This window comes from Prionailurus viverrinus, chromosome B4 (assembly GCF_022837055.1).
Source record: "Prionailurus viverrinus isolate Anna chromosome B4, UM_Priviv_1.0, whole genome shotgun sequence".
NCBI classification, from domain to species: Eukaryota; Metazoa; Chordata; class Mammalia; order Carnivora; family Felidae; genus Prionailurus; species Prionailurus viverrinus.
Window position 1 is genome coordinate 2,417,760 of NC_062567.1, and position 141,817 is coordinate 2,559,576.

The window sequence follows — 141,817 nt, forward strand, 5'->3', positions numbered from 1 at the left end:
GCACACCTCGGTGCAGTACTTTGACTTCCACGGCGGCTGACGGAACTCTGACAAAGGCCCAGCAGCTGCGGAGGAGGCTGGGCCGCGTCCCGCTGACACTGGCACGTTCTCTCTCCAAGGACAAGAGGGTGAATGGAGGGGAGGCGGGCAGCCAGGCCGGCCTGGCTTCCCCTCAACGTGTACAGGGAATGGCCTCTTAAAGGAATCTCCAGAAGTTACCATGCTTGTTCCGTGGCTCTCACAATGTCTTGATAGTATGTTCCCTTAAAAAGTGACCTATGTATGTGGGACTCAGAGGTGGGTGAAGAACTCCTCACCTGACTTTTTTTTTTTTTTTTTAATGGAATGCAGAGCTGCTGCATTACTTCTAAAGTAATTTTGATGCTTCGTGTCTACCCTTTTGCGAGGCGAAAACAGTCCCGGCCCCCCATATCCTGCCCAAGATCCCCCCCCAGTCCGCAGCAGTCAGCCCCCCTTACCTTCCTGCACCCAGGCCACAGAGTCTTCTTGTGTCTTCCAAGCGTGTCATCCAAATGCAGTCCCTTTCCTGCCCTTCCTGTGCAGGTTCTCGAAGCCTCCAAAGGTACGGAAGCAGGGTTTCTGCAACGACCCAAGTCTGGACGTTATCGGAGAAAACAAAAGGGGAGACCTTTCCTGGGGAAGACACGGCATTTGCTAACAATAAAACCTCTGGCCCCTGGGAGGTCTTCAAGAGGCCGGGAGGATTTTCTCACCTCCCACCCACCACGCATCCTCTTCCCTCGACTCCTGGTCTCCGAACCGCTTGGCATATTTGCCCGCTTGTTGGACGTGATCCGGCTGAGGTGAGCCCCCCTCCCCCCCCCAACGACGGAGACCGCGTTCTTCTCCAGGTTCTCGCCACGCTCCCGTCTTCCCCTGGGCCTCAGTAGTGCGAGCAGTTGTCAGTGTCCCCCACCCCGTTAAAGATTCATGCGCACCTTGTCAGGGGGGCTTCCGGGAAGGAGGGGCAGGGTTTCTCAGGTCAAGTCCGGGACTTGGGGGCGGGCTGGTGCCTGGAGACGCAGCAAGAGGGGAGTAGGGTGCCCGCCAGTGTCCCCTTCCTCTGCCCGAGCTTACTTGTGTTCATCTCTCTGTTTCATATATTCCTTGTCTTGGACCGAGCACATTCTGAATGGCAAGGCATGGGCTTTGCTTGAGAGCTTCAAACCAAAGCCACCCTTTTTCTTGAGGAAATGAAAGCGAATCATTTTCTCACATCCTCTGCAGACTTCATGATGGACAGTCGCTGACAAAACTCATCAGGCATCCGCCTCGGCAGTAAGGGCAGTGTATGATTTCCACACTTGGTGACGTCTCACCAACTGTTATTATTTCTTTTTAGTGTTCACTTGTTTTGAGCGAGAGCAGGGGAGGGGCAGAGAGAGAGGGAGAGAGAATCCCAAGCAGGCTCCTCGCTGTCAGGGCAGAGCCTGACGCGGGGCTTATCCGAAACCATGAGATCACAACCTGAGCCTAAATCAAGAGTCAGATGCTTAACTGACTGAACCACCCAGGCACCCCCCACCAACCGTAGTATTTTTGTAACAATAACCACACGGGAATAAAGGCCATGCTTTCCCTCCAAGCGATCAGATAGATGCATATTTTCTGACATAAATAAACCTTTCTCCCACATGTGCTCTTAGGTTTCCCACCAGGTCACCCACACAAGCCCACATTCTGAATACCAGGCCCCCTCCTACTTTGGGGCAAACCCAGAAGTTGTTTCCAAAGACTGAAGACATTGCCACCTGGGTGGTGCCATCAGACCCCCTGTGCTGTTTGATGGCCCTGAGTGAGCTTTCCTGGGTTGAAATATTTCCTCTTCCCGGGATGTAAAGGGGAAGAAGTGGCTGAAGTAAGACGTTGAACTTCTTTATGAAGAAGTCGGTTTGGAAATAGTAGGTGAGGAGGGAATGCTTGCTTTTTTCGGTGTTAGAAAATGCCCTCTGTTTATCTGCACAGAATAGCCATTTAAGCCCAACTGTAATTTGTTGACTAGAGCAGGTTGGAAAAAATATTCAGGGAAATTATATATTTTTATACCAGTTACCTGTTGATGAGGTATTTATTAAATTAAAAGTACTTATTAAAATTCTGTTAGGTCATATGGTTAATAGTGTACCAGATGCCTTAAAATCATGTTGAAAATACGGGTATAAATATGGTTCTAAGATATGTAAACAATAGTGCTAGCAAACAGATGAAGGTATAATTCGCCGGAAAAACACATTGTGAGCTTTAGAGGAAAGATTATTTCCCCCGTTTTCTGGCTTTTAGAGCCGTATTAAAACAAAAACTTCCAAAGCGTGAACCCCTTACGGAAGCCACTGAGCACCCCCAACCACCCAAACCCTCAGATGTTCACCTGGCTCGTGCAGTCTTCCTCGACTCCTCTTCTCGGCCAGGGGTGGGCGAGACCTGTGGTTCCAAGCCCCCATCAGTTTCCAGTTGTCAGTCCGGCCAGCCAGAGAGGGGCCCTAAGCACCCTCCGACAGATGACCGAGTTGAGACGCCTGACACCTCTACTAGACAGCATGTTGTGAATTTCGGATTAATCTTGGAAATCTGAAAACCGTTCATTTTAGTAAAACGTTTTAAAAGTCCTTAGTCCAAGATTGGTGCTTGTCTAGAACATTTGCTGTCAGTTTTAAGGACTGGGGTGTAAACAGAGAGAACGCATCTCCCATGGAGAACCCGTCACCCAACCATCACTGGGTCATTCTGAGCAAGACCGAAAGGCCTTCACATCCGCTCCCATCCACACAGGAGCTCTGTGGGAACCGGCACCCCCTACCCCTTCTTTTCGTACCCTTGCTGCTTCCCAGCACCCAAGTTCTAATTCTGCCTAATGAGATGGCCGCAGAAATATCTGGGTCTTTGAGGGCAAGCTTTTGCTTCACTGGTAAAAGGGAAAGATGTAATGGTGCTCCTTTCCCGCACCCCACCACACCGGTCAACCTTGAATCACGTGGTCCTGGTGTCCGGAGACCCCCCTGCCGCTTCTGGTAAAACCCCCCCTGAGCTCTGCCTTGGGAAAGCCCCGCGGCCTGAGCTGCTCCTGTGACCCGGGCTGATCCACTCGCTTCCCGAGTAACACTCCCTCCCTTGGGAGCCACTCTTGCCAGCTCAGAGCCCTCAGTTCCAGGGACGGTGGGGGAGGCGAGACGGGGTGGGGGGCCCCTGGCACCCCACCCCCATCGCTGGAACCTCCGTGGTAGAGGCCAGTCGGCCATGACACGGCCAGATGACCAGTGGAAGGAAGAGATGAGAGCCAGGCGGGGTCCTGCGGCTCCCCCTCAGGAGGCCACCCGCCCCTAGGGCTTGGGGGTCCCGCCTTTCGTTCTGAGTGATGTCAGCACGCTTCCAGATGACACGCTTTGGCCTAAGCTCCATTGAGTGTGACGTCTGTGCTTTCGAACCAAGCGTTCTGGTGACCCCCACAGCTACTGGTGAAGCTCCCTCACTCCACGGGACTGTGCTTTCCACTCCTGCCTGTGACCGTCCACATGCTGTCCTCCTCTGTAGTCGCTAAGTGCCCTGGGCCTGAGGACGCTCTGCACCCCAGACCGGGACACCATTAGAAACTCATTCCCGGGGCGCCTGGGTGGCGCAGTCGGTTAAGCGTCCGACTTCAGCCAGGTCACGATCTCGCGGTCCGGGAGTTCGAGCCCCGCGTCGGGCTCTGGGCTGATGGCTCAGAGCCTGGAGCCTGTTTCCGATTCTGTGTCTCCCTCTCTCTCTGCCCCTCTCCTGTTCATGCTCTGTCTCTCTCTGTCCCAAAAATAAATAAACGTTGAAAAAAAATTAAAAAAAAAAAAAAAAAAAAAAAAAAGAAACTCATTCCCTAATTCTGGAAGCAGCAAAGGCCTTCTGAGAGCCGAAAAGCTCTTCTCAGGTCCCATCTAGAAACTCCCCACCAGCAGATGTACAATTTAGCTTTCTTTTTAGTTGTAAACATGTTATTGCAAAAATAACCCACAGTTCAGAAGGTCTGGAAAATCTTTATTATGTTGGATATTTTTTGCTGTCCCAATCAGGGTCTTTCTGGTCGATAAGTAACCTTAGTGCCTTGGGACAGGAGCCCTGACTTGCTGATATAACTGTTTCTTCAGAGTCTTTTTCTTTTAACTGTGGAAAAGTTTATATTTAAGCAGAGGAATAGGAAGCAAATTAAACCCAAGCTTTTGATATTTTGGGGGTAAGTTTAGGTGACCAGTATCTCTTTGGCATCTTGAGAACTTGTAATTTTAAGAGGATGTGGCAAATTTGAGTATCCAATGGACAGGCCTTGTGATCCCAGTTTAAAAAAAATTTTTTTTTTTTTTTTTTTGAGAGAAAGAGAGAGAGAGAGCACGAGCAAGCACACGTGTGAGCCAAGGAGGGACAGAGAGACAATCTTAAGCAGGTTCCACACTCAGCACAGAGCCCAACTCGGGGCTCAATCTCACGACTCTGAGGTCATGACCTGAGCTTTAAGCTAAAAGGTGCGATGCAATTTTATTAAGATTGTCAGCAGTATGGGAACATTTAATAAAAGAACTGAAGATGCACCATATTTAGTTGGTTATTTGGCAAGGCTTGTGAGCAAACCAAAGTGTTCTGAAGTATAAAGTATTTCATAAATGCAGTTTTTAATTGATAAGGCAGTTTAAATAGCTGGGTTTCTACACGGGACCGGTCATCAAATTCCCCTGAACAATGACTGTTAAGTTTTACTATATTTTATATGATAACGTTATAAGTAGAATAATGCAGCTTTGAGTTAAGTCTAAGAACTTAAGGAAAACCTAAAGTGCAGTAAAAATATATGTTCCTCCAACATTAGAAATTCTGGGTGTTCGGGGCGCCTGGGTGGCTCAGTCAGTTAATCTTCTGACTTAGGCCCTGGTCACGATCTTGCAGTTTGTGGGTTCGAGCCCTGCATCCAGTTCTTTGCTGTCAGCGTAGAGCCCACTTTGGATCCTCTGTCTCCCTCTCTCTCTGCCCCTCCCCTGCTTGCAGTGTCTCTCTCTCTCTCTCTCTCTCTCTCTCTCTCAAAAATAAACATTAAAAAAAAAAAAAGAAATCCTGCTTCTCTTTTAAGCAGTCATTCATTCGGTCCTCACATCGGGCCAACAACTGATATTCTCTGCATTTTACAGATGGGGACACAGAGGCAGAGGAGGGAAGAAATGGCCCGGGGCGTGGAAGGGAGGGCCAGTTCTGGAGCTGGTCACACGTCTTCCACCACGTAGCCTCCACGATGCCGTCCAGTTTGCCTCCAAGTTGTTCTGATCACGGGTTAAGTGAGAGCCCACTTCGAAGACTTGCTTTTTCTCTGGAAGTGACAATGTGACTCATTTGAATCACAAAGACTCTTCATTTTCCTCTTCAGAAGGGCAGCATCATCTTCTAGGACCATAATGGGAGTGGAAAGCCACCGCTTGGCCAGAGCAGTTGTGCCTGACTTCTGGGAAAGAGGCAGTCTGGCTTCTCAGCCGTAAATAGGTTATTAAGACTAAAAACACTGAGGTCGGATGGGCCTGGGTTCCCAGCTCAGCCAAGCCCTCTGAGGACTGTGATGCCCCGCCCAGAGGACAACGACTGACTGGAGAGAACACAGCTCCTTGGAGAGAGGGCGTGGCACGGGTGAGGACAGTGGCATCTGTCGAGAGGCCCAGCTGGAGGTCTCGAGAGGCCCAGCTGGAGGTCTCTGCTCCGTCTTTGTGGCCAGGCGCCCAGGGCAGGCCACTTCCCTTAGCCGCAGCTTTGTCAGTAGCGAGTGGGGGTGAATGCTCGCCCCTGCTTGAAGCAGGAGTTTGTCAGAGTGCTGAAAAAACGGACACGCTCGTTGCGACAACGACAAAAAGCCTGGTCATCTGCTGGCACAGGAGCGAGCTTCACAAGAGCAGCTTGGTGACATTCTGGAGTCCTTTAGGGCTCTGATGTTTTCAGTGATTCCATCCTCAATGCAAGCCCGGCCCTGGGCTTGGTGGGCTTCAAAGGCCTAACTTAAACCCCGTTCGCTGCAGCCACTCTTCCCTTGTGAAGAAAGGGACAACTGTCCCCGACTGGCAGGGAACTGGGCAGCCCCAGGGCGTGCACTCCCAGCTGCTGGTGCCTCTGGAGCTGCTGCTGAGCACTAAACACAATGCTACTCTCCTTCCATCTGGGACAGCGAGGATGTGGCTAGCGTCTGTCCCCTAGAGACTGAGTCCTGATTTCTGAAACTCCGCGACCGGAAAGAGAAGAGATGATAATTTCATTCCAACACGGTCAGGGCTGTGCAAAGGGAACCGGTTTAAAGGGGAGGATTAGTAGGAAAGAAGGAGACTCTCTCTGAGCCAGGTCAGACTGATCTGGTGGGCACCGGGGGGTCCACGACCTCAGAGCAGGTAGGCCGTGCCCCCCACCGTCCACAAACCTGTTGCCCGTTTATAAACATTTATTTGGTGTAAGAAACTACCCTGCGGCAGGCAGGACTCCCACGTGGCCCCAGGATTCCTGGCCCTCGTGTACACAAACCTTCCCCAGTTACTCGAACACCAACCCAGTATTGCCGTGAATTTGCAGACAAAAGTAGGATCCCAAATCAGCTGGGCTTACGATACGGAAACTATCTGCAAGGGCCTGTGTCCTTCCTTAAGGCAGGGAGTTTCCTCCGCTGGTCCCAGAGGAAGGGGTCAGAGTTCAAAGCCCGAGAAGCCATCCACCTGCCTCCGCTGACCTGAAGACAGGAGGCGGCCACGTGGCAAGGATGCGGGCAGCCCCTGGGAACAGAGTGCTGGCGGCCTGCGGCCGGCAGGAAGTGAGGACTTTACTCCTGAACTACAGGAACTGAATTCTGCCCTGGGAATGAGCTTGCAAGGCGGTTTTTCTCCAGTCTCCGGTTGGGAACTCCCCCGCTCACAGTGATTTCGGCCTCCTGAGACCCTGAGCAGAGACCCCAGTCTTGCCAGTGTGACTTCTGACCTACAGAATCGGGAGTGAATACGTGGGTGGTATTTTAAGCCACTAAGTTTGTGGTAAAAGCTCCTCCTCACTGTGCTGCCTGGAAATTAGGCAGTTCCCATCATTAATGGTAATTAGTAGCTGATTACACAGCCAGATCAGTTTGGGAGTTGTCTCATTTAGCGAGTTCTGCAGTCTCTATGATTACTCTTTAATTTTTTTTTTAACTTTTTATTCTGAATTTTTAAACTTACAAACATTTTGCAAACAGTCTAAAGAAGTCTCAAACACCCCTCCCCCAATTCTCCAGATGTTGCATAAACACAGTACGGTTACCCAAATCCGGAAATTAATATTGGTACGGTACTATTCCTGTTTCACCAGCTGTCCTACTAATGTCCCTTCTGTGGTTCAGGAAGCCATCCAGGATCCCATGTTCCATTTAGTCTTCATGGCTCGTTAGCTGCCTGTAAAGCAAGAACACTTCCTCAGTCTATCTTTGTCTTTCACGATTTTGACATTGTTGAAGAACTGTTTGCTAGTTATTTTTGTAATGTCCTTTATTTTAGGTGTCTCATGTCTCCTCATGATCAAATTCAGGTTATGCATTTTTGCGCAAGAATGCTGCCCATGTGAGGTGTCCTTCTCAGTGCATTGTATCAAGAGGCACCTGATGCTGATTTGGTCCATTACTGGTGACGTTGACTTTGATTAGGTGGTGGAGGTGGCTTCCAGTTTTTTCTACCGCAAAGCCACCACCTTCCCCTTTGCAACTAATGCTTACCTTGTAGGAGGTACTTTGAGACTGTTAATATCCTGTGTCTCACTGCATTATTGCTGCTTGCTAATTTTAGCCTCCCCGGAGGGTTCTTCTGTGAAACAATTATTTCTGTGCTATTTGCCAAATGGTGACTTTTCTAGCGCCATGATTCCTTCTCCATCTATGAGCTAGGATTCTAGTCATTTCTGTGAGGTCTAGGATTTGTGAGGAAGAGCTCTCCCTCCTCCCCTATGTATCTATTCACTTTCCTATTTATTTATGCCAGTGTGGACTCATGGCTTCTCACTTTGTTCTCTGGGTCACAATCCATTGCTGCCATGACTGTTTTGGAGGAGCCCTTTCACGTTGGATCCTGTGTGTTTTGGACGCGTCCCCGTCGTTTGTCGGCAGGTCTGCAAAATGATTACTTATTTTCTGGCACAACAAGATGTTCCAGGCTCATCCTGTGCTTAGCCGCTCAAACCCTCTGGGGGCTCTTGGCTCCTTCAGTCGGAGACTGGTGTTTAGGAACCAACAGCCGTGAGTTAGATGTGTCCTTATAGCTACCCTTAGTATTTATAGTTTTCTCCGATACTGTGAATCATTGATTCTTTCATAGTTCCGTAATTAGGTGTGCGCAGGTGAACACGTGCATGCGTGCGTGCACACGCACACGCACAGGCACACACACATTTTGGTAATGGATAGTTGCTCATCCCCCAGCAGCTGGATTTCCCTCGGCCCCCTCGACCCCAAGGAAGCTCAGCCCCAACATTCCTGGGCCAGCCCACGTGCTCCTGCCCCACGCCCTCCCCCCCCCCCCCCATGCTCCCCATCGCTTCTCTCTTCTTCTGGGACCCTTCCCTCTCACTACCCCAGGGCCCCTGCTTCCAGCTCTACTGCTGCTGTTATAATGGCAGCTGCCTTTCACTGAGCATGTGTGCTCCAGGCAAATACGATTTCACGCGATCTTTACAGCAACCTGTAAAGAATGCATTATGCCCATTTTATAGGCAAAATACTGAAGCTCGAAGAGGGTCTATCATACAGCCTTGGGAAGCCATGGCAGAGATTCTCAGCCAGTGTCTTCTCCTCACCCCTTGCTTGCGTCTTGCACGCACCCACGCCAGGGCTGGCTGGCCGGAGGTCGGCCTTTTGGCAGGACCCAGGGGCCCAGAAGCTTGAGGCGGCAGCAGCTTTAAACCACCTGGACTGTATCAATGGGGGGTGGCCCGCAGTGGGGACAGCCGCTGGACTCTCCACTCTGGGGAGTCTGGTGGAGGTGGGGGTGGGCCCCTCAAGTACTTTATGGGCCCTGCTGGTCCCTGTCCCCAGGCACGCCCCTTCCTTCCTTCCTTCCTTCCTTCCTTCCTTCCTTTCTTCCTTCCTTCCTTCCTTCCTCCCTCTCTCCCTCCCTCCCCTCCTTCCTTCCTTCCTTCCTTCCTTCCTTCCTAACACACTCTTCTTTACCAGTGTTCCCTGACCCCGATCAAATGTTCCCTCTTCCTATGACCTCAGTTCCTTCACTGGAGACCAAACCTCACATCCTACAGCTAGAGAGGAAAGGCTTGTGGGTAGAGATGAATTTCCGGGGTGGAACGTGTTAGATCTCTGAGCGTTACCCTCACTTTGGAGACAGCATGAAAGCCTTCAGTTTGGCCTACAAACTGGAAAAGAAATCTGGGAAGGGGGGCCCTTTTCTTCCTGCAGTAAGGAAACCAGAGGCCATGGCTCTGGCACTTTCTGCCCCAAGAGCCTGGGCCGGGAGGCGCCCCGCGGAGCACCGGGACCAGAGGAGAAGGGAGGCTGGTGCCCTGGGTGGGAGGAGCCCTGATTCTGCTCCAGATCCTGCAGGACCCCTCCCAGCCCGGTCCCACTCCCCCTCTTGGGTGTCTGAGCGCAGCCCTACACAAGGAGGGCCGGCTGCACCCTTATCACCTGGGAAGCTTCAGGCCCCGCCCCAGGCTTACTAAATCAGAAACCGCCCCTGGGGCCCAGCCGGCTGTCACAAATCCAGTCCTGCAGCTTGCTCCCTGCCCTTGGGCTGGAGCAGCTCTGTCCTCAGGCCCCCCGATGACCGGCTGGTGCTAGTGATGGTGGCCATTCTAGCACGGTGACAGCTGGGGCCCTGGAGGAAGACCGGAATCCGCCTGAGAACTCTTGCAGTTTCCGCAAGGTTCCAGCCACTAGGCTCGACTCTAGACGGCAGTGTGCTGTGCTCAGAGCTCCTCAGAAGAGTACTGTCCCGTCCATAGGTCATCAGACCCAGAACAGAAACGTCAGCGGACACAACGGGGAGTTTGGGGAATAATGACGAGATTCCTTCACTCTGCGACTCACACTATATTGTGGAAAGTGCCTCGGAATATACTCTCCACTTAAGATCTCTTCAAATCCTGCCTCCGCGCCGAAAACCAGAGGGCTGTGAACCACTACCCCAGCCCATACTGGCTACTGGCCACAGTGAGTTAGTAGTTCTTGAGCAAATCCAATTTTTCAGGCCACTCGTTTCTCTCCTGTGTGAACTTGCCTAGGCTGTTGCCTCCCTTGTGCAAAGGACAAGCAGAGACACTCTTGCGGGTTATGAAATGTCCACGGCAACCCTTGTCGGCAGGTTCTGATTGGACCTGAAAGAACAGACGTCCCCGGGGATTATGAACAACAAGACCCAACATCAGAGGGGGCTGCTCTCGGAAATGATGGGAATAAGACAGCCACGAGTCCCCTGTTGTTCCTAGAGGGGATTATGCTCAGGAGCGGAGAGATGGGGCTCCGGTTCCTCTGTGGGGAACCGGTTTTCCTGCACCACTTCTGATTCCGCAGGGGGGGACTTTCCACACCTATGAGCGCTTCTCCCAAGTGTCCTGCAATTGGATCCAGTTCCCACACTAACTCCCTGCGCTTGGCATGGACCCCACAGGGCAACAAGGGGCTCAGCCCCACAACACTGCCCCCCACTTCAGATGCCAGTGCAACTACTGGGTGCCCAGGTACCCGCTCTTCTGTCTGACGTGGCCACAAAGTCTGGGGTCTCCGCGACTTTCGCTTTCAGGTTTGATAATTTGCTAGCGCTGCTCATGGAACCCAGAGAAGTGCTTTACTTGTTATTATCAGTTTATTGCATGTATCAGTTTATACAACTCGGGAACAGCCAAATGGGAGAGGAGCGTAGGATGAGGTGAGCCGGTAGAGGTCCGTCCTATCGGAACCTGCCACCTTCAGCCTGGAAACTCTCCGAACCCGTCATTTAGGGGTTTTTATCCACGCTTCATTACATGCACATGACTGACCACTGGTGATCCGACCCAATTGCCAGCCCCTCTCCCCTCCCTGGGTGGGGGTGGGGGGATAGAGCTGAGAGTTCCAACCCTCTAAGCATGATGTGGTCTTTCTGGCCACCAGCCCTTATCCTGAAGCTACCTAAGTGTCCCAGTCACCAGTCATTTCATGAACATGCAAAAACCCTCTTTTCGCTCTGGAGATTCCGAGGTTTTTAAGCGCCAGGTGCCAGGAACTGGGAACAAAGACCAAATACGCATGTCTTACTGTATCACAATCAGCTGCCTGAGTCCACAAGGCAGTAAAGGCACCAGCTACAAGGAAGAGGTCCCCGCCCCCCCCCCCCCCCCCCCCCCCGCAGCGTGCATGTCCTCTGGCTTCACTGTGACTCGCAGCCGCACAAATCCGAGATGTGCAGGCTTGCATTTATCTGGCCTTAGATAAAATTTGCCTTCCTGCAAGTGAGTCCATGGAGTAAAGTGCAGGTCCGCTGGGTGTTATGGTTGTGGCAGGGGAAAGGGCAGAGGACCTTGGCGATCTCTCTCAGTGTCAGATCTGCCCCCCCCCCCCCACTTCCTGTTCCTCTTACACAGACTGACACCCACACTCAGGAGCTGAAGTCGGAGAGCTCAGGAACCCAAATGACAATACCTTGTCTGAACCAACGCTGGCTTCCTTCTCCCAGACGTGGGTTCCCTTCGAATGTGGGGGTGGAGTCTGGACCACCACCCATAAAGGGTAGCAGCCAAAGGAACTGCACCCCCCCCCCCCCCATCACGAAATGATTAAAAACCCATGAACACCCCACTGGCTCTGACTTTTCAGTTCACCTGGATTTTTTTTTTTCCACTACGTAGAAAGTGGGGAATTGCATAGGTACCTTAAATATTAGATCTGGAAACTGTTCCCAACACCATTTCTTCAAACTGTAACATAAAATAGCACTTTTTCACAGGAACTAACTCTCACCTGGACGGACAGATGACCTCTGCCTTTGAGAAATTTGATCCCACCAAGTAGTTAAGCATTTTTCAGGTGCTGGCCTTCACACAAAATGTTTAGTGATGTGAGGAATGGTCTCCCTTCTCCATTTCTCGAGGTTACGGTTCCTGGAAGTCCCATTATTATTATCATTTTAAAATTATTTTTGACATATGTATTGATCAGGATGTGAGGTGCTGTTCTAGGTCCCCGGGGAAACAGCGATGCGCAAGGGAGAGAGAGAGAGAGAGAGAGAGAGAGAGAGAGAGAGAGAGACGCACAGTTTGCCGGAGGCGATCACTGCCGGGGTGGGGTCGAGGTGGGGGGTGGAAGAGCGCGGGGCGGGAGCCCAGGGGCTGGAAGGATTTTCCACGAGGGCGGCCAGAGATGCGCTTTGCGGGGATTACTCCCTCCGGCCTCCATTTAATTTCCGTCCACGCCGGCCAGCCATTGGCGCCGCCCCCCCTCCCCCCCACCCCCCGTGCCGGTGCCGAGCGCCCGAGGGCAGAATCAGCGCGGGAGGCGGTCCCCCGAGGCCCCGCCCGGAAGGTGTACCCGCGGCGTGGGGAGGGGCGCGCAGCGGCGCCGGGCGCGCAGGGGTTAAGCGCTTTCCGCCGGGCCCGCCCCGGAGGCCGCGCCGCCCGCCTCGCCGCGGTCCCACCCTCCGGCGGTGACGCGCCCCGCTCTGTCCAAATATGTCCCTTTCCCCCCTCCCTCGCCCGGCGCCCGCAGGCGCCCCCGAGCCGCGAGGCTGGCACTCGGACGTCGCCCGGCTTCGGTATCCCGGGCCGGCCCCGCGGGGCGCACCCCTCCGCGATGCCCTTCAGGAAAGGTAGGCGCCCAACCCCGCGCGCGGCCGCCGGGGACGCAGCCCCGAGAGCCCAGCCCGCGTGGTCTCCCCCTCCCCCCCCCCCCCCCCCCCGGGCGCGCGCCGCTCCCCGCGCGACCCCCCGTCGTCCCCGCGCGACCCCCCCCCGCCCGGCCCTGCCGTGCCCGCCACCCCCACCCCCCCCCGGGCCCCGCGCAGCCCGCCACCCCCCGCGCTGCCGGGCACTGTCCGGCCCTTCGCACCGCCCCCCGCGCCGGCTCTGCCCTCGGCCCTGCCCGCCCCCGGTCCCGCACCGCCCTCAGACCGCGCGCTGCCCCGTCCGCCCCCGCCACCGCCGCACGTGTCCCGGCCGGTGCGCCGCGCGGGCTGCCCAGGGCCTGCGCCACTTGCGCGACTTTGAACGAACCCCCGGTCGCGCCTCATTAAGTTGGAGGTCGCGCGCGACCGGCGGGCTGGGGGCCCTCGGTGGCGGGGGCTTGGCCGCGTGGGATTCCTCGCTGCGCACTCGGTGGCAGGCTGAGTCCGGGGGGAGGGACCGCCGGGACACGCGGGTGGGAGAGGCAGGTCTGTGTGCGAGTCCTGCCGCCGCCCTTCTCTACCCTCCGACTCCTGGGACGTCATGTAAACCACCCGGAACCTCAGTTCTTCGGCAAAATGGGGGACTGGGGACGGCTGTGTGGGACCGGCGGGACAATGCACCGAAAGGCGGATACCGACCCGAGGTGAGGTCGGCCTGGCCTAGGAAGGTGCCCTCCGGCAAGACCTCCCCCCCGCCCTGCGCCTGGCACGGGGACACCCACCTGGCCCACCTGCAGGCCTGGCATTTAAGCTTGTTCACGGGGCCCTCCTCCTCTGCAGCGGATGTGTGTGTGTGGGGGGGGGGGGTGCACAAGCCCTGTCCGCGAGCCTCAGATTCTCCTGTGGCCCCCTGCCCCGGAAGGGGGATCCCACTGTATTTGGCCTCAGTTGGCTAGCCGGGTGATGAAGGCCGTGTCACTGCAGAGCTCCGCTCGGATCCTGGCGGCTGCCGGTCAGCTCGGAGCCCAGGGTAGAGAGGGAGATTCAGTTTTACTTCCCTGTCCGAGCTGTCTGACTCCTTCCCCTTTTCTCTTCGTGTGGGGAGGGGTTCGGTCTCCGGTGACCCACCCCTACCTGGGTACCCTGGCCAGGTGAGGAGTAACTAAGAGGAAGCCTCCACCCCGCCCCCCCCAGGGGGGGACGGCTGGGACTGAGCTGGGTGGCCCTCTGCCTGTCTTCTTGCCGGCTCTTCCTTTCCTCATAGCTCAGATTCTAGGCCAATGCTCTGGTTGCACTTGAAGCCCTGTTGGCCTTTGTCCTTTTCACAAAGGTTGCCGGATAGAGCTCCTGGTTGTGAACGGGACTGGTGAGAAGGAAGGCGGCTGCTTCTAAGAGCAGGCGGGGTGTGTGGGGGGGGTGGTGAGAAGGAAGGCCTCTGCTTCTAGGAGCTGGGAGAAAGCTGTCTTCGGTCCTCTGTCAGCTCACGACATCCCGCCCCTCGGTCACTGTCCTCAGTGTCTCCATTACTCCACTTGTAACATGGCGGCCTTGCCTAGACGGTCCCTCAGGCTCTCACCTGACCTCATTTAACTGCAGCGTGAACAGTCGCGTGTCTGCTGACTTTACCACTTCTCCGCTCGCTCATTTCCTTGTGGTCTCTGCGGGGGAGCTCCCAGAAGGCCTGTCCCAGCACTTGTTGGTGGGGGCCAGGGAGGGGGTGGCGAGCGTCCACATCAAGGATTAAATACCTGCGCAGCTAAATGATCTTGCACGTGTGACGATTTCCCTTGATGACAGTATTAATAGCTCACACAGGACAAAACATTTGCAAACTGCTAAAGGTTGAGGCTTTGTCATTGCTGCACGAAGGGGACAGTACCGTTCCCTGTTCTGTGGATGCTAATTCGTGAAGGTCCTAGGATGGGAGGAACAGTAGTTGCTGGGTTTTGGAAGCTTTGGTGGTAAGCCAGCCAGGGCTGGGACTCTGGAGGGCTTGGAGCCCGAGCCAGAACTCCCCCACTTGATTGAGTCGTGATCTCCTACCTAGAAGTAAGCCCAAGTGGAAATTGCAGGGAGACCTGGTTTGTTCAGTATCGTGATAGGATGTCATTTGGGGCTGCGCAAGGTGGAAAGGTCGGCCGTGGGGTGGGGCTCAGCACCGTGTCCCTGGAACTGTCCAGATGGTGGACACTTAAGTGCATGTGTTTTACTTATCTTTTTTTTTTTTTTTTTTTGGATTTTGAGCCATCTGAATATATTAACAATTCAAAAAAATAATTAAAAAATTAGGAAATGAAAAGCCTTTCCTGCTCTCTCCACCCCCCTTGCCCCCACGCTGAGAAGAAGCCCGATGGAGGACTTCCTCCTAGCTAAACCTCTTGAAAGTTACTTGACTACTAATTCCCTTCCCATGCTGTGTTTTTGGGGCTTGACAGGTAGGACTTTGGGATCAGCTCGGTCAGAGGCCCAGTGAGACCAGAAGGTGTGCTTGCTCATAGGGGGCAAGCTGAACAAAGTTTAATAAGGGGACTGTTAGAACATTTGGGTGGGGTGTACAAAACTCAAAAGAGAGTGCAGAACCTCGGGCATTACCGCCCGAGGCCCAAAGGGCTGAGGAGCCTGATCGGAGCTGAGCCCGCTTATGATCCGGGCAGCTTGTAGTCCCAAGGAGAGTGGGGAGCAGACTGGGAGAGTCAGCAGCAAGGCCACGCTCCTCCCTCCCTCGGACCTCAAGGCCTGGGCAGCCTGCCGGCCGGAGCCCCTCAATTCCACGCAGGCTGGCCCGCTGGGATGCAGAGCTGGGTGGGCTCACCTTTGGTGGAGGGCGGATCTGGTGAGACAAACAGGTGACCTGCCCAGGATCTTAGGTCCTGTGCCTTGAGTGTGGGATGAACAAGCTGATGTCTCCCGAATGCAGAGTTCAGTGACTGCATGCTACGTCATTCTTTGTTTTGTTCGTTTGTTCGTTCATTCATTCATTCATTCATTTATTCATTCATTCTCTGGATCGAGTGCGTGCTATGCACCAGGGTCATGCACCGTGCTGGCCCAGTGAGGCTTGGCAGCTCCCTCCCTGGACTGACGCCTCCAGTCCGGTCCACGGTGCTCCCGTACGGCCAGGCAGAAACCACCGAGCGCAGATGGATGAACGAAGCTGGCCGAGATCGGCCCGGGCAGCAGCTGCCAGCGACCTTCCCCACGGGCAGGTGGCCACGGTGGGGAACAGAGCTGGGTCCTCTGCCATGTGGCTGGAAGAAGTAGGCTTCGAGATTGGTCTGGGTCAGGAGGAAGCAGCACTCTCTGAAGCTGGCAGGAAGAGCTTGGGCGAACACCAGGAGTAGGCGGTGGTGGGCGGGTGGTGGTGGGGGGGGAAGGCCGTGGTGGGGGGTGAAGGCTGGAGCCCCTCTGTGAAGGGAGGGGGTGGCTCTTCTCAGAGGGCTTTACAGATAGGAGACGGGGTGACTGTTCCTGAGATTTAGGTGCGGCTCTGTCCGAGCCTGGGGTCTCCACTACCTTCTCGAGGTCCCCTTCTGGTTGAGAAGTAAAACTGTCTTAGGGAACGGGGTCGCAAGGATTCTGGCACAGCCCCACCTTCGGGGGGACAAGGGGAACAGTGAATGACAGTAAGAAACCCAACTAGCATCACAGAGCGTCCTCCCCAGACCTTCTCCAAGTGCCTTCTGTGTGCTCACCGGTTCTCCCCACCTGCTGATGTGAGTAGCATCATTTCCCTGTAAAGATAAAGGACACGCGGCTTACAGGGACAGTGCAGCTTGTCTAAATTCCCTCGCTAAGTTGTGTGCTCCGCAGGGCTGGGACTTAGGCCTCTGCATTCTGCCTTTCCGGCACGGCCGGTGATGGCCCAGGTTAGGAGGTGACGTAGGATATGATCGCCATCAGGCGGAGAAACCGCACAGTATGAGAAGTGTGCCGTGTGAACGAGCAATTTCTTTCACATCAGAAAGGAGCAGAGGGACAGACGGGGTTGCCTGATGCGTCTGGGTCTTTGAGAGACGGATGCAGGCGGATGCGGGTGGGCCCGCACAGGACAATACCAGCCTTCTGCCTCTCTTCAGGTGGCCCCAGGACACTGCCGTCATAAGTGCCGATGTCATAAGTGCCGATCTCGTGTCGTGGAGCTGATGACAGGCCGCAGCTGTTTGGGGAGCTGACCCGTGCCTGCTGGGCACAGGGTTTCCGGGGATGCTGAGGGAACTAAGGGAAAAACAAATACCATCACAAGGGATGCGACACATTTGGAATTCCAGCAACTCAGCCACTTGCAACAGGAAATCAGTTACATTTGTTTCGAATTTGCTGACTGGGGTCAGCATTTTGGGACGGTAAACCCAGGACCTGTCCTTCCTTTCTCTCCCCAGGGGAAGTGCGAAGATCAGATCCTGAAAAGACCTTCTCCAGGAGGGGCTGGGCTCTCCTTCCTTCCTGTCCCGGGCGCCTCCTTGCACTCTGGGTGTCTGTGATGGTGGGCTATGTTCTGGGGTGCGCTCTCCTCCCCCAGGGCCTAGCAGCTTCCTGGATGAGGCCGGGTCCCAGATGTGCTTGCGGCGTGCTCCCCAAGGAAGGAGACCCAGCGGTGTTGTGTACGGACAGGTGCTGGTGTCGGGGGGAACAGTCTGGCCGGGGAGCTCGGAGACAGGGCGACTGGGGTCAGTTACTGGCTGGATTATCTCAAGTCACTTAAGAGCACTTGGCCTCAGTTTACCAGCCTGGGAAAGGAGCGTGAGCTAAGATTCCCTCCAGATCTGACTCCGTGCCCTCTAATCGTTTGTCTCACACACACGGAGTCTCCCACGCGTCTTGGGCAAGCTGTCTGCAGGAGGTAGAAGGGATCGTCTCTGTGCCTTTGTCCCCAAAGACTGTCCTGGGCATGCTAGCCTGCTGTCTCCCGGTGTCTTCAGGAGAGAAACTAAGTTTCAGACAAGTGGCACATGACAAAGTCATGGCCCTGCGTTCTCTGGTCTCCGTGATCCTTCAGCTTTGGCCTCAGGACTGAAATTTATGCCCAAGGAGGTTGGTATCGGAGTCCGATTTCTTTCTTTCTTTCTTTTTAATGTTTATTTATTTATTTTTGAGGAGAGCGAGCACAAGCAGGGGAGGGGCAGAGAGCGGGAGGGAGACCCAGAATCCGAAGCCGGCTCCAGGCTCCGAGCTGTCAGCCCAGAGCCCGACGCGGGGCTCGAACCCACGAACCGTGAGGTCGCGACCTGAGCCGAAGCTGGACGCGTCACCAGCTGAGCCACCCACACGCCCCTCAGAGTCCAGTCTCCTGAATGTGCATTATACCTTCCTGTCCTATGGAGTCTGGAAGTCTGTGTGTCTGATGTCAGGCCATCATATTCATGGGTCTGGCAGTTCCATCAGGTAGCTCCAGGGCTGAGAACGTTTTGCTCATCTTCCCAGAGTCTAAAGTAATCATAAGTAGCAGGCCCCCCAGGGTGGAACTTTATAGGTAAGAGTGACTGTGCCCACACCATGCTGACAGTCAATTTGTCAGAAAGAGAGCCTCCCTCTTCCCCGCGTCCTTGGCCCGATGAAAACAAGCGGGTGTTCCAGAAGTGTGGGCCCTTCACCTGGCTTTCCTCTCTTGATGTGCAGGGAGCTGAGCTGTGCTGATGCTTTTTGAGGAAACTACTGTGTTCCTCCTTAGGGCCAAACTGCTTTGGTGTTTTTACCTTCTCCTTGACGTATTGAACCCCAGCAATGGATTGGATTCAGGAAGCCCTCCCCTCGAGGCTGTGGAAGTCATCACGAGGCTTGGGGACCTGGCTCGGTCCAGTCACAGGCAGAGCAGAGTTTCATCGGTCAGTGGGGGCAAACAGGGGCTCAGAGAGGTACCCCAGAGAAGCGTGGGCTTCGGGGCAGGAAGAAAGAAAGAGAACGAACCTGTCAGGAGAGAGATGCGTTTTGATGCAGACAGACCCTGGAAAGCCTGGCCCCCAGCACCATGGCCGCATGATTGTTCGTGTGGCCAGATGCTGCCTGGGAAGAGTGGGTGCAGAAAGTCCCCTTCTGTAGGGAAATGTCCAGACCCTGTGGGCCTTATTCCTGGCCACACATTTGGATTAACCGGGGAGCTTTTAAAAAAAGTCTGATGCAGGGGCGCCTGGGTGGCGCAGTCGGTTGAGCCTCCGACTTCAGCCAGGTCACGATCTCGCGGTCCGTGAGTTCGAGCCCCGCGTCGGGCTCTGGGCTGATGGCTCAGAGCCTGGAGCCTGCTTCGGATTCTGTGTCTCCCTCTCTCTCTGCCCCTCCCCCGTTCATGCTCTGTCTCTCTCTGTTCCCAAAAATAAATAAACGTTGGAAAAAAAAAATTTAAAGAAAAAAAAAAAGTCTGATGCAGGGGCGCCTGGGTGGCGCAGTCGGTTGAGCCTCCGACTTCAGCCAGGTCACGATCTCGCGGTCCGTGAGTTCGAGCCCCGCGTCGGGCTCTGGGCTGATGGCTCAGAGCCTGGAGCCTGCTTCGGATTCTGTGTCTCCCTCTCTCTCTGCCCCTCCCCCGTTCATGCTCTGTCTCTCTCTGTCCCAAAAATAAATAAACGTTGGAAAAAAAAAATTTAAAGAAAAAAAAAAAAAGTCTGATGCACCAGAAATTCTGATGGGATAGTTTTGGGCCGATGCTCGGGCAGAAAGTTTCATGAGCCAGTACTGATCCCAGAGTGTATGGCACGCTGTGATATTTTGTAGTCTCTTCTGTCTCATTGAAAAGGATTCTGGTGTGCTTCCAGCAAATCGATTTCAAGGCCACTAGTGGGGAGGAGCCCACAATCTTGAAAACACTGTTCTAGCGTGATAGCTCGTGCTGCAGAGGCTGGGGGCTGAAAACTGCGTTTCCCAGCTCTCCCCTGCAGCTGGGGTGCCGAGCGTGACTTAGGGTTTTCATCAAGGTCCGAGTGGTCCTGCTTCAGGATTCTGGCAGGTACAGCTGTGGAGGCGTCCAGCCTGTCAGCGGGGGGCTTTCTGAACCAGGCAGCCTTGGCAAGAAGCAGGGAACGTGGATAAAAGGTTAGCGTCCCCCCCGTTCAGTCAGCCATCCACAAAGACCCCATTTCTCTGGGGACATGCACAAAATAACCAGTTGGGGAACACTGAGAAAGGGAGGGTTGTAGACTCACTCAATAGTTGAGGACATTGACATAGAACGGGCAAGAGGGGCGCCTGGGTGGCTCAGTCGGTTAAGGGTTCGACTCTTGGTGTCGGCTCAAGTCATGATCTCACGGTTTGTGGGATCGAGTGTCGCGGCCGGCGCGACAAACACCGAGGTCAGGGTCCTGAGGGTAGGGGAGTGCAAGAAAAAAAGAGAGAAGAGAAAGTTTGGGAACAGGAGGGTCCCCTGGGCTGATGGCCCAAGTGACGGCTTGATTGTTGCTGTACACAATCTTTTATAACCAGACTCTTACGGGTTAGGTCATTCTAAGAATAAACAGGTTTCACATAATTGCTGCCCACCAAAACATTGAGTTCTGTGTTTCTTGTGCATTTTCTAGACGGGTCACAAGACCTTGCTGATAAGATTGCTAGCAAAACACAGTTCCCATGTTTGTTTCTATCTGACTCGGGGTAGAAAAAGGGAGGTAGCATTACTGCCAACACCTGCAGACCACAGGCTTCAGGAATTAACTCTCTCAGCCTTGACAAGGCTTTCGTATGCCCTTGAAAATGGGGGAATGGGAGGGGGAACCACCGGGTTGGCTTGAGTCAACGGGGAACGTTGCTCCACCCGGTCTCAGCCTGGCGCCGGGGCCCGGCCCCCCACAATCGAGCCCCATGTCAGCCTCTGCACTGAATGTGGAGCCTGCTTGAGATCCTCTCTCTCTTTCTCTCTGCCCCTCCCCCCGCTCCTGCTCCCACTCGCTCTCTCTCTCTCTCCCTTAAAATAAATAAATAAACCTAAAAAAAAAAAAAGCAAGAAACACAACTGGATGCCAGCTGGCTGCCTCTGCCCACAGTACCTCCCTGTGCTGTTACTTCAGTCATTTCCATACGCTCTTCAATCATCTGGCAAAGATCTATCTGTTTGGCTCCAAACAAACCCCACAGCACCTGCTTTACCTGCGGGGTAAAGAGCTGAGGGTACAGCAGTGACCAGTGTAGGCAAAACTGCCTGCCTTCATGGGACTGACTTTCTAATGGGGGTAGACAGGCAATAAACAGATAGGTGAATATAGAGTGTGCCCAATGGACCTAATGGCTATGGAGAGGAGGAAGGAGAGTGGGGATGGGGGACAGGCCTCTATTTTAAGTAGGATGGTCGCCCCAGGGTGACATTTGGGTAGAGACTGAAGGGAGTGAGGAGTGGACGGTGCAGTATGTTAGGAGAGTGTTCTCACAGGGGGAAGTGCAGGTGCAAAGTTCCTGTGGCCACAGTGGGCTGAGTTTGGGAGGAAATATGCAAGCCAGTGAGGCCACCTTTAGAAAGGTAGCAGGGCAGATGCTATAGATCAAGGCTACTCTAGGGCCTGGGCCTCTGACTCCGAGTGGGATGGGAAGCCCTTGGAGGGTTTCAGCCGAGGCATGGCAGAAATGAACTTGGCTATTATAAGCCATGAGTGCAGGATGGGGCTGCCTTCCTGAGAACAGGCTGTAGGGTGACGAGGGTGAATCAGGGAGACCAGGTGGGAGCCTGTTGGTGAGCGGTGACATTGGCTTAGGTCAGGCTGGGGGAGGGGCAGGTGGTCCAAAGTGGTTGGATTCTGACTATATTTAGGATTCGCAGACTGCAGGGATTGTGAGGCATTGGATGTAGGGGAAGAGGAAGGGTGAGCCATGGGTGACTCCCTAGCTGCCTTGTGGGAGGGATGCCGAGGGCCCTGGTGGTTATGGTCGCGGCCGCGCCACCAGCCGAGGCGCCACCAATCCCGGGGAGTTCATTGGCGCTCTGTAACTGTGCTCTTGACCTCCAAGAGGAGTGGACCTCCCCAAGCAGCGGTTCGGCTTGTATCCGTGGTTCGGGAGGGTTGGGACTCAGCAAGGAGCCTTCCAGAAAGACCGATTATGCTCTGAGCCACGTGTCAGGCAGACACCTCCTTTAAGAAAAACCTGGCTTTCAAAACCAGGATTGATTATTATTGCCACACATGAGGGATTCTTAAAGTTCGGGTGTGTTTTACATACTGGACACATGGCCGAGCATGGGTAGTTTCCCAGCCGGGAGAGAAGCGTGCGCTGGGGTTTTCACGTTGCCAGTGTTTCTGTGTCCATAGTACCCTATTGCCAGACAATTTCTGTCCATCCTTCAGTTTCCTTAGACCATGAAGGCCTCCATTGTCGGAGAGGGGAAAGCTCCAGGCCAGAGAGCCATCCCGAACAAACTCAGCCCAGGCACCAGCTGACCATGTTGGCCTCCAAACAGGGTGACCGGCTCGACCAGGATTGCCCGGGATGTCCCCTTCCTTAGTGCGGGAAACCAGGAGACAAGGCCACCTCCTGAGTTCCGGGCACACCAGGACGCTGGGTCACCCCACTTGCCTCCAGCCAGCCCTGGCCCCCGGGCTTGATGGCCTCATTTAGAGGAATAGGTTTTAAAACCTCATTAATGTTTGAATAACAAAAGGGAAGAATCCAAGCTAACGTCATGGTCCGCAGACTTGAAGACTCAGGAGGATGTGTTTCCTTGCGGTTCTGCCAAGGGGCGTGGAAGGAAATCAAAGCAAGAATTGTCAGCCACTCGCTGCCTCCTGCTCACAGTAAAGGAATCCGAATCTGCAGATTGGCTGGTGTCTGTGTGAAAAGTCTGCAACTTGAATGTCATGCTTTTATGATAAAGTGAGTCGGTTGGCATCCACTTCACCGTGAATCATGTCTGCTGCAGATACATCATTTCCCAGATATACGTGGAGAACAAAAAGTGGAGCCCACCTCAAGCCAAATCATGTTTTGGGCAAATCCTGGATTATGTAAAAGCTTTTCATTTGAAGTCACTTGAATGAAGCAAAAGGTCCTGTTGTCACTGCTGCTGCTTTAAGGAAATTTATTATTTCTTAAGTGTATAAGACTTCAAAAGATTCATTTTGTAATGCACGCCAGTAAGTAACAAACGGCATGACGGTAGAATCACGATCCGTGCTACCGAGCAGTGAGACGGGCCTTTTTCCTCTGTGGCTACGTTCCTTCCCCTGGCTTCGGTGAGAAAGAACCCAACGGTTCATAACACCTGTCCGTCACCAGGTGTGTCGTTCGTGGGCATGTCACGGAGAGAAGCTTCTGCACCGGTGATGTTCAGTCCAAAAGGAACAGCTTTCAGCGGCTAGATGCACACGTACAGGAGACGAATAAATGACCTTTCGGGGTAGTCGCGCCATGCAGTGTTACACTGTGGTCTGGGTGAGCCATGCGCTCTGATAGACGGCTGTATTCGATATTGTCATGACTGTTTAAAAAATTGCAAAACGTTATGTGCAGTGAAATACTTAAAAAAATTTTTTTTAACGTTTAATTTTTGAGAGAGAGTGAGAGCAAGCTGGGAAGAAGGGGCAGAGAGAGAGGGAGAGAGAACCCAACGCAGGGCTCTATCCCACGAACCGTGAGATCGTGACCTGAGCTGAAGTCAAGAGTCTTAACCAACTGAGCCACCCAGGGGCCCTGTAAAATATTTTTTTATAAAACACCTGAAACTAAACAATATTGCTTTTAAGCAATACTTACATAACAAAACAATATTTCTTTTTATTATTGTTTTTTTTTTAATGTTTATTTATTGAGAGAGAGAGTGCGCAAGCATGGGAGGAACAGAGAGAGAGAGGGAGACAGAATCCGAAGCAGGCTCCAGGCTCTGAGCTGTCAGCACAGAGCCCGATGCGGGGCTCGAATGCATGAACTGCGAGATCATGACCTGAGCTGAAGTCGGACGCTTAACCGACTGAGCCACCCAGGTGCCCCCAAAACAATATTTCTTTTGTAAAATTCAGTATAATGGCTACTTCCGTCTGGAGGGAGGCAGGAGCAGGGATGGGGGAATATGTATAGAGAGTGAAAAGCTCAGCTATCAATTGGCTGATGGGTTTCTGCTGGTCTGTTATGTCACTTCAACAGTATAAAAGGGGGCCGTTCAAAGATCAGTGAGGAGTGCATGAGATGAACCAAGGATTATGAACCCAAACCTCTGTGCCTGGGGCCCCCAAATCAAGAAAGAATGAAGAATTTTTCCTCCTACTTGTTAAGGAGATCAGCAGTTTCCAAAGCTGTGTTTTCATGGTTCGTGAAATAATTGTCAGGCAAGTTGAGTGCCCTTTGTGTCTACAGTCATGATTGTTTTCTAGGCAAATGGACAAGAAAGAAGAGTGTGGTAAATCGATGGGGCGCCTGGGTGGCTCAGTCGGTGAAGCAGCCGACTTCGGCTCAGGTCATGATCTCTTGGTCTGTGAGTTCAAGCCCCGCGTCGGGCTCTGTGCTGACAGCTCAGGGCCTGCAGCCTGCTTCGGATTCTGTGTCTCCCCTCTCTCAGCCCTTCCCCTGCTCACACTCTCTGTCTCTCTCAAAAATAAATAAACATTAAAAAAAATTAAAAAAGAAGAGTGTGGTAAATCTAAACACTGAGTGTGGTACTCCATCAAGATAGGACATAAAATTGTACTTTTAAATTTTAATTGCTCGTTTCTATTACTACCAATTATATTTAAGTTTTTTTTTTTAAAATCTATTTGTTTATTTTGGGAGAGACAGAGAGAAAGTGGAGGAGGGGCAGAGAGAGAGAGAGAATTCCAAGCAGGCTCTGCACTGTCAATGCAGAGCCTGACATGGGGCTCAAACCCATGAAGCCATGAGATGACCTGAGCCAAAACGAAGAGTCAGATGCTTTACCCACTGAGGCATCCAGGTGCCCCTATGTTTAAGTTTTAACAGGGAAACGGAATTATTTAGAGTCCATTTCAAGTAGTAGGTACTTGTAAGTATTAGGTCCTTAAAGATAGGGACCCAGACATATGTATGTGTGTGTGTGTGTGTGTGTGTGTGTGTGTGTGTGTGTGTGTGTGAGAGAGAGAGAGAGAGAGAGAGAGAGAGAGAGGGAGAGGGAGAGGGAGAGGGAGAGGGAGAGGGAGAGGGAGAGAAAGAGAATGATACAATAAATACAGTACATGAGCCTGGACTAGGGACTGGGCATTGCCATGGCATTTGGCCAGATGCATTTGGAGTCCTTATTGTATTCGAGTTAATCTCCTGCTTTTAATGGTTATATTGTAGTTATGCGTGTAGGAAAGCATCTCTGCCTTTAGGTAGTACACTCTGAAGTATTAAGAAGAAATGGGGCACGTTTTGTCTTCATGGTTCAGAAAGAAATATGCATGAATTTTTTTAATTTAAAAAATATTGCGTATGTGCTATTTTGTCTATATAAAATATATATTTAAAAAATGTAATTACATAGAGGATGATAAAGCAGATGTGGCAAAGTATTAACAATTGGTGAGTCTGGGTGAAGGATGTGTGGAAATTCTCTGTGCTACTTGACATTTTTCTGTAAGGCTGAAATTATGTCAAAAGGAGAAGTTAAAACAGGAATGAGAAATGCTCGGCCACTTCTCCAGCCACATTGCCTAATCCCGTTCCTTTTGCCCCATCCTTCCGTCCTTCGGTGTGGCCCGGGGCCATGTTCACCCTGCCTGGAATATTCCTCCCTCAGAGCTTGGCATGAACCCTGCAAAGCATCAACTGATTCTCGCCTCCTCATGGAGGCCTTCCCTGACCACCCCTCTAAGAGCCCCCGCCCTTCCCATCACTCATTTCTTGGCTTTTCTCATCCCCCCATTTCTGAGGGTACAGGCAAGGGCACTTTTTATACAGATTCACCGACTGTATGACCCAGCAATCCCGTTCCTAGGTGTAAACCCAAGAGAAATGAAAACAGTTGCCCACAGAAAGGTATACGTGAACTGTCAGAGCAGAGTCAGTCATGATACCCCCGAAGTACCAGCAACCCAGTATCCACCAACTGATTGATGAACACGTGACGTATACCTACCCATACACTGCAACCCAGCACTAAAAAGGAATTGCGTATCTACAGAGCGGAGGGGTCTTGAAAGACATGCTAAGTGAAAAAGCTATTCACAGAAGATAGTGTGATTTCATTCATATTTAATGTCCAAAAAGGCCCATCTGTAGACATGAAAAGTGGCTCATGGCTGCCTGCAGGTTAAAGGAGGAGAAAATGGGGGTGTGACAGCTCACGGGTTCTTTTGGGGTAATAGAATGGTCCCAAAATTGCGATGTTCACACAAGTTTGTGAATATAGAAAATGCACTGGATTGTGTAGCTTTATTTATTTATTTTTAATTTATTTTTAATATTTATTTTTGAGAGAGATTGAGAGTGTGAGCTGGGGAGGGGGCAGAGAGAGACAGGGAGACACAGAATCCGAAGATCCAAACCAGGCTCCAGGCTCTGAGCTGTCAGCACAGAGCCTGACGTGGGGCTCAAACTCACAAACTGTGAGATCATGACCTGAGCTGAAGTCGGACGCTCAACCGACTGAGCCACCCAAGCGCCCATGGATTGCACAGTTTTAAATGGGCAACTTCTATCTCAGTAAAGCTGTTCCAAAAAACAAACCAACAAACAGATTTCATCATCCTCCACGGAAGCTGGTTTCTCACCCTTCGAGAAGCAACTCTTATCCCCATTTCTGGATAAGCAGAAAGGTACCAAGATTTTACAAACTTTGTCAAGGTGAATGGAGGACCAGGAGGAGTGGCTGAGGCTGGGTCCTGGGTTCCAGGCTCCCTCATCTTCTGCCTGGACCATCATGTCCTTGTTCTTCCCCGGGGGGCCTAGCCTTGGGGCAGTGAGGACAGTGGTTCCTGACCTGAGCTCTGCCCTATAGCAGCACGGAGACCTCAGAGAACATAGAGAGGTACTGGGCAGAGACCTGTTTTTTTGTCCTGTGATGGCTCTATTTGTCATGTGGCTTCTGATTGGCCACCTCACCCCTCTGGACCTGCCTTCTCGCGTCTATAAAGTCAAAGGGTTACCCGGATTATCTCTTCCGGCTCTTATATGCTACGATTCTGGAGATTCTCTTTCATCTGTCATAGTGTAATTATTGGTTTTTACAACCTACATTTAGTTTTTAGCCCCAAGATGGGTATAGTAATGGTATTTAACTTGTGACGCATGTCGTATTTTAATAATCTCAATGTGAATCAGGAAAGTCTTAAAAAATGAAGTTTAATTAGTAGCCCTTCTTCATCCCCTGCACAAAACGTGTGTCAGACTGGACTCTGGAAGAACATACATAGCCACCTTGAACACATCAGGACGAGCCAGTCCCCTGCCATAAAATGGCATATCCCTGTCATACTCTGGGGTCAGTAAATCTTTTGTCCTTAGCAAGTCCAGAAAAATGGTTCACAGCATGCCCTACGTCACTTTTTTGTTGTAGCTATTGGCTTACATTTTACCTCTCTTTAAAGCTGAGGTATAACATATATACGTAAGTGTGCAAATGTACATACGTGTGCATCCGTGCAACCAACACCTGATCAAGCTGTAGAACATTTCCAGTAACCCCCAGAAGGCTCCTTCCCACCCTTGCCATTGCGAAAGCTTCTCAGCAGAAACCACTCACTGTTCTTTTGACTTCTCTCATTATGTATGTTTGCTTGTTCTTGAAATTCACATGGAAGGAATTCTACCTTATATATCTTTTGAATGTGGCTTTTTTCCCCCAACATCCTAACTGGATGTTTCTGTGTTGTTGTGTGTAGAAATCCTTAGTTCATCTTCATTGCTATATAGTATTTTATAGACTACGGTTTGCCCCTTCCATTGTATTCATTCATTCATTCATTCATTTGTATTTAATTAAAAAAATTCTCTTACTGTTTATTTTTGAGAGAGACAGGAACAGAGTGTGAGTGGGGAAGAAGCAGAGAGAAAGGGGGACACAGAACCTGAAGCAGGCTCCAGGCTCCAGCTGTCAGCACAGAGCACAACGTGGGGCTCGAACCCACAAACTTCAGATCATGACCCAAGCCAAAGTGAGATGTTTAACCGACTGAGCCACCCAGCACCCCCCGTTTTTTTTTTTTTATTAAAAAATTTTTAATTCCAGTATAGTTAACATATGGCATTATATTATTTTCAGGTGTATGAGATAGTGATTCAACAAATTCATACATGACTCATCGTGTCCCTTCTGTTGTTGTTGTTGGACCTTTGGGTTGTTTCTGGTTTGGGGTCATTATGTTCGGAGCCACCACGAACACTCTGTTGTACCTGTCTTTCGGTTGATAAAAGCATCCACTTCGTGGTCTTGCTGGGTCAGAGTGGAGGTGTAAGTTTAGCTCCTAAATCCCTTGGTCTGGATGATTTTCTCCTCTGTAAATTTGAGACTGGGTTATCTATATGATCTAGAGGAAAGGTACTATCTTCCTCAGGAAAAGTTTACCTTCTCAAGATTTTATTCCCCTTACATCTTCCTTACTTGTGTCTTTGCCCCTGAAAACATTGTTTTCCCATTCTTCTTTTAATGTTTATTTATTTTAAGAGAGAGAGAGAAAGAGAGGGAGTGAATGAGCAGGAGGGAGGGGCAGAGGGAGAGAGAGAGAGAATCCCAAGCAGGGTCCGTGCTGTGAGCTCGAACCCACAGACCGTGAGATCGTGACCTCAGCCAAAACCAAGACTCGGATGCTTAACCGACTGGGCCATCCAGGCGCTCCTCCAGTTCTTTGCATTAACAGCCTCATGGCCTGCCTTTCCTTGGGCACACCCCTCTCTCCCCCAGCTCTGCCTTTTCTCAATAGCTCCCTCCTTTGGTGTGTTTGCTCCCCATTTGCAAGGCCTCACTGTTCAAGGCACCGTCTGCCTTACAGTCTCACAGCCTCACAGCTGGAGGTAATCATGGTTCTTGTGCTATAATTTGTGCTCATTCCGTCTCCCCAGCTTGACTGTAAACTCTCTGGGCAGTGCTCCTCCTGTCCAGCCGAGGGCCTGGCAGATGATCGAAAACTGTGTGCTGGGCGAATTCATTTATGGGAACATTAATACTCCGGTGCCCGTAAGATTCCTCAAAGAATGGCATTCTCTGACTCGAGATTCTTTAATTCTCCATTCATGATTAAAATTTCAAAGTGCATCAGAATCTTGTTGTGCTTCCTTACAAGGATCGCGTGAAGGGGGTGGTCAGGGGAGGCGGATGTGCTGAGTGAGGGAGGAATAGAAGAAATAGAAGCCCGGAAGGCCTGCAGCTTTCCCAAAGTCCTTTGCGGCTGACTGGTTCATGGAACTCCCAGCCTTTACGTCTTTATGTGTAGTTGAACCTGTAAAATCGTTCAGGTGACTTATTTTGGGGTGTTTCACTTCATCGTCTTCTCCGTCGCACCTTTCCCTCATCCCCCCACCCCCCGGGCCCGCCCCCAACAAGCCACATACTTATTTTTCAGAGGGAGACCGTGTTGGGTTCCACACTGCTTGCTGTACGTTACTTCGATCGTGTCCTGTTATCCTAGCTGGGAATACCCTCCTCCGTCCCAATGACCTAGAGCGTCAGGTGGACATTAAAAAGGGAATGGAGCCTCGGGAGAGGGTGGCCCTGCGCTATGCAAGGCGACAAAGATGAGCGGTAGCGGGTCTCCCCTAGAAGGCGTGAGGACCGCTGCAGACGTCTGTTGCACGAATGGACCACACAGGCTTTGCCGGCCTCCCGTAACAGAGGAGACGCTGGCTGCTTAAGCGACAGCCAGAGAGGCATCAGGGCAGAACTGGCCAAAAGGAGGCCGAGACGTCAGGAGACCTCTCTGACCCACTTGGCCTCCTAATAACCCATGTCCGTGGTGTTCTTTGTTTTGAAACAGAAATTGCAGAATCCGCCCCCCTTCCTGAGTCACTTGACTCTCCCCGACACTCGGTGTGTGTTTGTACACTGGCCTCCGGAAGAGAGAAGGGCCGCCCTGCTCGGGAGAGATGGCTCGTAAGCAGACGGGAAGGATCCCTCTGTGTCAAACACTGGATAAAACACTTGGGACTTAGTGACTCACTTGCCACAGACTTGTCCCATTAATTTCATACGTATCATATTCGTGTTTCTACACAAACATACCAACTTCGACTTGTAGGTGTTTGATGACTCAGAAATACAGTTTCCTGGCCCGCCGAGCCTTGTTGCGTGTTAGAAAAGTCAAGGCGTGTGAAGGCAAGGGACTGTTGGCCTGGGGAAATTTTCATTTCTGTCTCTTTCTGCTCTAAAAAATGTCCAGCCTTCCGAAAAGTTTCAAGAATGGCATAGAGAACGACCTGTATCACCGAGATTCACCCGCTGTTGCATTTTACCCTGTTAGTTCCTCAGTTGATTTTGTTGATGTCAAATAACCAGATGCAGACATCATGACACCATCCCCAAATGCGTCAGCATGTTCTTCCCAAGAACGGGAACATTCTCTTAAATTATCACGATACACTTATCAGCCTAGTTGGAAACTGAACACGGACACCAGACTGTTACTAGCGGCTGGTCCATATTTGGATCATCTCGGTAGTGTCTCTTACAGATTCTTTTTTTTTTTTTTTTTTGTATCCAGGATCCCATCACGTGTCACACATTTATCTAGAAGTCTCTTTTTATCTAGAAGAGTTCTGCATCTTATTTATAGTTATTTTAATGATACTGATATTTGTGAAGACCCTGGCCACTTCTTTTGCAGGAGGCCCCTCGATCTGGAATTGCCTGATTGTTTCCTTCTTAGATTGAAGTTTAATATTTTTGGCAAGAACACAGCATGCATGATATACGTCCTTCTTACTGGCGTTACATCAACAAGACTAAGATATCCGCTTGTCCCTTTAGCAAGTGATGTTAAATAACTTCGGTCGTTTGGTTCACTTACAAAGATAACTTTTCCCCTTTGCAATTAAAAATGCATCTGTGTGGGGGCCCCTTGGGTGGCTCAGTTGGTTAAGTGTCTAACTTTTGATTTTGGCTTAGGTCACGGTCTCACGGTGCGTGGGATCAAGCCCTGAGCTGAGCTCCTTGCTCATAGGGTGGAGCCTGCTTGAGATTCTCTCTCTCCCCTTTTCTGCCCCTCCCTCCCTCAAAAAAATTAAACATTTAAAAAATGTATCTGTGCGGATCCTTTGGGATCATTCACAAAATGTGAATAAAAGTACTCTTGTCGCCAGTAATCTTTAATGCAGTGGTTTTAGCATGGATTGATGATTCTTGACTGGAACACTTATGGTGGCTAAAAAATGGCAACGTACATTTCTGCCATCCTTTCAACATTTGTTGGTTGGCATTCTATTATAAAGAAGAGCTTTCCTGCCTACCCTTCCCTTTAAAATAGTTTTCATTTCATTATTATTAATAGTAGTAATGGTATCGGTATAGATTCAGGGATTTTAAAAATTATCATCACATGTATTATAAGCAATCCATCCCTGACTTACTCATTTTGATGCTCGGATTATCCCAAATTGGGATGAGAGCCCTCTCAAGCTGGTGTCCTTTCGACACCATCTGAGTTCTTCCTTATATTCTGGCACAACCAGAGGTCCCAAGCTCAGCCAAGGAGCCCTGGTTACGTTTAGGGGAGAATGAGAGTTGGTAACCAAGGTCTGGGCTCTGCTGTGTTCCTTGTTACAGGGTGTCATCGTTTCTAGGGCCTTTCCCATGGACAGAGCTAGGAAACAGGTTTTTCAAGATCACAAATTCATATTGCTCTTATCCCAGTCCAATACCAGAAAGTTCTCCCTCTCTTCTCCCCATTCTGGGTTTTGCATCTTTCATTCACTTTTTATATTTTCCCTAGGAATTAAAAAAAAAGGCTTGAATCTCCTTTACTCCTGGTCTTATTATGAAAATAAAATTCCTCGTGATTGATGTCTGTTTCCCCATAGGTGAGGACATTCAGTAGATCATAAATTCAGGGCAGAGGTGAAGGCTCGTGCCCCATCTCCTGGGGCTCTAAAAAATATCCGCACAGATAGGAGAGTCTGGAGGGAAACACAAGCATGAATGTGTTGTTTTTTCCATATTTCCTAGTCATTTCACAATGAATGTATGCTACTCTTAAAATAACAAAATAGGAGTATTTTAAGGCAAAAGAAACCTAGATAGACTGGATGTCAATACTTTGGTCCTACATATTGTAGGAAAGGAAAGATCATTTTCCCTTTACCCGTTTAGATTCTTGGCTGAGACTCTCCCCGCCCCCATAAAAAATAAACAGGAGGAACCCCCCCCACCAATTTTTAATTATGTATGTGCATCCATTCACGAGCCCCACAAAGATAAGAGACTCAAAAGACCGTCAGGCAGTTGAGGCTCATGGACCATTCTGAGCTAAGGAAAGGGATAAGGGTCAGGGGTTTCAAAGGCAAGGAAGAATACTCACAGGAAGGTCAGAAGAGAAATTCATGGTAAACAAGGCTGCCCTGCCATGCACAGGAGTCAGGTGAAGTGAGGTGTGGGCATAGCTGCATTCCTGGCATAACCCCCCTGTGTAAATTCCCCCTATAAAAGGGTCACTTATGCTGTTTGCAGGCTCCTCCTGTGTCTGCAGTTTCTCAAAAACAATCACAAAAATCCTTATGCCAGAGGCATACTTGGGGTGGTATGTTCTGGTCCCCTGCCATAGAGCCAGACACCGTGGGCACAGAGATGGTCAAGTACCGAGTGATAAGAGGATGGAAGGCAGAGGGCAGCGCTCCGGGGGGCCTCTTCTCCAGCAGGAAGGTCGAGGAGGAGCCCCGGGCTCTGCACGCTCCCGCCCCTGGCAGCTCGGTTTCTAGGGCGATGCCCCCCCCCCGTGCGTTTCTTGGGTCTCCGGTCGGGACGGCCCTGTGGGGCAGGAGCCGCCTGGCAGACCGGGGGCGCCACAGAGCCGGGCGACACGCCCGATCCCTTGCCACCGCCGGTGCCCGGCGCTGAGGTCAGCGGAGCCCGGCTGGCGGGGGCGAGGTCAGCCCGGGACACCCGGCGCGGGGCGGGGCGGGGCGGGGCGGGGCGGGGCCAGCGGGCGCGCGCGCGCGCGCCGATTGGCTGCAGGCGCGGCGCACGGGCCGGTCAGCGCGCGCCCCGCCCCCGCTCCCCCGCGCCGCACGCCGCGTTCACGTGGCGCCGCCCCAGCCTGCCCCGCGCCGCTCGCTCCGGCACGTGGGCGCGGCGTGTACCCGGCGCAGCTGCGCGCCTCGTGGACGCTCTGTCCCTTTCCCCCTCTCAGCCCCGTGGCCTGTTTTCGTTCTGCTGGCCGGGATTCCCCCCCCCCCCCCCCATTAGGTCTGGAGCGGCGGCGCGCTGCCAGCGCGCCAGAGGAAATAGGTCGGCAGGTGGCTGACCGATCCGGTCGGGCGGGGCTGGGACGCTGGTGCACGCAGCGGAGGGGGAAGGGCACACGGGGACACGTTAAAAGAAAGTCAGAACGCGGGAGGTTGCTAAAGAGCACGCAGTGTTTTTATCTTTGGGGAGTACATAGTTCTAAGTGCCCGACGCTGCTTTTCCCCGCTCTCAGCATCGTGGACGTGATGTTCTGTGCAACCTCAGTAAACAGCCGGCACAGGTGCTGCGCGATGACGCCTTACTGAGGGCCACAGTGGTCCCGGGACACAGCAGCCACCTCCTGGGTGCAAGCTGTCTCAGCCCCTGGTTTGGGGCCCACGCTCTGACCACAAGCTGGGGGCACGCTCCCCTCCCCACTGGTCCCGGCCCCATGGCCTAGAATGAATTGGGACCTTGGCTGTAACGGACTCTTCCTTAGGAGGGCTTGGAGTTAACTTGCAGAGTGACTCAGCTGGTGAAGGGTCAGGAAACCAAGTCCTAGGAGAGGTGCTTGAAGAACTGGGGATGTTTAGCTCAGACCAGACGGGCCCCGAGGGCCTGTGAGCCTGTCTGCAAGTATTTGAAAGACTCATGTGATCAGATTTGACTGGTCTCGTGCTGCCCTAGGGGACAGAACAGAGCTGTTTACAGGAGGTGAATTTCAGGTCAATTAGGGCAGGAACGAATGTTGGGTTCTCCCCGGGAACCGGGTAAGCTAGGTGTTTGCATGTATCAGTAAGAAAATAGCAGAGCCACGATTGGAATTTCGATCTGCTAGGACTGCAAAGCTGCTCTCTGCCTTTCGTGATGCATTTGTTTTAATGGAATGGGTTACTTTGGGCGTAGTGCCAAAGAGTTTCTGCATCGCTGGAACCCATTGGACTGGAGGATTCGTTCAGCTGTGTTTAGCCGTGTCACTGATTCTCTACTTGGGTTGAAGAGGGAGGTTGCCCTGGGCCAGATGAGGATGCCAGAGGGAGGAGGCCACCTATCTTCCAGCAAGTGAAAATTTCCAGCAGGGTACATCTCTCACCCATTGTGCCTGTGAGTGCTCTCTGCCTGGTTAAAGCAATAATCTTGACTTTGAGTTTAATAAATGTGATCACAGTATCCAGCTGTCATCCAACGTCCTTACTGCCTCCTAGCCCTTCCTTTTTTCAAATCTGATACCCCTTTCCCTTATCCAGCCCTTCTGGCTAGGCCAGACTAAAAGTGGGACCAGGGCAGTAAGCGCCGAGGAGTAGATGAGTAGATGCGCGAGTAACCTGGGCTCATTTCGGCCCTCTAGGCAGTGCCAGGTATGGTGTCTGGAAAGGTCAGGAGGGAAGGACCTGGGCTGCTCGGATTCGAGCTGTGGCCCTCGGGGTCTGATACTGCTGACCTCGAGCCTGTAGGGCAGATGCATCCAGGAGGGAACTTTCTCTGAAGTTCGGGAGTCATTTTGTGAATTAATAGCTTCACAAGAGGTCTTTAGGAATCTCCTTTTGTCTCGTGTGCATGTATTGAATTGTCCAAAACAAAACCCGTAATAGCATCCCTGGAAGGAAGGTACGAGTATGGAATGGGTATAAAGAGGCAATATCTGGTTTTTCTTGGCTCTCCAGCAGACCAGGTTACAGTTTCTTATCAAAACCCAGCCAGAAAATACCAAACTGAGCCGCCTTCTCCTGGAGGAATTTGCTGGAAGCAGAGTGGTCTCCTCTCTGCCCTGGACATAATTTTCAGAGATCTAGAAGGTGTGTACCTTCCTTTCAGTAAGTCTCTGGTTATTCCTTCCTAATCCCCTGGGTCTTACGTGTGTCCTCTGCTTCCGGGGTATTAAGGTCGCGGAGATCTCCCAGGTAGCCAGTCCAGCCCAGCTAAGCAGTGCCTACATATAAGATTAAGATCTAAGCAGTGATGCAGAGAAGGTGAAATATTTCTGTCTGCCTGCAAGTACTCTCCTGCGTTCTCTCTCCTCTCTCAGATCCTTCCTTAACGATGATTCTTTAAGGGATCGTAGCTCAGTTTTCATTTTAACTGATCTCAAAGATCTTTAACTCAAGGGATGGCATTCTAATGGTGGGCTTTAAGGCTTAAACTTAGGTAGAGAGTAGGAGCAAAAGTTCAGATGCATTGTTCTTTCCCTGGCCTTTCGCTGTCCCCACCCCAACATCCCCCCCCCCCCCAGCACAGCTCCCTGGTCACCACTACCCTGACCCCGCCATCTTTGTATTAATGAATAAGGGGCAGACATGGAACCCCTCAGGCTCTTGCTGCAGCAGGGAGGGATAGCAAGAATGAGAAGTTGTCTCTGGGCTCAGACGCCAGCTCCGCCAGGTAGGAGCTGTGTGACCTTGGTGAAGTTCCTTCACCTCTCTGTGCCTCAGTGTCCTCACCTGTCAACGGCGCGGGGTGGTTGTGAGGATTAGGCCCCAACCATGCCTAATGCTGGCATATGCTTGGTGCTCCAGGCACCGCGGCTGTTTGTTCCTGACCGGAAGGAGCCCTCAGTCTCGCAGTGACCGCTCCGTGGTTGCTGTCAGCACCTATTCCATGTGAGCTTAAAAGGGCTGGAGGACTCCAGGATGGGTGGTCGGCACAGCAGGTGCCCCTGCCCCATGTGCTGACTGGTCCTCAAACCAGGCAGTCTGCATGGCCTTGACTCCCACCCAGGACAGCCCCTCCCAAAGTGGTCCTTAGCGGGACACCTCTCCTTCCTGCCCCCACACTTCTCTACCAGGCTGGTCGCCCTCTCATACTCTTGCCACGAGGTAGCTGGTTGGGTGGCCACGTGCCTGGGGAGCAGAACTTTCTCCATTCTTTCTCATTCTTCTACCCGTGGGATTGTGATGGGGCCTCTGGTGGCAACGAGCAGAGCTGGGTCTCAATTTTAGAGAATGGAGGAAGAAGGCGGCTCCAAGGTGGGCGGAGTCAGTGCGGTTGGTTAGAAGGGGTAGGAGGCGGGGCGTCAGCAGACCCTGAGCAGAACCGTCTTCCGTCTTCCCCTGCGGCTTTTGATGTTGTCGCTCTTGGGCCTTCGTATCTGTGCCTTAGGCTGCCTTGGAGGTGAACTTGCCCCTGCTGTCTGCTGGCGTGGGGACGCCCGAGGGGCCGGGAGAAACGGGATAGTTTGCTGTAGTCCAGACAAAAGCTTGCTAGTGTGCAGAGCCTTTGAAAATACTCGGCCACAATTTGGTACCCTCTGCGTGTTACCCTGCGGGGTGACATCTCAGCTGCTGAGCTCTTGCGTACGAAATTGGCCACAAGGCTCAGGGAGGTTCAGGGGAGGGTTGGTTATGTTGGTTATAGTTATTTAATGGATGTGCATTTCCTCAAGCCTCTCCCAGCGTCTTGGGGAAAGGACGTTGAACTATCGATCGGTAGTATGTGTGGCTTGCTCTCTGGAAAGACTTTTCCTATTCTCTATTTGTAGGAACCTTAAATTAGTCACATTTGGGGAATTTTTTTTTTGCGTCGATTTTCCTGGACTTGTGTTGTGGTGGTTTTGAAGGGTGGGGTTGGGGGTTGTGTGCCCTGGGGGCCCATCCTCTGGTTCTCTAATGAGGAGGCCATGGTTTTGGTTTCAAGCAGAAGAGTCACATTTACCAGAGCTCCAGAAATAGATGCTTATCCCAGGACAGTGGTGGTGGCATGCCTAGAAGCAATTTAAAAACCACTGTAGCTCTTGACTATCGCTTTATCTTGAGCGACTTCTTGGTCGTTTGGTGATCTAGAAATGAGAAAGAACACGAAGTATCTTAACATAAAAAAAGAAACCCCAGAATCTCCCAGATTCTGCCCTGCTCCCCTCGGCCCCTCCTTTATGTTTTCTTTCTTAGTCTTCCCACAAGTGAAGTGCAGGAGATCTCCATTTAAATGGGACTAGAAACTCACAGCCACAAAAACTCCTGGGACTGTTGATGATGCCACTTGGGAAGATTAGAACAGAAGTGGGGTGTGGGGGGCATGGCGATAGAAGGAGCGTAAGGAGGTGGTGGCCTTGAAGCTGGGTGGGTGCGGGGACAGAGGAGTAAGAACTTTCTGGAAAGAGGTTACTGGTACCAGTTCCATTAATCCAGGAGTCGGGACAGACAGGGCATACCCCATGTCCTTCTGTGGCCCCCAAAACAGTACTTTTACAGCTCCCTTTTCTGTTTATTTTAGCGCATCCTTTTACACATATAATTTTGGCTTCAGTTTTATGATCTATACAGTATAACAGCACAGCAGCACGTGTATATAATTTACAACTAAAAACTGCCTTTTTGAGAGCTAATAGTTTGTGGTCAAAGAAAACCGGGCGGGGAAACAGCCTGTGCTTCTCAAACGTGGACGCGCAGGATGGTTGTCGATGTTGCTAACATGCACACTTGGATTCCCTGGTTCTGGGCTGGAGCCCTGCATTCTGCGGTTGGAACTGACCCAGGAGGCACGAGATCGATGCTTTTCTTTCCTCTTTTTGCCGTAGTTTCGCACTTGGCGTCTTAGACGCACGCGCAGGGAAACCCGGAGGCCCCCAGGGGGTCGGGAGCAGATGCTCTGGCTTTTCCTTTCCTGGAACGCCAGGGCCTTGCTCTTGACGCTGCGAGGAAGTCCCGTGCACCGCGGAGCAACTTGCCCACATCCGTTCCCATAAGGGACGTGTCATTGTCACCTGTCACGTGGTGTCAGTTTGCTTCTTCCAGACACCACCTGGACCCCACTTCACAGAAAGGGAAGGTGCTGGGTGCAGCAGAGAAAAGCTGATGTCTGTGAAGTGTGGAGAACAGGTGCGCTCACCACACAGGCGGCTGTTGCCTCTCGCTGTTCCGTACCTGGCGGACGTCAGTGCCTTCCTTGGCTTTCCTTGCCCTCATTCGTGGCACTGGTGACACGGGTAATACGGCACCAGCTGCTTCTGATGTTAGCCAACATCTGCCGAGCGCATTTCAACACTGCTGCTTTAACGTGGCCGTTCTGCGGGGCCACTCTTCTGTCACCAGCTTGCAGGTGAGGAAACGGAGGCCCTGAGTGGCCGAGTCACGTATCTGAGATCACAGGGCTTGTAAGTAGTAAGACAGGGCACACTCCTCCGACTGCGTGCCCAGTGTTCTCTCTACTTGAACCAAATCTGCCCATGTCCTGGGAGCCAGTGAGAGTCCAGAGGCCTGGGCGTTTGAGGACCTAAGTTCTCATTCGCGCATTCATCGCGCAAGGCCATGTGTCTGGTACTCAGCGTTCGGGATTCGGAGATGAACAAAACAGTCGGTGGCCCGAAGGAGGGGGATGGAGAAGCAAAGATGCATTTACCAGACTGCTGAGTGCCGTCCCGGGGTCAGGTCACTGCGCCGTGGGAGGGTCCGCTGGCCCACGGAAGGGGCAGCAGGGAAGGTTGACTGGCCGAAGGGTCTCTGAGGGGTGACCAAGAGTAGCAAGAGAAAGACGGGGAGGAAGCTGCCAGCAGGGAAATCAGTAAGCCGACAGCAGGAAGTTTTCCTAGATCCGACCCAAATAGAGATGATGGTAATTAATACGTTTGAGACTCAATAAAGATAATCCTCGCAACGTGCTCATTAGTTGCCATGTCTTCTTGCCAGACCAGCTGGTGTCATCACGGTCAAGTGTCCCTCTTGAACCCCACAAAAATTGTTTCTTTTGAAATTGACTTTGCTTACTCCCTTTTCCGTTGATCAGTGTTCGTGTGGTGGGTTTTACTGTTAACTGGCTACATCTTTATGTTTCAAGTGGATTTCTTAGAGTTGGGCTTGCCTTTTCTTTTCACCCAGCGTGATTGTGGCTTTGCATTAGCGTTTAGACCATTTACTCTCTGAGCCAAGAGCCAAAAGGAAGCAGATGGGAGGTGAGAAGGGTGGTTCTCCCAGCCTGTTCTGAGCCAGAGGCTGGATGTGGGTTTGGCCTGCTTGCTCTAAAGGTTTCTCCAGTGGGAGACCCCAGAGTCAGCGGCCTTCTGGGTGTGAGAGCTCAGGTTTGGGGGCGCTAGTTTGAGAAAGGAGGGGCCGGTAGATGCAGCCAGTTTAGAAACCACGCTCCCTGCCCTCATGCCCACATCCTGCCTTGGAAAGCATCCAGCTTTTCCCCTCGAATCCCCTTCTGGCCTGAAAAAGCTCAATGGCCTCATGACGACATCTTACAATGGCGAAGAGCTGATCGGTTTGCCAAAGGGGGTTACTTATGTAGGGCACACGAACTCCGGGTAAATCTGACGGTGCTCTGGGCTGTGGCGCGCAGCCCAGACACGGCCCGGGGAGAGTCCCTTTGAAAACAGGTTTTCTGACTCCTTACCTCAAGCCTACAATGTGACAGCCAGGGCAATGTGACACGTCCTGGAGCAAAAGGGATTGGCCCTGGGTGTGGGAAAGGACCTCCGCCTCCGTGTCTACACCATGCAAAGGAAAGGTAATCCTCCAGGTAAACATCCAGGCACCCGTGGATGCACCCTGTCAGGGCTCAGTCATCTTGCAGTCCAGACACTAAGTTCTCAGGTCTCCAAAGAGACCCAGTGGTCAGTGGGCACGGGCTTCTTCAGGGTTGGGAGGGAGCCACAAGAGGTGTGATTTCCAGCACCTTAAGTTGGAGCTCACGACCGGGGGTCTGCGGACCAGGGACACTGGGAGGGTGATGGGTCCCCTCGCTAGGGGTGGTTTTCCAAGGGCACGGTCGGAGTCTTCAGGGTCACCCTGGTGGACGTGGGGAAAAGGATAGACATGTCCATCGAGGCCCTGAGGACTGGAGCGATGTGCAGGTTGGCCCGAGGCCAGACAACTCGACAGAGAAGGAGGAGAAGTAGGGCCTGCACCTCTGCCTGGCATGCGGGGGCCCCTGTGCCCTGTCCCTCCTGACACAGGGCCTCTCCCACGATTCTGTGTCTTCACCTGGTAAGCCTCGTTCGGGCTGTTATCCATCGGCCGTCACGTGCCACTGCCATTCGGGTCTTCCCAGAGCCCCTCACTCACGGCCTGGGCGCTCCCGGGTTCCCCCCCGCCCCTGGACCCCCCCTTCTCTCTCGCCCCCGATCCCCCACCGCAGCCCTCCCCTCACCCGCTTCAGAGCTCATGAACCCCTCCCCCGTCTTGTGGCAGGATCGAGCCTTGTCTGGGCCCGTCCACCCAGCCTGAGAACAGCAGCCGTGCCATCGCTGTCCTTGCTTGGGTCCGCGTCCCCGCAGGCCGGTGGCCCTGGAGAGGCAGAGGTGGCGGTCTTGCTGTCCTCGGAGGCCGGGCCGGGTGGACGGAGAGCTCGCTGAGAAGGCTGCCGGTGTTGCTGGTTGTGTGTGTTTTTCCACCCGAACTGCATACGACTCGACACGGGGAAGGGTGTTCAAGCTTGCGGGTGAGAACACACACGGCAGATGCGTGCGCGCCCCAGGAGCCAACAAGACGCCAGCGTTTGCCGCAGCGTGAAGATGGCAGCTGGTGGCCGCGTCCGGGAGGGATGCTAAGGGACGCGCGGGACGGGTAGGAATTAGGAGGAGAAGGGGTTTCTGGAGGAATGCTCGAGAACGGCAGAAACGTACGGGAGGAGGGATTTTGCGGGAAGAGGCAGGTCAGGTGAACAGAGCAGAGTGGAGGTAGGGGTGAGGGGAGAGAGGTTGCTCAGGAACTCCTCCCCCCTCCCCGCGGGGGAGCCCTGGAGGAAGCCAGGAGCCGGTGTTGGTTTCTGAGCGGGGGAAGCACAGATGAAGCATTGTTGCAGGAACCCAGGGTGTCCCAGGTGTGGGCGCTGGCTAGGGGTGGGAAGGGCGCGGCCTGTGGTCTGGGCGAGGCTCTGTGGTTTCATCCGGGTGGAGAAGGCAGCGGCACAAACGCTGATGACCAGTGGGAGCACCACACGGAGGATGGGATCGGGGACTTCTTGGCCGTGGTGACTGGCAGTGCTTGAACCTGTAGGTCGAACGAAAGGAGGAATCGGTGGTACCAGGTGGGCCTTTACCCCAAAGCCCGTCCTTTGCCTGCAAACCTCCCGGAGCCTCAGTCTCCCTGTGTGCAAGATAAGAGGATTCGGTCCCTGTGACTCATTCCGGTCTCGAGGTAGACCTGGTCTCAGAGCACATTTCGCTGACCCAGGCCTGTTTCCCAGAAAAGCTGAGACTTCCCTGACCTCTTCCTGTCTGGCCATACAGCCTACTGTGTCAGTACTGCGAAGGGGCCCTGGGGACGGCCGCAGTGCCTGGGGCGGCCATCTGGCCTGAGGTCTTAGGCCCAGTCGTCAGGTCGGTTTGGTCCCTGGAGCCAGGCTTTGCTGACACCGGACCACAGTGCGAGGACTGAGGCCCGGGCAGGCCTGGGTGAGCCACCGAGCACTTTCCCTTTGTTTCAGGGCCCCCGGGCTGTGAGTGTCCCCTGAGGCCAGAGGGCTGGCGGGGGTCGGGGCGGGCCTGGGGGAGCCAGGGGGTGTCCTCGGCTGCGTGGACACGGCATTCCTCTTCCGCAGCCTTTGCGGGTGGTGCCCGGGCGCGTGGTCCTTGTGTCCTCGCGGACTGCTTCCGTTTTGTTTCTTTTCAGTGGAGATGAATTGGCCCCAGCCTCCCTACCCGACACCAGAGCCACCTCTTCTTTGGTTTCCACACACGAGGCAAAGGTCTCTTTTTAGCAGGGAGAAGTATGAAGCCGCTATTCAGGTGGTGATACGTGACTGACAAATTGTGAAATTTCGTCTCAGTCTTGTGATGTGCCCTCCTCTTTCTTGGCGGTTTTGGGCACTTTTGGGGACAGAATGCTAGGTGTAGCGGTAAAAATCCCAACGTGTTGAGCACTTCTGATGTGCCCAGATTGTCCTGGGTGCTGGCATGCATTCATTCACTGACGCATTCTGAGGTCCTGTTCTCCTCATCCGATCTTACAGACGGCACCGTGGGGGTCCGGAGAGGACTCAGCCAGCCCAGAATGACAGCCAGTTACTGCTTGAGCTGGAAAGTGACCCAGGTAGTCTGGCTCCAGAGCCCTTACTCAGGAAAAGGTTTTGTTCCCACATGTATAGATCCACAAAAGTCACCGGGGAGAAAGGAAAAACACAAACCAAGCAGACCAAAAACAGCTTATCATGGAAACAGTTAACATGTTTTTTAAAAATTTTTTTAACCTTTTATTTATTTTTGAGACAGGGAGAGACAGAGCATGAACAGGGGAGGGTCAGAGAGAGGGAGACACAGAATCTGAAACAGGCTCCAGGCTCTGAGCTGTCAGCACAGAGCCCGACGCGGGGCTCGAACTCACGGACCGAGAATCATGACCTGAGCCGAAGTCGGACGCTTAACCAACTGAGCCACCCAGGCGCCCCACAGTTAACATATTTTATGATGTTCATAAAAGAAGATACTCCAGTAGCCAGGAAGCAATGAAAAGGCACTCGACCTCCTTAATCATCTAGGAATACGAATCAAAGCGATAGTCAGATCTTACTCTAAACCTGTTTTACACTACTCCATACCAGAAGAGAGGAAAAGGAACTCTCATGTGGAGTGTAAATTGATATAATCACTTTGGAAAACCATTTGGCAGTATTTACGGAATGGATGCACGTACTGTGGTCTAGCAACTCCACTTATTGGTAGAAACCCTACAAAAGTACCTTCACGTGTGCACTAAGACATGTACGAGAATGTTCCCAGCAGCATTACTTAACAGAGCAACCCAAATAGAAACAAGTCAAGGTACCATCAAAGTGCATAAATAAGCTGTAGTGTATTTATGCAATGCAGTAGTGTAGATCGACGGTAATGAAGGAATCTGAGCTGCGAGAGACAACATGGAAGATCCTTCTGGGCAAAATATTGAGTGAATAAAGCCAGACCCAAAAGAACGCATAATGTGCTGTTCCACCGATACAAAGTCCAAACCATACAAATTAATCCGTGTTGTTAGAAGTTAAGATTCTGGTTACCCTGGGGGTGTGCACTGGCAAGGGGCATGGGAGGCCTCTGAGGTTCTGGTAAATGACCTAGTTCTCGAGCTGAGCAATGGTTGCTGAGGTGTGTTCGTTTTGAGCATTTATCAAACTGCCTTTTTTTATTACATTTCTTTAATGTTTATTTTTGAGAGAGAGCGAGCACAGGGGGAGGGGCAGAGAGAGAGGGAGACACAGAATCCGAAACAGGCTCCAGGCTCTGAGCTGTCAACACAGAGCCCGACTCAGGGCTCAAACCCATGAGCCATGAGATCATGATCTGAGCTGAAGTCGGATGCTTAACCAACTGAGCCACCCAAGCGCCCCATGACAGTATTTTTTAAAAAATATATCATCCATCCTCTGTATTTTTTTTTTACATTTGTTTATTTTTGAGAGACAGAGACAGAGCATGAGCAGGGGAAGGGCAGAGAGAGAGGGAGACACAGAATCCGAAACAGGCTCCAGGCTCTGAGCTGTCAGCACAGAGCCCGATGCGGGGCTCGAACCCACAAACTGCGAGATCATGACCTGAGCCGAAGTCGGACGCTTAACCGACTGAGCCACCCAGGCGCCCCCCAAACTGTGCATTTTTACATGTAACACTTCTGTTTAACAGATGACTTGGGTGACAGGAAGCCTGGGTTCTGGTCCTAGTTCCTACTACCTGTGAGTATGTCCAGCAAATAACCTCAGTCTGGATCCACTTTCCTTAAAATCGATGGCTTGGAGCAGATCGTGGTTTGCAAATCTATCAGAGCTGCAGAACCTGGAATCTAAACATAGGAAGCAGATCACACGGGTTGGGATGAGGTCGGGAATGAAGGCAGCCCAGGAGCTGTGGCTGCCGTCTGGCTAGGGCTCCAGGAGGCAGGCGGGAGCGCCCAGACCGCATGTTCTCGAGGGGCTGTGTTTCCTGCACTTGGGAGGCGACTCGGGGGCTCTGGTACTCAGCCTACACGGAGGTACTTCAACCCTCCGTTGTTCTGTGATGGCTCCCCTTGTGACCGATTTCCTAGCTCTTCAGTAAACTCTGACAGGGTTGATGGACTCGTTTGGTTTTCCTCCCAGAGGATGGAGAAATTCAGAAGCTACTTGGCGACTGAAATGCAGCCATTCACATCTTAGTATGAATTTCCCTGATCAGATGTTTTTTCCCCTCCTACACATAATAGAGTTCAATAAGTTGGAATTCATGGAAGTTTCTGATGCAGGAACAGAGTGTGATTGGTGAGAGGGAGACTGGGTAGTGCGTGCGTGTGTCAGGAACAGGGGGGGGGAAGGAAGGAGAAGTAACTGTGCAGCAGTGCGGCGTGCGAGGGGGCAGCTTTGAATCCTGATGCCACTTCCGGGACAAGCAGGGGCTCCTGAATCACAGGCGCAGCCCCTTCCCCACCTTCGCCCCGGGCCAGCTGTCCATACCAGCACCCTGTACCTCCCTCGAGGGTGCAGCGGAATTGGCAGGGCAGGAGGCTTCTGTCCGGTAAGCTGGAAATGGCAGGGCAGAAGCCCCCTGCTCGGCACCCCCAGGCCTTGGTCCTCTGCTTGGCCTCCGCCGTAGCAGGCTGGGAATAGGGAGCCTTGACCGTGCAGCCAGCGGAGGAGGGAGAGGGAGGGGAGACCCCTGGACTGTGCCCAGATGTGGGTGAGGTTCGACGGCCGGTCTGGGTCCAGGGCCAGGAGGGCAGAGGGCTGGGTCTCTGCCAGACAGTGCAATACCTCACCGGTGCCCCTGGGGCTCTGCTTGCTGCACAGCGGGGTCAGCCAGAGTGGTTGTCTGTCCCCATAAACCCGTCCCGTTCACCTGAGGCCTAGGAAGTGGAGCCGGCTGAGTGCGGATGTGTGCCCACACGGGCGCACACACCCCTTCCCATCCCAGTGGACTCAGCCCTTTCCGGCCACACCTGCCGCGCCCACCGGGGACTTCCAGTGTTCTCTCTGTCTGTTGGGTGAAGTCCTGGGTGGGATAAGTGACCTCTCAGGGGACTTTTTTATCCCCGTGATAGCAGGCGGGAAGGAATTTTCTCTGCAAACTACCTAGTAGTTTAGAATCCTAAGAGTTTATCCAGCCTTCTTTGAGAAGGCCAACCCCGTTCTCCATGCTCAGAAACAAAACAAACAAAAAGGTTTCAAGGTAGCTAAATGGCTTGTCCTAAGCCACGGAAAAATCAGCGGCAGACGGAGCAGGAGCATCAACTCCAAAGGGTTCACTTGTTCTAGACCCTCGAGTTTTTGCTCCGAAATCTCTCCGGGATACCTCCAGACCCCACTATGCTTTTGTTCGGGAAGTTCTTCCCATGCATCTATCCCTCAACAAGGTAGCAGGTATTTGCGGTCAGGTGTTCTGTGCGGCTTCCCTATTCCTGTACTGCCAGCCTGAAGCTCAGCGCGTGGCTGGGGCCGTGGCTAGGTGTGGTGACAAGGGGAATGGGAATCGTTGGCTAGCCTCAGGACTCACTCGAGAAGCTTTTATCAAATTGCAAAGCCCGAAACCCACCCACCAGTTCTGATCTAATAGGTCTAGCGTGGGTTTACAGACTAGGTATTTATTTATTAGTATTTTTTTGAGGGGGGGAGGGGCAGAGAAAGGGAGGATCCCAAGCAGGCTTCCAGTCGGCAGCTCAGAACCTGAGGTGGGGCTCGACCCCACGAACCGTGAGATCGTGACCTGAGCTGAAGCCAAGAGTCGGTCGCTTAACCGACTGAGCCACCCAGGCGCCTCACAGACTTGGTATTTCAAAAAATCTCCGTGGAGGATTCTTACACAGCACAGATGTGGAAAGCCAGCAATCTATATTGTGGTTCAGACTAAACGATGGGCTTTGCGTTGTTCACTCCCCCAGCCCCCCAGGTTACCCGGCATAGCAGCCTGGCATCTCAGTTTCCTGAAACCCGAGATAGACAAGCTGATGTAAAGAGCCAGGAGGCCAAGTCTGGCTTTTCTGTGGACTCTAGTGGAAGGAATACTTCGGTGACCAGAGGGCCCCAGAGGGCTTCCCTGTGAAGCGTCATACTTCCTGTGTGCCTGTAAGGCCTTCCAGCTCCTTCCGTACTTCCTCATTTGATGTTCTCATTGCTTTGGGGAGGATTGCAGAAACAGCCCGCTGGTGTCGTCCTTAATCCATTTACGAAGCATCCCAGGATGGGCTCAACTCATCCACTTTACACGGATGCCACAGCGTCCAGAGCTGATGTCTCTGACCTTGGCTCCGTTTCCGGGGGTGCAGTCACTGTCGGGAGCCTCTGGCCCCTCTTTCCTGCATAAGACCTGGGTGATACCCAGTTTGAACTATGAATCACTTGAGAGGCTCATCGTTTTAGGCAGAGCCATCCAAGTTGTACAATGTCTCCAGCGTCCCAGAGGTCACAACGTGACCTGGGACCAAGCGGTCCACTCTTCTGTTTCATATGGAAAGGGCTGAGCTGGCCCACGGGCTCTTCAAACGAGTGCACGCAGCGTCTCAGAGAGACACGCAGAGATCTCTCAGTTGTGGGACCTGGTGGAAGGAACCCTCATTTATACATGTCAGCTGCTATTCGGTTAGTTGAGGGGGGAGGGGTGCTCCCAGGCAGCGCCTCCTCTGGAGTGACATGGGGCTCCCGGTGGCCCTTCCTGCCTGAGGTTTCCGGCAGACCTTCTCCATCGCAGACCTGTGCCCTTCTTCCTTTCTTGCCTCCTTTGCCAGATTTATATGTATATTCTTAAAAAAAAAAAAAAAAGACTTCGTTTCTGGAGGCCAGCAGGGCACAGATCTAATCTGTATTGGAATCCCTGTCGTGTGACCCTGGTATAAGAGTGTTACCTCTCTAATCCTGGATTTCCTTCTCTGAAAGTAGTGACACTATTACTTTCCAGTGAGTTGTTGGGAAAACATTTGCAAAACTTGGGCACAGGGTCTGGCCCAGAATAAGTGCTCAATAAATGGTAGCTGTTTTAATGATGATTGATTGCTATTATGATTATAAAGTAGTTACTAGAATATTATATTATAGTTACTATAAAATATTTTGAGACACAGGAAGGCACACACACAAAGCGAAAATGAAAATTAAAATCCGGGGTGCCTGAGGGGCTCAGTTGGTTAGGTGTCCAGCTCTCTTCTTCCCTTCTTTTTTTTTTTTTTTTTTTAAAGTTTATGTATTTATTTTGAGAGAGAGGGAAAGAGAGAATCCCAAGCAGACTCCGCACTGACAGTGCAGAGCCTGATGTGGAGCTCGAACTCATGAACCATGAGATCATGACCTGAGCTGAAATCTAGAGTTGGAGGTTTAACCCACTGAGCCACCCAGGTGCTCCTAGCATCCGACTCTTGATACCGGCTTCGGTCATGATCTCATCACGGGTGTGAGATCAAGCCCCGAGTCGGGCTCTGTGCTGACAGCATGGAGCCTGCTTGGGATTCTCTCTCTCTCCCTCTCTCTCTCTCTGCCCCTCCTTCTCCCTCTCTCTCTCTCTGCCCCTCCTCTGCTTGCGTGCGTTCTCTCTCCCTCTCTCTCTCTCTCTCTCACTTTCTGTCTCTCAAAATAAACAAACATTGAAAAAAGGAAAATTACCTATTATCCAACCACCAAGATGTATCATTTCTGATGTGTAGAAATACCTAATAAGTTTTAGAAAATTAAGATCCCGTTAGCACTACTTTTGTGTATAATTTCCTTGTCACCACATTTGGCTGTTAGGAGCGCATCTTACATATGGTGCATTGCGGTTCTCAAAGAACTCACTTACATTGACAATGACACCGCCCGTGTCCTCTGGCATCCACGTGCTCTGGCTTTTATCTTTCTGTTTCTTCCTCCCCGGTGACGAGTTTCTGACGACTCGCTGTGGCAGCGTGTCACCGAAAGGGTCCTCTCTCTCTCTCTGTGAGGGGGCTTGGTTTCTGCAGAGCGAAGGACGCCCTTGCGAAGGGCTCTGCCTCTCCATGCCCGGAGAGTTCCCTCTTGCTTGGCGTGAGCGCGGCTTTCCCCACACGTCTTTGCCATTGCCAGCCCGGCCTTGTGCCCTCTGCCATCTTTGGGGTGTCTTTCCATCTCCTCAGGCAGTGATCTGGGGCATCCCTGGGCCAGGACGCTGAGCGACACCGCCCACTTCCCTCAAGTCCGCAGGGAAGGGGGAACCCCTCCAGAAGGCAGGCGGTGGAGGGGCTCCCGGATCCCTCCGGAAGAGACCAGTCCCTTGAAACAGACCTAAGCCGTGAGAGGCCATTCCCAAGCCCGCCCAGAGGCAAGTGCCCACCGCCTCGTACAGTGGTGCCCGACATGCTCTTTCTTCCTTCAACCTCCTCCTTGTGCATAAGGCCTGGATAAAAACTAAAGGTGGGGCACCACAGCAGAGGGTATGCTCTGAGCCATTTAGCAGTCAGAGACAATTGGACGGGGAGGGGGTGCAGATTCTCTTCTGAAAGCAAGTTTGTTAAGGGTGGAGAGGGCAGCCCGTACAAACCGGCCACTGAAGGGGTGAGGAGGGCCTTGGAGGAAGACTGGAGCCTCCACGCTGTCCCTTCTGGGCTCATGTGTCTTCCCTCTGGTGTGGCTGGACTCGTACGCAGTCTGAGGGCCCAGCCAAGCCACTCCGTGGGGCCAGACCTCGCCTGGATGCCCTGCAGCGACAGCTTCTCCCTCCGGAACCCCTTTCACGGTGACGTCGTCTTGCGGACTATCCTTCAAGAGCAGGACCTCTGGCTGCACGTTCTGGGGTGGCCCCAGTAAGGCTGTTGCCGGCCTACTTTGCGTTCAGGGATGCCGTGAGGCCGACATCCAAAGCTTCTGGTGATGTGCAGTACAGAAGTGATTTTAGGTAACACTACTCTCGATCATATGATTAACATTTTCACTACAAAGTTCGCATTAGTAAAATTTTGATGACACCCGCAATGTGTTCGCCGGTTCGGAATGCTTTCGGCTGCAGCTAACAGCCTGACCGAGAGCGGCTTCCCCAGAGGGATGTCAGGTATTGTCTGTTATAAAGAGCTGGTCATACGGTCCCATCCACACTGTCATCTGGAGGGGGAGTAGATGAGCCCCATCATGGCTTATCCCCGTGGAGAAGTTAGCATGGAAAGCAGCTTTCTGTGAAATCAGGGATCTCTCTCTCCGCCCCCCCCCCCCCCCCCCCATCTGCCAAATCAAGGGTCAGTCAGCCGGGAAGAAGTGTGTGGGGGGGGTGGCTGTAGGCATATAATGAGCGGTGTCTCTATGCAAATTGAACTAAAGCTTTAGCTTCCTATATTTTACAATTAACGCACGCTATTCGATTTGCTTCAGTAGGTCAAGGGCAACGTGAATTTTCAACAGATAGATTCCAGAGTGGCCTTGTCCGTGTTAGGGTTGGGGAGTGAATGTACAGAAACATCACTGATCTTGACCCAGTGCAAAGTGTAATATCTTTCTCACTTGGTTAATATATAATAACGTATAACACATGACTGTATATCTCTTGACAGATGTGTGTTGGAAAATGGTGTCCTCAGAACAGGATACTGTGGTAGAGACTGCTAGCGTTTCCCTAGCACCCGTCCCCTCCTCTTCCTGAGTGGCAGCGCCCTGGGCAGTCAGTCCCGCTAAAAGACTGCCCTTCCCTACGTTATCTTTCAACATGAGGTTTTGAAATATTAGCGATGTCTTGGTTTGTTGTAGAAGAACGTGGATCCCACGTATACAGCTTCTGAATCTGGGGAAGATCCTTGGGAAGTGAACGTCCGGGAGAATCGTTACCGTTTTGTGCACCTCGTGAACTTGAACATCTTTTGGGTTGTAAGTTTTCGTTTTGAAATAATTTCAGACTTGCAGGAAATTTGCAAAAATAGTGCAAAGCATTCCGGGATAGGCTTCACCCAGATTTTGCAATTCTTAACATTTTACCCTATTTGCTTGATCCTTTCTCTCTCTTTCTCTTTTTCCTTCCCTCTTTCCCTCGTTCCTTCTCTGCCCATCCATCCATCCATCTGCCCACCCACCTGTCCGTCTTTCTATCTCTCTATCGATCTAACCCATCCACCCACCCATCTGTCCATCTGTCCATCTCTCTATCAGTTCAACCCACCCACCCACCTGCCCTAAGTACCTCAGAGAAGTAGAATCGGACCGTATTTGTCCTACTGTGACTGGCACATTTCACTCAGCATCACGTCCTCCAGGTTCATCCATGCTTCAGCACATGGCAGGATTTCCTTCCTTATTAAGGCTGAATAATATTAATACTCCCTTGCACGTGTAGACCCCGTCTTGTGTATCCATTCATCTGTGGATGGACATTTGCGTTGTCTCCACCTCTTGGCTACTGTGGTTAACACCATTATGAACACGGGCCTGCTGTATCTCCTCAGGATCCAGGCCCTTTATGTTTTTCAGAAGATCGCTCAGGGTGGGCTTGTTGCTTCTTTATGATTAGATCCAGGTTCTGTATTTTACCTGAGAAGTTGTGGTGTCTTCAGCTTATCGAATTGGGAGACACACGATACTGCCCGGTCCCGTTTCTGGTGATATTAACCTTGATATCCTTGCATAGGATGATGTCTGCCAGGCTTGTCTGCTGCACGTTACTATTCCTTCTTTGTAACAGATGCGTGTTTCGTGGAGAGAGATTTTGAGACTCTGCATATATCCTGTTTCTTCTCAGATTTTCAGTCACTTGGTGATTCTTGTCTGGAATGATAATTACTGTGGTGATTCCCAAGTGATGAGTCACAAGTTCTGTCTTCCCTTCTCTCTTGGTTAGTTGGCATTCTGCCAAAAGGAAAAGGGCTCTCATCTCCTGAATTCCCTCGTTCATTCCTTCCTTCCTTCCTTCATTCATTCCATAAATAGTTGAATGGATTCGGGGGTTCTCATTTTTCTCGGGATTATAATCTATTACTGTTATCACTCATTTCGCTGCTCAGATTGTTCCACATTTGGCCAGTAACACCCCTTAAAGTAGGTTCTTACTGTCTTTTTGGACGGAGGCTTATCATGTTCTCATTAACTCATTATTTCAACATTAGCGCTTCCTGTGCTCCCGGTGATCAGTTATGGGTATAAGTTAAATACTAAATAACTGAAGTTAATTCCATTTAAGGCTGTGTGATGACCAAACCCATCCCAGTGGCCAGAGATGTTCCATCTATGAGAAGCCAGCTGAATGTCGGGAGTACACTCATCTTGTACCCTAACCGCTGCGCCTGCTGTACATGCTCGGATGCTTTGAAAAAGCATCACCGAGAACTGGACATGGAGCCACAGTGTGTTCTTACCACCGGCGACAACAGACCGTCCTGTGCTCTCATTTGAACACGGTGCCCGAGTATAGCCCAGCTGTGGGGGGTTTCCAACACTTAGCCGGCATTATTTTCCAAAAGCTGCATTAAAAATTGTTGGCCTTGATTTAGCTCTATTTTTAGAATGCTTTCCACTGGGAGAAGGAAGAAGTGTACGGGGAACAGAGAAAGGCCAGGGTGCCAGCCCTGATGTGGCAATCCCAGAGTTGCACGTGCCGTGCCACGTGAGCTCGCCTTGCAACATAGGACCCATTCCCCGACTTTCTCCCCCCAGGCTCCCTCCATGCATCACCATGACGAGCTTCCATACTGAGAAGAAGATGGTCTGCATGTCCGTTTCCGTTCTCACCAGAGTCCTGGGTCAGGAGCCTCAGTTGTTCCAACTAGGGCCCTTGCCCCCATTTTGTGTGGGTGCTGGGTTGGGGGCGGGAGAGATGTAGTCTATCTGCTGGGGAAACTGAGGGATGGAGACCAGATTCCAGAGCAGTCAAGATTAGAGGAAGTCTAATCAGACATCTTAGTCATCCACCTCGGGGTGGGCCAGGACAACTCAGAAATTCTGGTCTTTGGATGGCTGTGGAGGACTGCGGTCTTCCCAAGAGCGTTTTTATTCACATCTGATTCGATCCTCATTAGCACCTCTCAAAGTAGACAGGCAGGTGTTACCCTCATTTTATAGATGAAGCAACGGATTGCCACGTCGTGTGGCCGTCGCCCACGTCTGGGCCCCGTGGTTCCTGGAGTGGACCCCTTCCAGTCCACGATGTGAGCCACACTGGGTCACTGTAGTCAGACCGCTCTTCAACAAACACACAGATATCGAACACCTCGTACGTGCCCGATGCTTTGGTAGGTTCCGCTGATACAGGGACGAACCCCTGTCCCTGCTTTGAGCTGTTTCTAGTCCAGTAATTGCTATCAAGTTTCTATTTCATCGAGAACAATTGGGATCATTGGAGAATGAGAGACTGAGCGACCATGTAGATGGCCCATCAGATGAAGGCACTGAGGTCTAGAGAGGGAGGTCCTGCAGCCCGGTATAGATGGGGTTGGCAGCAGTTAAAGTCACATAATATAGAACCAACCGTTTTACGGCTCATGGTTGAGTGGCATTTAGCACATTCGCAGTGTGGTGCAACCATCGCCTGTGTCTGGCTCCAGAATATTTTCATCACTCCTCAAGGAAGCCCCGTCCCCATTAAGCAGTCCCTCCCCCTTCTCCCCTCCACCCTGCCCCGACAGTCACACATCTGCCTTCTGTGCCTATGGATTTGCCAATTCTGGAGATTCTATGTCAGTGGAGTCATACGGTACATGACTTTTTGTGTCTGGTTTCCTTCCCTTTAGCGTAATTGTGTTAGTTTGCCCTGGTGGCCGTAACAAAATACTCCTAACCGGCAGAAATTAATTTTCCCACGGTTCTGGAAGCTGGAAGTCCAGGCTGAGGTTTGGTTTTTCCTGAGGCCTCTCTCCTTGGCTTGTCGATGGCCGCTGCCTTGCTGTGTCCCCGTGTGGTCTTTTCTCTGGAGTCCCTGTGCGTGTCCAAACTGCCTCTTCTCACAGAGGACTTAGTCAGGTCGGCTTGGGGCCCACCCTAACCTCATTTAACTTCTTTGAAGATCCTGTGTCCAAATCCAGTCACGTGGTGAGGTACTGGGGGCTTGGGGCTCAGCATACGAGTTTTGGGAGAACACAGTTCCGATCCGTGACGGTGATGTTTCAGGGCCCATCCGTGTCGCAGTGTGCTTCAGCACTCTGCTCCTTTTCATGGCCGAGTAATAGTCCACCCTGTGGATAGACCGCACTTTGTTTATCCAGTCGTCTGCAGACAGACACTTGGACTTCTGGCTATTTCGAATACTGCCGGCACGCCCGCTGTCTTTTTACGTAAAGAGGTGACTGGCATTGGGGGATGGATGGGAGACGGGGGCCAGGTAGGCCGTGTATACTGCCCCAGACACGGGTGATGGGCGGCTGGGTGCACGTCCAGCCTTCTGTATCAGGGGGGTGCTGGCACCGCTGTGCCCCTGGAAGCTGTAAAGCGTACGGGCATCTGGCGAACAGCCATGTTGTCGTGAGCTTGCCACGGGCCAGTGAAAGCTGCCAGGCCGAGGGCCTCCTTCGCAGGCTTTGTCACCGTCCAGCTGGTTGCGCGCTATTCTTGGCATCCCTGCCCTCTTTACCCACCATGACTGATGGCTGAGTAATGGTTTTCTCACCGATGAAGAAACAGCCTGAACTGTCAAAAACAGCCTCAGCGCCAGGAGATGTGTAACATGTCCTCCTCCAACAGACCTGTGTTCGTTTATCCAGTGATACACTGTCAACATCTCTCACCTTCGGGAAGTCACCTGGTCTTTTTCTTAGCAGAGGGGAGTTTTCACCTGCGACGTGGGAGAATGTGTCATGAGGGGCGTAGAAGACCCTTAGACAGGAGACATCAGGGGTTCATAGCAGCCATGGTTTCTCCCTGCCCCACAATGGGTCTACCCAGAGATGTCGCATCAGTTTATCCGGGTCTCACTACCCTTCTGGATGTTTTCTTCAACCTCTCTTTGTTTTGTGTCTATAAAATGCTGTCATTGGGAAACTATTCTGGCAAGGAACAAAGCCACGAGTGTCCTAGGGCATATGTCCATGCTTATAATGAAAAGAAGCCAGATGGAGGTGTGAGGGCGAGAACGGGCCGGCCCCTCAGCCGTGCCCTCTCGGGTGGCTGGCTCTGCCTGCATGGGCCTGTGTGGCCGAGGGTCGGGTCCTCAGATGCTTCTCTGTAGAATTGGGTTTTAGCAGCGCATCCAGAGAGAGTCCAGCTTTGGGAGACCGAGTCACAAACCGAGCTGGCAAGACAGTGGTATATAAATATAGATTGCCCGCTTGGTACGTTTCCAAGAGGATTAGATGACAACTGCTGCTTGGGGTAGAACGTTCAAGGCAGCTCGCCAGGAAATGCTCTGTGAGAGAAGGTAAGTGGTGGTTCTCTCTGCGAGAGAAGGCGAGTGATAATTAGAAGGCTAGTGTGCACGGTGGAACAGAGGAAGGAGAAAGTGGGGGTGACTGGTATGGCCACTTATAGAGCCTCAACAGCCCGGGACATCAGTTCCTCAGTGAATTATCCATGAAGTTATTCTCACTGCAGACGATAGCTTTCTTTGTGATATGAGGGCCCCTTCCCGCTTCATATAGTGCAGTTACGGGTTCCAACATCCAGCTCTTTTTCTGCCCCCCGCCTCTTGTTTTCAAGCCTTTGAGAGGAATTTTCCAGAATAAAGCTTTCTGGTCTGCCCTCCTCTTTCAGTTTTGCAAGGATAAACACTGTCTGGGAGAGGGAGGGAAGAGGAATTGTGAGCCAAGTTGTTTGAAACATATCTCCATGCAGGGGCCTGTCTCTTAAGCTCTCATTCACCCCCTCTTCCTTATAAATCCAGACCAGGGATTTTGAAACTTATGATTATTCCAATGATCCCAAGATCATTGCCTGCCTGCTATAACCTGTTCTTAGCACAGCAACCAGAGGCCACTCTTCAAACGCATTTCCATTCGGTCAACCCGTGTTTGCTGAGAGCTCACCGTGGACGTGTCTCTGGTCCAGACACCCAGGATGGCTATATCCGTGAACACGAATGTCTTCATGGATATGGCCTCCCTGCCCTAGCGGGTCGTATCCTACCTCCTGGTTCTGGGCCCACCCCCCACCTCCACCCCACTCGCCCCGGCCCTACCCCAGATCAAGCTCCCTATTCCTAGAGCCTTTGTTCCTCTTTCCTCTCCTGGGATGGTTCTTACTCTAGGTATCTGGAAGGGTGGTCGCAGATGTAGGCTAAAACACAGAATGTAAAACACCTCGGTTTGTTACAACATGATGAAATGACAATGTTTGGGATCTATGATTTTAGTTAAGTAAAACATATAACTGATAGTAGTTTTACCTGTTTCTTTTTACCGCTAGAAAGTCGTAAGCTACGAATGTAGGCCCTAGGGGAGCGCTGCCCTCATAGAGATGTCATGCTATTGACAACCTGGATGAAGCAGCCATTCTGTAAAAATATGCTATTAATGGGGTGCCTGGGGGGGCTCAGTTGGCTGAGTGTCTGACTTTGGCTCAGGTCATGATCTCACGGTTCGTGAGTTTGAGCCCCGCATCGGGCTCTGCGCTGACAATGCGGAGCCTGCTTGGGATTCTCTCTCTCCCTCTCTCTCTGCCCCTCCTCTGCTTGTGCTGTCTCTCTCTCTCTGTCTCTCTCTCAAAAATAAATAAACATTTAAAAAATGTATTATTGGGGCTCCTGTGTGGCTCTGTCGGTTAAGCGTCCAACTTCGGTTCAGGTCATGATCTCATGGTCTGTGGGTTCGAGCCCAGCATCGGGCTCTGCGCTGACAGCTCGGAGCCTGGAACCTGCTTCGGATTCTGTGTCTCCCTCTCTCTCTGTCCCTCCCCCACTCACACTCTGTCTCCCTCTCTCAAAAATAAATAAACATTAAAAAAATGTATTATTAACAATAGAAATTTGGGATTTCTCTAATAATTTGAATAATGTAGCTGTAGGAGTATTTCTTCTTTCCCTTTACTAAATTAGGACCTCTTAAAACCTTGGAGAAATACACAAGCACCCCAAGGTCTCCTCTGCCTCTTTTTTATTTTTTTTAAGGCCGATGCAGTTTTATTTCACAAAACTGTCATTTCTTTCTAATTGTACTCTCCCGTGCTGGCGGCCACAAGCCTATCCTACATGGAAAGGTGGGGTGCCTGCAGAAATACAAAGGTGTGTGACTCTTGGCCAGGGTGGGGGGGGGCTGGCATTGTTTGATGATTCTTCGTCTTATTTCCACATCATAGCCAAATACGAAGTAATTTTGAGACCGTCGTCAAAGCCACTCAGGTTCAAGATTTCACCGCGGGCATCGTTACTGGGAAGGAAATCTCACTTGGAAGGTGATTGAGTTGGGAGAAAGTTGAAAGAATACCAGGCTAGTCGACGATCATGTTTTTTTATTCCTCGGCTCATTAGCCGTGTGATCACAGGCGAGTAATTTAATACTTCTGAACCTCAGGTTCAGAAACTGTAAGGGAAAAAAGGTAGGAATGAGTGAGCGTGTGTGTGCGTGTGCGCACGCTGTGGGGGCCCTGCGACGTCCAGAAGTGAAATCATAGTTCTGACGAGGACCGCATCATCTTACTTGTCCTCAGACTCCGTGGGGCAGCGGCTGTCCGTGGATACTTGTGGCGTGTAGGAAGAAATGAGAGCTGTCGATTTTGTTTCGTGTGTCCTCTTGAACTCGGAGAAAAACTGAAGAACCCCGAGACGAACATGAAATTGCCAGCTAACGTGTCCCCATTAGGTGCAGACTTCTCTCACTGTCGTAGACGGACCTACCCATGGCCGGCTCTCACCTACCACCTCTCTCTTCGCTCCCTGCTTTTATTCTACTACATGTATATTCCCCGCTCTGGTCTTAAAAGTTACAAGCTCTTGGGCGTGGGAGCTTTTTCTCTGCAATACTCATTGTGACGCCGGGCACAGAACACCATGATGACAGCTATGTGCCCACCCACTCCTCTTGCCTGGCTGGACCCAAGATCACTGAGATCCCAGTGCAGCCTGCTCTTGGAGCACCTGGCACACTGTCACCGCTGTGAGTGTCTGATAAATGCTGGGCACCCCAAGACGGGCAGCGACCTTCTCAAGTACTCGCCTGTTTTTTGTGCTGCTTTTCCCCCAGGGAAAGCCAGGGTCAGGGTGGACCTCTTGGCGCCCTCAACGGACCTCTGCGTGACTGTCCTTCCCTTCTTCTGTTTTAAGAAAGACAGAGACTACAGACCCGTGGATATTCTCCTAAGGATCTCTCCAAAGCCCAGAAATAGAATCATCTCCCCCTAAATTAAAGCACAGCTTGAGCCTGATTCCATTTTTTCCACGGGTACAGGATTCATGCAGATTTCTGTGTGTACATGTGTGTCATTTGCAAGAAGCAAAGATGTTAGGACCGCGTGCAAACTGCCACAGAGTTCTTGACTCCCTTTCTGCCAGTTCTCTTCTCCCTCGATGCCTGGAGCTACACAATCTGGGCATTGTTTGCTTTTTTCAGAATTTGAGGGAACTGAACTGTCACTGATTTTACATTTTTTTAACTCTTTATTTTGAAATATAAGGAATTACAAAATAGTTCACAGAGTCCCACAAACCTTTCACCCAGCTTCCTTTATTGGCGACATCTTCTGTGACCTAGTGAAATACCCAAACCAGGAAATTAACGTTGGTACAATACTGTTAACTAGGTTGCAGAATATCTGGCTTTTAAAAAGCACAACTATTTTGAAGTCATAAAGTAAGACTTAAAAATTTTTTTTGAGTGTTTATTTTTATTTTTGAGTGAGCGAGAGAGAGAGAGCACACGAGCATGAGTGGGGGAGGGGCAGAGAGAGAGGGAGACACAGAATCTGAAGCAGGCTCTAGGCTCTGAGCTGTCAGCACAGAGCCCGACATGGGGCTTGAACCCACAAACTGTGGCATCATGACCTGAGCTGAAGTCGGACGTTCAACCGACTGGGCCACCCAGGCGCCCCTGAATTGGGTTTTCGACCCACCGATGCAGCATCGTGTGGGCATTGGTGTCTCCGTTCCCGTCCATGTATGTTCACGTATGAGTGACAAACGTGAAAAAAAAATCACCCTCTCTCTTGTTATTGGATGGATGGTGAGGTAAGGGTTTATTCCAATGTTTTATTTGGTGTCTCACTTCACTCTCCCAGACATAGGATTGTTAAAGGAGCAAATGACGACACTTCGTGTCTAATTAACAACTTCTGATGGCTCCCAGCCTGCCACGGCTTGTTCTCTCATTCTCTCACTGGGGAGGGGGTGGATACGTATAGCACGGTTTAAAGGTTTCAATCTGGCTAGCCGGCTCAAGATCTTCGAAGTGGGGTTGCTTCTGGCTGTTTAGCAGCATCAGGGAGCGGGGGTCAGGGGTAGATGACATTGGCCAACAGAGGGAAGAGAATGTCACGGAGAAAATCATCACACGTGCCCATCACAAGCCCTCCGGGGAACTATCCCATGCCTGCGCCAAGTGAGGGGGAGAAGAGTTCCCAACTGGTGGTTCGGACCTTTGAGCGAGTTCCTTAAGCCCTCTAATCTCTAAACTTCCCTTTACTCAAAACAAGGGGCTGACTAGTCTGGAAGGTGCCGTCTTGCCTTAATTGTGTCTAGGACCATGGAATCTCCCCTTGTACCTGGAGCTGTCCTGTTTGTAACACATAGAGAAATTTTTATATCCTCAACAGCCTTTTCTGAAGGAGTGTGTGCATGATCACCAGACTAGTAACAGGGGAAGTTGGTTGAGGCTGGAGCCATTAGCAGAACTAGGGGAAAAGTTAGGAGGATGTCTCAACTCTGAACTAGTACCTTCTTGGAATTCGGGTGCAGTGGGGTTGTTTATAAACGGTTTTGCAGTGAAGCAATTTTGTCCTCAAGTACATTAGGGTAACACATAAGGATGCCACCCTAGTGCACCTGAGCAAGGCTGCAAATGCCCTTACCAGTTCTAGCTGAACTCTAGCCCTTGCTTTATGTTCAAGTGTGAATTCCTCCTTGAACCCCAGGTTTTCCCACTTTGTGTGCACTTAGATGTCAGAAGCCTAGCCGGGTTAAGTGAACTTCCCTTTGCCTGCCCCCTCATCAGGTGCAGCAGGTGATGAGGAAGAATTTAAGTCTTTGGTCTGCACCACGGGACACACAAGCCCGAGGCATTCTGGACACACAGGCAGGGAGAGTGAGCAGTCTGGTGGCCAGTGATCCCCAGGGAACTTCGTCTGCCTGGTGCCCTCAGAACCGGACTCTGCCAGACACATTTTCTAGGTCAGGTCATTAGGGATGTGCCTCCGCTATCGAGGACCCCACTCTCCCTGAGCTGAAACCCACAGCTGTTTGCCAGCTTACAGGTTGACAGAATGCCACCTTGTCCCCTGCCCTGCCTGTGTGTGCAAAGCATCTGATGGGAAAGTAGCAGGCACGCAAGGACACTCATTCTTCCCGGAGAGGCAGGCGTGCAAGTGTGCAAGCCACTCTCACATGCACACACGGCAGGCTCCCCTCCCTGACCCCAGCGAGCCCCGGCCAGCAACTTTCCTGAGGGCCTGGGCGCTAGCCTGCAGCTGTTTTTCTCTTTGGATCAGCCCACTCTTGTTTCAGGAGTGGAGTGGGACTCTCCCTGGGGCGTTATAGGGTGTCATCTCTGGCATTTGCTCCCACTGCAGAAAAACAAGTCCAATGCAATGCACTCGGGTTTCTGAACAGCTGCCCAAGCGCCGAAACCAGACAGTCAGCAAAGCTGTCGGAGGGAGGGTGAGCAGGGACTCCGGAGAGGGTTGGGGCAGCGGCGGGGGGGGGAGGGGGTGGAGGGGGTGTGGGGGGGTGTTGCCCGCAACACAGTCGGGACGCGGGGGAAGGGGGTGTGCACGCGCGGCGGGCTGCGTCTGGCACTCGCGGCCCCTGGACCGGCTGGGGTGCGGAGAAGGTGGGAGGCCCTGGCTTGGCGGGGTGCCTGGCTTGGTGGGGGTCTGGGACACCCGCGCGGTGGGCGACGCTCGGCGCTCCCGGCCCCTGCGCGGCCTGGGGTGCTGGGAAGGGAGGGGTGGAGGCCCTGGAGGGGCGGGGCGGGGCGGGCTGGCGGGCGGGGCGGGAGCAGCTGTGCCTGCCGCCAGGGAGCGGGCGCGGTCCAGCCGAGCCATGCGGGACGTGAGCGACGTGTGGCAGCCTCTGCGCAGACTGTTCTGTTGCAGTGTGGATTTCAGGGAGCGCCGCCTTCCTCCTTCCAATCACAGCACGATCTCACAGTGAGGTATGCACTCTGCAAGGCAGGCAGCGCTTCTGTGCTGCTGTGTCGTGCACTAAACTCACATGCATGTGATGCCACCATGTGGGTGGCGTAAGTCCCCCCTAAAGCACCCCGGATCTTCACAGGGTGGCCACTGGCCTGACTACACGACTGCCCCACGTCACGAGCTGATGCAAAACTCCGAAGACCGTGGAAGCAGAAAACACACATAGACCAAAAAAAAAAAAAATGGCGAGGAAGAGTTGCAAGCTGGACCAGAGAAATGTCGTGAATTTTAGGGGTTTGCACAAAGTGCCACCTCCCGATAGTTATTCCGGGGCTTATGGTCAGGTAATGAATTCAGGTCGGAATAGGCTCTAGCTTGACTTTTCTGCTCAGAGATTAGAGTATATTGAAAATGTTATGAATGGTGACGGTGGAAACCAAGGTGCCTCTGTCCTGCTCCGTCTGGTCCTCTGGGGCTTTCGTGTTCCTTCTTGATGCCCAGCCCCCTCGGGCCTCTCAGCAGCGAGGGCGGGGGGCGGGGGGGGGGGGACCCGAGGTTCCAGGTCCCAGGGCTGGGTGTTGGGGGAGCAATGTTCAGCACAAGCCAGGGTTTCTAAGGGATTTAAGAAAGTGGATGGGGTGAGGACGAAGGACCAGGGGGAGTCCCCTCCCCGCAGGTGGCAGGGGTCGTAGGTGGGTGAGACTCACAGGTACCCGGGAGCAGTTTTGGCAAGGCGTGACTCAGAGACCTATGCCCCATAGGGCATCCTCCCCACCCCCCCGAGGTAGCAGAGATTCCCCCACCCCCGACGCCCCTAACCTCTCTCCGGCCTGTGGCCCTAAGCCTGGGTCATCATCTTGACTACGCCTAACCTGCAGTGCGTGTTAAGAATGTAGTGTATTGGGGTCCCACTCCCAGAGAGGCCGGGCCAGTAGAACGCATTTTTACCAGCATCCAAAGGGATTCGGCTACGGGGGTCCACGGACCACACTGGACGGCGCCGCTCCTTTCCTCCCATCACAGCTGAGGTGGTTATTCTGGGAAGCTGTGCTCGTGGTTTTTAGGGGACGTAGGAGGAGGCTTAGGGAGTGCGACTTTTTAGCCGCCGCCGAGTTCAGGGCGTCATCAGAGGGATTGTAGGAGCAGGGCGCGCTGCTGGTGCCTACCTGCAGGGGGCGCCAGCAGGCCGCCTCCAGGCTTGCCCACCCCGCCCCGCGTCGCCCTCCCCCCACCCCCCCGACGTGAAAGAGGGCTGGAACCCGGAGAATGCGTCTCCGCCCCGAGGCTGACGTGTGGCCCACTGTGGGCTCGACTTAAAAGCCCCGGCGCTGCGCGAGGCATCCTAGCAGAGCTGGAGACGAGGCGAGCGGGTGGGGAGGGCGTCCGGCTCGAGCTGGCGCAGGGGGACCGCGGCTGTCACTGCGCTCCGAGCATCCCGAGGGCTTCCCGAGTAGACGAACCCGGCCCTGCGGCGGCTGCGGGTGCAGCCCTAGCCGCCTGCCTCCCTCGCCGCGCTCGTGGAGCCTCACGCCCCGAGCGATCGTTCGTGATTTAGCACAAAGCACGTTTCCAAAAAGCAGCGCACGGGAGAGCTCCCGCGCCGCGCTCCCGCGCACGCACCCCCTCTTCCCCTTTGTTTCGGGGGTCGACCGGCTGCTTTCCTCCCCAAGTCTGAATTCTTCGCGGGGGTGGGGGGCGGACGGCCGCCGAGTCTAGGCTGTGAAGATGCCCTTGGAGCTGACTCAGAGCCGAGTGCAGAAGATCTGGATCCCCGTCGACCACCGCCCCTCGCTGCCCAGATGTGAGTGCAGATTCGCGCGGGGGCCGGGCTGCAGGGGAGCGGCGCGCCGCGCGGAGAGCCGGGCCATTGTGTGGCGGGCGCCGGCGGGGCCCGCGGTGGTGCCGGCTCCGCTGCTCCCGCGCGCTGGTGCCGGGCCGGGCGCCGCCCTCCACGGCGGGCCCCGCGGGCCGGGGCCGGGCGCTCCCCGCTCCTCCCCGCGGGCGGGCGGGTCCCCTTGCCTTCGCCGCGGGGCGGGGACGGCGCGGGCCGGGGCGCGGGCGCTGCGCCTCCCCCGGCCGGCGTCGGGGGCGCTGTGGCCCGGGCCTCCCGCCCCGCGGTGCCCCGCTCGGCCGGCGCCCGGAGCGCAGAGGCAACTCGGCAACTCCGAGCGCGCCCCGGCCTCCGCTCCCTCCGCCGGGGGCGGGACGCGCGGGACACGGCGGGAAGCCTCGGCTTCGGTGACGCTTGGCGACGGACGGCCGCGCGTCCCGCGGCCGGAACCGCTCTCCCGGGCGTCTGCCGGGCCGAGTCCGGCCGAGAGTCGCGGCGGTCGCTCCCCACCCCCTCTGCCGGTCGCTCCCTCCCCTGCTCTCTGCCTTCCTCCCTCCTCTCCACCTCGATCTCCGTCGCCCCTCTCTCCCGCTTTCTATATTTCTTTTTCTTCTCTGTACTTAAATCTCCTGCTTCTGTCTTCGGCCTGTTTTTAATACCCACTCTCTTTATATTTCTCTCTGCTCCCTCTTTCCCCTCTGTCTCCTCGCTCTCTCCTTTTCCTTCAGTATATTTTCTCTCTCCTTCCTCCCCCACCCCTCCCGGCCTGCCACCCCCCTCCCTCCCCCCCCCAGCTCCCGCTCCAGGGGCGACAAGAGAGCTGCTGCCTGGCACCAAGCCTGCGCTCCTGGGTTTGGGGAGGGTCCGGGGATCAGTGACCACACACTTGGCAGCGTTTCCTACCCGCGCGCACACTCGCGCTCACAAAATCCACCGTGCTTGGAATTTGCTGGCAGTCCACCTTCCTGCTCTGTCATCGGCCATAAATGCTTTGGAAAGGTTTGCCTTCTACCTTGGGCCCCGTCCCTAGCCACGGAGAGAGCCACCTAGTGAAAGGGTGGTCCCTGCGGTTAGAAGGTGACACCCACTCTCCACGTAACCCCCCACCCCTCCCCGCCAGGCGCCTGCCAGGTGGACAGGGGCAGTGGAGTGGCGGGCATTTTGCTTCAGGCAGGGTCAGGTTGCCTGATTGGTAAACATGGGATCCTGTGAACAAGTCCTCGAGGTGGCTTCTAGGCAGCGGTGGCTCCTGAGTGCCAGGCAGCTTGTTGGCCCTCGCTGCTGCCACGTTTTCTGGGGGATGATCACCAAGGCCATGGTGACAGCTTGCCACCTCAGGCTTTGCCCAGGTCTGAATCACCAACCCTCCCCCCACCCCCAGGTAGGACCCGGAGAGAGCGGGCTCTGGGATGCTCCTAGGTCATCCTGTGTCAGAGACCAAGCAAGGTGCTCCCGACACTGGGGGCCGCTCGCTCCTCCACCACCTTGCCCCCTCTCTGCCGGACCTGAGGGTTCTGGGGGCCACAGTAGCCTGAAGGAGACCTGGTTTCTTTGCAAGGTGGCCCCGGGCGGGGGCTTTGCAGTCTGTTTCTTGCTCCCAGCCCTCTCTGATACACTCTTAAACAGCTTGCTGCACATGCGCTGACCACGGCGACCCCCTGTTGGTGCTGGGGAATGCAGTGCCGTAAATCATGAGGGAGATGTGGCCACGGCAAGACACAGAGATGACCCCGCCCTTTTTGACTTTGAATACAACCAGTATTTATGAAGCACTTTGTAAACTGTAGTTGGTCATACAAATCTAGTTTGGTTCTCTCTACCTAAGTACGGGTGTTTGTAGTTATGGGTGCTCACATGTGCACACACTTGTCTGTCCCCTGAGGTTCAGGGTGGGGGCTTGAGGTTGGGTGTGGACGGCACTGAGATTGGCTGGCGTTTGATCTGTCGTGTCAGTTGCAGAGATGAGAGTGTGCGATGATGCCTCCTTCCAGGCTCCCGAGACCCATCCATTAGCCTCCATCTGTCTGCACGTCTCACACGCACATAAGAGATTTGCCTAATATCCCTGGTGTGTGCAAGGGGGGGTGGGTGCTAAAGCTGATGGATTAAGTCTCTTAGTCCCTTGTCCCCGCCCACTGCTGGAATCCCCGTGTGTGGTTCTGGGGTGTAGTCTCAGACACATTCTTCCTTACAAGAGTGCCTGCACCCTGGGTATTTATTACATGACCTTATTTCCAGTTGTGCTGTCTTTGTCGGGTTATATAGTCACATTTGTGTCTCATCAGAATGGGGAAGAGAGGGTATCTCTTCTTGTTGCATCTTTCCTGATACCGTCCCCCTCCCCCATCAGCCTCCTCCCCTTCTGTAGTGGTATTTGGAAACTTGGGTGGATTTTCTTCCTTCTGAACCTGTTACCATCTTTGTAAGTGGTGTCTTAGATGAGAGCCGACAGCAGGTTCCTCTGAGGTTTGTTCATGAAAAGATGGCGTGGTGAACATTGCCATTCATGTACAGAGGACAGGAGAGCGACAATGGAAGGCTCTGGGTTGGTTAGTTTGACTGTCTTTCTGGCGCTAAAGCACATCAGTTGGGTGCCCTGTTGCAATGTGCACAGGGTGGTAAATGCGTCTTACAAAACCTGCCGTTTCCCTCAAATGCAAACCGGTAACAGGATTTACTGACAAGGAAGTCATCGACAAGGAGTTAGATTATTGACTGGCTAGCTATGCTATTTGTTTACCATCACTAAAAGTGTGGGGGGGGGGGGGCCTGGGTGGAAGTCCTTACTTATTTGGGCCAGTTACTTATCCACCGGGAACCTGTTGTTACAGTCTGATATGTTACATACTGTCTACGGATAGACTTTATCTCAATAGGGGCTTAAAGCCACTGATGGTATTCGAACTTAAGGTAAGGGGGACGTTCCCCAGAAACCCCTACCTTATCCTCGGCTGGCCACTACAGCTTACAGCAGTGATTCCCAGCCCTAGCTGCACTTGACAATCATCTGGCGGGGGGGGGGGCGGATTTGGGGGGAAAATAAGAAAAGGAAAATCCCTACTGGTAGCCCAAGCCAGGTTAGAAGTCCTGCAGGCGGGGTCCGGGGATCCTGCATCGTGTAAAAGCTTTTTCGGTTCTGCCACTGGTTGAGAACCATCGGTTTAGTTTAGGAAAGGGCATGTGAAGAATTTCAGGTGAGAGAGACCCAGGTGAGCCCCAGTTCCGTGCCTCATGACTTGTGCAGCGGGACCTGTCTTCGCTTGTAGCTCTTAGCTTCCTCACATCTGGTATGATGGAAACCGTCACGGCTGACACCGATGGAGGCTGCTCTAGGAAGCAGTTCACGCGCGTCGCCCGGTCGTGAATCCTCCCAAGAACCTTTATGAAGCATCCCTCCGTTTTACAGGCCAGGAAACTAAGACGCCAAGGTCCGAGGAAGGGGTGGGGCCCTGGCACTTCCAACACTGTTTATTTGACTCCCGGCTCCGCGCTCTCAGCCGCTATGCTATCTGTGCTATCTCCTGCCTCTCAAGGCTGTCAAATGTTTCTCTAAAATGCCCAGCCCCTCCCTGTTGCCGGCAGAGACCGCGTCAGGTTAGGAGGGCTGTTCGTTGGACACAGGTCAGTTAGGCAGGAGTTGAAGTGTGCATGGGAGGTAGTGAATGAGCATGGTATGGGACAGAACTTTCTGGGCCTGCGTTCTGTTATCCCGGGGCCAAGTCCATGAAGTCTGTTTCCCAGAGGGCCCTTCGGAGGTGGCCCGGCGTGATGGCGGGGTCACAACAGGTCTTTCTGTGCAGCATTGGGTTTGCCTTGCATCGGGGAACTGACCCTGTCTGCACCTGCAGCTGGCCATCCGTCTGTCCTAAACAGCCCTTTCATTTGTTTCCCTGGAACTTAGCATTGAAGCGGGATCACCTGCTTGCCGAAAAAGAATGCCAGTGACGTGGCATCTTTTGAAGTTGTCATTTTCGAGTGCCTTTGGATAGAAGAAAGCTTGCAGGAGGTGTGAGAGAGCCAGCAGCGTCTTCTAACAGTTTATTTCCTGAGCATGGGTTGTGGGTGTCAGTGTGGTGGGCGAGCTGTGGCGTTCCTGCCTGTGTCCGCGCGTTACACGTAATCAGGGAGGTGAGTCATTTCGTCTGGGGAGTGGGGCTGGCATAGGAACCCTAGAATGCAGCCTGCTCTGTCCAGGACGACAGACCCTGGCCTGTCGCCGGAGGCTGTGGCTCACTCCCCTTACCAGCCGGCCCCCTGGTTATCATCTGCTTTCCTGTGTCCACATACACACGGGGAACACACACGTGGCCAGTGTGCGTTACGTACTGGTAAGTCGGTGGGGCTGGCTGTGGACGATCAGGCCTTAGCTCAGGTGCTGCTCAGGGACACGGACTCTGGCTCCCCGATTCAAACAGACCCCCGTGGACCCCTAGTCCCAGCGTCAGCCCTCTGCTTTCATCACAGCATTTATCCCGCTCCGAAATGACTCTGTGCGTCTGTTAGCTCGTACATTGTCTCTTCCCCACCTCAGGCCAGATGCTTCCCAGCACAGGGGCGGTGTCCACATAGTGCTCTGTGCTCACGGGGCACCTCGCACCTGTGTCTGTTGAGTGAACGAGTAAATGGAATGACAGAGTTGAGGGTGGCGTCCCAGAAAGTGGTGGTTTTCCGCGATCTTTTACTCAAGTGGCAGCCTTAACTCTGGATGACACTTTTAGCTTGAGCTCCGTCCCTCCCGTGCCCCACCCCAAACTGCAGCCAAGATGTTTATAGTCTGTTAACCCCGCGGTCTTTAAGCAATTGCTTCTTTAGCCCTTCAACATAGTGAGCATACGTGTACCCCTTAAACATGCTTACGTTGACGTCCAAGTTTCACGTCTAAACACATCTGAGGATAAAAACTCTTTGCCGGGGTGGGGGGGGGGAGGTCGAAAATAGGTTAAAATACTAAATGTTTGTATACGATGAAATGAAGCGCACAAGAACTTTTTGGAAGATTTTGTGTTAAACTCCACGCTTATCTTCCCTAATCCCTGTGCTTGTTGGGGGGCGAAGAGGAAAAAGCAGAGCTCCGGGGAAGACGGTGTGGGAGGTGGAAGGAGGCGCTCTTCTGTGGGTTAACAGGATCCGCAGAGAAGAAGAGACTGAGGGTCTGGGGGGAACTGAAGCAGGGGCAGGTGGTTATAAGATGAAGACACCTGAGATGGCCTGTGAGTTTGAAAGGAGAACATGTTAGGATTCAGGAGGCTTAGTCAGGAGGTTTCCCTGCTCTGTCTGAGACCCAGGAGCGCCTGGTTGGAATGACAGCCACAGCCCGCGTGCAGCTCCTCCAAATCTTGTGCAAGGAGCCAAAGGAATAGGGAGAATGGCCTCTGCTTTGCCAAATAAAAGAGTGATGACTTACTTGGGTTTGAGATTCAACTTGAATATTTGGCTTACGATATTTACTCTGCCATGTCTTTATGGGATTTTCCTCTCCAAGCGTCTCCTGCCAGAGATTTGCGCATGTGGTTCCTTGATAGTAGAACTAATCCCCGATTTGATAAATCAGTCATCCTCTGTCTCCGCTCACTTGGCGTGAGTCCATCAAAAGTATTCCATGCACGTGCCCAGCTGAGGGGAGGGAGGGAGAGGGAGCGCGCGTCCGTCCGTCCCTGCATGTTTGGACGCTCTTGGGAGCAGGGGCATGGTGGGGACATCAGATAAGACCAGGAGCCAGCGGTGGCTTGAGGGAAGGATTAGTAGAGTTGGTGCTTCCAGGCGACTAAGTGAGACGACTTCTCATATGTCACCCGCGGCTGCCCCGATGCACACGGGAGGGCGTTGTCTTCTGTCCCCGCCGGTTTTCGAGAAGCCCATCACTTTTCTTGGGACTCAAGAAAGTCCACTGGCGCTTTTGTGCTCCACTTGTGTGCTCACACCGGGCAGGGAAATGCCTGTCTTCTAGGAACGTGTTTGTTCCCAGCTACTGGGAGCTGGAGAATCCCAGCCAAGTGCTTTTGTGGCTCCTACATGTCTCCTGGCCTCCTGATGGCCTTTCTTCTTCCTCCTCCTCACTCTGCATGGTCTAGAACATGAAGAAACAGCCCCCTCTGTGTTCTGTTTGCTTCCTCTCTGCCCCCAGCCCACAGGCACAGGGGGCAGATCCCGGAATAACGTGGTGGGTGTTTGGGCATGCGATCTCAGTTTGGTCAAAGGCTGAGTGTGGGACCGTGTTGGGGCGTCCAGCTTAGGGAAGGTGTCCTCTTTGAAGCCTGTGCCTGGCAGTGGCCTGGTGGCTCTCCTATCCCCATCTGGCACTCGCTGGCTTAGAGACAGAGCCCCTGTCTATGTCTGACATCCGCCTAGATCTGTGGTGTGGTCCCAGGAGCTTTGCCTCATCGGGGTGACCAGTGCCTGCCCGGAAGCAATGGCACGTAGCTGGCCAGGAGAGCGAGGTTGCCTGTGGCGCCCAGAGAGCACCGGGCAGTGTTGCTGACCCGGGAGGGAGCAGGCGGCCAGTCTCGTGCTCTCAATGGGCAGCCCCTGCCACTCTTGTCACCAGATGCTGGAGTCTCCTTAGAGTCTCAAGCATAAGACACCAGCCAAGGAAACACTGCACCTTAAGTCTCCAGAACAGGGTTCTTTGGGCTGCTTTCTTAAAATCCAGCGAAAACCTCTCTCTCTGGTGTTTTGTCTTATTATCGGAACATTTCTCCTACCGTTAACCTCACCCCCACTGGTGTTGGGGAATCCCTTCCTTATAACGCTTTCTGCTTTGGGGTTAGTAGCGGGATTCCTGGCTGGGTTTAGGGCCCTCAGGAATCAGGTTGGGAATCTGGGGTTGGGGCAGTCCCCCTGCCACGTGTGACCTGAAAGCAAGATGGAGCTTTGTGACTGGGCTGGGGCGGGTGGGGCTCTGGCCAGTAGAGGGTCGAGGCGTTGCTGGACTGTGAAACGCCCAGGGCTTTGAGGTGGGAGCAAAAAAGGCATTTCTGCGGGATTCTTGAAGGTTCGCTGTGGGGCACACACTGCTTCGTGGCTGACACCTCGCTCTGTCCTCTCCCCAGCCTGTGGGCCGAAGCTGACCAACTCCCCCACCGTGATCGTCATGGTGGGGCTCCCAGCCCGGGGTAAGACGTACATCTCAAAGAAGCTGACTCGATACCTCAACTGGATCGGCGTCCCCACGAAAGGTGAGGTCGTGTGCCAAGGCCAAGGTCGTTACCTGGAGCCTTTCACTCTTGCTCACCAACCCCTGCGACCAAAACCACGTCCCTTCCGCCTCCAGCTTCTGGGACCTGCCGCGCAGGGCCAGTCTTGGGCTGGCCTGTGCCCATAAGCGTGGGGCACCCTTTTGGGCCTTGTCACTTGGTACACTATGTACGTATCCTCGCTTGGCATTGGGATCTTTTCTTTTCCTGCTCTGTCGTTCCTGCTGCCCCACAACCTGCTCAGCCCTCACCACCTTCAAAAAGCCTTCTCTGGTCGCATGGTCTGTGGAGATCTGGGCCCTCCCCTTTTTTATAAAATTTATTTTTTGATAGAGAGTGTTTGCGGGGGAGGGACAGAGAGACGGAGGGAGACCCGAGGATCTGATGCAGGCTCTGTGCTGACGGCAGTGAGCCTGACGTGGGGCTTGGACTCATGAGCCGCAAGGTCATGACCTGAGCTGAAGTCGGATGCTCAAGCGACTGAGCCACCCGGGTGCCCCTGTGCCCTTTTAAGTACTCTAGCACTCGGTTGTGACATTCTTCTACTGACTGTCGTCAAATGTTCCACACCATCGGCTACCTTTGTATGACTCTTGGCCTGGTCTTCCCAACTACACCGGAAAGGTGGTGAGGTGGGGGACTAGGTTTTGCATCCACTGTCCCCCACGGTGCCCGGCGCGTTGTGTTGTATGGTGAATGCCCCGTAAATGCTCCATGCTTCCCTGGGGCGCAGGCTGCTGGCTCAGTAGGTGAATGGCAGATCTGGGCCCCACGGCACGCGTGAGACCCTGCGCTGTCCTGGGGGATCGTGCGCAGGAATCACTGCCCCTGTTTCCGCGGGACCCGTGGCAGCCGCCCCTCCACACAGCCTTAGGACGCTGCACCTGCAGACGGGGCAGTGGAAGCCAGTCCCTGGGAAGGTAGAGCGGCCCCAAGCAGCGTCAGGTCTGGGGGAAGCTGGGCTGCCTTCTGGGCTCGCAGCCCTGGGCGTGGAGGTCCGCTCTCCTGCCTCGGTATCTCAGCAGAACCTCATTCAGGTTGGTGTAGCTGTGTAGGCTCGGTTTCCTTTTTTAGAGAGAGCTCCCAGATGTTGGTGGCTCCTTCCTGGGGGGTCAGCTAAGGGTTCCCGCCTTTGTCCCCACAGTGTTCAACGTCGGGGAGTACCGCCGGGAGGCCGTCAAACAGTACAGCTCCTACAGCTTCTTTCGCCCCGACAACGAGGAGGCCATGAAAGTCCGCAAGTAAGGCCCGAGCTGCCGTGGGGTCTGGGCTTGGGTTTGCTTGGCTTCCCGAAGCTGGGTTCTGTCGGAGAAAGAAGCTGGTCTGCGGCGTGGCTCCGCTGTGGCCATGACATGTGACCCCACCTCCGGGTGTGTTAGGATGAGGTACCGCCTCTGTGAAACTCACTGCCTCCTCTGCTCCCGGAGGGTCTAACTCGGCCGCTGGTTGATACAAATCAACAGCAGTGTCTCGTTGGGAGTGAACAAGGCCATTTTTGCGGAAAACCTTCCGCTTCCATTTGGAGAGGATTTTTCTTGTAAGCCCAGGGTGGTCGTGAAACCCAAGTGCCATGGCGCTCAACCCTGACAAGTGTCGTAGGGTCACCTGGGAGCCTGGGGAGATCCGGATGCGGGCTGTGCCCTGCATAGAGCCGTGAGAATCCATCGGCCGGACCTGGGCATCAGCTCTGTAAAAGCTCCCAGTGAGATCTCGGGGCGCAGCCCGGGCATGAGCCTCATTTCCCACGGGCAGCCGCAGCCGCCTGTCTGCGGGGCTGGACTGGGAGCCTGTGGACCCGAGTGGACTGGGCCCCGCAGCCCCGGCCAGCCTGGCGGTTTCCTCACTCTGCTCGCTGGGATGAGCGGCGGGTTGCTGGGCCTTCCCCCGCCGGATGGGCTGGCGTGACGCGTGCTTTCTCTTCCTGCCTGTTGCAGGCAGTGCGCTCTGGCTGCCCTGAGAGACGTCAAAAGTTACCTGACGAAGGAAGGGGGCCAAATTGCAGTAAGTCCGGGGGCGGGGTGCCAGCTCTGTGTCCGAGGCCATAGCACACGGTGCCCTGGGGAGACAGAAGCGTAAGCACTGCCCCGGGCAGTGCCGAGAGCCGCCGCAGGGACACCTCGAAAAGGGACGAGTGCCTGTGGCCTGAGAGTTGAGGGGAGCGACGGCCTAGAGCAGCGCTGGGGGGGCCAGGAGAGTGGTTAGCGAGGGGCGGACCTGGGGCACGGCTGGTGCTGTGCTCTGTGCCCACCCGGCCCCTGTGTGCTGGGGCGGGGGGAAGGGGTGGACCCGGGGTGGGGGCTGCCGCTGCGGTAGCCAGGGGTCCCTTCCACGTGCACCCTCCCCTGTGTGTAGCTGTTGTTCGTTGGCTCTGAGTACCCTACTGTTCATCTCGAACGTGGCCTCTCTTCACGGCCCTACTGTCTCCCCATCAGGTGTTCGATGCCACCAATACCACCAGAGAGAGGAGGCACATGATCCTTCATTTTGCCAAAGAAAATGACTTCAAGGTGAGCGAAACTTGCTCTGGAGCATGCGGGAGCAGGGAAGGCAGCTCGGGGACGGGCCGAGTCCTGTGTCTCTGCTCCGGGCCTGGTTCTCTACCTCCCGCTGCTCTTGTTTTGCTGCGGACACATTGGGCCTTTCCTGTGGGGGCTCTGGGAGGGGGGGGACGGTTACCCAGACCAGGGTGTGGGATGGGCAAAGGACTCAGGGTTGAGCAGGTAGTTCTTTGTATGTGTTTGGGTGTTCGTAAATGGGGTCCTTCCTCCTCAAATGAGGTTGGTGACATCACAGTGACACCAGCGTCCGCGCTTTGTGTGTGTCACATTTGTGGTTTTCTAACTTTCCTCTTTGCTTTCTTCCAGGTGTTTTTCATTGAGTCTGTGTGCGATGACCCTATGGTTGTGGCCTCCAACATCATGGTAAGACAACGTAGGACCCCACTGTAGGGCGACAGTCTGAGAAAAGTGGGGAACCAGCTCGGGCCCAGAGCAGTAACTAGACGCTGAGAACGAGCCGGCCGTCCCAGCCTGTTGGTTTTGTCTGAGTCGTGGGACCGGGAAGGTGGGAGGTGTGGAGTGGTGTTTAATTTAGAAGCATGTTCTGTGACCTGCCCTGGCTTTATCTGGGGTCCTTGCAGGCGGTTGGCAGAAAGCAGCCTTTGCGGGACCTAAGAGATAAAAAGCAGGGTCCTGGGAACAGTTTCTGTGAGTGGCAGTAGCTTGGCAGCTGGGTGGGGCAGGGCTGCTTGGGACAAAGGGCAGCTCACCCTTCCAGAAGGGAAGGAAGGCAGCAGGCTGGACTCTCTTTAGCTGTGAAGGTCCCCAGTAGAAAAGAATGACTGTGTGTTGATAAAACTTCATAGGACACAACAGACTGAAAGGCAGAATCCCCAAGTGTGGGAAAAACGGGGGCAGTAAAACTGTCTTCCTGCTGACGTGTCCGTAACATACCCTTCTCCTCGCCCTGTGCCGAGGGGAGGTTGCCCAGGTAAACTGAGGGTAATTGGCAGCTTAATGTGATTAATTCTTAAGTTTTGTCACCTGAAAGCAATATACCATAAATGGAAGCAGTTACCATGAAGACTTTACCACAGGTCACTTTCTCATGTAGCTAATTTTCTGTGCAGCTTAAATACATGAGAATAAGCCGTGTCTCTAATGAAAAGCAGGTCTGATGCTTCTACAGGGAATGCTGGGGTTTGCTGCGTTACAAGTGGGCATCTTTAGAGGGTTGCTGAGGATTCATTGGCTTCCGATGTTGGAACTTTTCTCCAAGGCAGTGGGAATGTGTACAAGCATTTCTAAGAACGGAGTTCATAGCTCAGAAAGGGCTGTTCACATTGTGGAAAACCCAGATGCGTTTCATCGGGTCCAGAGGAAGAGGCCCAAAGGACGGGGAGGTAGAACAGAAGTCGCTGTGATCTGGACAGAGGGTTTTGCTCCGTTCCTTTAGTTTCAGTCTACTAGCTTCGTCTTGGTAGCGAAGCACAGCGTGGACGCAGAGTGCATTTTCCACAGTGAGCAGTCAGCACGTGCGTGGCTAGGAGCTCACCACCGATCTTGTCCTCTGTTAACACATCCAGTCGTTCACCCCGACCCTCCGGGTTCAGGAATCTTGTGTCTCCGATTAAGCCCCAGAGCAGCTTTGCAGGGTAGGCCTTCCCAGCATGCTCTCTGGCGGCGGCCATGCTAGGGAGAAAGGGATTTGGGAATTTAGATTGTTTTTCATCGTGGTAAAATATACAATTTACCGTCTTCACTGCGCAAGTGTTCAATCCCGTGGCACTCAGCACGCTCAGGTCTCTGCACCGTGGTCACCACCACGGATGCGCAGAACCTTTTTATCTTCCCAGACCGAGACTCTGCCCCCGTGAAGCGCTGACTCCCCACTGAACTCAGGTTTTGTTTTGTAATGTTTATGTATTTATTTTGAGAGAGCGAGCACGTGAGCTGGGAAGGGGCAGAGAGAGAATCTCAAGCAGGCACTGCAGAGCCTGATGCAGGGCTCGGTCTCACGAACCGTGAGATCATGACCTGAGCCGAAATCAAGAGTCGGACACTTGATCGACTCAGCCACCTAGGTGCCCCTGAACCCGGTTTTTTGTTTTTAAGAATATATATATTTTTGATGTCTTTATTTTTGTGAGAAAGAGAGAGTGTATGTGAGCAGGAGAGGGTCAGAGAGTGAGGGAGACGGAATGTCTCCGAGCTGTCAGCACAGAGCCCGACACAGGGTTCAAACTCACAAACTGTGAGATCGTGACCTGAACAAAGTCAGACACTTAACCGACTGACCACCCAGGCGCCCCTGAACTCGGGTGTTTAAAGAGTGTCTGCCTGTCTCCTGGCAGTGGTGGTGGTTGTAGAGGAAAAGAGCACGTGCAGGAACAAATTTTGCTAAAATTTCGCTAAATTTTGCTAAAAACCCTGCCAGGTTTCTCAGACCTACTGTTCACTTACAGGGGATAGGTGAGTCCGAGGGCTGTTTCTTCTGCTTTCTCTTCCCATAAGAGCAAACCTTAGAAAGGACTGGGCCTGGTGGAGAAGCACTAGTTGAGGAGCAGTTACAAGCATGTGGTGCCCCATCCATGGGTGGTGGCAGGACGAATCCTGCCGGGCGCACAGGGCAGGGCATCACCAGCAATTCGGGAGCGTGCCTTCACTGACCAACAGCCTGGCCCTTGGTGTGGGGAGTGCTGCAGGTGTGGATCCAGAACTCGAATTGAGGCTTGGCGGTCTGGGGATGACCTGGCTACCGGGTTGACCCCGAATCGTGGCCCCATTCGGATGTGTTCAGTAGAAGCCTGTGGCTTTCCTGTGTACGTCCTTCCAGGGAGCGATCCCCTGTCCACTGTGGGTGCTCTGCCTGTGTCATCACTGGGTTAGAACTCACGCCCCGGTGTATTCCTTTTTTTCTTTTCAACGCTGGGTGGGATCATCGTTACTCTGAGCTGGTCTGTACTTTCCCTGTTTGCGAGCCCCAAATCCCGCTTCGTCTAAGCAGAAAGCCTTCCAGCGTGATTCATCAGCTGCCTCTTTGTGGTGTTACAGGAAGTTAAAATCTCTAGCCCGGATTACAAAGATTGCAACTCAGCAGAAGCTATGGACGACTTCATGAAGAGAATTAGTTGCTACGAAGCCAGCTATCAGCCCCTCGACCCTGATAAATGTGACAGGTAATAACGAAGAGGTGACTGTCTCTGACTCTTCTGCTTTGGTAGAGTTTGTTTGTTTTTTAGTGTTTTCGTGCTGTCCGTACAAAGCACTTGCTCCTGGATCCTTTTATACACTGTCTTTTCAAACGTCTTTAAAAAAATCCTTGATTGCGTATTCCGTGTGACTGTTTCCGGCACTAACTGTAGAAGCACGGAAGTACACACGTGAGCCCCGTCTTGCTCCTGTCCCCTTGACATGCGTGTCCTTTCTCTCTGCTCTGGTCTCCCGCCTCCCTCTCCCCTCTTCTGACCACACGCTTCTGCGGATAGTGCCCACGTGTTCTGTCTCCGAGAACACAGATTCAGTCTGCGCCCTCCCCTCGCGGGTCTGTGGGGGCTGAGTCTCTGCCATCGGCCGGGGCCATGGGGGTTTACACCCGGGCTGGCTGGGCTGGGCTGTGCTATCAGCGGAGTTCTGATCGGCTGGTCGCCTTCCCCGGCAGGGACCTGTCCTTGATCAAGGTGATCGACGTGGGCCGGAGGTTCTTGGTGAACAGAGTTCAGGACCACATTCAGAGCCGCATCGTGTACTACCTGATGAACATCCACGTGCAGCCCCGCACCATCTACCTGTGTCGGCACGGCGAGAGCGAGCACAACCTCCAGGGCAAGATCGGAGGGGACTCGGGTCTGTCCAGCAGGGGCAGGAAGGTAGGGGGAGCCGGGGGCAAGGCGGGCTGCCGAGGGGCTGGGTGCATCCCGTGTGTGCAGCGTGCGTGCATGCATGCGTGTGTGTGTATGTGTGTGTGTGATAGTGTAGTCACGCCCCTGATGCGGAATGAGACAGGTCTTGCTCTGCTTCTCCAGGAGGGGCAGGAGCCTGAGTCAGGCCGTGTCCCTCTGTCCCACGCCCGCGCAGTTTGCCAATGCCCTGAGCAAGTTTGTGGAGGAGCAGAACCTGAAGGACCTCAAGGTGTGGACCAGCCAGCTGAAAAGCACCATCCAGACGGCGGAAGCCCTGCGTCTCCCCTACGAACAGTGGAAGGCGCTCAACGAGATCGACGCCGTGAGTGCCGGGGCCTGGCCTTGGCCGTGGGGAGCGGGAGGGCACGGAGGTCTCTCCCCTGGGAAACGAGAGCCCTCGCAGGCCCGCACGTGCCACGTTGAGCGACTCGAGGTGACGTCTGGGTGTTCCCGCCAGGGTGTCTGTGAGGAGATGACCTACGAGGAGATCAGGGACACCTACCCTGAGGAGTACACTCTGCGCGAGCAGGACAAGTACTACTACCGCTACCCCACCGGGGAGGTACGTGTGCCCGCTCTCGCCCGCGTCACTCGGTGCAGCCGGCGTGTGCTGTGCGCACGGGAGCTGGTGACAGGCCAGGCTGAGAGAGGGCTGCGGGGTCCCAGGTGGCCCCATTTGGGTAACTGTGCTCAGCAGCCACGTGCTCCGGGAGGAAGGGGCAGGAAGGGCTCTTGCATCCCGCCTGCCCCTTACGCCTTCTGATGCCTGTTCCCGGCACTCTCCCTTCCGAATCCAGTTTTCCTAAACTGAGCCTTGTAGACGGCTCCAGGAGAGGCACAGGTGTATTTTCCTGTGAGCTCCAGCGAGAGATGTGTCTCTCAGATGAGCCCATGGTGGCGTGGGAGGCAACAGCAGTCAGGGGTGATGGCTCACCCTGTGCGCGGGTTCCCCTTTGACTGCAGACACGATGGCAACTGTGTCATCTCAGGTCCCGCGCATCACTGATTTGCTGAGGGAGCCCTGGACGCAGCCTCCGGGTGATGCTCTGGTGTCGGCTGCAGGCAGCCTGGTGACACCTGGCGGGTCCTTGCTGTCTGCGGGCCGTCTCGGTTGTCTGTCACGTTTCAGTTTCCTCCTGCTCAGGGAGCTCACCTCCTCCGTGGCCCTTGTTCCCGGAACCTGATTAGTGAGAGAACAAGGGAGACCACAGAGGGATGGGCGTGAGCAGGAACCTTGGTAGCCTTAAAAGTCACATGCCCACCCATTTTTTTCAAATTTTTTTTTTTTAATTGAGCGAAAGTTCACACAATATAAAACTCACTAAAGTATATGATTCAGTGGTTTTTAGGTGTATTCATAGTACCGGGCAACCATTACCACAAATTCTAGAACATTCCCTCATTCCCAAAGGAAACCCTAGCCTGTTCCCCCCTCCCCCAAGCCCTGGAAACCAAGGGTCTACTTCCCGTCTCTGTGGCATTGCTTACTGTGTACGTTTGACAGAAGGGGGTCATACAACATGTGGTCACACTGTGTATGACTTCTCTCACTCAGGGGACGTTTTCAGGGTCCCCCACGTTATCAGCGTGTGTCCGGTCGTCAGTCCCTCATCCCCCCGCGTGGAGAATTAGGAGGCAGCCGTTAGAGGGAGGACGGCGGGTTTATGTTCTGGCAGGGGATGCGTCACATCCTCACCAACACCGGGACGGCCTCCCTTTTCTAAGAAGCCAGTCGATGTCGGTCCCCAGGGGCCCTGAGGGGTGCAGCCCTGAAACACCGCCAGCTGTGGATCGATTATCCATCCGAATCCGATCGATGGCGTGTTCTCTGGTTTCTAACGGGGGAAGGGGCGTGGCTGAGGCGCCAGAGCCCCGCCCCTGCCCGCATGCGCCTCTGCAGCAGCACCGACCGGTCCCTCTGTCTTGCAGTCCTACCAGGACCTGGTGCAGCGCCTGGAGCCGGTGATCATGGAGCTGGAGCGGCAGGAGAACGTGCTGGTCATCTGCCATCAGGCCGTCCTGCGTTGCCTCCTCGCCTACTTCCTGGATAAGAGTGCAGGTGCTGCCGACCCCCCCACGAAGCCTGCTCTGGGTGGTGGGGGCGGGAGCCCGTGGAGTTCCGAGAAAGGGCGGAGGGAAGCCAGCCTTTGAGTTGGGGGATGCCGCGGACCAGCACCTTCCCCACGGGACCACGCGGGGTCTCTCTCCCCGCGGGGTTCACTGCTGCTGAGCGTTAGGAAAGGCCTCGCCTGCGCCTCCTGCTGGAGCCTTCAGAGCACAGCCTCCCGCAGGTCCCCAGCCGCTCACCTCTGGGGGGGTGTGGGCAGCCCACCTCTAAAGAACAAAGAGCCCAGAAAACTCTAATGAGACTCTTAAAATTTAAGCCTATGTCTACCCAAGGCTCACTTGAATCCTGACACACCTAAATTGTTCGGGGAATGATTTTTTTTTTTAAGTTTATGCATTTATTTTGAGAGAGAGAGAGAGCGGGAGATAGAGAATGCTAAGCTGGCTCTGAGCTGTCAGCACAGAGATCATGACCTGAGCCGAAACCAATAGTCGGATGCTTAGTCGACTGAGCCAGCCAGGCACCCCTGATTTTTTTTTTTTTAACTCTAGTGCACCGTGCAAGGGTGGGCTTGGGGTTTGTTTTGATTCTCGTCTTTTGGCCAGTGGTTTTTCTAGGCTGCCTGCCTGGAGCAGGGGGCCTGTGTGTAGCGGGGAGGAGGAGACACCCCTGTCTCCTGCTCAGCCTGGACTCCAGGGGCACAGACGACAGGCAGAAGCTCTCACTGGGGACCTGTGTGTATCTGTCCTCAAGGCTCCTAGCTGATCGCAAGGCCTTTTCTTTTCAGAGGAGATGCCTTACCTGAAATGCCCCCTTCACACCGTCCTGAAACTGACACCTGTCGCTTACGGTGAGTATGGGGACACAGTCCCGGCCAAGATGTCCCCTGGGACTCTGGCTCCTGGTGGCTCTGGGGCTGTCAGCGGCCTGTGCCCTCTAACCGGAAGCCAACCCCTGTCCCCCCCCCCCCCCCCCCCCAGGTTGCCGCGTAGAGTCCATCTACCTGAATGTGGAGTCTGTGAGCACACACCGGGAGAGGTCAGAGGTGAGTCTAAACGCCCCCTGCCCCCTGCTCCCCAGCGTCCCCGTCCTGGCCTCCATCCCTAGAGGGTCCCTGTCGAGTGACAGGGCCAGGGGGTGTGAGCACTCAAGAGGTCCCCGTGTTGAGTTGCCTGCAATTGAACCTGTGTCTTTTAGCGGGTTCTCTCTGGAGTAGTAGTTGGTTTGAGATTGGCCGGCCTTTGTGACCTCCTCCCCTGCTCTTCCTCAGCTACCGTGTGTTCCTATCTCGTGTTTATATGTGGCTGCTTGGCATTTTCTCTTTCTCACTTTGCATGCTTTTTCCCCCCATTTCGACTTAACCCATGACGTGAGTATTAAAGAGGGAGACGCATCCTGCGCTTTCAAGAGTAGGCGTAGCTCAGTTACCGTCGTCTTTTCCTTTGGGGCGGCTGAGATGCCTTCCAGGTTCTAGAGTCACTGGTTCACACGGGATTAGCAAATCCACTCAGTCGTCTGTGTACGCTTCGGTGCAGAATTACCAAGAAGATGGAAATCGTGGAAAGGAGGTGGGAGGGCAGAGATCAGGTGGTTTGGGCAGGAGGGACTCGGGGCACGGCGGGTGGAGGCTTTCTGCAGGAGGCCCCGGCGGTAGAGCAGATTGCTGCCCCGGATGCGGTCGGGAAGGAATGTTGGGTTGACTTCGTACCGAGTGTCAAACAACAGCTTTTGGCCAGCTGACCGTTTCCCTCACACAGAGCGTGGTGTTCCCGTCCGAGCAGGACACCTCTCTGTTTCCCAAGGAGCTCGGTCCGAAGGTCTTGGCCTTAAAATCCCAGCTTCCGCCAGCTTGTCCGGCCGGGTGGCCACAGGGGAAGCGGGTGGGCCAGCCTTGGCCCTGTGACGGCCCCCACTTCTGAACGTGGGTGGTGGGGTCCCACCTTTCTTCCCGGCCTGACTCCGCCGGCGGGGCTGGGCCGGAACGGGGCTCCGATGGCCCCTGCACACGCTTGCCTGTGCCTAACTGGGGCAGTGTCGAGGGAGACAGAGCTCTGCGCAGGCCCCTGGGCTAGAGGCTGCAGAGCCACAGGCCTGGGGACACAGGTCCTCGCTCCACTGTGTCGTCACTTGGCGGGAAGGCTCGTGTTTGGGCCTGGCTTGCCTTGCTGCCCACCTCGGGGTTTCTGCACCTCTAGTCCCCCGGCAGGGGTTGAAGCCGGCACTCCTCGTCCCAAGCCGGGGGGGGCAGTGATGGGCAGCGGACGCTGTTCCTTGTCTGCTGTGCAGATCCTGGCTCACGGTCAGCGCAGGGAGTCTGGCACCGACACCTTCTCCTCCCTGCCCTCAGTGGTTGACCTGGGCCTCCCACTCAGGCCTCCCTCCCCCTTCCTTGGCTCTCTTGGAGGCTGGCGGCCGGGTTCTTTTCTCCGACCTCATCATCTGCCGCCTTTGAATGACTGTCTGCAGAGCTGGTCTTGTGTTCTCCCTTCGCCTGCCTTGAATGTGTTGCGCTTGTCCGAGTGGGTGTCTTGGAATGTTCCGGCACAGGGGCTCAGGAGGTCATCCCTTGTTCTTGCAGACTGGGGACGCAGGACAGCATGGCACCCCTGCTGGTCCCCGGGGCCAGTCGCCGCGGTCAGTCTCGTATCTGGGAAATCCAGAAGCAGAGAAATGTTTTTGGTTTGGTTTGGGGTTTTTTTGGCTTATATACTTCCCCACTCCTTGTAACTGTCGCCTTCTCTCTTTTGTCTTTGTCTCGCTTAGGATGCAAAGAAGGGACCTAACCCGCTCATGAGACGCAATAGTGTCACCCCACTAGCCAGCCCCGAGCCCACCAAAAAGCCTCGCATCAACAGCTTTGAGGAGCATGTGGCTTCTCCCTCCGCTGCCCTGCCCAACTGCCTGCCCCCGGAGGTGCCCACGCAGCTGCCTGGACAAGTGCGTTCTCCCCTCTCCTTCCTCACAGTCAGTCTGGGTCGGGAGGAGAGCAGCCGTGGGCAGCGCGTGTGGGCGGTGGACGGGGAGAACGTGGGCACGCCCTCCCACGAGGTCCGTGACACCCTGGGGTCCTTCCTCGCCGACCTGAGCGCGCACACCTCTTTCCTGAGGAGCAGAAAACTGGGCAGAGCAGAAGAAATGGCCGAGTCTGCGTCCCGCTCACATTCCCGAACCCTTTGTTTTCTCAAACAAGATTGAAGACAAAACCCTAGAAGTTTCCATTCAGCTCTGGGCCTTTGGCCATGTGTGGCCTGAGGACGTCTTTTCTGTCCCAGGCCAGTGGCTGAGGACCTTCCCTACGTGCTCCCTTGCATCCGGTCCCGTTTTTTAGAGAAAAGCGTGTCCCCCTCCGGAGCCGGGTTAGAACCTGGACAGCCAGACTCGCAGGATGGCCTGGGAACAGCCACTTTCTTTCATCACGTAGTTACTTTAGCAGGTAGTAAAAACACCAGTAAGCAAAAACCTAGCTAGGTTTTACTTGTGTCATGTGCTACGGAGATTAAAAGCTGAAGGCTCTTGGCTGTTGGACATTAAGATTTATTTTTTTCAGAAGAGCAGTCTTTTCCTCGGTGACAGCCAAGAATCTTGGCCAACACGTGAGACATAGAAACTCCTGGGCACATATTTGGGGGCCACCTTGAGGCCTCCCCCTCCCCCTCCACCCCCACCCACCACGTCTGGGCTCTTAACAGATAACTCACGGGCTGAATTTTGAGTCAGACTTATGAGCTCCGTGCTGAGGCCCACAGACTTATCCTGCATTTCTCCTCAAGCTCATTTGAATTGTGTGGTGTCTGGAATTGGGATGGGGGGGAGAGGGCGGTGCCTCGGGGAGGCCACCGAACCTCTTCAGGCCTCAGTTTTCCCATATGTGGAATGGGGGCGTGGCACCTACTGCAAGAGGCAGGGCCAGCGAGGTAGTTTGTGCTGAGCGGCCGACACGCTGGTGTCCCCCACAGGCAGTAGCTGTAGGATTTTACTGCGTTTTTCTGTGAAGGCTGAGAACCGAAGCGGTCTGCCTGTGACGCCCAGTTGTGGTGAAGACCGTGGGGTCATAGTTGGAAGTTCAGCGGCTGCTGTCGCAGACACGCGGGGGGCACTGGCCTGGGCCGGGGTTGGATGGTATGTGGGGCCGATCCGGAGGAGGGTCACGGAGGACGCGTGGCTGGGGCTCCCCCGACTTGGACGGGACCGTCCTTTGAGGTGGCCAGGCCAAATCCCCGGGGACGTCTGGAAGCCGTTGGGTGGGCCGGGCCGGGAGGCCGGACAGGGCTTCGTGTCCCCACAGAGGATGCCTTGGTTTCGAATGACTCGGGGCCTGTACCCTGTCCTCTACTGACTTCTCTCTCTCCGCTTTTTCTCTCTGCAGCCTTTGCTAGGGAAAGCCTGTTTGTAAGTATTTTTCTCTGAATCGTTTTGCCACTCGCCCCTCTTTCTCCTTGCTTGCGGGTTTGGCCTTTTGCCTGTGAAAATGCTGCGGGTGATGACGGTTTTGTCATATCTGATAGAGAAGGATGGGCATGGGGGCGGAGGGAGGGAGGATTCATGAACTTCTAGAAAAGGAGGCAAGAAGCCACACGGCCCAGCTGCCTTCAGCGCGTCTGGCTGCGGCACTTGCCGCACACGGCTGGCTTCTCGCACGCCCCTCGGGGTCCCGGTTACCAGTGCTCGCGGTGGCCCGTGGCTTGACAGAAGTCTGCTTTTTCCTTCAGAGTCAGATTTCCGTGCCAGGCTGGGTCTTCTGCCCCTTGCATTGTCTTTTAAGTTCTGTGCCTCCCCTTGGAGAGGCCTTGCGCGTCAGAAGGCAAAATCTGCAAAACAAACGGAGGACAGACTCTTGGTGGGAGTGTGGTGGGGGGGTGCAGCCCTGAAGCCCCCCCCCCCCGCTTCTGTCCTCGCAGAGGCTCCCGGACCCTGACACCCTGGGAAACCGTAGTTCTGGGTCCGGTTGTCCTGTACCGGCACGTGCTTAGCCTTAAAAGTCACGTTCAGGGTCAGGTGCAGCGTTCCGGTCAGACCCTTGGTTTCCCCTCTCCTTCAGCCGGAGCTCTCCCTGCAGGAAGTTTCTGGTTAAGGGTCCGCCGGAGCGCCTGCTGGATAATTCAGTGTCTCCGCTGTTCCAGTGCGCCTCACCCCAGCCCCTCAGGTCACACCTGCCCGTCCTCCCTTTTGCTGATTAAGTTCTTTTCGCCACTTGATGCAAAAACTGAGCTGGCTTGAGGAGTCCAGCCTGTCAGCTTCAAAGCGGGGCTTGTTCTTGGAAAATAGTAGCGGAGCATGGTGCTTCGATTCCGTGGCACCGCCTGCGGGGAAATCTATTTTGGGATACTGGACAGCTCACGGCGAAAGTGCTTGCTCACGTGTGTTCTGTGCCTTTGGGCTTTAAAATAAGCCCAGGAGGTCTGCAGGGCAGTTCTGTCCCTTTTACCAGATGACCGAGGGGGAGGCACCTGCCTACGGCCGGCCAGCCGGTCAGTAGCAGAACCAAGACTTGAACGGGTCTCCTGGTCCTGAAGGCTGACTGCTTTCTCTCTGCTGGTTTCTGGGAACGGTCAAGGGACTGCTCACCTACCCCTGTCCCGGGCAGCTGTGAGACACCGGGCCGAGCTGTTGGGCTTCCTTTCTAGCCCTTGCAGGGTCCCCATGCAGCCGCCCTCCACGGCTGGGTGTGTAACTGTCCGTTAAATTCAGTCTTAAAGACGAACCGCCCCATGTCTGGTACCTCCTTGAAGTCAGGCGTAGAACACGGAGTGCGTCTAGATCAAGAGTTCCCCTTGGTGAAAACGGGCCTTTGGATTTGGAGCCTTCCGCTTTTGCCTCTGTGCATATTCTGTTCTTTTTGGGCCGTGGCCTGATGTTGCCAGGAAAGAGCTCTTCCTGCTGGGAGGGTCCTCTCAGGCACATCCCCCCACCTTCCGAGGTTGACCTTGCCTGTCTCTGTGGCTAATAGTGCTTCCGGCTAGAATGCCTCCAGTTCAGCAGAAGTGTCTCCTCTGGACCCGCCACGCCACTCTGGGGTCCCAGCATCCAGCCCAGCCTGGGAGCGTGGGCCCGTGTCTGGGATTGCAGACTCCACAACTTACCGCTAAAATCGAACTGAGCCGGGCTTGGATCTCGGTTTTACTACCTTCCCTCTTTAGAATTCTGGGTGAGGTGACGCAATTCTGGCATATCTACTTCCTTGTCCATAAGGTGGAGGCGGTGACACGTTGAGGTGTTTTTGATCAGGAGAGTATACACGTAGCACTTAGCAGAGTGCCCGGTGCATACTCAGGGTCCTGCGGAGCATAGTCGTTATTGTGGGGGAGGTAGTGCCCTGCACTTTGGGGGGATGCCCGAGGCCCCTGGGCTTGCACTTGCTCTGTATTTTGATACCTCCCCCTCCCCCCCCCCCCCCCGCCCCACCGTCCCTTCCACACAGGCCAGTAGGATTTCTTCTCCTGAGTAGCAGGAGCACCGGGAGCCTGGGGAGTGTGGGGCACCCCTGGGGGCTTACGGGTCGTGGCCTGAGGACACCAGCGATCGTGGCTTCATGGTGAAACTGTCACGGTCGGTGACGACAGCCCGGATGGATGCAGCGCCCTGGGGGGCCACACTAGTGCTCCCGGCCACCAGACCATCCGGCCATCCTTGATTTTTAAGTTTCAAATGCGCACTGAAAAGAAGATAGTACTAAAGATGTTTTGTTTTGTTTTTCTTTTCCAACATGTTTTCTTCCCTTCCCCCCACTATGCTTGAAAGACGAACTGTTTGTCACATTTTCTCAAAGTTTTCTCCCTACTAACCTTGGAAAGGTAAATGGCTCGGTGCATGCCCCTCTCTGTCCCCTCTGCATCTCCCCGAGTCATGGCATCTCAGCCTGTCAGGGCATCTTGGTCTGTGTGACGACGGGCCATCGTGCAGTATGTGACTCATACACCCGTGCCGGACGACTTGTGTCTTTCAAGAGCAGCACCATTGTCTCAAGGTCCCCTCTCTCTCTCTCTCTCGTTCCCTCCTTCCCCTCCGTGTGGCCTGAGCCAGGGCACCATGAGTGAGTGACGTGACGTGGTCCCCAGTGTCATTGTTGCATCTATCATCCGTGGGCGCTCGGAGCCTTGGGCGCGAGATGTCTGAGGGTGGGTTGAAGCCGGCAGGTGCAGCGGGACCTGGCAGCATCCCGGGCCCTGACCCCATCGGGGGAGACTGGGTGCAAGGCCACAGGGTCCTCCTGGGAGACCCCCCACTCACAGACACTGTCTGATGTGCTCATGACTGGAGGGTCGGGTGGCCTGGGTGGAGTCGGGCTGAGAGCGGGCTCAGGTCTGAGTGCGGGTTCTGCGAGTCCCTAGAGATTTCTCCACGGTGGGCCCTTGGTTCTGCTGGAGGGGAATGGGCTGCCATGATCCTGCATATGTGCGTGCCCAGCGTCCACGCTCCCCTCACCCTGTCCCTTTAAGACAGTCTCGGTGGACACAGGGAGGGAAAGAACACTTATAAAAGTGGTGTTTCCTTTCTTTGCGGCGGATTCAAGTCAGGCAGAGAGCCTGCTGCTGTGCAGTGGCAGCTGTCATCTGTTCCCAGCCGATTGAAAAACTATTTTTTTTAACGTTGAGAGAGTGTGAGCAGGGGAGGGGCAGGGAGAGAGGGAGAGAGAATCCCAGGCACAGAGCCCGACGTGGGGCGCGAACTCAGGACCCATGAGATCGTGACCTAAGCCAAAATCAAGAGTCAGCCACCACCCCGAAGAACATTTTTAAGGGGTTTTTGATTCTGGCAGCTTCTCAGGGGTGGGACTTGTGGCCAAGATTGCTTTTGTTGGAACAGGAAGAGAGCTTTAGTGAGTGACACCTGCCTTCTCTGCCTGGGTCCTCCCCTGTGACGTCCACTCAGCCCAGGGCACCTGTGTTCTAGCTGCTGAGCCCATGTTCCTAGAATGTGGGTTCTGGGGGCTGGAGCATACGGTCTACCTGAACCCTGTTGGGAGGAGAGTCCCGGCTCGTCCCCTGCCCGGCCGCGGGCAGCAGGAGGGCCCTGGGTGCGGGCGGGGGTGATCTCGAGGCATGAAAGGGCCAGGCCCTGGAGGCTTCCTTAGGTGCTGGTGCTCAGTGCTCCCCAGAGCTCTGACCCGCCAGGGCCACCCCACCCTCCTTCCCCATCTAGAGGCAGATGCCTGGCCTCCCCCGGCCTTGCCAGACCCTTCTCCTGGGCAGCTCTGGGCTTAACCCCCGCCACATTTCCGGAGCCTCCCCGGGCTTTCTTCTGCCCAGTTGGTGAGGACGCCCACCCAGGGTTGTGTTTTTCTGTCTGGGGGAGGTGGGCGGTCTCACGTGCATGGCTTTGGTCTTGAGAAGCCTAGTCGACAGGAAATGCTAATTCCCCTTCCTCACCCCTCTCTTCTCCTGGAAACAGAACATGAAGAGCACCCAGAGTGGCATCGACACCAGGATGCACTGAGGCAGGCCCGTCGGCTCCGTGCCAGTTCTGTTCCTGCAGCTTCTCCTTAGTGCTTTTCCACCCGCCCGAGGCCAGCCATCCCCAGGACGTCTTCTGAACAGGGTGGGTGGTGTAGAAGAGGGGCCCGCCGCTCAGACAGAGCCGTGCCCCCGACGGCGGTCCCTCCCGTGTGCGCACCCCGCGCTGGCGGCCCCCCCCACCCCCCGCCCCCAGCCTTGCTGACCCCCCACGAGGCTCGGAAAGGACAATGAGCGGTGGAAGAGGGGAGAGAGGGCCCTGAGGAGGGGACGGTGGCCTCCAGGCTCTTCTGTTTTGTTTCGTTTCTGTGATCCTGACCTGGTATGTTCCCAGCCTGGGGAGAGCACACGGGCCCCAGAATCCTAAAATCGAAGGGGGTCTAGTTGCTGAAGAAGAAGGGATGTGGAAAACTGTCACAAGGCTCTTCTGTGCGTCGTGGCCCGGGATGTTGCCTCGTGAGGGCAGGACTCGGGCGCGTGCTGGGTTGGGGCCGGTCCCGGAGGAGGAGGGTGAAGGCTCTGAGCCACCGTGCAGCGCGTCCACAGCTTGCCGGCTCTGCGTCCTGCCTCGGAAGAGGGTGACTCACGCACAGTGTGGCCGTGCAGGCAAAAGGAAAGGTTCTGCCGGAACAGTCCTGGGGCCTCACCCCCCCAGGGAGCTCTGCCGCCTCTGCCCTCCCGCCTGGGCCCCAGGCCCCCCCCCCGGAGCTGCTTGCTTTTGCACTTTTTCAACGGCAGAAGGCGGGACCTGAAGGTTGTACCTTCTCTCCACGAACTTACATGTTTGGGGTTTGTGCCCGTGGGGGCTGGAGCTCAGAAAGAACGTGGGGAGTCGGGTGCGCGCGTGCCATGGGGAGCTTGGAGGGACCCAGGAAACCAGCCGGAGAGCAAGTCATGTGGATCATAGCCAGGCTGACCCGGATGGTGGCACAGAGATGATCAAGGGTCACCTCCTTCCTCCAGGATGTTCGTCACCTCCCTGTGCTTCCCAGGTGGGGACGGCGGCCCAGCCGAGACCTCACTTGCGGCCACTTCCTCCAGGAGGCTGCCTGTGGTCTCCTGGCAGGACTGAGGACTGAGCTCAGCCTGCTTGTTTTTGTGGAGCACCTGCCCTATGCCCAGCGGGTGCCCGGTGGCTGCGAAGTCCGAAGAAGACGGTGTCCTCGCTGGTGTTCGTGGCACCTGTGGCATCTTTTTGGGGTGGCTCACAGCAGGGAGACGTGTGGTTCGAAATACCTGTAGTTTCTGCCTCCTGGTTTCTCCTCGTTGCCTCCACGTCCTGGGGAAAAGGAGGCGTCTTGAGGCCCAGACAGAACGATTTGGAGACTCCGGCGTAGGATTTGTCCAAGTGACCCTTTGAGGACCTCTCAAAGCTGGAGCCAAAGGTCACTTCCCTTGCTTGCCCTCTGCTTTCGAGCCTGACGGTCTCACCCCCTCTTGTCTTATGGGACAGGCTCTGGGAGAGCGGCTGTGGGGGCTTGGACATCCGGAGAGGGCACCGGACAACGCGTGTTTCTCTGGTTGGGGTTCAGTGGGAAACTGGGATGTGCTGTAGATGCCCTGCGGTCAAGTTTGTGGGTTTCACACCAAAACCCCTCCCTCCACCTCCTTCCCAGCCGGGCACCGTGCCCGAGGATATGTAACATCTCTGTTCCTGTGTGACGGAAGAAGGGCTAGTTCCCTTTCCTGCCAACTGAGTCTCGTCGGGTTGCGAGGTTGCACGGGCACAAGCATGTGCTTGTGGGTTGGTCTTCTCCCTGGCAGCCCAGCTCTCGCGAAACGGCTTCCACGTGTCCCTCTCTCTGGCCTCCTTTTCACACCGGTTGTCGGAGCCCACGCTGAGCTTTGACCCTTCCTGCCGATGATGCTCGTGGGGCTGGGTGTGGGTGTGGGTGCCCCGCCCGCCTCCAGCTGCTGAGGTCATTACCCACCGAAGCGAACATCCTGCACACGCGTTTGTCGGGGCCTAGATGAGGCGACAGAACGTGCCAGCGGACGAGGAGCGAGACCTCAGAGGTTGCAGAAGGCTGCCCAACTGAAAGCCGTGATCGGACTCGAGGCGCCAGCTGGGGGACGTGTTTGACCTGCACTCATGGGGCTCCTGCCACTCTGACTATGGCCTCTCCCCGCCCCCCTCCCCCGGCCCCCTGAAAACCACCTGGGACCAATTTTGTTCACTTGGCATAGTTGTTTGTGGGTGGGTTTCCCCTTCTCCTCATTCTGTCCGGAGACCGTGGGTGAAGCTCGTCATTTGCGGGCAGCAGAGGAACGGCCGCACCAATGATGTTTTTCGTTTGTAATACTTGAAATTTATTTTTTTATTATTTTGATAGCAGATGTGCTATTTATTTATTTAATATGTATAAGGGAGCCTGAAAATAGAAAGCTGTATAGATTGGGTGTAGTTCGGTGGTTGGTTTTGGGGGGCCTTTTACGTGTGACTCATGACTTCTCTGTGTTCTGTATAGTTGTCTGAATTAATGACCTGGGATGACGCTGTGCCAGCTTTCAAACAGGGGATGCTTTTCAGAAATTTGTATATTTTGCAGTTGCCAGAACAATAAAATACCTGATTGAAATACGCTGATGAAGTGCGCCCCTGGTCCTTTCTGGGGGGTGGGGGGGGGGGGAGGCGGGAAGAGAAGTCTTCAGTTGACGCTTGCGGTCCACGCACCGGGTGGCTATCGCCGGGCTCCTGACCGACCCGCCAGCCGTCATCTTTAAACAGGACGTGCCAGTACCGATTGCCAGCATTGATGCGTTACGGTTGACTAGAATCCGTGGTGAACACTAGGGCTCCCTCTGGTTCCACGGGTTTTGGCCAACGCATACCCGTGTAGATGTCCCATTAGCACAGACAGAGCGCCCAGCAATTCGCATCCCCTTCACCCCGTGTCCTTTCCCCTCAGCCCTTTGAACGGCAGCAGTGTCTCTTACACAAGCATCGCCCAGTGGGACGGGCCCTGGGCGGATCACAGGAAGCCATTGTGTTTCAGGTTCTGGGTTCCTTCCACCATCACCCCTCCCCCCCCCCAGCCCCTTTCTGGTTTCTGCTGGGGGAAAACACTCGGGCCACGTCTAGGACCAGTCTGCCACACCTCGAGCAAGTTACCCTCCTTCCGCACCTTCTTCCCTACCGATGAGGACGCTCGCAGACCGGGCTGAGGGCTGAACGAGAGCCCGGAGCATTTCCTTCAGGCAGAGGATTGGCGACCAGCAGTGCCCTCACCGGGTCCGAGTTTTCCTCCACGGGCCCCACTGTTAAAGACTCCAGAAATAGCCCTTCTCCCAAATTCGTCTTTGGGCGTCCCTGACGCGTTCTCTGCCCCAGGTGCGAAGAGAGCAGGAGTCGGCAGTTGGGCACCTCCATTTGAAACGACTCCCGAGGTTCTCTGTAACCGGCATGGTGGGCAGAGCATTTGGGTTAAAGGGCCTTGTCCAGTGACTGTGGTGCGAGGTGCGAACACCCCCGTGCGGGCCGGGCTCAGCCCACCCTTCAAGCCAGCCTCTCAAGTTCTGAGCCCACGCTTCAGCTCTCGCTGTGCGTTGGGTGCAGGGCTTGGAGACGTGGCCTTCGCAGATGTGGGTCTTCACCCCTAGGTCGGGCCAGTCTCTCAGGTTATGGCCCCAGGAAATTAGAAGGCCGTCCTGAAGGAGGATGTGCGCACGCTTTCAAAACCCGGGACTGCTGGGTGATGGGAGTGCGCAGGTGTCGTGACCTTTTGGGCAAACTCTGAGACCCATCTGCGTGTGACCTTAGGCCAGAGCTATAATTACTGGATAAATATTGACGGAAGGGTGACCAGGTGGGTGATTCGGGGGGGAGGAGAGGGGCAGGAAGCCGCAGGACGGTGGATGCCAGAAGGAAATGGATTCGTTCACTGGGTCCCCAACGTGAGCCAGACACCCTGTGGCTCTTTGTACCTTGAAAGCCAGAGCAGGAGTTCCCCTGTAGCAGATACAGTCATTGTGCTAAGTACTAACAGCTACAAGACTAAATAAATACTGAGTTAATGATCTTCAGTGATCCTTCGGGGCGCCCTGGGAGTTAACCTGCTGTTGCCAGGCCCGTTTTGCAGATAAAGAATATGAGACTCCCCGAAGGAAAGCAACTTAGCCCTGAGCGTGGCAGGCCGGTTTTAGTGGTTCCGATCCAGGTCTCTGGGACTCTCAAGCTTGTGGCTTCAACCGCTGGAAAATGTCGCCTCCACGTGGCCTGGGTCTTTCCACGGTAACGGGAGTTAGCAGTGCAACAGGTGAGGCGTCCGGTGGGCTTTAAAAGCTGCGTGCCTGTCGGGCCGGGAGGATGGGCTGGCCCTCCCTACGTGCTCCCTGCGGTGCTCGGCTGCTGCTCAGGTGGTCAGGGTCTCCAGAGGAGTCAGCAGCAGCAGCAGCAGCAGCACGTCAGGCCCAGGTTTCCGAAATCCCCAGGTCATGCCCCAAATCTGTCTTGGCAGAAGTTCCTCCAAGAATTTTACTGGCACTTCCAAGAGGCAGCAGATAGATAGCACTGGGCCAGAACGGTGGGCGGCCGGCGAGGGGTGGGGAGCGAACATGAGGGTGTTTGGAGGGGCTCACGGCGAGAAAGCAGCTGGTGGCTTTGCTCTCAGCAAGGCAGGGCGGTACCTGCGTTCTTTAAAAAAAATTCTTTTTAACGTTTTCTTTATTTTTGAGAGAGCGCAAGCCCGAGAAGGCCAGAGAGAGAGGGAGACACAGAATCCAAAGCAGGCTCCGGGCCCTGAGCCGTCAGCACAGAGCCTGATGTGGGCCTCGAACTCACACACTGTGAGATCATGACCTGAGCCGAAGTCGGACCTTAACCGACTGAGCCTCCCAAGTGCCCTGGCGCCTGCATGCTTTATGCTGGAGGCTCCCACCTGCAGTCCAGACCCGCGGGTGGGAGCCTCCAGCCAGCCCGACTCTCCTCTCCCTCCGCCCTTGGCTCATTTAACATTTTTCTCGCCAGCATCGTTGGGGATATTTTTTATAAACGGGATATTTTAGTAAACAGAACTGGGAAAATTAGTCCGCTATCTGAGAAGAAGCTAATTAGATCATAGCACTGCACTATCCATTTTGACCTCGGTGTTAAAAAAGGATCAAACTGTTGAAAAGGAGAAGAAACTATTGGGTGGACAAAAGCCCAGCTTAAAAGCAGTAAAATAAACCACAAAGGAAATACTGAGATTCCACAATGTAACTATTTTAACTTCAAAGTCATTAACAACCGTGTGAGCAGAAGGGAAGCAACACTGCTAAGAAATTTTGCAACAAATCTGTTATCCTAATTATCCTAAAATACAAATTGGAGACCCATCCAGAGTGATCAGAAAAATGTGCAGACTCTCCTAGATTCCCAAAGGCTTTTATTTAATCTTTACCCCACAGCTTTGCAATCTTATTTTCTTTTTATGTTTATTTATTTTAAGAGAGAGTGCAGGGGAGGGTCAGAGAGAGAGAGAGAGAGAATCCCAAGCAGGCTCCGCACGGTCAGCACAGAGCCCAAATGCAGGTCTTGAACTCACGTACTGTGAGATCATGACCTGGGCCGATACCAAGAGTCAGAGGTGTTTAACCGACTGAGCCGTCCAGGTGCCCCTGCGATCTTTTAGACGAAAGACAGGGCAACTGAAGTCTGGTGGAGTTAACGCTGTGAAGGTTGCTTTAAACACTTCATTTTGAACTCACATTTTTTCAACACAGCATGAGTGGGTTTAAATCAAGATTTTCTCGGCAGGTGAGCAGGCTTTACAGTCAATGCATCGATGGCCCAGGTAATCTTTATAAAGGCACTGGTTTCTCAGCCTGCAGGTTCGGACATACTCCTAAGACCGTACTAAAAGAGAACCCCCATAGAGACCACAGAGGCCCCTCAGAACATGGTACTTTTGCCACTTAGGACTAAAGAGGATCGTTTGCGCATTCCCGGGGAGACGTCTTTGGAGATACTCAATTGCCTGGCTGCCAGTGGCAGAAGCCTCCTCTCTTTCACGCGCAGGGATCGTTGGCCGCGTAAGATTCAATGCACGGGGTGAAGTGCAGATTGGGGCGGGCTGGGTTGGGGGAGATACGGGATGGTACTACGGGATGGGCTCAGCGGGGAAGTGTCCCCCATGTATAACGTGCTCCCCAAAAAAGGAGGTGCCTAGGTGGCTCAGCTGGCTGAGAGTTGACTCTTAATTTTGGTTCAGGTCATGATCTCACGGTTTGTGAGACTGAGCCCCAACTCCACATTGACAGTGTGGAGCCTGCTTGGGATCCTCTGTCTCCCTCTCTCTGCCCCTCCCCTGCACACGCCTGCTCTCTCTCTCTCTCAAAACAAATGTTAAAAGAAAACAGACTTCATAACATGGCATCGTCGACGAATCCTCGATGCTGGGGGTGGGGGGGGGGTACAGGTAAGCTGTCCGTTTTCGGTTCCCTGAGGCCTTAACTAAGCCGCAGGCATCAGAGACATACTACTTTGGACATGTCGGTTGAACTGATCTAAAGACATCTCACCTGTTTGTTCTGGCAACTGTATCTGGTGAGGAAAGGGGCAGAGGCGGCTCTTAAGGCCTGGGGGGGACTCAGCTTATTTCCAAGTCCTGGCTGCGTGGTAGAATCCAGGGGCTGGGGCCAGGGGAGGCAGCCAGCCACGAATTGATGGGGCACCCCCAGGCTTTGGAGACGGGTGGTTCCAGGTCCGTCCGACTGTCCCACCATGTTCTAGATGCGTGGCCTTGGACAAGTTACTTGTCATGTTTTTTAACTTGCTTCCTGTTCATAAAGCAGGGATGTTCATACCACCTTTTTTTTATTATAAGATTCACCACTGATTTGTTAAGTGTTCATGCAAAATAGAACAAACCATACGTACATCCGATGTGAGACACAGTTCAGCTTCTGGATGTGTTAAATGAAGACAAAAATTCTCCTTAGAAGTGAAGAAATACCATAATTACTTTTCAGGCTTTTTGTGAGGATTCAATCTTAGAAGTGAAGAGACCTTGACAGTTCCTGGCACAGAGTAAGTACCGAAATGGTAGCTATTCGTCTAATAGCACCGGGTGCTTTAAATGCAACGTAGATATTGTTATACCCACTTCGCAGATGTGGAACTGAGGCCAGGAGAACTTAACGATCCTGCTTGATTTTGCCCAGCCACAGCTGGGGGTAAGCCTACGTTGGTCAGACTGCCAAATCACGCAGCCTAAGAACCACACAGCTGAGCCAGGCCCGGCTGGATGAATCACCAACCACAAGACGGGGACTGAGTCGCTTGTTAATTTTAGCAAGCAGGCTTTTGTATCCTGGGGCTATGGAGAGGTCTGTGGGCATTTAAATGAATAGATTTTCTTCAAAGGGCTGTGATTCAGGATGATTGCAGAGCCCTGAAGACCAGATGTCCAGTGTCTAAGGTTCTGTGTTTTCCCCTCCCCTTCCCCCCCTCGTCTTCCAAGCCAGCATCTTTTGGGATACCCTATTCCTGGGGTACACAGAATTTCCCAGGGGTACACACACATAGTTTTAGGGGAGTAGGTTTCCAGATCCTCAACCTCCATATTCACTCTTCCTAAAACAGGGGAAGAAGTTTGTTTACTCGGCAATTGCAATGGTGTTTCTTTGCTTTGCAAACAAAAGGGGAACCCCTCACCTACCTCAGAGGCAGTGACTACAGTGCATTGCCCCAGGGTGGGGACACCTCCAGGGCCCCCAACAGAGGGAAGCCTCCTTTAATGGTTAACCCCTGAAATGGCACACCACCAGGGGTTTCCTTCCTACCCGGGCTCTGTGAAAGGGGCAACTCCACAGCTTTTGGAAGGTTTCGGATTGAGAACAGGTGAAGCGCTCTAACTTCCTGCAGCAGCTCCCAACTTTCTGGTCTCAAGACTCCCTCTCGCTCTTAAAAATTATTAAAGGCTCCAAAGAGCCCTTGTTTACGTGGGTTACTTCTACTCATGTTTAGTGTACTTGAAATGAAAACTACAAACTTTTTAAAAAGTACACGTATGTAATAATTTATTTTACTTTACTTTTTAAATGATTATTTTGAGAGAAAGAGGGAGAGAGAGTGGGGAGGGGCAGAGAGAAAGAGAGAGAGAGAGAGAGAGAGAGAGAGAGAGAGAGAATCCCAAGCAGGCTCCACACTGTCAGCACAGAGCCTGATATGGGGCTTGATCTCGCAAAGTGTGAGATCATGACCTGAGCCAAAATCAAGAGTTGGACACTCAGCTGACTGAGCCACCCAGGCACCCCAGAAAATTCTTTTTTATTATTTTCGTATTATTTTTTTAATGTTTATTTATTTTTAGAAAAGACCGCATGTGCGTGGGGGAGGGGCAGAGAGAGAGGGAGACACAGAATCTGAAGCAGGCTCCAGGCTCTGAGCTGTCAGCACAGAGCCCGATGTGGGGCTCCAATCCATGAACTGCGAGATGGTGACCTGAGCTGAAGTCGGACACTCAGCTGACTGAGACACCCAGGTGCCCGTCCCCACCCTGAAGAAAATTCTTAAAGTATTGAAAAACTATGGGTCTGATAATGTTAGCTGTAAGTTTTCTACGGTTTTAATTTTTATTTGAAAACTTGAAATTTCCAACAAATACTGTTAGTTGTTTTCCATAGTGATAGCTCACTGTGTTTTTGAGAAACTGTAGGTATTGTTTTTATAAGTTAAGCCCCCCCCCACCCCCCCTTTTTTTTTTGTAAAGTGGAAATCTGATAATTCCCATGCATAAATCCTTTCAAGGACCACCCATTCATTTCCCACACAAAAAAGGACAGGATGTTATCATGGCAACAAGGTTCCCTCGTAATCCCTCACTAAAGACCTCCAGTCCTTACAATCCCAGCTGCCACCATCCTGAGCCATGCACTTCATTCTTGAACCCTTTCATTTTCTCCTCTGTCTGCCTGGATCAGAAATCATTCCCTCCAATTCCACCGAGTCCCACTAGTCCTTTAAGATTTAATTTTAGGGGCACCTGGGTGGCTCAGCCAGCTGAGTGTCCAACTTTGGCTCAGGTCAAGATCTCACGGTTCATGAGTTCGAGCCCTGCGCCGGGCTCTGTGCTGACAGCTCAGAGCCTAGAACCTGCTTTGGATTCTGTGCCTCCCTCTCTCTCTGCCCCTCCCCTGCTCATGCTCTATCTGTCTCTCTCTCAAAAAGAAACATTAAAAAATTATTTAATAAAAAAAGATTTAATTTTAAATTTTTTTTTCAACGTTTATTTTTTTGGGGACAGAGAGAGACAGAGCATGAACGGGGGAGGGGCAGAGAGAGAGAGGGAGACACAGAATCGGAAACAGGCTCCAGGCTCTGAGCCATCAGCCCAGAGCCCGACGCGGGGCTCGAACTCCCGGACCGCGAGATCGTGACCTGGCTGAAGTCGGACGCTTAACCGACTGCGCCACCCAGGCGCCCCTAAAAAAGATTTAATTTTAGATCTCAGTCTTTGGGTCTGTCTCCCTTCACTTGTGTATCAACTTGACTAGGCCACAGGATGCCCAGATATTAAGTCAAACATTTCATTGTGGGTGTTTCTGCAAGGGTGTTTCTGGATGAGAGTCACATCTAAATGGGTAGATTTCGCAAAGCAGATTGCCCTCCCTTATGTAGGTGGGTTTCACCCAATCCGTTGAAGGCCTGAATAAAACAAAAGGCTGACCTTCCCTGTGTAAGAGAGAATTCCTCCTGCCCGACAGCCTTTGGGATATTGGTCCTCTTCTGCCTTTGGACTCAGACTGAAACACTGGCTTCTCCTGGGCATCAAGTCTGCAGGCCTTCATGTAGGAATTACATCATCAGCCCTTTTGGGTCTCCAGCGTGCTGACTCATCCTGCAGATCTTGGGATTTATAGCCTCCCCTCTCTCTTTAAATATACACACATAAAGTGTACAGGTTTATAAGTAGACCATTACGTTGTCGTATGACAACATGAAGCTAAGCATGGGGTGCTCTGAGAGTCCAGAATGTTGAAGGATCAGGATTATTCTCCAGAGGACCAGAACAAGTGAGACGTCTATATATACATGGTGAGTACTCAATAACCAACCTCAGAGTGAATGAGATGATGGCAAATGAGTGAAGGAAGGGCTACCATTGGGAGCCCTCATCCTGTGGTTCAGATTCCTTCATACCTTTCTGTCTTTGCCAACCAAATTGTTTTTCACCTGATTGATCACATCATATTCTCGGCTGCCATTCTGATCATATAGTATTTGTTAGATGCTATGGTGGCTACCAATGGACGAAATGGAACTCATGCAACTCTGCATTGCCCTGTGATCCCATGAGTCAGATGGGGGCGGGCCATCTCCCTAATTGCTTTTCCAAGAATCTGGGTCCAGGTGATCTTACGCAGTTGAGCCCTCTCTTTGCTCAGACCACCATGACTCATTTAGCACAGTGGTCTTTCAACCGGTACACGGTTTCCCCTGGGGCTTTCGGGAAGACTTTCTAAGACGCAAGGGGAACAGCAATGGTTTCTGGCCAGCTCAGATCTTCAATTCCACGTGTATTCTTTTGCAAAGCCAATCTGAGAATGTGCCTCTTACCCATCTCAGGTCTCACCTGGCTGCATTGCCCAGCATGTAAAAAAAATTCTAGGGTACAACACAAAAAGTAAGACCTCCTCAGTTATTTAATCAAGGTAGCATAAACCCTGGGACTTTCAGCCTTTCCCTGCCTTGTGTATATTTCTTTATAGGGAGAATCACTTCGTTCCATTATTCTGAATGATATATGGTAGAATGAAATGGTAGAAATAGTAATCATTGTGTTTCAGTGTTTTGTTCTCTTCCAGTTGTCTGCTAGTATGAAAGGACATTACCCTCTTGACGAAGAATTGCCTTGAGAGCAAAGCAGAGAACATCAGTAAGAAATACCGAGCGCTGAAAATTAAAACCATATTTAAACATGAGCAATATTGTCGGTATTCTCCAGCTGGAAAGAAAAATACCTTTAAACGGTTGAAGCAGCAATATAGGTTAGCCATACAGATTTGTTAAAACGTGATGGGAGTGTTCTCTAGGACTTAAAGTATTTTCAGAAAACACTGAAAAAAATCCCCGCAGATAAAACTTCTGTGTTATTTCTTACAGTATTGAAGTTCCCAGACCATGGTGTCTGCAGACCTACAACTTACTCTAAAATGGTTGAGTGACAATTCACAGAGAGAGAGAGAGAGAGAGAGAGGGAATAAAGAGTAAACCAACTGGGACACAGTGTTGACCACAGGTAGGTCTAGGTAAAAGGTATATAGTCTGTTGTTATTCTCTTCTTACTCCTGCAACTTTGCAATGTTCTTAGAATAGTCTTGCAAGCAAAAAAGTGTTTCCTCAAGTTCAAGTCAGAGGGAGTTACTCCCCCAAATGTTAAGTAAAACGACATATGTCAGTATGAAAAAATGTTCAAGTTTACATCGTCTTTACCACTTTTGATCTTCTGAACAGTTTTATTGAGCAAAATGGGATAAAAAGGCTGCATGTTTGTTTTATCTTCAGGAATGCAAAGGTCTAATTACTCAAACAGTTTTTATTCTAAAACTAAACTCCGAAGGTGTATTCGGAGTTGGCTTTTTTTTTTTTTTCTTTGCTTTAAGTCAGTAGATTACCAAGGACTGGAAAAGACGAAACTCTGGTGTTTCTGACAAAGTCCAAAGGGTGAAATCGTAAACGTGTAGATCTGTAAAATGTGTAAAATAATTGCTTCTTAAAGAATTCCAAGAATTCTTTAAGAGTCTGTGCCGTTTAATGCGAGATTAAAACCTATTTTATCAAATCATATCATGAAATACTTACTCTGGTTACCATCAGTCCTCATGGTTTATCTTCTAAATGTGTAGTGATGTCTACCTCCTATTAACAAAAATTTAAATTCTGTGCCCACTGCCCAGCAGATTAGATTATAGGCATGCCTGCCTTTTGGTTTCGTGAACTATATGTAGAGAAAATCTGAACTTGATGGTCAGTGAAAGCATTGAAGCTTCTTCTTGTTTTTATTTTATTTCTGTTCTATTTTTAAAAACAAAACTTTAAAAAATTATTATCCTTCCTTTATAGAGTCGGTGTTTGTTTGGACTTGCCCAGGACACCTGGGTTCTGGGGACAATTGCTTACCCCCTAGTCATTAGAATAAAGTCCACGAAATGAAGGAAACATTCATCAAACACTTACCATGTGTTTGCTGCTAGGGTGATGAACACTTGCAAGCTGGCATCCCTAGATTTCTTATATATACTTAATTTTATTTAAAAAAATTTAAAAAATGTTTTTATTTATTTTTGAGAGGGAGACAGACGTAATGCAAGCAGGGGAGGGGCAGAGAGAGAGGGAGACACAGAATCCAAAGCAGGCTCCAGGCTCTGAGCTGTCAGCTCAGAGCCCGACACGGGGCTTGAATTCATGAACCACGAGATCATCACCTGAGCCGAAGTCGGACGCTCAACCGACTGAGCCACCCAGGCGCCCCATAGGTTGCTTATATTTAAAATGAAGAGCTTAGGGGTGCCTGAGTGCCTCAGTCGGTTGGGCGTCTGACTCTAGGTTTCGGTTCAGGTCATGATCTCACGGTTTGTGAGTTCACACCAGGCTCTGTAACATTAGTACAACACTATTTTAACAAAACTGCAGACTTTATTTGAATTTTTCTGTGTTTTTCCACCAATGTCCATTTTCGGTTCCAGGATCCCATTTCAGGAGAGAACATTGCATTTGGTTGTATGCCCTTAACCTCTTCGGATCTGTGACAATCCGTCGTTCCTATTCTTTCATGGCCTCGATGTGAAGAGTGCTCATCAGGTGTCTTGGAGACCGCTCCTCAGTTTGGGTTTGTCTCATGTTTTCTCACGGTTGGACTAAGGCTCTGCGTGTTGGGGAAGAAGAGCACAGAGGTGAGGTGACTTGTGACAACGACATGACATCACTGGTCACGTTAACGGATCATTTGGCAGGTGGCACCTGCCGGGTTTTGCCACTGCAGAGTTGGTATTTTTCCCTTCCCATTTTTAGTTATTTGGCGATGAGTCACGGAGTCCACTTCCCATGCAGGGGAAGACCATTAGATCCCCCTCCTGAAGGGAGGCGTGTCCAAGAATTTGCAGATCTTTGTTAAAATGCCACTGTAATTAATACATATATCGGGAGAGATACTTTGAGGACATACAAATATCTGTTTCTTAAAGTTTCAGCCTCTGATTTTATTTATTTGTTTATTTATTTTGACAGAGAGAGAGAGAGAGCATGTGAATGGGGCGGGCAGAGTGAGGAGGGGCAGAGAGAGGGAGAGAATCCCAAGGAGGCTGCACACTATCAGTGCAGAGCCCGATGCAGGGCTCGAACTCATGAACCATGAGATCATGACCTGAGCCAAAATCGAGTCAGATGCTCAACCGACTGAGCCACGCGGGCACCCTGCAGCCCCTGACATCAGCACCCGTGAGTGTATTTTCCTAGCAGCAATTGCTGTGATGTTCTAGTGGGAACTGTCTATTTCCCCTCATTCCTTTTACATTTATTACGTGTGATTCTTCCCTAAGGAAAATGTGCCCCTTCTCCCCATTTAAGTGCTAACCCAACCACGTATTTATATTACTGTGGAGTTGTGGATATTCCTTCATAGATGAGCTTCTGTGTTTCTTTCTTTTTCTTAATTTTTTTTAATGTTTAGTTTATTTTTCAGACAGAGACAGAGCACGAGCAGGGGAGGGGCAGAGAGAGAGGGAGACACAGAATCCGAAGCAGGCTCCAGGCTCCCAGCTGTCAGCACGGAGCCCGACATGGGGCTCGAACTCACGAACTGCGAGATCATGACCTGAGCTGAAGTCGGACGCTCAACCGACTGAATCACCCAGGCGCCCCAGAGTTTGTATTTCTTAAACGTTGATCGTTTGATTTCCATGAAGACATGCCCTCCACTGCCTGAAATGTCAAGCACCTGATATTCCTGACTGCGTGGGAGGCAGTGGCCTGGCCTGTAAGTCGACGTCGTCCCAGCTCACATTTTCATCCGAGGCCTTAATTATTAGGGAAGATTTCACTCGGCCGTCTGGGCGAAGCCTGCGGTTGAAAATATCCTCCCTGTAAGGTGCTGAAAACAGTTTTTCCAATATCACCTTCTGTGACTGTCCAGCCTGGAGGGGTTCGGTGTTACTTATTCCAGTGAGGCCTTCCAGTGTGACTTGGGGAGGGGTCACCCAGCTGCAGGCTGCAGGTGGCTGTTACATGCCTCTTCTGTGGCAGTCTGAGGGTTCGTTGTGCCCATCAGAGCTGGAGAATGTTTTTGGCCTTGGCCGCTCCTTTCAGACCTAGGAGTCTGATGGGTTCACTAGGGATGCTCAGGTCCTTAAAGTTCCAGAACATCCAAGGGAGCTGGGTAGAGAAGACAGCAAGAGCTTCAGAAGGAAAAAAGGAGAGAGAGAGAGAGAGAGAGAGAGAGAGAGAGAGAGAGAGAGAGACAGACTGACTCCTTTAAAAACCACATTTGGAAATGGAGACGCTGAAGGTCCCCAGGACAACGAATTTAGCATCTCTTGTGCAGCCCCAAGATTCAAGGGAAACTTGGTCCAAGACGTCTTTACTTTGTGGTTCAACCCCAGAAGGCTTCAGCGGATGCACTTACTGAGGAATGGCCAACAGAGAGAGAGCAACATGAAGGGAGAAATACACCCACTGTGACCTCGTCAGGGAAGCCTGCCCCTCCCTCTGAAAGGGACCGGAGACACGACCCCTGTGAGCAGGCTGGCCTTTGGGCCCTGTCATTCTGATCTCCTTTGCATCTGAGCCGTAGAAGCTGAGACATTTTCCTACTGGGGCCTCTTCTCTTTTTCTAATGGTTTTGCGTCTCCTCACATGGAGTGGGGAAGAAGGGAGACATAAATCGCCATTCGGCATTTGATGACTTGAGGGCCTGTGAGTTAAAGTGTTGGCTCTGTTTCCTCAGCTCACGGTGGGGGGGGGGGGGGGCGGGAGCAGTGTGACCTCAACTCAGATGTTTGGGCCTTTCTGGGCCTCAGGCACCACACGAAGAGCAAGGCACCAGATCCCTCACCAGGACTAAGAAAGCACCATATCCGAGGAGTGAGGCACATTTGGTGACCCCCAAACTCGGCTCTAAGCTAGCCGGACGACCACAGGCCGCAGGAAGACGGGTTCGGTCAAACTGGAAGGGAATTTCTGGAGACCCCACGGTCTCCCTGGAGCGATCTGCTTGCTCGCTCTGTTTTAGAAACACACGAACTATATTCCAGTTCAGACCATGCCCGAGAGTGTGGGCATCGTACCAGGAAAAGCACTCGGCAGGTGCTCTGTTTCGACCCTGAAGTGCACCTTAGCCCAGTCAAGAGTCTGGGCTTGTACGGGAATGAGTAGGTGCTATGGCAAAGCAGATTATACGTGGAGAAGCAGTTCTTGGTGTTTTAAATCCACAGCTCACAAAGGATTAGGGTGGACCGAGAAGCCGCCAAGGGCAGTTGAGGACAAAGGCGTATCGTGCTACTGTGTGGGGCCCTCGTCACGGCGGGAGTTCGAAGACCTGGGTTAAATCAGGTTCGTTCATTCATTCCTTCATTCACCCAGAATTCAAGGGGTTCCTCTTATGGTCCAACACTACGTGCTGGGAAGAACTTTTACAGAAGATGCATGAGGAAAACATTAGTCCCTATCAAAGGGAAACGCCAAAACATGAGCTTTTAGTTCTAGAAGCTTAGATTGCTAGGGCTGGGAACTTCGAGGTGCTCTCGTTGACCCCATCACTTAACAGAGGAGGAAACTGAGGCTCACGGAGGGACAGTAATTTCAGGCACGATGGCAGCTGGGACTAAACCAGCTTGACCCCCGATCTGGCTCTCTTTTCCATGAGGGTTAACTTCCCGCAAGAGAGGGAGAGAAAACGGTGCCACAGGACGTGGCAGAGCTCTGCGTGGCTCTGAGAAGAGCTCCGTGCTGCCACATACAGCTACTGAAAGCTGGCCCTTCTAGCCCTTCTCGAAGACTCTGCTGCTCGGGATCCCTCAGCCTCCTGCAGGCATCCCTTGGCCCCAGTGTTCTCCTGGCTCGCTTTGTGGTGCTGGCCGTCCGCCCCGCCAGACCCAAGCTTCTGAGTCTCCTGTTTAAAGGGTAAACTTGCCATGTGACTCGCACCACGAAACTTGGGCACTATTTCCCAAAGAAAGGGCCGGAGGAGTTTGCCCTCAGATTAAAACCACAGAACACAACCCTTTAATCAGAGAGCAGGTGATCACTTTAGAGTGACCTTGAGACTTTCTCAGGGGCTCTAGGACATCAGAGAAAAATACATCAGTTTCGCCAAGTCGGGTGCCCAAGAAGACCTCTTGAAGATGGCAGGAGCTGGTGCGTGTAACCCACGTGGCTGGTGAGGAGTCTGAAATCCGACAGGTCCCATAGAAAGGAAGAGAGAGGCCTGAGGCTGTTAGTAGACAAATCAAAGGGAATCTTGGCTTGTATTTGTTCATTGGAAGCAGAAACAAGATGTCTGACTAGTTATCTTCATGCTCTGCTGGGCTCACAGGGGTCTCCCCTCCTGGTACATGTCGTGGTGGGGCCAGTGTTTCTCTTGGGCCAAAGAGTCCAGTCCTTGGTCTCTGAGGGAGAAAACATTGTCAGCTGAATAAGAAAGAGGCAGTATTTCTTTTACTTTGGGGGCCAAACCTTGCTCTAAAATGGAAGGGCTTTGCATGTCAGACAGCCTGATTTCGTTGCCGAACAAAGCTCTCTTCTTTGTGGGGAAGAAGGAAGAGGGCTTCAACAATTAGCCCTCTCAAAATGTAGGTCTATAAAAACAACCGGAGGAAATGGGCAATGACATCCATCCGCCCACTGCTGTGGGCTGGTCCAGGGGAAGGCAAAACAAAGGAAAACACATCTAGTTGGTTCAAGAGTTCAGCTCTCCCTAAATTAAGAGAAAAAGCCATCTCTCTTCTCCTGGCCAGTCCAGCTCGCAAGTCCCATTCCACTGCTGTGATGTGTTCTCTCCCAGACCCTTCCTACTTGAACCTTCGTAGTTTTGACATGGGCATCTTGTATCTCTACAGCGGTTAGTTTGGGTGCTCAGATGGTTCTGGGAATCATTAGAAGCAAGAACTTGGTTTTCTTACTAGAGAATATGTGAAAAATGGTCCCAAAGAATAAACAGAAACAATGTTTGAATGCCTACTATGGGCTAGATGTTTAGTCTTAGAACATTGCACTAAACCTCCTCCATGGCTTTATGACCTGATTCTATGTCCTTTTTCCATTTTATATTGTTAAAAAACAGGACAACAGGTTCCAAATGGAGTCACTTATGCTAAGGCCCCCATTACCAAACAGAGGCTTAATTACAGTGTGGGTTCTCCCAGAAATGGAATCCTAAATTAGACCATCAGGTATCTCTTGAGCAGCACTGGCTGGGTCATCTGCCGCATAGACCCCTGCCATCTCCTAAGGAAAGTGACCTTGCAAATCATCAACATGCTTTCTTGCCTAGTATAACCTAGTTCTGGCTCCACTCTGCCTATAAAAGACTTTCCTTGTGTAGAGCAACTCACAGTTCCTCTCTATCTTCTAGATTGGATGTTTGTTCTGTTTGGATGGATTTTTCCTCGAGCGTTAATTGTAAGAGGCCTCAGTTTATCTTTTAACAACATATATGAGAACTATCTGGCTCAAAGTTTAAATAATTTGAGAGGTCGAATAATTTGCCCTAGATCGCACAGATTGCCATAGGTGGCAGGGGAGGGGGAGGGGCGGGGAAACAAACCAGGTGATCATGGTTACCAGGTGGCCATAAAGCCAACGTCTTTGTTGTTCTGGTGGATTCAACGTGATGAGAGACAAGTCAGTGAGTTTCCAGAAAGAGGAGAAACCCCGTGGGAGAAATCGTTTGAGATGGGAAAAAATGGACCTTTTGTTTCATTTTTGTGATTTCCCTGGAAATGTCGTCACTTCCATTTTCCTGGGCCTGTAGCGTAAGGTATGAATTTTTTCTGGCTTGGAAATGCCATTCTCTCTCCTTTATTTGAGGTGTTATATGTGTAATTAAAGAAATGCATTTAATTCCCGATATTGAGTTCTTAAAGACCAACTGTCATGGGAGTGTATTTAATCAATCACCTTGTGAGCACTTGTTGAATCCCTACTGCATATAAAGCAATATGCTTTTATTTATTTACCACTTTAATGATTTTTTAAAATTTGAGTATAATTAGCACACGGTGTTTTATTGGTTTCAGGTGTACAATATGACGATTCAACAATTCTATACATTCTGCAGTGCTCCTCAAGTGTTCGTCATTAGTCCCCTGTATCTACTTCACCCCACCGCCCACACCCCCTTCCTTCTGGCAACCACCAGTTGGTTCTAGTTAACAGTCTTGTTTGTTTCTTCTTTTCTTTGCTTGTTTGTTGCTGAAATTCCACATATGAGTCAAATCATATGGTATGTGTCTTTCTCTGACTTATTTCACTTAGCATTATACTTTCTAGCTTCGTCCATGTCATTGCAAATGGCAAGATTCCATTGTTTTTTAGGGATGAATAATAATCCACTGTATAATACATACCACGTCTTCTTTATCCATTCACCTATCAATGGGCACCTAGGTTGCTTCCATATCTGGGCTATTGAAAATCATGCTGCAATACACATAGGGGTACATGTGTCTTTTCAATCTAGTGTTTTCATTTTCTTTGGGTAAATAGCCAGCGCTGGGATTACTGGATCATATGATAATTCTATTTTTAATTTTTTGAGGAACCGCAGTGGCTGCACCAATTTGCATTCCTACCAACAGTGCACAAGGGTTCCTTTTTCTCCACATCCTTGCCAATACTTGTTTTTTTCTTGTGTTTTTGATTTTAGCCATTTTGACGGGTGTAAAGTGATACTTCATTGTGGTTTGAATTTGCATTTCCCTGATAATAAGTGATGTTGAGCATCTTTTCATGTGTTTGTTGGCCATGTGTATGTCTTCTTTGGAAAAGTGTCTATTCAGGTCCTCTGCCTATTTTTTATTGGATTATTTGTGGGGTTTTTTTTTTTTTTTTGGTGTTGAGTTACATGAGCTCTTTATAAAATGAGTATTAACCCCTTATCTGATATATCACTTGCAAATATATTCTCCCATTCCGTGAGATTTTTTTTTTTATAGTTTCCTTCACTGTGCAGAAGCTTTTCATTTTGGTGTCATCCTGATATTTTAATTTTGCATCTGTTCTCCTTGCCTCAGGAGAACTATCCAGAAAAATGTTTCTATGGCCAATGTCAAAGAAATTACCGCCTATGTTTTCTTCTAGGAATTTTATGGTTTCAGATCTCACATTTAAGTCTTTTTTTTTTAAATTTTTTTAAAATGCTTTTATTTATTTTTGAGACAGAGAGAGACAGAGCATGAACGGGGGAGGGTCAGAGAGAGAGAGGGAGGCATAGAATCGGAAACAGGCTCCAGGCTCTGAGCTGTCAGCACAGAGCCTGACGCGGGGCTCAAACGCACGAACCGCGAGATCATGACCTGAGCCGAAGTCGGACACTTAACCAACTGAGCCACCCAGGCGCCCCTCACATTTAAGACTTTAATCCATTTTGGGTTTATTTTTTTGTGGATGGTCTAAGAAGATGGTCCAGTTTCATTCTTTTGCATGTTGCTGTCCAGTTTTCCCAACACCATTTGTTGAAGACACTGTCTTTTTACCATTTGATATTCTTGCCTCTTTGGTCATAGATCAGTTGGCCATATGACTGTAGGTTTATTTCTTGCTCTCTATTATGTTCCATTGATCTGCGGGTTTGTTTCTGTGCCAGTACCATACTGTTTTGATTACATTAGTTTTGTTGTATATCTTGAAATCTGGGATTCTGATACCTCCAGTTTTGTTTTTCCTTTTCAAGATGGCTTTGGCTATTCAGGGTTTTTTTTTTTTTTTAATTTTTAAAAAATGTTTATTCATTTTTGAAAGAGAGAGACAGAGCACAAGCAGGGGTGGGGAGGAGAGAGGGGGGGACACAGAATCTGAAGCAGGCTCCAGGCTCTGAGCTGTCAGCACAGAGCCTGACGTGGGGCTCGAACTCACAAACTGAGATCACGACTCTCACAAACTGCGAGATCATGACCCGAGCCGAAGTCAGATGCTCAACCAACTGAGCCACCCAGGGGCCCCATTCAGAGTTTTTTTTTTGTGGTGCCATACAAATTTTAGGATTATTTGTTCTAGTTCTGTGAAAAATTCTGTTGGTATTTTGATTGGGATTGCATTAAATGTGTAGATTGTTCAGGTAGTATAGACATTTTAGCAATATTGTTTCTTCGAATCCATGAGCATGGTTTGTCTTTCCATTTGTTTGTGTCCTCCAGTTTCTTTCATCAATGTTTTCTAGTTTTTACAGTCTTTTACCTCCTTGGCTGAGTTTATTCCTAGGTACTTTATTATTTTTGGTGCAAATGTAAATGGGATTGTTTTCTCTATTTTTCTTTCTACTACTTCCTTATTAGTGTATAGAAATGCAACAGATTTCTTTATGTATTAAATTTTGTATCTTGTGACTTTCCTGAATTTATTTGTCAGTTTTAGTAGTTTTCTTGGTGGGTCCTTTAGGATTTTTCTTTTTTTCTTTTTTTTTAAGATTTATTTTACTTTTTTTTTTTTTTTTTTTTTAATTTTTTTTTTTTTTTTCAACGTTTATTTACTTTTGGGACAGAGAGAGACAGAGCATGAACGGGGGAGGGGCAGAGAGAGAGGGAGACACAGAACCGGAAACAGGCTCCAGGCTCTGAGCCATCAGCCCAGAGCCCAACGCGGGGCTCGAACTCCCGGACCGCGAGATCGTGACCTGGCTGAAGTCGGACGCTTAACCGACTGCGCCACCCAGGCGCCCCAAGATTTATTTTACTTTTTGAGAAAGAGCGTGGGCAGGGAGTGGGCAGAGGGAGAGAGAGAGAATCTTAAGCAGGCTCCACGCTCAGTGTGGAGTCCCACATGGGGCTCAATCCCATAAACCTGGGACCATGACCTAAGCCAAAATCAAGAGTTAGATGCTCAACTGACTGAGCCACCCAGGTGCCCTGAGTTTTTAGGGTTTTCTATACATAGTATCATGTCATCTACAAATAGTGACAGTTTTACTTCCTTCTTACCAGTTTGGATACCTTTTATTTCTTTTTCAATTTGGATGCTTTTTCTTTCTTTTTCTTATATGAGTTTTGTGGCTGGGACTTTTATTATTACTGTGTGGAACAACAGTGGTGAGAGTGGGCATCCTTGCCTAGTTGTTAATTTTAGAGGAAAAACTCAGTTTTTCATGATTGGGTATGATGTTACCTGTGAGTTTTTTATTTTTTTAATTTTTTTTTAATGTTTGTTTATTTCTGAGAGTGGGGAGAGCAAAGAGAGGGAGACACGGAATCCAAACCAGGCTCCAGGCTCTGAGCTGTCAGCACAGAGCCAGCTGTGGGGCTTGAACTCGAGCCGTGAGATCATGACCCAAGCCAAAGTCAGAAGCTTAACTGACCAAGCCACCCAGGTGCCTCACCTGTGAGTTTTTCATATGTGGCCTTTATTATGTTGAGATATGTTCCTTTTAAACCTACTTTGTTGAGAGTTTTTATCATGAATGGATGTTGCACTTTCTCAAGTGCTTTTTTTTTTTGTTTGCATCTGTTGAGATGATCATATGGTTTTTTATCCTTTCTCTTGTGATATATCTGTTGATCGATTTGTGAATATCGAACAACCCTTGCATTCCTGGAATAAATCCACTTGATCGTAGTGAATGATTAAAAAAAATTTTTTTTAATGTTTATTTATTTTTGAGAAAGAGAGAGAGAGCACAAGTGGGGCAGGGGCAGAAAGAGAGAGATGAGACACAGAATCTGAAGCAGGCTCCAGCTCTGAGCTGTCAGCATAGAGCCCGACACGGGGCTCGAACCCATGAACCATGAGATCATGACCTGAGCCGAAGTAGGATGCTTAACTGATTGAGCCACCCAGGCACCCTGATGAATGATTTTTTTAAATGTCTTGTTGGATTCGGTTTGTTAGATATACTGTTGAGGAATTTTGCATTTGTGTTCATCAGATATATTGGCCTGCAGTTCTATTTTTTTGTAGTGTCTTTATCTGTTTTTCAACGTTTATTTATTTTTGGGACAGAGAGAGACAGAGCATGAACGGGGGAGGGGCAGAGAGAGAGGGAGACACAGAATCGGAAACAGGCTCCAGGCTCTGAGCTGTCAGCCCAGAGCCCAACGCGGGGCTCGAACTCCCGGACCGCGAGATCGTGACCTGGCTGAAGTCGGACGCTTAACCAACTGTGCCACCCAGGCGCCCCTATCTGTTTTTCGTAAGTGGGTAATGCAAACCTCCCGGGATGAATTTGGAAGTTTTCCTTCCTCTCTGTTTTTTTGAGAATAGTTTGAGAAGAACAGGTATTAACTCTTCTTTAAATATTTGGTAGAACTCGCCTGTGAAGCCACCTGGTCCTAGACTTTTGGGAGTTTTTGATTACTGATTCAATTTCATTGCTAGCAATAGGTCTGTTCAAATTTTTCTATTTCTTTCCGATTCATCTTTGCAAGTTTATATGTTTCTAGGAATTTATCCGTTTCTTCCAGGTTGTCCAATTTGTTGGCATATAATTTTTCATAGTATTCTCTTATAATTCCTTGTGTTCCTGTGGTAGTTATTTGCCCTTCGTTTCTGATTTTATTTATTTGAGTCCTCTCTCTTCTTTTTTATAAATGAGTCTGGCTGAAGATTCATGAATTTTGTTGCTCCTTTTCAAAGAACCAGTTCCTGGTTCATTGATTTGTTCTTTGTTTGTTTGTTTTTGTTTTTGTTTTTTGTTTTGGTTTTTTGCTCTCCATTTCATTTATTTCTGCTCTTTTATTATTCCCTTCCTTCTACTGGCTTTGGGTAAAGCACTCTATGGAATGCTGTGAAAGATACAAAGATGATCTCTCTATGTTGCCTGAGCACTCAGAAGAGCAAAGGAGATAAAACAGTTTGACACGTAAAAATCTAACCTAGACCGTAAGGGATCATACGAGCATGTTGAACTAAGCCTGTGTGTCTTAATTTTGGCAACACACCAGAATCGCCTTGTAAACTCTACGAAGTGCTGAGGTCTAGACCTTACCCACAGAGGTCTTGTTTTAATTGGTCTGATGCCCTGCTGCCCCCTCCCCCCATGGTTGTTCTTTAAAGTTTCTTAGGTGATTCTAACATGCAGCCAAGGTTCAGAACCATTGAACTACAGTAACCCAAACTATCTTCTCCAGCTCTCAGATTGCATAAGTCTAAACTGATGTGAAGAAACCTAGGATGTTCAGAGGGCAGGGTTGGGGCGGGAGGAAACCACTGGATTAGTATTTTATCTCAGTTAATCTTCACGGGGATTATATATCACCTTCCCTCAGTCTATGGCAGCCCCATCCATCCTCCCACCCGTCCCCATCACTGCCTCCAGGATGAACTGCCACCTGCATTCACAGGGGGGAGAGACCCTCTCCCTCTAGAATTTAGTTTGTAGACCACTTTGAATCCCAGTAGCTTTTTTAACAAATATGTGCTTGCTAGTTTATCCGGTTTCCTTTTTCTTTTTCCTCTTCTCCAAGGGTTGTGGTGGTGGGTGTGATCGTTTCTTCTGTATTCCAGTTGGAAGTGGTTCTCTCTTAGGTACTGGGAAGCTCTGCAAAGAGAGGCATGCAAATTGCTGTGCAGGAAGATTTGTCTGGGGGCAAAGGCAGGATGAGTTAAATTTAGGAGAGTCAGGATATGGGCAGGAGGGAGGATGTTGTAAGAATGGAACGGAAGTTGATGAATGACAGGGGTATTATGAGAGAATAGGCTTCAAGTTCTAGGGAAAGACTCAAATTTGTGTCTAACTCCAACGCCTGAACTCTTCCGTATCCTTCGTGTAATTGGCCAGAGGAAGCTTACTGCCCCTGCTGAATGGCTAAGATAGAAATAATACTCTTTGGCTTAAGCTGTTATCCTGCTGTAATTGTAGAAGACGGTTTTGGCTCCTGGGACTCCTACATTGAACTTTGTTGTATCTGAGAATGAATGAGATGGTTCAGAAAACTTACGCCAAACTTATTGGGATGAGCACTGGGTGTTGTATGTATGCTACTCCTGAAACCAATATTGCACTGTATGTTAACTAAAATTCAAATAAACATAAAAATAAAAAAAGAAAACGTATGCCCAAACTCATGGTAAGATTGTTAGCAGGTACCTAGAACATCCCCTATAGAAGTCTCCTTTGTGACTTTTTTTGGTGTTGTTTGTCATTGACAGTAGTGTAGAGTTTCTGATTGGTAATTGGATACGTAAGCATGGAAGGCTTCTGTTTTAAAAAGTTCATTTCTTCTAATTTAGTGATTCAGCTTCTAGAAATCTGTCCGAAGATATAAATGCAGGCAAAGATTTGTGTAGAAAGTTATTTATAATAAGGATAAATTTAGAAATGATTGAAATTTCTTACATTAAGGGATGATATATATAATATATATCTGCAAAATCATGTATATGTGATTATAAAAATATCTGAAACAACTGAAATGGACATCAATACGGAATTGTTAAAAAACTATAATCTAGGGGTGCCTGGGTGGCTCAGTTGGTTAAGCGTCTGACTTCAGTGCAGGTCATGATCTCACGGTTTGTGAGTTCAAGCCCCGCGTCGGGCTCTGTGCTGACAGCTCGGAGCCTGGAGCCGGCTTCGGATTCTGTGTCTCCTTCTCTCTCTGCCCTTCCCCCACTCACACTCTGTCTCTCTCTCTCAAAAGCAAATACAAAAATTAAAAAGCACTGTAATATAGTCATACGATGGAAAGCAGCAACAATTAAAAGTAATGAGATAAACATACATGTACAGATTTGAAAAGATCTCTAACACATATTATTGTGTAGTATGGTGTCATTTATGTCCTATACCTATGCAATTTACAAATACTATATGCTAATTCATAGAAAAAAATCCTATGTGTTTAGAAGGATAGGTACCAAACTGTTAGCAGAGCTAAGTTGGTTTTGGAGTAAAGTGGGTGGAGATGGTAAAGAAGGACCTTTACGTTTTACTCTACAAACGTCTACATTTGGATCTTTTACAAGGAGAACAATTATATCTATTACCTGTGTAATTAAAAATGGTAAAAGCTGGAAAATCATGAGAGACTCAAAATCCAGAGAACAACCTGAGGGTTGATGAGGGGAGGTGGGTGGGGGGGATGGGCTACCTGAGGGATGGGCATTCAGGAGGGCACTTGTTGCGGTGAGCACTGGGTGTCATTTGCAAGTGACGAATCGCCGAATTCTCCTGACACCGTTATTACGCTCTATGTTGAGTAACTTGAATTTTCAAAAAAACACAGTAAAATCGTAAAAAGTCTCGAGTGTTAGTTTTCTGCCTCTGTACTTTCTCTTGAAGCTTGCCGGCTTACTGCAAGATTTTAAAAAAGCTACCTCCTCTTCTAGAAATCTAAAGTGGTTTCAAAAAACTCAACCACTCGGGCAATAGCTTCGAGGGGAACCGGCGACCTGGTGAGGTTTGCAGACAAGCTGTGCTGACGCGGGTGTCCGTGGGTGGCAGGATGTGGTCGCCTAATGCAGACAGAGGTGCTCCACGTGAGGGTGACAGTGTGTCGTCACCCAACAGCCAGGGCTGGGGTGTGTTCTGAGACGTGAGCTCAGAAAGAGCACCCCGTCCTTCAGTCCCATGTCCTTCTACCTTGGCCACTGGTGTAGAGAAGGAAAAGATGCCACCGTGGCCTGGTGCTGGGGGAGGGGAGAGCAGTGCACCACCAGGACAAGGGAAAGGGCACTGTCTTTAGGCGGCCTTTAGTAGCAGGTTTCATCTGGGACCAGTAACAGACGGTCTGTTAATTCATGTACTTTCCCCTGTATCCGCTTCTGATGATCCACTCAAGCCACTCAATCCACAGCGGGCTTCTTCCTATGCAGGAGTGGAAGAATGGAGTTTCTGGAAGGGACCCTGGCTCACCCAGTCCAGCCCCTGGCTGACACCGGGAGAGGGGCCCTGGGCACCAGGACGCCCAGCTGGCCCTCGCCCCAGCAGCCCGGAGCCCAGACCGGCGTCGTGCGGCTTTGTCACTCCTCTGGCTCTCTTGACAGCAGCTTCTGGTGACGCCCTGGAAGAAACCACATTAACTGGAGACCAAGATGAGCCCCAGAGAGAGGGTCTCTTCGTTCTGTGGCCACTTGCCACTCTCAGATCAGTGTCACTTGAGTGAAATAGGTTTAGGGTCTTTACTTCTGTGTTTTGCTGGTACGGACCAATTGAAAATGGCTGTTTTCTGTTAACCTGGCTTTTTTTGGCTGTTCATTCTCTTGGGCCCCACTTACAGCCTCATGGGGAGGGGTTTACATCTGTTTTTTTCTAACCCCCATGGGAATGAAATAAAATTTAAATCAACCTCTTTTTTTTTAAATCAATCAAGTTAATGCAAAAATGCAAGATATATTTTGTCTGGGTAAGTTTTTTTTTTTTCATTTTAAAATTTTTGTTTAAATCTAAGTTAGTTGGGGCACCTGGGGGGCTCAGTCGGTTAAGCGTCCGACTTCGGCTCAGGTCACGATCTCACAGTTGGTGAGTTCTAGCCCCACGTCAGGCTCTGTGCTGACAGCTCGGAGCCTGGAGCTCCTTCGGATTCTGTCTGTCTGTCTCTCTCTCTCTGTCCCTCACTCGTGCTCTGTCTCCCTTTCTCTCAAAAATAAACATGAAAAAATAAAATAAAATAAAATAAAATAAAATAAAATAAAATAAAATAAATCCAAGTTAGTTAACATACAGCATAGTATTGGTTTCCTGAGTAGAACCCAGTGATTCATCCCTTACATAGGACACCCAGTGCTCATCCCAACAGGTGCCCTCCTGAATGCCCATCCCCCATGTAGCCCATCCCCCACCCACCTCCCCTCCAGCAGCCCTCAGTTTGTTCTCTGTATTTAAGAGTCTCTTATGGTTTGTTTCCCTCTTTCCTTTTAATCTCATTTTTCCTCCCCTCCCCCTATGCTCACCTGTTTTGTTTCTTAAATTCCACATGTGTGAAATCATATGATATTTATGGATAAGATTCTTTCAACAGGTGTCTTCTTTTAAGAGGGCGTAAACAGGAGAGCACTTAAGAGGAATGTTTCCTGTCGTTTCCTTTAGTCTGCAGGACTCGGCCAGGTCAGTGGGTCTGACGGCAGGCTTTGCCCTGAGCCAGAGACAGTTTGGATGTGCGGATTTCAGGGGGAAGGTCCCCAGTTTTGAATGACATCACTCTGGGGATGCTCTTGGCTCTCGACCCAGGGGGGCAGTTTGGGCGGGCCTGATGCTAAAGCCATGGGGAAGAAGTTAGCCAAGTGTGAAAAAAAAAGGTGACAACAGCATTGTATACCAATAACACTAGTAATAGTAATAATAATAAAGTGCTGGCAGGTGATCCGAGGGGCCTTGACATTCACTCTCCTTTCTAGTGTTACTTCTGCTTCCAATAACATTAGCAACATATCTTAGTGGAAAGGGCCGCAGGCCAGGAATTAGGAGAGCAGGCTGCAGTCTCTGATTGGCCACTAATGACCTGGCTTGGGGTAAACCACTTAAACTCTGAAAACTTGTATTCCACATCCCGCTCCTTCACAGTCAGATTGCGGGGTTCCCTTCCACCTCGAAGTTTGTAGGGTCTGTGGCCTCAGCCCTTGCTGAGTCTTTTGCTGTTAGCATCAGGACTGAGATGACTTTTTGAAGACGTCACTCTCCCCTTCGCGGATGGTTTGGCCCAGCGTCCCCAGAACTCCGGGAAGTGGATTGCCTGGGATTGAAGACTTTTTTTTTCCAGGACAGGAAGGGATGTGTTCATAGGAGATTAAGAGGTGCAGGTAAATCAAACTGTCTTAAGTCTGTCATCCCCGATGGAAAAAAAAAGGAGAGATCCTGTCCTTGCTGGGATGCGAACGCTAACACGCCAGGGAGATGCTGTGTCTCCCCAGCTGGTCCCAGGGTTGGGTGATGGGAATGTGTCTGCAGCGTTCTTTCCTGTTCCATCTCTCGGCCAGGCTGTCATGCAAGCGGGAGACGCACCTGCTACATCTCCTTCTCCCCCATGATGGCTGTGTTGTTGTAAGTGGACTGACTTCCTCAATCGCCCTGGAAAGTTTCAAGAATGGGGGCGGGGTGGCTACGGGCAGGCATATTTAGTATGATGGAGATTTGTCATCCTGCAACCCCATTGGAACGATTCAGTGAGTAGAAATCCGTAGTCAGAGATGAGTGGGGCCTTTCAGACGTTGATAGATCACATTCACCCACGAGGAGAGAAAAAGGAAGGAACCAAATTGCTGCCTGTTAGGTTCTGTGCCAAGAGAGACGGATGTGGAGGAAGTTTCTACTCTGGTGATTCCCTGGAGAGTAAGACAGTTTGGCTTGTTTTTAAAGGTTTCCTAAAACAAGAGTTCCAAGCAGATTTCCACATGTCTTAGCTGTTCGTTTCAAATAGTCAACTCACTTGGAGTCTTTTCCTTCCAGAAATTCCCAGAAAATTTCACAGTCGCGTCACTACGTGAAGTCTCTCCATCAGCAAGGGCTCATCTTTTTTATTTTTTAAAAATTTTTAAATGTTTATTTATTTTTGAGAGAGAGGGAGACAGAGCGTGAGTGGGGGAGGGGCAGAAAGCGAGGGAGACACAGAATCCGAAGCAGGTTCCAGGCTCTGAGCTGTCAGCACAGAACCCGATGCAGGGCTCAAACCTACAAACTGTGAGATCACGACCTCAGCTGAAGTCGGATGCTTAACCGACTGAGCCACCCAGGTGCCCCAGGGCTCATCTTTTTCTGGGGACCATCCAAGGAGTTGGGAAAAGGTTAGACACTGAGATGTAAGACCCCGTAATTTCTCAAAGGGCTCTTTCTGAGTCATTGATCTGAAAATACGTCTACACCAGCCTCTGGGGAGGGTGTGTGATAATAACCATTGATTACTTAGGAATCTGAGAGGAGGGTGGTTTGAGAAGCTGCGTGGGCCGAGGTCTTTGATCTTAACTCGGTGTGGGGGGGGGGGATAAACAAGCACACTGACTCATTTATCTTCCTGGTTGCTAATAAAGTTAGTGGGTTGCTTGCAGCGGTGTTTATGTTCTTATTTTTAAGCAGTGACCATAGGGGGCCAGACAGCTGACTTGACCACCAAAGCACCTGGTCAGAGTTGCCAAGTGGGGGGCCACAGAGGACTCTGTTGTAGGAGCAGGGTGCAAGTGTGTGTGCAGCATGGTCTGGGATAGAGAAATTCAGAAATAATGTGGAAGTCCAGTAACAGGAGATCAATTAGGAAGATGAAGGCACATCCAATACCGTGGAATATTGTACATAATGAATCGTCCCTGAATGCACCCTGCAGTGAGTCTCGTCTGCATGTGACTTGCTATCATTTATTATTACAGGAGTGTTGGTAGGAATGTAGAAAGAAGGAGGCGGGAGCAGGGAAGGGGAAGAAATCAAGTCAGGGAGTGACTTCAGACCACCCCCAGCACCTTTGGGTGATCTCTGGAGAATGAATTGTGCCAACTGGAGGCAAGGAGCTGGCTCTCATAATCCTACAGGTGCTCCCAGTTCTCGGTGTCGACAGGCAAGATGGCTCTGGAAGGTCAAAGGCAGGCCTTAGCAGGTGCACACAGCTAAAGAGAAGCGCACATAGGCCAGGGGATGGACACACGCTGAAATGGTGGAGGGATTGGAGGGTTCGGCTCGACTCTGCTTAACTACTCAACTCTTGAAAAGAATGCAGCGTGAAGTCCTCCCGTTGAAAGTTCTTTGTGATAAACACTGAGTGAAAAGGCAAGTTAACAAGCAACATATTCCAGGGTGTTTCCCAGCACCAAACGATTCTCCAACCCCCGCTGGGTAGCCAGTGATTCAATTCAATTCTGACACCCACTCCCTGGAGAGTCAGTCCCACAAGACCACCCCCACAGCAGATGACAGCTACAAGTCTCAGGCTGTCACCTGTACTGCTGGCTGACTGGCTATATACTGGGGTTCCCAGGATCCCCTCCTCAGATTTGAGAATTTGTTAGAGTGGCCCACAGAGCTCAGGAAGACACTTGTACGTACATTTACTGGTTTATTATAAAGGATACAGCTCAGGAGCAGGCAAATGGAAGAGAGGCCCAGGGCGAGGTGCACCGCCCTCACCAACCTGGAAGGTGGTCAAATCTCATGCAAGAGTTTTTCTAGAGCTCGACCTCCAGCCCCTCTCCCCTTCCCCGAGGTTGGTGGATGGAGCTGAAAGTTCCAGTTCTCTAATCACTTGGGTCCAGCCCCATCCTGAAGCTATCTGGAGGCCCTACCTGTGTCACCTCACTGGCAGAAACTTGGGTGTGATCAAAAGGTGTACCTTATGCATAACAAGGCCTTCCAGTTACTCAGGAAATCCCACGGGTTTTAGGAGCTCTGTTTCAGGAACTGGGGGCAAAGCCCAAATAGATCGCTTCTTATACTCCATATATATTTTGATGTCATATTTTTATAAAGAGAAATGTGTGTCTGTGTGCATGTAAAGAAAAAAGCCTGGAAGGAAACAGATCCAACAGTTAACTGTGTTACTACGTGAGGGCCTGAGAAGGGGGTGGGGTGGAGTAGGGGGAGATGTTCAGATTTACGGGCAAGTGTATTTATTATGCTTTATAATAGGAAAAAATAAAGCAGCGTCCAAGACCTCTGTCGTGTGACCATGGTACGTGCCTCTGTAACTCTGTGTGCAGCTCTAAGAACCAGACAGGCTTCCTGAGTGAAAGGGACATAGTGATTTCTTGGTGCATATCGTGATGTTTCCCTGCAGTGAACAAAACTTTGAAGTCTACAATTACGTACAATACCGGACTAGAAATTGTGGCTTTGGTGGTCTCCATTCCGGATGCCTGTTTGTCATTTTAGGCTGTCTTAGGAAAACATGCTTTTAGCCCGGTGCCTCCTCGTCATGCTTGAGTCCCTATCCATTGGATGTTCATCAGTTTAGCCTCTGCTCCCTGTGGGGGGTCTGTCTGGGTGGAAAAACTACTCTAATACTCGGCCTTCAGCCTGAATTGGTAGCCCTGCCAGACACTTAATTTGTAGGTAAAATCAAATTAAGATTTGATGGTAGGTATTATAGATCCAGGTTGATATAATCCCTTCCTCTGGCCAGTAAACAACCAAGAAGGACCATGAGAAGGTCTGCAGAAGTGGTCACCAACATCCCTGTAATCACAAAGACTGAAATAAAGTCTTGTATATGAGGTTGTGTTGGGCTCTGGGCAAAGAGCAATGCATGGAGAAAGTCTTTTCACTTTGGAGCTGCAAGGTTTGCATCACACCAACTCTTGTTTCAATTTATCCACCCATCCTTCAGTCTGTCCGTCCATCCATCCACCCACCCACCCACCAATCTACTCACTTACCCATTCATTCACCTACCCACCTATCTATCCACCCATCCATGCACCCATTTGCCTACCTACTCATCTACCTATCCATCCATCCATCCATCCATCCATCCATCCATCCATCCATCCAACCATGTTTCTAGTAATTACTGGGAGAGTGTCATGAGGCAGGCAATTTATTCCTGGTCTTTTGGCATTTATCTGTAGCAAACACACTTGAAATTCACCTCCAACTTTTACCTGCAGCCTTTAGCATATATTAGAAACCATTTCCAGGCCCTCTGACTGCTTCTTATTAGGGCTTGTTTTCTCCTAGTCCTGGGTTCATAGTTACTTTTGTCTCTCAGTGTTACTACACCAGATAATAACAACCAGCATGTACTGAATGCTTATTGCCTGTCAGGTACGTTGCAAAGCTCTCTATACACTCTATCTCATTTAATCCTTACAGTGATCCTAAGAAGTATGTATTGTCTACATTTTAATCCTCTTTATTGTGAAATAGAACGTATATAAAGACAGGTACACTGCAAATAAGGTATGGCTCAATAGTTTGTCAAAGAGCAAAGTCGTATATATATAACGAGGTAAAAAGTAGAACATTGCCAGAACCCAGAAGTCCTCTGTGTGCCCCCTTTTCAACTATCACCCACTCCTTACCTTCCAGAAGTCACCGCTATCCTCATGCATATGGTAATGACCTCTAACCAAGCTATACTCAAACAGTATAGTTAGGTCGAAAGCCTTTTTGTGTATTTTTTGGGCATTTGTCTGTCACCATTTGCAAAGTATGTTTTGAAGTCTTTGCCCCCTTTACCAGCTTTATTGAGGCATACATAATTGCCTTTTAATTATTTAAATGCTATCTTTTGATATTTTCCATGCAGTTCAACTCACCAAGCATTTCCTTTATGCTTAGCACTTTTGGGGTCCTACTTAAGAAACCTTTGCTTACCCCGAGGTCATAAGAATCTTCTTGCATAAGAATCTTATTGGATCAGCCATCACGGGAGTTAGGAAACTGAAGTCACACCGGGTACAACAGAGAGAATTTAATAAGAAGTGGTTACATGGGGATCGGGAGCTGAGGGAAAAAAAGGGAGCTTACAGCAACACAGAGATAATCACTTCGGAAAACGGGTGGAGCTTCTAAGACTAGGGCAACAGAGACAAGAGTGGGTGTTATCAGAACCTTGAACTCAGAGATGAGATCCTTCACAGCTGAGGAGGCAGGTGCCGGTGCTGTCCTGCTGGTGCTGAGGGCTCCTGGGCGGGAGTGATAAGACGGGCTGAGCCGGAGGCAGGAACCAGGTGCTGCCGGGGTGAAGGGCTGTAGCTGGAGAGATGCGCACAGGACAGCTCACAGAGCCAGAAGGAGGAAGGATTTTCTCAGTTTCTCCCACCTCTCGGTCTCCCTCTTGCAGCCCCAACCACAGAATCTAGCAGGAAACCAACTGGCAAAGGAGAAATGTAGAAAGTCCCAGCCCGAATCACAAAGCAGAGAACAGAAGAGTGGATTTGGAGCTGAGAGACAAGAACTTAATAACTGGCACTGTAATCTTCTAGAAGTTTTATTATTTGGCCTTTTACATTTACCTGTGATGCTCCTGGAATTGATTTTTGTGGATGGTAAGAGTTAGGAGTCTGGCGTCATTACCCCCCTGGACCTGCCATCTCTAGTTGACTCAGTACCACTTCCTGGAAGATTGTCTTTTCCTCATTGCTCTCCAGGGCCATCTTGTTATAAATCCAGAGGACCCGTTTCTAGATTCTCTATTATATTCTACCGATTTGTCTAAATCTGCATCAATATCACCTTAATTAATGTAGCTTTAAAATAAAATTTGGTATCTGATAAAGTAGATCATCTCATTCTGTTTTTAAGGTTCTCTTGGCTAGACTTGGCCCATTGGATTTCCATTTGATTCTAGAATAAGCTTTTCAACTGCCATAAACATTTGCTGGGATTTTTATTTAGACTGCATTGACTCTATAGATAACTTTGGGAAAATTGACATCTTTACAGTATTGGGGTTTTCAATCCATGAATATGGCTTATTCCTTCTCTTATTTAGGTTTCTAATATTTTCTCGTCATGATACTTGGTGCTCTTCTGTTCTCATACATATTTCATCACATATAGTTTTAGGTATTTGTTCTTTTAACTTTTTATTTGAAATAATATTAAACTTATAGAAGACCTGCAAGGAGAGTGCAGAGAAATAAATCCCTTAGTCCCTCTATCCAGATTCGACATTGGAAACTTGGCCACATTCATTTGTTATTCTTTCTTTCTCATTCTGTCTATAGGTATTTTTATTTTTTATTTTCTAAGTCATTTGAGAGTAGATTGCATAATCAGTCCCCTTTACCCTTTAATATTAACATGTGCATTTTCTAAGAACAAAGAGAGTCTCCTATAGAACTACAGTGAAGTTCTCAAACAGAAAACTTAGCCTTGATTTAATTCTTCCATCTAAAGCAGTTCACCTTCCAATTTCGTCGGTTGCCCTCATAGCATCCTTCCAGTATAGGACCTAGTTCAGGAGCACAGACTGCATTTCGTGGTCATTCTGTGTTTGTCTACTTTGATGTGGTACAGATCCATGGGCCCTCGTGGGCTTCCATGAGGCCGACGTGTGGAAGGCTACAGGCCAGTTATCTCATTGGATGTTTCTCAAATTGGATTGTCTCATGTTGCCTCACGGTCAGATTCAGGTTATGCACCCTTGGCTGCAATATGTTGGAAGTAACACGTGTCTCTCAGGGTGTTCCATCTGGACTCACGAGGTGTCCACCTGCCTCTCGTTGGTAACGGTTGTGATCACCCATCCAAAGCATTGTTCAGTTTCTCCACTCTACACATATCCTCTTTCCCCTCGAAGTGAACATGCAGGTCTGGGGGAAAACACCGAAGCCCTGCCCAGGAGATATCCTGCTCCCTGTGAAACATCTCCCTTGCTGTGAGCATCTGCTGATGGTTCCTGCCCAAACCCATCTTTGCTGGGATGATTGCAAAAAGGTGATTTTCCAGTTTTGCCACTTCTTCCACATTTATCATTCAGCATTTGACTTGACATCAGCAAGAGCCCTCCTTTCTCCCTCATTTCTTTCTTTGTTTCTCTGCTTTTTGTTGTATGGACGAATGGATTCCTATTATAGTCAATGGATTATAATCCATTAGTGTCCCTCCCTTTCTTTCTTTCTTTCTTTCTTCCTTCCTTCCTTCCTTTCTTTCTTTCTTTCTTTCTTTTTCTTTCTTTCTCTCTTTTCTCTCTTTTCTTCTCAAATTGTCCCAGATTTTGGGAGTGAGAACATCTTCGAGCTGACTCCTATGTCCTTTGGCATGCCTACCCTCTTTGAGCATGTCCTTACTTTCTGGCCCAAGAGCCCATGCTCATCCCTGCCTTCCCTGTTTCGGCGCTGGAACCAGCCATGTCTCCCCTGAACTCTTGTTCCTGGATCTGGATGGAGGGCTGTCCAGTGCTCTTTCAGTGGCCAGAGCTAGGATAAATATACGTGTGTGTGTGTAAATAAAACTAAGTAGAATTAACATTAAGTAGAATATATCTGAATATATTTATATTAATATATTATTAATATATATTATATTCAATTTATATTAAAATGATATGTATTTATATTATTAGACATATAAGTTCCCACTGGTAGCTTCAGTTCCAACCAGGAAAATCACCCAGGACTGTCTCCATAATCTGTGGAGTCCAGTGCAAGATGAAATGTGGGACCTCTGGTTCAAAATTTGTCCAGAATTTCAGCAGCAAAGAGCACTGAACCAAACCCTCTGTGACTGCCTGCATCTCATGCACACACAGCAGGCTCTGTCTTCATCATTCCATATTTGTATCGTCTCCCTTTTTCCATAGTGAGAATGCTCACGGGCAGTATTGACACATTTGTTCAAGACTTTCTATAGCATTTGGGGACCATGTGTGAAATGAAGATGCTAAACCCTTTGTTCAAAAAGGGGGAAAATGTCATTAAAGGTACTAAAACATGAAGCATCTTCTTTTTGCTGCCTCTTGATTTGTCATGGTGTTTTTTATTTGCTACTTCCTGTCATTCCAAATAAAGAAAAATTAAATGTAAGTTATCATCACAAATTCTGTTGTCCATCTTTATATTGCAGAATGGCAACTTAATTTTTTAAAATTTATTTCTTTTGGGGGGCACCCGGGGGGGCTCAGTCGATTAAGTGTCTGACTCTTGGTTGCAGCTCAGGTCATGATCTCATGGTTTCATCAGTTTGAGCCCCACTTGGGATTCATTGTCTCCCTCTCTCTCTTCCCCTCCCCCACTTGCACTGTCTCTCTCTCAAAATAAATAAACTTAAATAAAGTTTATATATTTTTGAGGGGGGGAGGGGTAGAGAGAGAGGGAGAGAGAGAATCCCAAGCAGGCTGTATGCTATCAGCATGGAGCAGGATGTGGGACTCTGAAATCATGACCTGAGCTGAAATCAAGAGTCCCACACCCAACCAACTGAGCCAGCCAGGCACCCCTATTTCACTTCTTGATATGCCCACATTCTACCAACACTTGCTCCCTTTGGGTTACTGATGAGGGAAGAAGGACTGAGAAGAAAAGACACTCTGGGCTGTTGGTCTTTCCCCTTCCTTCTATGTCATTATTTTTAGCATATGTGGCGACTGGAGGGAAGAAAGATGATGTTCAAGCTCCTTGGTCGTTGCCCTTTTCTAGGATGCACAGCCTTCTGTGTGCAGTCAAAGTAGTTCAAGGTCAAACAAAGCATGGTCTCCTGGGGCTCTTCTCTCACTTACCCAGCTGCAGGCATAACACACTTTCTGTGTACTCGCTTTGAGCCTCGCTGAACTCCCATGCGTGACGGCATCGGTTGGAAGATAAAATTGTGAGAATTTCAAGATGGCGACAACAGAGCTTTAAACCAAGGGCAGGTCCTTCTGAGCACAGAGCCCTGGGTGACTGCACAGTTTACAGGACTCCTATTCTTCAAGGATTTTCTTAAGACTCCCCTCCCCACTCTTTACCCCCAAGGTCTTGAAGCCCCAGCAGAGCTCCAGTGATATCTTTGTTGCCATTAAGTGCGTATTTCTCTGCATAACTTGGAGTTCCTCCAGATTCTGGTAATGCTGAAGGCATGTGTGGTTTATTTTCACTCCTTGATGATCTTGTTTTGGGGAGGTCGTATGGAGAGTTTTAAACTCAAGTGGCTGCTCTTATAGTACAGATTAGGACGTGTGTGTGTTTGATGCTATTGTGAAAATTTTCTCTTTCCACAACAAAGGACTGTTTAATCAAAACCATTATTATTATTATTATTTTTGGACTGGGTGACACATTCAGAAAGATCAAACATAAAAGGTTAAAGGTATATTCAAAATTTGATTTTCTAATTATTTACTGTGGTTATGTAGAAATAATAATTGCTTTTTAAAAACCTATCTATGTACCTCCAGACCTTGTTAAATCCACTTACTAGCTCTTAATACCTCATCTGCAATTTTGTTTTGTTTTGGCATTTTACATAAACCAATTACGTACTCAGAGAATGATGACCGTTTTCCTTCTTTCTTTCCAATTCTATCCTTTCTCCATTTTTCTTGATTTACTGCTGTTAGGCCCTCCGGTACAGCATTGACTAGAAGTGATGACAGTGGGAATTTTCATCATTCCTCAGGTCAGAAGGAAAGTGTGTACTTTTTTTTTTTTTGTTTAACCAATACTGTTTTTTTTTTGTAGTCACTTTTTAAACATAAAAGCAAAGAGTTAGCTTCTATTCTTAGGTTTTTAATTGACAAATGTATGTTGAGTTTCATGCCTTTTCTGTGTTTATTGAGATGTCACATGATTCTGACTGACTGGTTTTTGAATGTTACATACACCCAGCATTCCTGGGATGAGCCTAACTTGGCTATAATGTATTAATTTCTCTCTATATTGTTCGATTTGGTTTACCCTTCTTTTGTTTACACTTTTATGTCTGTGTTCATGAGTAAGAATGGTCTGAAAGTTTCCATTCTTGTAATATTCTTAAGAGGTTTGGGATCATCATCAAAAAACCAAGTTTGAGGGGCACCTGGTGGCTCAGTCGGTTAAGCATCCGACTCTTGGTTTCGGCTAAGGTCATGATCTCACAGTTTCGTGAGTTCGAGCCCCGTGTTGGGCTGTGCGCTGACAGTGTGGAGCCTGCTTGGGATTCTTTCTCTCTCTCCCTCTCTCTGCCCCTCCCCTACTCACGCTGTCTCTGTCTCTAAATAAATAAATAAATAAAAAATTTAAGACCCCACAAATTTTAGATTGCTTTTTTTCCTTCTTGGAAAGAGTTTGTGTAAGAGTTATATTATTTCTGTTTTGAGTGTTTATTGGAATGCCCAGTGAATTCATCCGGACCAGGACTTTCTTTTTGGGGGGGTTAAGTTATGGATTCAATTGCTTTCATAGTAACATGACTATATTTTCTACTTTATTGTGACAGTTTGAGTAAGTTTTATTTCTCTGGTAATCTGACCATCCATCTAACCTTTCATAGGGTTGTTTATAATACCTTCATAGGGTATTTTACACTTGATCTTAGCCAAAAGGCTAAGGAGCGATTTGTAGTAGTATATTTTTAATACATGTAGGATTGGCAGTGCTATTGCTTTTTTATTCCTGACTTTGTATATACGGGCTTTCCCTAAGCACTTTAAAGGTACCATTCTGTTGTCTTCTGTTGAGAAGTCTGTGGACATTTTATTTTAGGTCTTTTTAATATAATATGCCTTTTTTCCTCTTGTTGTGTTCAAGATATCCCTTTTGTCTTTGACTTTTAATAGTTTTATTATGATGTGCCTGGGGGTGGGTTTCTTTTGTTTGTTTATCCTGCTGGAATTCTTAGGGTTTTCTGACTTTGCGATTTGATCTTCACCATTTTTGGAAATTGCTCAGCCATTATTTCTTTCATATCACTTTCCCCTCATTCTCTTCTATCCTTCTAGACTTTCATAAGCACATACCCTAGACATTCTCAGCGTGTACTCTATTGCTGTTAGCTGCTCTGTTGTGCTTTCCATGTTTTTGCTGCTCGGTGCCTTATTATTATGCTTTATCTTCCCCCTGTATATTTTAGTTTTCTAATTTTCTCTTGAGCTTGTCCATAGCACTCTTAATTTTGGATACCGTATTTTCAGTTCTAGAACTTCCATTGGATCTTTTTAATTTGGGGGCCAAGATGGCGGAGCAGCATGGAAATCCTTGGCTTTTCCCGTCCCTGAAATACAGCTATATCAGCACCAAACCATCTTACACACCTAGGAAACTGATCTGAGGATTGACACAACAATGTGCATAACTTGGGCCACAGAACTTGGCAGGTAAGTGGCGTGGAGAGGTGAACTGGGGGAGAGAGAGGCCATGGAGGGTAAGCAGCTGTTTTTATGGAGAGAGGACGGAGAAAGGGGGGAGAGTGCAGCAAAGCACTCCCCCCAAAAGTAGCTGGAGAGAAAGAGAAAAAGTGGAAATACAAGGGACTGAACAAGAAATCTGTTCCCCAAAACCATTAATGGGGAGAAAGGAGAGGGTTTCAATACCATTAGGATTCTATAAACAGTGGACTGCAGAGTCAGAAATTCCAGAGACCAGTACCTGGTGGTGCTCTGGTGAGGAAGAAGGGCAAATCCCCAGGAACAGGCAGTGCGGTGTGAGGGGTCCGTGGGCCACACGGGGAGAAGCAGTTCCCCTGCTTGGAGGGTATTTGGTAGAGGCTACACGGCCTCTACACAGGCAGAGGTCCCAGTGGACCCTAAAGAACTGCCACGTTTGCTGGTTCTTTTTAAAAGAAATAATTTCCATTTCTCTGCTGAATTGTTCAGTCTTGTATTTTACCTCCTTGAGCATATGAAGCATTTAACTGTTCGTGCTTGTTCACTGGAGCCCCTGGGTCTTTCTCTCACTGTTTATTACTCAATGGTCCAGAACGATTTAGACTTGTCTTAGGGAATAACACATGACATTTTCTTTTCATTTCCAAGACTCCGGGTCTGTTTTATCTGTGGTGACAAGGCCATCCTGGCAATGCAGTGAACATGGCCTGTGCTGGGAGCGAGGCATTGCATTTAAGAAGTTGGGGGTGACTTAGAGTGGAGAAATAGATCCAGTGTGTGGAGAGAAGAGGAAGTAAAGCTTAACCACTCTTAGAAGTCGACATCAGGTGGCTTGTATTTCTGGACACTGGCTGAGTCCTTTACACCCACACAATTTCAGAAATCAGCATGTCAGATGCATAAGTTGAGAGGGTCACCGAATGTGACTATTGACAGATTTTTAATCTACTTTATTTTATTTTTTATTTGAGAGCAAGAGAGAGAGAGAATAGGGGAGGGGCAGAAGGAGAGAGAGAATCTCAAGCCGGCTGCACCTTCATCGCAGAGCCCAACATGGAGCTCAAGTCCATGATGCTGGAATCAAGACCTAAGCCGAAATCTAGAGTAGGATGCTCAGCCAACTGAGCCACCCAAGTGCTCCTGACCTACTTTTAAAAAGGAATGGATGTTTAGAGATTTGGGAACATGGGACAAGGGTCTCATGGTTTAGCCCCTCATACGCTATGACCAGGCAAGTTGCTTTCCTTCTCCATGTGTCAGGACTGTCATCTCCAGAGGAGATAACAATTCCTACTTTTTCCTATTTCATACGAAAAGTACAGTACAGCTGATATTACTTATGATGCCACCACGAAAGTAACATTTTTGAAGTGACAGTTTGATTGTGTCATCCCAGTGATCAAAGTCCTTCCATGGTTCCTGTGGCTCTTGGGCTTGGTGACAACCTTGCTCAGCACAGCTCACTGTTCATCAGGTGGCCTGGCCCTTGACTGCCTCCTTGGCCTCATCTTAGACCACTTACTCCTCTGGTCATACTGACTTTCTGAAGCTCCCTTGACCTGGCCATGATCCTTTCCCTTGGAACTTCCCTTGCACTTGCTGTTTCCATCTGCCTCGTAAGTGTCCCTCTTCCCCCTGCTGGCCAACTCCTGATGCATCTGCTGTCATGTCCTCAGGGCCATCTTCCCAGCCTGAGGACCAGCTCAAATCCCTGTGACATGCATTAGTCATGTCATCATTAGACCGCACCTCTCTCTCCCATGGGGCTCCCAAAGTTGCAGTTCTACATTTATTGGTGTGATTATTTTCTTCATGTCTGCTCTCTTGCTAGAAGTCAGCACCCGGGGCAGGCACGGTGCCTGTGTTTGCTCATCACTCTTAGCCCACTGCCTGGGGAGAGGAAGCACCCAATAAATATTTGTCACATAAATGAAGGAAGGAGAGAAAGCTTGTTAATTTCATTAATTTCATTCCAACTGTCGGTTTTGCCTGTTTATTAACTTGTTTTCTGAGAAGTGGGTTGGGCAAGAAGCATTAGGAACAGATGATTCAAATTAGGAAAATAGGGAAAGATTGGTCTTTGAGTGTCCTTGGCTACAAGTAATTAGTATTCAGCCACGTCCACCGTCTGGAACCTGGTTTCCAGTGCGAAGGGAGCATGTGTTTAGAATTTAAACAAATTCTCCTGGAAACAGCCGTGCGATGCAATTGCTAAGGTAGCCAAGGAGGCTGTGTGGTTGAAAAATCTCTTTTCTGTATTTGTTCTCTTCTTCTTCTTCTTCTTCTTTCTTCTTCTTTCTTCTTCTTCTTCTTCTTTCTTCTTCTTCTTCTTCTTCTTCTTCTTCTTCTTCTTCTTCTTCTTCTTCTTCTTCTTCTTCTTCTTCTTCTTCTTTCTTCTTCTTCTTCTTCTTCTTCTTCTTCTTCTTCTTCTTCTTCTTCTTCACTGCTTTTTATAGTGAGGATCTACCCGGGTACAGTAGGGGGCACGGGGATTTTCAGGAAATGGGAGACCTCTCTGGCCACTTGCCGATCAGCCAAGGGAACAGGGGGTCTGGTCGTGATTGCTGCTGCGTCTGGTTTTGGGGCTCTACATGTCAGCACTGTCTGTGGCACCTAGATAAGACAGGGCTGAAGACTGCAAAAAAAAGTGTCATCTTTTCGTTGATTTCCTGGTGCCTGTGTGATAGTCTGGGGAAGTCCTCTGGTCACCGAGGGACTCTGAAGGCAGCCTGCTAGGAGCTTGGGAGCCAAGGGGCAAGAAGTCAAATGTAGACATGGCTGGTGAAGGGCATGGTCGCGGTGCTTAGAGAGGGGCTGGGAAGCCAATCGGTCTTTGGAAATCACAAAGCCACCTCCACGTAGGGTGCACGCCTCACCGATGAACGCAGTGTTTGAATCAGCCGTATCTGAGCTCCAGTCCTGGTTTGATACCGACTGAACGGAACACATCTGACCCCACATGTGGGCTTTTGTCCCGGCCAACAACCTCTTGTCTCACACCCCCTAGGTGTCTGCTGATTCAGTTAACTTCTGACGCTATATGCCTGGGGTTAGCGCAGACCCCATGGGGTAAGGGCTTATTCCCACATGACTGTCGCCCTCCTTCAGACACCAGGCGCAGGCTACCAGCTTGTTACCTGTACTTCTGACCCTCTGGCGATACTGTGGGGGGAGTCAGCCTCCCCTGGTTTGGTGATTGGCTGAAGTGGCTCACAGAACTCAGGTGCTGTTACGGGCTCATCATAAAGGACGCCAGGTCAGGAGGATCAGAGGGAGGAGATGCGCAGGGCCTATGGGACGGGGTGTGGAGCTCCCCTGCTCCCTGGTGGTGCCCCTCTCCCCGCACCTCTCCGCCATCACCAACCCAGAAGGTGGTCTTGTTGTTCTGTAGCCCCCAGCGCCCTATGGGGGGCTCAGGGGGTAGGGCTGGAATCTCCCCACCCTGAAAGTCCCATCCTGAGGCCGTCTAGGGGCCCCACCTGTGTGTGGGTTTATGCTAATGTGTGACCTCATTGGCATAAACTCAGGTGAGGTCCAAAGGGGCTCCTTGTGAGAAACAAAGGACATTCCTATTACACAGGAAATTCCAAGGGTTTTAGGAGTTCTGCCCTGGGAATAGGGGACAGAGACCAAATGTATTTCCTATTATGCCACAAATACCCTCCAGCCGTGTGACCTCACCTAAGATGTTCAACCCTTAGCCTGTGAGTCCTTCAAATAAAGTCACTGTGCAGAATGAATGAGGCAGTCTACATTCGACCCTTGACAGACAGGGAGTGTTCAGTAGAGCAGCCGGGATCCGGTCACCCCACACCACCACAGGGCCCCGTCCAATGGGTGGGTCTGTGAGGCAGGTTGTAGTGGCCTTTTTGCTCCCATACTCTGGGCATATTTTTAAAGCTGAATTTAAATGAACTTGGGTCACCCTGATGGGGAGAGAGTGCCACAAAAGGGCACAGGCTATCGGAGAGGTGGGTGTGAAAGTGGGAGAGGCATTTGTTTGTCTGCTGAACAAATATTGATCGGTGTTGGCCACGTGTGGGAATCCATGCTTAGCACCGAGAATATGGCGGTGGGAAAGACGCACAGTGGCCCCTGGCCTCTAGCAGGGAGGACAGGGAGGGACTGTCCCTTCATTATGCTATATGCTTCATATGCTTATAGCATATGCTTCATTACTGCTGTTTTTGTATTTAGTATGTGATGAAGAAATGCCAAGTGCCAAGTTCATGCAATGGGGGGGCTGTAACCAGCCTGGTACGCTTTGGTAAACGGCTGATGGGGGCATTGTTCAGAAATTATTAGTGTCCCAGATGTCACTTTAGGACCTGCAGGCAATAAGATCCCCTGTTCCCTGCCTTGACTTCAAGCTGCCAAGTGGAGATGATCGTTCTGAATGCCTCAGTGAGACATGGGTGTGCTGGTTTCTTTCTTTCTTTCTTTGTTTCTTTCTTTCTTTCTTCCTTCTTTTCTTTCTTTCTTTCTTTCTTTTAAAATGTCATTTATTTTTGACAGAGAGAGAGAGAGAGAGAGCGTGAGTGAGCGCATGTGCAGGGGAGGGGCAGAGAGAGAGGGAGACACAGAATCTGAAGCAGTCTCCAGAGTCCGAGCTGCCAGTGCACAGCCTGACCCAGGACTCAAACCCATGAACCATGAGATCATGACCTGAGCCAAAGTCAGATGCTCAACCAACTGAGCCACCCAGGTGCCCCTGGTGGTTTCTTAAGTAAACCCTGAATGATGATCAGATTTATGGATTCTAGCTGGTGTATTGAAATATGTCTGTGTGGACCCCAGCAGCTCTCTGCTTTGACTGATTTCCATTGGACCGGTTCCATATCTTGGATTTGTGCATATCCACAGCTAGGTAGAAAGAGTCCATTTCAGCTCTCTTGAGAACAGGGTCAGATGGCGGGGTGGACGGGATTTCAGATTTGGTTACTAGGTCTGAGGTCAAGATTTATCAGAGAGTCTCTCAGAGAGAAATGGTGAAATTTCCCATTTTCCTACAGCGTTCAAATGTCTTCTGTGCAGTAAGTAAGTGCCGTCAAGGCTGTAGGCATTTTCTTGGAGACCGCAAGTGGACCCCCTGGGCCCCGTTGCCCAACACTGTATATGCCTGATACGGGTGATCCAACTGCTACAAAAATTAAAGATGAGACTGGAAGCAGCTTTCAGCGGAAAGTAATGAAATTGTATCACCAGCGGCCCCTGTTCCTTCTCTGGGGCCAAAGAGCTGGCTGCCTAATAGATGAAAAGTTTTGCATTCGGATGGACCTTGCACACTTCTGAGAGTGTCTGCCAGGGAGAGATCGCCATTGAACCTACAACTGCAGTCCTTTCTGGTTTACAGAGCACTGTAAGTCCTGAACGAGGCATTGGGGAGTCTGTGTTCTGCTGGCAATTTTGTCAGTTTCTCCACTGATCTGGGCCTGAGGCTCCTCGCGAAGAAAGCATGGAGATTGCATGACAGTATGTGTCTCTTAAGGGTTGAATTATGTCCCCCCAAAAACCATATGTTGGAGTCCTAACCCCCAGGACCCCAGCATATGACCTTAGTTGGAGACAGGGTCTCTGCAGAGGTGATGAGGTTAAAATGAGGTGATTAGGGTGGGCTCTAATTCAACATGCCTGGTGTCCTGAGAGAGGGGAGAAATTTGGACATAGGGACCCACATAGAAGGAAGATGATGTGAACAAACGCATTGTCCATAGGCCAAGAAGAGAGGCCTCAGAAGGAACCAACCCAGCCAAAACCTTGATCTTGGACTTTCAGTCTCCAGGTGATGGGACAAAGTTCTGTTGTGTAAGCCACCAGTCTGTGGTCCTTTCCCACAGCAACCCCAGCCAGCTTCTATGATGTCTTTATGCTTTTTCCTCCCACAGACTTCTTCGGTGGTCTAAGGTTAACCCTGGATCCCTTCTCACAATAATGCTTACGTGTAAAAAATAATACATCAACCTATAAGAATGTTTACTGAAATACAGTTATCAAAATACCAAACATTTGTGAAGAGGAACGTAGGTGCGACTTTAATAATGGATTCAATACCAAGAGAGAGCGGCAAGTCTAAAAGAATCATAAATTCTAAGTAGAGATGAAGGGTGAATGCTATTTCAAGATATTTGCAACAACAATAATGGGATGTGACCAGGTTATGGTTTTTATTGGTGCAGACACAGGTGCTGCTGATGTGGCATGATGCCTACACTCATAGTTAAGATGCTAGATATCCATTGCTGGTTAGCGGAGCAAGGATTTTATTTTCATCCAAGTGTACATATTCCCGGACTGGCCGATGTCTGGGACCTTTGGAGATCTGTGATTGGGTGGCTCTGGATTAATTCCTCTTAGAGGCTGAAGTCTGTGGCTTCTTGCCTGGTCCCACTAACCGTCCAGGTGGGCCTTGGGGACTGGGTGTCAGGGGCTGGTGGTCATGCCACACCCTCTTCCTCTCTGTTGTCATGGTGATAGGGCCCATGTTGTTCATGGAAGTGGTCCCCCTCAGTCGTAAGCACCACAGTGCTTGCTCCAGAAGACTTCTCTGCATGGCTGGCCTGTGACTCAGCAGAGCTACCCCAGTTATTGTTGTGTGACTCAGCCAAGCCTTCCTGCGGACCCACACAGGCAGGAAGTAGCTGATTATCTATCTTAGGAACTGCATCCTTGCCCTTGTGATGGAGTCAGTGGTGGATGAATCATGGGCCTCCAGTCAGCTGGTCTTCACTCACACACGGCTGATCCCAGGCACTGGTGTCACCGGGCAGTTTCACATGAGCTCATCTCATCCGTGCAAATAACCACACTCTCCCCTTCCCTTACAGGTTCTTATCTTCCAGAAAGGAAGCCTCTATTTGGACCTTGTAGTTTGAACGGAGGGATTACATCACCACAAATAGAAACATTTTCTTTATGGCATAAGGAAGGGTCCTGTTCTTGAAATAAACACACAGGTTACATGTGGAGATCTACGGATGCAATTTTGGAGGCCTTTGGGTGGACTATTCAGTGTTCCACTGATGCTAAGACACACCTCGTTTATGCTTGAATATTTCCAAAATCAGGGTGTCTCTTAAAATTCCTGGCATCTTGTATTTGACAAAGTGGGGTGCATAAAAATACAGGCTATTAGGGAACTAGAAGATTTTGATAAAAAAGAAGGCCAAGACTTCTGCCCACCCAAGAAAAGCCTTTGGTCACTCAGAGTAGATAGTCAGCCAAATGCTACCTTTTGTGGGATTTTTGTCCTTTGAATCAGATTCGGGGGGCATGTTTTGTATATAGATAGCAAAGAGGATAATTCTTCAAAAAGAAGGACAGAGGAATAGAGGGACCTGTTACTTATTTGTGTGTATGAGTCATAATGTGTTTTAGATCATACTTTAGAAAATGTATAAAGGTCCAAAATGGGGTTGTGGATCTGTTTAACAAACAAACAAACAAAAAAACATCTCTGTCTACGGGATTGCCACGTACCTGCTGGCAGTTTCATTGCATGTTAATGGCTGATTTAACCATTGACTATAATGATCTCAATTTGAATTCTGCCGAGGACCCACAAAATCTTTGCTTTCTTAGGACAATGGCCTCAAGGCAAGGGCAGAGATGTTGCAGCTACTGCTGGAGTTAAATAGTCTCCAAAAAGGGAGAAATATTTGCACGTTAGTTAAATTTTTAAAAAAATTTTGAAATCATTGTAGATTCAGGGGAGTTGCAGAACAAAATACCCGGGGGCAGGGGGGTGGTGCTGGGGAGGGGAGGGTCCTTGTGTTCCTCACCCAGCTTCCCCTAATGGTAGCATCCTACATGACTATAGTACAGTATCACCACCAGGGTGTTGACATAGGTCCACAGAGCTTATCCAGACTCCCCCTGTTTTATATGCATTCGTGTGTGTGTGAATCGCTCTATGCAATATTATCACGTGTGTGGATTCTTATAACTTACTGATGTCCATCAGTTCCATCAACATAGCTACCTCATGCTGCCCCTCCTCCCCCACCTCCCATTCCTAACCCCAGGCAACTACTAGCCTGTTCTCCAGCTCGGTAATTTTGTTATTTCAATATTGTTACGTAAATGGAATTGCACAGTGTTTAAGCTTTTGGTTGACTTTTTTCTCTTGGCCTCATTCCTTTGAGATCCGTCCATGATGTTGCATGTTATGTATCCTTTTTATTGCTGGATGGTATTCCATGATACGGGTGCACCGTGGTTTATTTAATCCATTTGTACACTGAAGGACATTTATTTCCTGTTTTTTTTTCCTCTTATGAATAAAGCTGCTTTCTGCATAGTAATGTTCAAGGTAAAAAATTATACTGACTACTAGACCAACAGTTTGCTGAGGGCAGATGGCATTTTAGACACATTTTTATCCACTGTGTTTAGCACAGTGTTCATGTATGCATACTTGATAAAGGCTTGGTTAGTGACTGAATAGATGTAAAGGAGCCATTTCAAGGAGACAGTAGGGAGGTGGTTAAAATAAAGATTTAAATCCAGACTAGAATTTGGGGCCTGACTTTATCACCTCCTGGTTGATCGAATGCAGACCTCTGTTCCTCATCTGTAAAAATCTGTAAAATAATAGCACGACTGCTGTCGTAGGGCTGTTGTGAAGAAATGCATGAAGCTCTAAGCACAGTCTGTTATTCACTAATTGCTTAATCAAGTTTGGTTGTTATTGCTATCATTCGTAAGCTGGTCATGGACCTACATAAGATCGTAATAATGCAAAAGCCATATCTTTTTATTGCTTTGATTCTGTAAAGCTTTTCCATTTGACTGAAGATGTGCCATGATATACATGATATTTACACAAATTTAAATTCTGTGTGTAGGTATACATGAAGATTCAAAATATCTTGTATCTTCTTTTTTTTTTAAATTTTTTAATGTTTATTTTTTGAGAGAGAGAAAGAGAGAGACAGAGTGTGAGTGGGGGAGGGGCAGAGAGAGCGATGGAGACACAGACTCCGAAGCAGGCTCCAGTCTCTGAGCTGTCAGCACAGAGCCTGATGCGGGGCTTGAACTCACAAGCTGTGAGATCATGACCTGAGCCGCAGTCAGATGCTTAACTGACTGAGCCACCCAGGTGCCCCTCTTGTGTCTTCTTTTTGAAATGACAACTCTTGCTTAACCCTATCATGTATAGTATTATCTTAGGAACATTAATGGCCAAATACCAAACCGCCTATGCACATTTTTAGACATTTGTAAAGATGGGAATGTTCTTCTCTGTGCAGCTGTGGAGGGGTTTCTAGCCACCTTCGAAAATGGCATCTGCTCATATAAAAGTGGGTGAACAGATTTTATTTTTCCCTTTCCATACATATTAGCAACATGTGTCTTGGTTCCTTCTTTTCTTTTTCAGAAATTTCATTGCTGCCTGAATACTTAGAAGGGAGAGGATCTCTTCTCTTGTTTGCTTGTGCTCACAGTGTGTGTGCCCGGGGTCACGTTCAGGGGGAGTGTCTCTCCAGTGACCTCTTGGAATGTCATACTCCGTAAAGCCCTGAGTCATACGGAACCTCCTGCCAGACAACATGAGGCAGCAATTAGAAACTAACCATTAACTAGCTACAGGGGAAGGAGGAGGTGACTGAAATTTCCAGCTATTTGACAAATAAAGACCAGTGATATTTACCATTACATAAATGGAGCTAGAGTCAATTGGCTTTGACATGTCAAGGCAATGTCGGGTTTATAAAGATTATTTTGTCATTGCGCTTGACCCTGGCAGGATGCAGAGTAGGAAAGGTTGTTAAGAAATGCCTCTTGGAGAAATCTGGGATTTGCAGGTGGGCAGAGTAGCTAGGTATGAGAGACAAAGGATTCCAGAGATTTTCCACACTGTCCACATCACACACTAGCCATACCTGACTACCTTCCTGCTATGCTATCTTTGCTCAAGTGCCCCTTTTCCCTAAACCACCTTTCCCTGGAGAAATTCTACTTATTTCTCAAGACCTGGTTACACTGTCACTTCCTCTATGATGCATTCCTTGACTCCACTGGACAGGATCAGTTGGTTTTTTCCTCTGTGGTGACAGTCCTTTATTATATTTATGTAATTAAGCATAAAAGCTATTTATAATATATATATAATATCTATATCTATCTACCTACCTACCTATCTATCTATAATATCTTTAGCCTATTGATGAGACAGAATATATTAATTGATTTTTGAATGTTGAACCAGCCTTGCATACCTGGAATAAATTTCACTTGGGTTATGTTGTGGTATATAATTCTTTTCACACACTGTTGGATTCGATTTGCTAATATTTGGTTGAAGATTTTTGTATCTATGTTCTTGAGAGATAATGGTCTGTAATTTTCTTGTAATGTTTTTGTCTGGTTTTGGTGTTAGGTGAATCTCATAGAATAGTTAGGAAGTGTTCCTTCTATTTTCTAGAACAGATGGTAGATAGTATGATTTGCTCCTTGAAAGTGTAGTACAATTCACCAGTGAAACTATCTGGGCCTGGTGCTTTCTGTTTTGGAAGATTATTAATTATTGAATCATTTTTTAATAGAAGCCTATTCAGATTGTCTATTTCTTCTTGTATGAGTTGTGGTAGACTCATACCACAGTTGTGGTAGACTGTCTTTTAGGGAATTGGTCCATTTCATCTAAGTTATCAAATTTGTGGGTATATGGTAGTGTATAATATTCTTTTATTATCTTTTTAATGTCCATGGGATCTTTGGTGATGATATCTACTCTTTCATTTCTTATATTAGTAATTTGTGTCTTCTCTCTTTTTTTCTTGATTAGCATCACTAGGAGTTTACCAATTTTATTGATCTTTTCAAAGAACTACCTTTTGGTTTGAATGATTTTATCTCTTGTTTTTCTGTTCTCAATTTCACTGATTTCTCCCCTAATTTTTATTATTTCTGTTCCTCTGCTTACTTTTGGATTTGATTTGCTCTACCTTTTCTAGTTTTCTTAAGTAGAAGCTTAGATCACTTATATATATATATATATATATATATATATATATATACACACATATATATATAAATGCATACATATATATGTATATATATGTATATATGTATGCATTCATACTAAAAATTTCCTTGTAGGCACTGCTCTCACTGTGCATACAAATTTTGTGGGTTGTATTTTCATTTTCTTCAAAACATTAAAAAATTTTTCTTTTGTCTTCTTCTTTGACTTGTGTTATTCTGGACTGTGTTGTTTAATCTCCATGTATTTTGTGTTTTTCCAGTTATCTTTGTTGATCTCTAGTATAATTCCACTGTGGTCTGAGAGCATATTTTGACATTTTCTTCACCCAGAATATGGTCTCTTGGTGAATGTTCCATGTGAGCTTGAGAAGAATGCATACCCTGCTGTTGTTGGATGAAGTTACTCTATGAATGTCAATTACATAAAGTTGATTGATGGTGATTTTCAGTCAACTGTATCTTTACTGATTTTCTGCCTGTTGGATCTGAACATTTCTTGACAGAGGAGCGTCAAAGTCTCCATCTATAATAGTGGATTTTTCTCTGTCACTTTGTAGTTCTATCAGTTTTTGCTTCATGTATTTTGATGCTTTGCGTTAGGCACATACACATACACATTAAGAACTGTTATGTCTTCTTGGAGAATTGACCCTTTTATCATTACATAATTCTCCTCTTTATCCCTGATAATTTTTCTTGCTCTCAATTCTGAAAATTAAATAGCTACTCCAGTTTTCTTTTTGATAAGTGGTAGCATGATATGTCTTTTTGTATTCCTTTTCTTAATTTTTTTTTACTGTGGTAAAAAATATACAACACAAATTTTGCCATTTTAACCGTTTTTATATGTATAATTCAATGGCATTAAGTACATTCGCATTATTGTGTAACTTTCACTCCTATTCATGTCCAGAACCTGGGAACAGAAACTCTGACCATTTAATGATAACTTTCCCCCCCTGCTGGTAGCCCTCTATCCTACTTTCTGTCTATATGAATTTGCCTATTCTGAGTACCACATGTAAATGGAATTGTACAATGTTTGTCCTTTTGTCTGACTTTTTTTTTTTTTTACTTATAACGTTTTCAAGTTTTATCCATGTTGTGTCAGAATTTCATTCCACTTTTAAGGATGAATAATATTTCATTGTATGAATATGCCACATTTTGTTTATCCATATATCCATTAATGAACATCTGGGTTGTTTCTACCTTTTGGCTCTTGGGAAAAATGCTGCTATGAACATGGATATACAGGTATCTGTTTGGGTCCCTGCTTTCAATTCTTTTGGGTATAAACCTTGAGGTGGGATTGCTGGATCATATGGTAATTTATGCTCAAGTTTTTAGGAACTGGCAACTGTTTTCCATAGCAGCTGCGTTATTTTGTATTTATACCAGAAGTATAGAAGGGTTCCAATTTCTTCTCCATCTATTTACTTTTTATGTATCTGTATTGTTGTATTTCAAGTGGGTTTCTTGTAGACAGCATGTAATTGGGTGGGTCTTTTTTTTTTTTATTCACTCTGTCACTCTCTGTCTTTTCATTGGTATATTTAGACCATTCACACGTAAAGTTATTATTATAGTTGCTTTAGTATTGACCATGTTTTTAACTGTTTTCTATTCAATGCCTCATCACCCTTGGTTCTTTCTTTTTTCTTTTTTCCCCACTTCTGCCCTTTTTCTGTTTTGTCTGTTTTATTTTTTATTTTTTGATTGGAGTATAGTTGAGATACAATATTATATTATTTCAGGTGTATAAAACAGTGATTCAACATTTATATACATTATGAATTGATCACCACAAGTATAGCTACCACCTGTCACAATACAGCATTATTATAATATTATTGACTATATTCTGTATGCTGCACTTTGTATCCCCCAGTCATATTTTTTATAACTGGAAGTTTTTACCTCTTAATCCCTTTGACCTGTTTCACCTATCCCTCTACCCTTGTCCCCTTTGGCAAGCGCCAATTTGTTTTCTGTATTAATGGTCTGTTTCTGTTTTGTTTTGTGCATTTATTTTGTTTTTTAGATTTTGCATATATGTGCAATCATATGGTATTTGTCTTTCTCTGTCTGCCTTATTTCACTTAGCATAATATCCTCCAGGTCCATCTGTGTTGTCACAAATGGCAAGATTTCATTCCTTTTTATGGGTAAGTAGTATTCCGTTACGCACATCACATTTTATTTATACACGCATCTATTGCTAGATACTTAGATTGCTGCCATATCTTGGCTCTCGCAGATAATGTGCAATGAACATAGGGATGCATATATCTTTAAAACATTTTTAAGAATATTTATTTATTTTCTGAGAGAGAGACAGAATATGAGTGGAGGAGGGGCAGTGAGGGAGACGCAGAATCCAAAGCAGGCTCCAGGCTCTGAGCTGTCAACACAGAGCCCAGCGTGGGGCTTGAGCCCACGAACCGTGAGATCATGACCTGAGCTGAAGTTAGATGCATAACTGAGTCACTCAGGTGCCCCGGGAGGCATATATCTTTTTGAATGCCTTCTCTGGTTTTAATTGAACATTTTGTACGATTTTTTTCTCTTCTCTTAACATATCAATTATACTTTTTTTTTTAAACCTTTTTTAGTGGTTGTCCTAAAGTATGCAGTCTGCATTTACAACAAATTCAAGTCCAATTTCAAATAACACTGTATCCAGGTATATCTGTTTGGTGTTGTTGGAGTTTCTCTGAGGATCTCTGGTTAGAGCCCTTAGCATATGAATCATAGTTCTTTTAAATGCTCAGTCTCTCTAGGGGTGCCTGGGTGGCTCAGTCGGTTAAGCATCCGAGTTCAGCTCAGGTCATGATCTCATGGTCTGTGAGTTCGAGCCCCGCGTCGGACTCTGTGCTGACAGCTTGGAGCCTGGAGCCTGTTTCAGATTCTGTGTCTCCCTCTCTCTCCGCCCCTCCCCAACTCATGCTCGGTCTCCCTCTGTCTCAAAAATAAATAAACATTAAAAAAAATTCTCAGTCTCATAATCCCCAAATTGCTACCATATCTGAGTATGGTTATGATACTTACTTGGTCTCTTCAGATTGTGTTTTTTGCCTTACATCATGCCTTGTAATTTTTTACTGGAAGTCAGATATGATGTATCAGGTGAGAGGAGCTGAGGTAGGTACGCCTTTGATGTGAGTTTTAGGTCTAGTTGGCTGTGTTTACTCTTTACTATAGCTGTGGTGTCAGAGGCTAAAGTTTCCTCTAAGATTCCTGTTTTAATGTCCCCCGCTGTCTTGGATTTTCCTAAAGACATTTAAATAGGACATGAAGTTTGCTTTTTTTTTTTTTTTTTAAGCTGTACTCTCCTGTTATTATACAAGAACCCTACTGATGTGGTGGCGAGGTATGAGGGATAGCAAGCATCCTGTAGTCCTTCGTTGAGGCCTCAGTCTTTCCATGAGCCTGGGTTGGATGTTTCTCTCCCTCTGGGCTTTGGTAAAGCCTCAACTGGTAAGAATTTGGTAAATAATTGCTCTTGAAGGGCAGGCCTCATTAATGAGAATAGAATGTTTTCCCTTCCTCCTTTTGGAAGCAATAGATTTTGCTCTGAACTCTACAGTGAGAACCTGGCAGGATTCTTGGAGGTAAAACTCACAAAAGTGTGAGCAAACTCCTCAGACTGGGTCCCATTAGAGTTGTGTCTGATTCTCAAGCCTGTCTACACTGAGCCTCTAGCAACTAGTCAATTACAGCTTAAAGTGTTCCTACAAATACTGGCTGCAGCCCCAGGCTTCTGCTTTTGGGCCTCTGCTCTGCATGAGCTGTGAGTTTTTGTATTTGCCTGTCTGTCCCTCTGGTTCTGGGGACAGCTGTTTGCTTTGTGACCTCAATTTTCTGATGGATCTAACAAGACGTGTTGATCTTTAGTTCGCTCAGCTTTTGTTTTCTTGTTGTGAGCATGGTAGTGATGATTTCTAACTTCTTTACACGTTAGACCAGAAACAAGAAGTTAGCCTTTTTCAGTACATCTTAGTTTGAGGCCTGAGATTTGCACCCACTGTAGACTGACGGCTGCAACTATTGTCTGAAACTCCCTGGCAACTATTCAATTCATGAAAGGGACTCCCCAGACCTAGTTTATAGGAACCTGAGGCAGAGGGATGATAGACCGGACCTTACATCTACATGGCAAAGGTGTAGGGAACCAGCAAGACAATCTTGAGATGGAACGTGGGTCTCCTCTCCCTGACCAGGCTTCCCTGGATATAACTGGGGATTTTTGGGGGGGTGTCTGAGGACATCCTTTTGTGTTCCACTAGAGCATACACTGTGAGTAGAAGTTAGGCTGAGTGCTAAAATAGCGTCCCAGTGTCCCCCTGCCTGCTGTGCGTTTGCAATGGTTAACATGCATGAAGGAAGAGCCTTTCATGGGAAACATTGTTTTGTGCAGATTTCTGGGGAGAAAATGGTATATACCACTTGTTCCCAAGATAGGACACGGGGATGATGTCTGAACCCTAAAGAGAGTAGGTGAAAGATATAAAGGCTGCCTTTGTGTGAATCAAGGACAGGAGCAGGGCTGCTCTAGGGCCCAGGTGGCAAAGTACAACTCAGAATCAGGAATACAGTTGTCAGCGAGGGGTCATCCATGTTGTTTGAAGACGTGTGGATGCGGTGCCCTTGGGTGGGGTGTGGTGGGACCATTGGAGGCAGCAAAATATTTTCTGCTGTAGGAACTCTGGCAAGATGCCGCCATGAGGGGTGCGTGGAGGGTGGAGTCCGAGCAGACCTGTTTCTGCACATGGGGACTTGCTCAGGGCCTTCGCATTTGAGCAAGAGGCTTGTTATGTGGATGGGGACTCCCTTGATGATGGTGTAGGGTCCTCTTTCACGTGTGTGGGTATTTCTGACTCTAATTCCTGTACCTTCCTTTTTGTTGAGCACCTGAGTCCCAGGTGTCCTGAAAGACCAGGCTTTCTTCCCTCTGCTGACAAATTTCTAGGGGCCTCAGTCCATTCATCTGTCAAGAATGTGGATGAACGAACATATAAATTGCATTTTCAAACTGAAGTGGCTCTTAATAATTGGGCTGGTACCATAAGTCCCTATGTTCTATTTGGTTAAGGAACTTATCAAAACAAAAAGAAGAAGAAGAAAAGAAAGAGCCTTCTTGGCTAACGGTCTATTTATCTTGCAAATCAGCCCGAGTAAAAGCCAAAAGAAAAGGTGGGGTGCATGCTGTGACGCCGCCTGGGGACTCACCAAACCCAGATCTATGTGTCTATAGTGTGGCTCCATGGGATCCGCACTGCACCTTCCAGGGCAACCATTACAGAATGTCCTTGGGTGATCCCCATGGAAGCTGGATGGAGCAAGGAGCGAGAACAGAGAAGTCATAGTCCACTTATTTGTTCAGTGCATCCTTCATCTTCGGGCATGAGATCGTGACCTGAACTGAAATCAAGAGTCAAACGTCCGACCAACTGAGCCCCCCAGGAACCCCTGAAGATAACTCGAGTGTGCAATCAGGTGATTAGGTTCTGTCCTGCCCTGACAGTGGCCAGGGGCCGAAAATGACTTTCCTTATGTTAAGAAAGCTATGTCTGTCTGTCTTCTTCTGGGGGCCCCTCACTCTTGCTGCTTACATTATCACATTGTCTGGTAACTCCATTTCGTTGGCCTCCTCCTTCACTCTTCGCAGAGCATGTTAAGGCATAGATTTTAACATCTTCGCGCTTGTATTCCCAGAGCCTAGCACAGGGCCTGTTCACAATAGGCTCTCAAGCTTTTCTAGGAAGAGAGAGTGATGTAAAATTTAATTCGAGTCCTCCCAATGCTGCAGTAAGAGCACCGTTAAGAGGTCCTCCCTTTCCAGAATTCCTGTTGCAATTGGGGTTAGTCCTCATGGTTTGGCGATAATGGCTCTCATTCTCTCTCACCTCTTCAGGCAGGATGCTCTAGGGCAGCATCTATCCCTTATCCTTCTTTTGCATCCCTTGATGCCTCCTTTCGTGTGCACAAACTGCATGGTGGATTTTTCCGTCTTTGTCCACAAGACTGAACTCCTCAAAGGTGAGACCGTGTCTCATGCACCTTACTTCCTGTATCATTTGACATAGTGCC

General features: G+C 50.4%; 1 protein-coding gene and 1 long non-coding RNA gene across 4 annotated transcripts; one reads left to right on the forward strand and one right to left on the reverse strand.

The window, feature by feature from the left end:
• Positions 1-7,241: 7,241 nt before the first annotated feature.
• On the reverse strand, positions 7,242-12,426 carry LOC125171115 (uncharacterized). Its single transcript, XR_007154195.1, has 3 exons — positions 12,256-12,426; positions 11,963-12,102; positions 7,242-7,421 (listed from the first exon to the last, which is right to left on the reverse strand). It is a non-coding gene; the product is annotated as an uncharacterized LOC125171115 (long non-coding RNA).
• Positions 12,427-12,635: 209 nt separating this feature from the next.
• On the forward strand, positions 12,636-88,557 carry PFKFB3 (6-phosphofructo-2-kinase/fructose-2,6-biphosphatase 3). 3 transcript variants are annotated; one of them, XM_047868236.1, is made up of 16 exons: positions 61,371-61,834; positions 68,914-69,039; positions 70,202-70,298; positions 70,992-71,058; positions 71,490-71,564; positions 71,922-71,978; positions 74,610-74,734; positions 75,217-75,424; positions 75,633-75,779; positions 75,915-76,019; positions 77,387-77,516; positions 78,313-78,375; positions 78,506-78,570; positions 80,289-80,462; positions 81,892-81,914; positions 85,914-88,557. In XM_047868236.1, exons 1-16 carry the CDS (start codon positions 61,759-61,761, stop codon positions 85,918-85,920), a joined length of 1,545 nt encoding a protein of 514 aa, XP_047724192.1. In that variant the 5' UTR covers positions 61,371-61,758; the 3' UTR covers positions 85,921-88,557. The 3 variants fall into 3 exon arrangements, with proteins under 3 accessions (XP_047724193.1, XP_047724192.1, XP_047724191.1); XM_047868237.1 differs by lacking the exons at positions 61,371-61,834; positions 81,892-81,914 and adding an exon at positions 12,636-12,806; XM_047868235.1 differs by lacking the exon at positions 81,892-81,914 and having other exon boundaries at positions 61,372-61,834.
• Positions 88,558-141,817: the final 53,260 nt, after the last annotated feature.

Bases quoted from the DNA above. Each gene is read 5' to 3' on its own strand.
- PFKFB3 (XM_047868235.1), top strand. From the start codon at position 61,759: ATGCCCTTGGAGCTGACTCAGAGCCGAGTGCAGAAGATCTGGATCCCC. The intron at 75,425-75,632 runs GTAGGGGGAGCC...ACGCCCGCGCAG, and splicing joins TGTCCAGCAGGGGCAGGAAG to TTTGCCAATGCCCTGAGCAA. The intron at 78,376-78,505 runs GTGAGTATGGGG...CCCCCCCCCCAG, and splicing joins ACTGACACCTGTCGCTTACG to GTTGCCGCGTAGAGTCCATC.